Source organism: Andrographis paniculata, unplaced genomic scaffold, assembly GCF_009805555.1.
Source record: "Andrographis paniculata isolate CXL003 unplaced genomic scaffold, ASM980555v1 Contig54END, whole genome shotgun sequence".
Taxonomy (NCBI): domain Eukaryota; kingdom Viridiplantae; phylum Streptophyta; class Magnoliopsida; order Lamiales; family Acanthaceae; genus Andrographis; species Andrographis paniculata.
In genome coordinates this window covers 3,200,664-3,344,033 of record NW_026137589.1, presented here as the reverse complement: position 1 = coordinate 3,344,033, position 143,370 = coordinate 3,200,664, and the positions used below count along the sequence as shown (strand labels likewise).

The following is a 143,370-nucleotide window of genomic DNA, read 5'->3' as shown; positions in this document are numbered from 1 at the left end:
AACTTAAATTGTAAACATAATGTATATAATTAATTTATACATAAAATTAAATGACAAAAATATTAAAATTTATAGGGTAAATTATATAACTCCATTGTGTTTTAGTAAAAATGCAGAAAACACCTTTTGTCTTATTTATTGTGTAAAATCCCCCAATGTTAATGTAAATTTTGCACCAAACACTCTCACTGTTCAAAACTGATATTTGATTTTAAATAAAGGCTTAAATTACGTGAGTTTTATACAAATGAAAAACGTAAAATATCTTACATAATTTATTTGAATAAATTAAATAAATAAATAATTGATTAATCCTTCGTTTTATAGTTTTCGGAGACAAATTGCTATATGATTTTTATAAAAACTATAAAAACAAATGATTGATCAATTATTTATTTATTTATTTTATTCAAAAAAATTATTTAAGATCTTTTATATTTTTTTATTAGTATAAAACTTGCGTAATTTAAGTCTTTGTTCAGAACCAAATATCAGTTTTGGACAATGATGATGTTTCATGCAATTTTTACTCTAACACAAGGAATTTCACGCAATAAATAAAATATAAAATATTTTATGTATTTTTACTAAAATATAAGGGGCTGTTATATAATTTATCCAAACTTATATAATTTTATTGGTTATTATAATACGATTATTTTTTAATTTAATGCAAAATTCAAAAAAATACGTTAGAGTGAGCGAGAGAGGAGAGTATATACAATTCATTACATACAAAACGACAAAATACAAATATAATAGTAATAATATAATTCCAAGGCGCCGTATTCATTCGTATATACATACATAAATACATCCACTTCATACATCATCGGTCAATCATCCACAATTCCATCCACTACCCCTGATCCCACGAACCACCCAAGGGCAAATAAGTAATTTCACAAAAATAAAGGTGTTAGCGTGGGGGTGAAAAATAAAAAACGTAGTATGGTGGGGGCGCGGAGCACTAAAAGTACGTAAAGGGACAGCGTGGCAGCAGCAGGCCAATGGGAAGCGGTCACGCGTGCGGGTCCACACAGATACGATACGGTACGGTTCTGATCCGGTCGGATCCGGACCGGCCGGTCCAACTTTGTTAACCACACTCCACGCGTATTTTTGGGACGCCTGCCTGTCTGTCCCTCTGTCTGTCTGTTCCCCCCACCCTTTATTTCTTCTTTTCATAATTGCACGCTATTCTTATTTATTTATTATTATTTTTTTTGTATTTTTGTATTTTTTCTAATTTTTTAAATAAATAAATATATATATATATATATATGATCATTTCAGGATTTCCCTTTTAATAAGACTCTCTGTTTATTCATGCGCAAGCAAACATGCATGCACTTTTCTTCAGATCTTATCCTTTTATACATACAGATACATATATATATATAGAGAGAGAGAGAGGGGGTTGGGGGGGGGGGGTTTGATGTGTTTATTATTTATTTTTATTATTGATTTGTAGTGGAAAAGAATTGTGGTATGAAATGAAATGAGTCTAAGATTGAGTGGTTGGAAATGGTAAAAATAAACGTAGAGAGAGAGAAAGAGGAGAGAGAGAGAGAGGGGAAAGATATGGATGGCTACGTTGGTGTGTGTAGCCACTTGAATTGGTCTGCCACTGCCGTTGCCATGGAGTATATATTATTATTATATATATATATGTTAATAAATAAATTAATTATATATATATATATATATATGCGATATATCCACTTCAATTGATCATATGTAAGTTCGAATTTTCAAAATTTATTTTAGTGGCAAGACCAGACTAAACCAAACCAAACTAGACACGACACGACATGCCTTCACTACAGTTTAAAGATGGCAGTCACTTATAGGAACCTCCATTGACTTGAAAAAATAAAAATAAAACCACACATTTATTGTGAGTTTATGTTGAATACAATATATATTATTTGAGAGAAATGAATTACTCCCTCCGTCCCCACAGTGCAATATTTGCTTTCGACGCGAGTTTTTAGGCGAATAGTATTAAGTATGATAATTTAGAAATTAGGTGATGTGATTGAGAGAAAAATATATATTTTATTTTTTTATTTGGATGATGTGAGGGGATAAAGTGTGGAATAGAGATTAAGTATTGTTGAGATATTTTAGATATTCAGATTTAGTAGATTTATATCTAGATTTGATCTTATTCATAGATTAGATTACTCAGATTTGAATCTATCGAGTCTATTTTGTATGGTCTATATATAGGCTCCTTATTTTGACGATAATAAGACAATCTCATTATTTTTTCCCAAAATTTCTAACAAATATAATTAATTATTTTCTATTTTAAAAATATTGTAGAATATTTGGAATATATCGAAAAAGAAATATTGCATTATGTTTGAGACGGAGAGAGTATAATATAGCATGGTACAAGAAACTATTTGGAAGACACTGACAAGTAAAACCCTTATCTTTTCTTGAAAATATATATACACAGTAGTTCAAATTTGGCATATAGTTATTGTAATTTTATTGTCTTCTCTAGTTTATTTATCAACTATGGGCTTGTTTGATTTGGATTTTAAAATTTGGGGTTTAATTTGATTAAAATTTTTTATTTAAATAATATTTTGATATGTTATTTATATAATATATTTTTTTATTTAAAAACAAACAAACAAATAAACCATATATATATATTTAATGATTGTTGATGTAATTTGAAAGTGAATCAAATTCCGTCTAACTCAATGATTAAATCTAAATTAATATATCTATTTTATTATTTTAGATTCGCTGCAATTAATATATTTTCTTCGTCCCGGAACTAAATATTTATTTGTTTTTTGCATGTAGTGTTAGAAATATTAGTATTATATTGGGATATAGTATGAATAAAGTATAAATGAGTAAAATAACCTTATTATGTGTGATATAAAGGTAATGACATTTGTGTAATATATTGTAAGTTGTAAGAATATTTGTAATGTTAAGTAGTTAGTACACTTACTAAAAGAAAAAAGAAATAAATGCTATGTTATGGGACGGACTAAATGAAAAAATAGATATTTTGTTACGGGACGGAGGGAGTATTTATTTTAGAATTTAATAACTATGATCATAAAATAACGTCTTTACATTAAACTTAAAATTAACACATACTAGTTACTACTGCTATCTTGTTTTATATTTGTTGAAATTCCAATAATGTTTTAAGTATATTTTATATATATATTTTACAAAAAGAGGGGATAAATATTGTTGGGAATATTATTAATAACTGCGCTTCTCTAATAGTTCGAGCTATCAAGTGAGACGATCATTTAACATTCGAGATGACATCAAAGTAGGTGAGACGGTCATTTTGGATCCGACAAATATATAAAATTTACACAAAAGAGTAGGCAAGCCAATGTGGAGTTATGCATGCCTCGAAAGGGCATCTAATGAAACAATTACAAAATAATAATAATAATAATAATAATAATAATAATAATAATAAAAATGAAAAATGAAATAGACACAGAGATGATATATCTTGTTAATGTCATGTCAGACAAACAGAATGTTTCTACTGCAATGAAATATATATATATATATATATATAATCAGCAATGATATGATATGATGATGGGGAAAACAACAAAAGTTTATACAAAACAAATTTATCTATACATACAATCAAATATATATATACATACAGAGAGACAGACGCATGCATTCCCATCTCATTATTCTGTCTTTCCTTCATTTTTACCCCACCCCACCCCCCACCCCACCCCTACCTAATTCCTTCTCCTTTAAATTCAATGATTTTCTTGGAGGCTCCCGGGACCTCCCGAAGCCAGAACCATTTGTATTAGAGTCGGGTGTGGTCTTGGTCCCGGGACCTTCCAAGAACTCAAACGAGACAAATAAATGCTAAAATGGAAGGTAGGAGTGTCACTGTATCTATCAATTAACGTAAGCCAGAACCCACCTACAAATGGGATCTGCCCAGCCCCTTTTGTTTGTTTTTTTTTTTTTTTGATTTAATTTATAATTATTTTGATAATAATGATGTTATATATATATATATATATATATAAACATTGCATCCACGCCGTCCGATGATGATATATGGAGTGGACGGTGTGGATTTTCCCAGGATATTAATTAATCGGTAACATTACAAAATCATTGAATTCCGAGAGGACAAACAGCCGTTCTTGCAACAAGTTTAATAAAGAAATTAAACCAAACCCCACTTAATTAATTAATTAACAAAATTTGGGAAAAAAAGAAAACCAACCCACTTAAATATATAAAATAAAATAAAATAAAATAAAGTTTAAGTGGGGGCTAAAGCACAAAAAGAAAACAGCAACAGCGGAAAGCAAAGCCAGCACCAAAAAATAAATAAATAAAAAATAAAATAAAAGAACATCCGAACTGATGATTTTCACTTCCCCCCATATTCATCATCTCTCTTTCTTTTTTTCTTTTTTTTTCTCTCTCTAGAACACAGACAAGAGAGAGGCGCGCACTCCCACATCAAATAAATAAATAAAATCTGCCCTTTGCCCGTGAAATCTTGGAGAGCTGTTTGCATATATTGAGTAAGATCTTTAGGGTTTCTTGGAAGAATTAATTGAAAGGATATTTTTAGAGAGAGGGAGAGAAGAATAGGGTTTGTTTGTTTGTTTTGTGATCGACAGATTATGGAAGATCTGGGTTTCGTGCTTCACGCTGTGTGCTTTTGAAGAAACACGACGTTATTAGCTACCTAGCTACCCTCTTCCAGAAACCCCACCCACAGGTATATACATACATACTAGTGTGTGTGTGTGTTTAATTCTGTGCATATCTGTGTGAGAGAGAGAGTGAGAAAATTATAGAGAGAGAGAGAGAGAGAGAGAGAGAAAATTAGGGTGGGTTCTTTGAGGTCTAATTCTTGAATTTGAAGATTTTGTGGAAATTTCAAGAAACTTGAGTTAATTAGAAGCCGCATGAGAATCAGATATTCTTATCATCATCACACACATATACATACATGATACATACATATATACGTGTATATATCTATATAAGAATACTTGTAAGAGATGAAGATCTGAGCCTTGAATTACTTCTGTAGTATTGATTGCTGATGGGTTGATTAGCTTCGAGGTTTTAATTATTCCGATTCGATCATATCATAACATCATCGTCCCTTATCTTTCATTTTTTTTTTTTTTGTATTAATGGTGGTTTGATTGAATTAAGGTATGATGGCGGTGACCTCATCCTGCAAAGACAGCAGCAGCAGCAAAATGGTGGGGAATATAGACAACGGCAAGTACGTGAGATACACTCCCGAGCAGGTCGAAGCTCTGGAGAGGCTCTACCACGACTGTCCTAAACCAAGTTCTCTCCGCCGCCAGCAGCTCATCCGAGAATGTCCGATCCTCTCCAACATCGAGCCTAAGCAGATCAAAGTCTGGTTTCAAAACAGAAGGTATGTATGTATGTATTAATTTTTCAAAATTTCATGAGATTTTGGAATTTGGGGATTAATTAGGGTTTCGATCGAGATCCGATCGATCGAGGAGCTAGGTTTCGCACAGATTCTGATTTCATTACACGATATTCTACGAAATTCGAACAGATGCAGAGAGAAGCAACGCAAAGAGGCGTCGCGGCTACAAGCAGTGAATCGAAAATTAACCGCCATGAACAAGCTGTTGATGGAGGAAAACGATCGGCTCCAGAAGCAGGTGTCGCAGTTGGTGTACGAGAACAGCTATTTCCGACAGCACACCCAGAATGTAAGAACAATTACCATAATCATCAATCAATCAATCGATCGATAATCTGAAGTATACTGAGGTTAGGTTTTGTCGCAGGCGACGCTTCAGACAACCACCGACAACAGCTGCGAATCGGTGGTGACGAGCGGCCAGCAGCACCACTTGACTCCTCAACATCCCCCTAGGGATGCCAGCCCTGCAGGGTACGAAATTAAAGCAATTAATTAACCTCTGATGTTTGTCTGAGCCGTCGTCTTCTTCCCTACAGGCTTTTGTCCATTGCAGAGGAGACTTTAACAGAGTTTCTATCGAAGGCCACTGGAACCGCTGTCGAGTGGGTCCAAATGCCCGGGATGAAGGTACTACACACTGCACGCCTTCTTCTTCCACGAATCCGACATTAATTTTCTCCTTAATCAATAAATTAATGTTGTCCGAATTGCAGCCTGGTCCGGATTCCATTGGAATCATCGCTATCTCATACGGTTGCACCGGCGTCGCGTCGCGTGCTTGCGGCCTTGTCGGCCTCGAACCCACGCGCGTGAGCTAACTCTATTCTTCCTTCTTAGTTCTCGTCTAATTCGATTTGTTCATTTATTACAATCCAATTCTTCGATCCTACACAGGTTGCTGAAATCCTCAAAGACCGCCCTTCATGGTACCGCGACTGCCGCGCCGTCGACGTGCTGAACGTCCTCTCCACCGGCAACGGCGGGACAATCGAGCTCCTATATATGCAGGTTTAGTTTCTTGTCATAATTTCGAAGGATTATGTTGTTGTTCCAAATTGTAATAAAAAATTAACGTTTCATTTCAGCTCTACGCTCCGACAACCTTGGCGCCGGCGCGCGACTTCTGGCTGCTCCGCTACACCTCTGTGACAGAAGACGGCAGCCTCGTCGTATGCGAAAGATCCTTAAACAACACCCAAAACGGTCCGAGCATGCCGCCTGTGCAGAATTTTGTCCGCGGCGAAATGCTGCCGAGCGGATACTTAATTAGGCCCTGCGAAGGCGGCGGATCGATTATTCATATCGTCGATCACATTGATTTAGAGGTAATAATAACTTCCCCTGTTTTCAAAATTCCTCTGTTTTCGCGATGTCCTAATAATTCGGCGTTATCGCAGCCTTGGAGCGTGCCCGAAGTGCTGCGCCCTTTGTATGAATCCTCGACGCTCCTCGCCCAGAGGACAACTTTAGCGGTATGGCCATTGATCTAATCATATTCCGCAAAAATCGAAGTTATTACAATGTACTAATCGAATTTTCCGTTAGGCATTGCGGCAATTGAGGCAAATTTCGCAAGAAGTTACTCAGCCTAATGTCTCTGGCTGGGGGCGACGCCCGGCAGCTTTGCGCGCTCTTGGACAACGATTGAGCAGGTGCATTTAATAAGATCATTAATTATTTGATCGTTCATCGCTCATTATTGATGTAATGTATCGACCTACAGAGGCTTCAACGATGCCGTCAACGGATTCTCGGACGAAGGCTGGACGATGATCGAAAGTGACGGCATCGATGATGTCACCGTCCACGTGAATTCTTCGCCGGGGAAGCTGATGGGATCGCTCCTGACCTACGCGAACGGATTTACGTCCGTTAGCAACGGCGTGCTCTGCGCGAAAGCTTCGATGTTATTACAAGTAAGGATAGATGTCTCAAAACATCGATAGATCGAAACAAGTTTTAACGTCATCTACTCCGGCAGAATGTTCCTCCAGCTATACTCCTCCGGTTTCTTCGGGAGCACAGATCGGAGTGGGCTGACAGCGGCATCGACGCGTACTCCGCCGCCGCCGTAAAAGCGGGTTCATGCAATTTACCAGTGTCCCGAGTCGGGTGCTACGGCGGGCAGGTCATTCTTCCGTTGGCTCACACTATCGAGAACGAAGAGGCAAGTTTTTATTACGCACGATCGATACCGAATAAATTCTAAGTTTACGGTGTTTCGTAACCTCGACTAATCCTTCTAAGAACAGTTCATGGAAGTGATTCGGCTCGAAAACATGGCGCAGTATCGAGATGACGTGATCATGCCTAGCGACATATTCCTCTTGCAAGTGAGTCAGTTTCGAACTTTCGATAAATTTATCCAGTGTTTGTATACGTTATTACATCGCGATTTCCTCAGATTTGCAACGGCGTCGATGAAACGGCTGTCGGGACCTGTGCCGAGCTTGTATTCGCTCCGATCGACGCTTCTTTCTCCGACGACGCTCCTCTCCTCCCGTCTGGTTTTCGCATCATTCCGCTCGATTCGAAGGTGGTAAGATTAGTACAATTCTTTGTAACTATGTATGCATATGACTCTCCAATGTAGTACTCATTGTTGGTCTGGTGCAGGACGCGTCGAGCCCGAACCGTACGCTCGATCTAGCGTCGACGCTCGAAGTGGGTCCTTCTGGAAATCGGTCGTCCGGCGATCAATCGAGGAGCTCTGGGAGCTCAAAGTCAGTGATGACGATTGCCTTCCAATTCGCGTACGAGATGCATCTTCAGGACAATGTGGCTGCCATGGCTCGACAGTATGTCCGAAGCATCATCTCGTCCGTTCAGCGCGTCGCACTGGCGCTGTCTCCTTCTCGCCTATGTCCTAACGCCGCCGCGCAACCGCCGCCGGGGTCGCCGGAGGCGGAGACGCTCGCCCGATGGATTTTCGAGAGCTACAGGTGGATGTCAAGAACAGACAACCTTTTTTAAAAACAATCTCGATCCCCGAACAATTGGACCTAATTAATCGGTTTTGTTTTTCTCCAGATTTTTCTTAGGCGTCGAGCTTCTCAAACCGGTGGCCGAAGGAAGCGACTCCGTTCTCAAATCGCTCTGGCAGCATTCTGACGCCGTGCTTTGCTGCTCGATGAAGGTAAAAAAAAATAAAAATGTTACACCGATTATCGAATTCGCCGTAATCGACGTGATAAAAAATTTCACACGTTTTCGATTTTGCTGCGCCATGCAGGCATTGCCGGTTTTCACATTCGCGAATCAGGCCGGGCTCGACATGTTGGAGACGACGCTCGTCGCGCTTCAGGACATCACTTTGGAGAAGATATTCAATGAGGCCGGAAGAAAGGCGTTGTTTGCCGAGCTTCCACAAATTATGCAACAGGTATTTATAATGACAGTTAAATAACCATTTGACTTAAAACTTAGGGCATAGATCACCTGCTCATCCGGTAAAAAAATATTATAGGGATGACCAATATATATTTATAATATATTTTATTTTATAACACAACATATGCTGAGATATATATAAATATAAGTTTGTCACCCTAATATGGTCAAATCAGCACCATGCTGACTTGTGTTAATCATCTACATCCTAAAACTTAAGTTAACTGAGAAATGTATCATTAGTTACATACTACTTTCGTCCAGCTCTAGTGATCCCATTTATCTTTTGCGTATTGATCTTTAAATATTAATTATTATATCAAAACGTAATATAAATTAAGAAAAAATTACAAAAATACTTTCATCAGTGTCTTATAATACTAATAGAAGGACAGTTGTAAAAAAAAATTATACAAATATACAGATATTTTTAAAATTAAGTATAATGACGCAAAAAATAAATGTAATTCTTAGACGGACAGAGAGTATTATATATAGTGTTTCAATGAGGGCAATATTGTAATTTTGATTGTGGATGGGTGGGCAGGGGTACGCGTGTCTCCTCGGCGGGATTTGCTTGTCGAGCATGGGGCGGGCGGTGTCCTACGAGAGGGCGGTGGCGTGGAAGGTGCTGAATGAAGAAGAAGGTGCGCATTGCCTGTGCTTTATGTTCGTGAATTGGTCGTTTGTTTGATCCAGCTTCGTCAATGTTTGATAATGAAAACTATAGTAGTATAGATCGAACAACATCGGACTTAATTAGGTTTGCATTTCGTGAAGTGTATGAATTTTGATGGTCGATCGTGTAGGATTGATTCATCGTTTTTCCTTATGATGTTGTATGTTGCGTTGTACTGATAGTTTAATTTATCTTTTTAACTTATGATTTTTTCTTTTTCATTCGAGTTTTGTTTACTTTTATATATATATATATTTGCGAAATATTTATTTTTTATTTAAAATATTAATTTGTTCTTTTATAGGTAAAATATTCACTTCATTGTTTAAAATTATGTTTATTTGATCGGATACATAAATTTAAAAAAAAGTAAATAAAAAAATATTTTTTTCCTTTTAGAAAAAATAATAGTACTCTGTACGTCCCAAATATTCTGCAATATTTTTAAAATAGAAAATAATTAATTATACTTAATCTCTATACTTACACTTTATCTTCTCACATCATCCAAATAAAAAAAATAAAAAATAAAATATACATTTCTCTCTTTCCATTATCACCCTCGCCGTTGTGTTCTTACCAAATCAATATTATCATAACCTCGTTGTAATATGTTCAGACAAGTTGTCCAAATCCAAATTTCCCATGTCACCCATTCGATCTATCATCTCCATTTTCGATATTGAAATCTCAATCCGTTGCTTACTCCCACCGTCATTTGAATAATTGAAACGAGTCAATTTCATACTACGCAGCATATACTCCTTTCGAACTACTCTGTTTGTATCTCTCAAGATACAAAATTTTCTTTTTCAATCGTACCTCGCGTCACTCTCTACCACATGTAGATGTTCACGTATTAATTTTTATGTATTACTCCCTCCGTCCACAAAAAAAGTATACAATTACTTTTGGCGCGGTGTTTAAGAAATAATAGTATTTTAATTATAGTGGGTAGTTAAAAGTAGTGTAATGACATTTTTGCCTTGCTTTTTGGTGTAAAAGTAATGATGTGATGTAAAGTAGGGGTATTTGTGAAAAAAGTAAGATATTTAATGAATGTTTACTTTGTAATTGAACGTCCCAAAATAGAAACATGTATACTTTCTAGCTGGACGGAGGGAATATTTGGGATCACAACCACAATCACTATAGGCAGTATACAACTTGCATGTGTATATGAAGTCATATTATAACCAATCGAGATATAATTTAACATGATAAATGATAAATCAAACAAAAGGGATAAGACAATTACTATAAAACATACTAAGTTAACAAGAACGGGTTCATCCAGCAAAGGTAGACATCCCAACAAAAAAGAAAAAAGAGTTTGATTTATAATTTCAAAATTTGTAGTCCCCTGTCTAGGTCATTCTCGCAATAAACTAAGATTTTCTACCCACCAACAACAATATTGACAGTAAATTGGAGATTTTCTCAACCCAAATTCTCCAAAAAATATTACTATTTCTATCTGGCACTAAGGATCCATTTACTTTTTGCGTGTTGATCTTTGAATATTAATTATTATATGAAAATATAATACAAATCAAGAAAAAATGACAAAAATATTTGTATCGGTGTCTTATAATGCTATTACAATGACATTTGTGCAAAAAATTATACAACTATAAGAATATTTTTAATGTTAGTACAATGACACAAAAGGTAAATGAAACCTTAGAATTTTTAAAAATACAGTGAAGAATTTAACAATTTTTAAATAACACGAAGGAATATTGCCAAATTTCGAAATCACACATGTGGCAGGTAACGTGGAGGCGTCGAAGGTTTAAACCCATGATCTTTCGGTTACGAGTTCATCTTACACCACCAGATCATACTTTATTTGACAAAAAATTAGATGTGTTTTGGGCCCACTAATTAATGTACTGATTGAGGCTAATCATCCCCACCGTACCACAAATTATGTATATATCTTAGGTTGCATCTTAATGGTGTTTGTCCTAAATTGTTTATCTCATAATTTGAAAATTTTAATTTTACTGAACAACTGAAAATAGAAAACGACAATCTATCTTAGAGAAAAATTTAACACGATTAAGAGTTAATCTTTCATTCCTACATAAGCTATCTCTTTACCGGAGATCAAATTAATTGCAATTATATTCTTGACTTAAAAAGATGATTATTTTTTTCCGACATAAAAAGAGTTAAAAGAGATCAAATTGAAAAAGGTTTTTTTTTTTTTTTTTTTCGAGAGAAAGAAGATCATAAATTAAGTAAGTAACAATTGAAGCTAGCTAAGGTCATTTTCTTTATTGCATGGTCTCCAAGAAGTCATGATTATATTCCAAACAACTGAATCCAATCTTTTAACCTTCCAATGGATAAAAGGAAATTGCTGAATCTTTTGAGATGCATGCATGCATGCACAAAAAACAAATAGTGAAAATAAATAAATAAATAAATTATTATTTTATTTTATTTATTTATTTATTTTGAGTTTCTTATGGGGATGTCAGCTAATTTAAACTTTAGTGGTTAGACTCTTATTTATGTACAGAATCTTCTATTTATCATTGAGCAAAAGTGTGTTGTTGTTCTCAAACATCATCATCATCATCGAATATCGAATTGTTTTTTTCACTAATTAAGGAATATATATATATATATATATAGTCGCGGACCTAGAATTATATTTAAGGGGGAGCTAATTTTGAAATTTATAAAATAATACTCTCTTCGTTCCAAAATTATAGTTTGAATTGTATCTGACACGAGATTTAAGAAATATTAATATTATATTGGTAGTGGGTGAAAAGTACGGGTAAAAAACTTTTTTGCCTCTGTGAGTGTATTAGGGTAAAAAGTAATGACAATTGTGTGATAATAATGAAAAAGTAAAGGTAGTTTTACAGTGATATGATTATTTATGAAAATGAGACTATTGTTTTGAGACGGATAAAAATGATAAACAAAGACTATTGTATTGAGACAAATGAAGTATATTTTATTTATAAATATTTATTTGTTATTCGAAAAAATTATCATTCTAATTATTATATTTTGAAAAAAATAAATACAAATAACAAACTACAACAATAATAATAGTTATACACTGTATTATAAATATTTCTTTTTTTATTCCTTTTTATTCAGACAAGATATTCAATTTTTTAATATCTTTTTATTTATTCATTTATCTATATTACATATATTTAAATAAAATAATACATAAATTTAAATAAGTAAATATATATATATATATATACACACTGGGGTAGGGTGGGGTGCCCCCACCTCGGTCCGCCCCTGTACATATATATATATATTAGTGATGTATATGTCATTATTGAAATGCAGAAAGGAAAACTAAAGTGGATCATACAGCTCAAGATCAAGAAAAGTTGTTTGGTTGGAAAGGCTAATCACATTCCAAATTAACTTCTTGCCATTTTAATATTTTCAATCTTTTATTGAAAATTTGATTTTATTATTTGAAATGGGATATTATTTTGTTAATAATAGATAATTACCGTACATTTTTTTCCCCACTATTTTCTATTTTCGTTGGCCTCACTTTGTCTTTTCCTTTTGAGTAAATATAATTATACACTTTAATGATATTTTAAATTTCATAATTTTAAATTTTTTATTTTAATTATACTATTTAGTTATCTTAATCTATAATTAGTTTTATTATATAATAATATTTTTTACTAATATATTTTTATTTATTTACTAATTATACTTTATTTAAATTCTTATATTTATAATAAATCGGACACAAAATGTGAAACAGAGAGAGTATAATATGTACATATACAAATAAAGATAAATTTAAAATTATATATTTTATAAATATTCTAAAATTATACTTTAAGACCAACTCCAACTCAATATTTCTTCCTCTCTAAATTCTAACTTCGCTCTAATCTACTTATTTTTTTCTAAAAAATATATTATATATATTCTTTATTTTAAACAATCGAGGATTAAATTGATTTTTTTTTTTTTTTTCATTCAAAATGTGAAATGAATAAATCAATAAAAACTTTAGATAATCAAATTTAGATATACTATAAAACTACTTGGTGAAACAAACTTATATACCATAACAATACTTTTAAGTCCTCTAAGAGATGGATGCTCTCACACAAAGCGTCTAAGATGTTCTTAGCCTGGTAGTCTCGGGTGGACTCGTAACCATAACACATTTATGTACAGTACATCTACAAGTATAAACAGAAATCACTTGATTTTATATCACTTAATATGTGATATTTGTTTATTTTATCTGTATTTTATAATTGCTTTACGGGTGCTGAATGGAAAAAAATCAAATATAGTATTGATTTGTTCAAATGAGTATAGTAACCTTTCACCTAATTAATAATTATCGAAATAACCTATTTGATATTGAATTATTGTCACATGTGCTGACATAACTATAATGAGTAAGCTATGTGATAGTTTCAATACCAAAAAAAAGTTAAATATATAAAAATATATTTTAATAAATTGATAAAATTAAATTCATATCGATATATGATGCTCGAAATGTCCATTTCACTACAAAAAAGTAATATATTAGTAACAAAATTTTGTTCCTAAAGTTCACGTAGTTAACACAATTCCCTCTCTAATTTTGTATGTCATTAGTAATGGAAAAAGTGAATTTAGAGACGAAAAAATCTTGTTACAAAATTGATATATTTTTTTTGTAGTATATATGACTGGTCTATATCATGTCAACTCTGAAAGTACCTTATCAGCATATGTTACAATACCAAAATTAAATATAGGACTACTTCTACTTAATTACTTCAGTCAAATAATCAAAGTAATATGTAAAGCATGTCCTCGTATAAGAAATATTGATCCCATAAAAACGATATATATATATATATATGTGTGTGATAAAAGTCTCCAACGAAATATATATATATATATGTAGTATGGTTTGTTTATTTTCCAAAAAATTTGGACACATTTCTTCAAAAGAATTAAATATTACACATAGTTATTATTTTTATATTATCTATACAATTTTTCATATTTCACTAATTAAAAAAATAAAATAAAATAATTCAAAATAAAACACAAAACAAACCCGGTAGGAGTTCGATGATTAAGAAAAGTTTGTTCATTAGACTTGAACATCGACTATGGCTTCGAATTCTTTTCTTTTTTTTTTTCTTTTTTCTTTTTAACAAATATAAATCCTCATCTAAGTCTTCACTTGATTCGTATCTTAATTAAGGTGTAAATAGAAGTAGATATCATCTCTAATTTCAAGTTTAGAACAATCTAAGATATAATGAAGCAAAATAATAATAATAAAAAAAATTATACTAATATAATTTCAAAATTATTCTTCAGTGCAATGGATAGTTGAATTGTACATTATTTTTATTGAAATCTCAAAAAAATTGTTTCGAATCGTCCCAACTTCTCAATATTCAAGGATATAATCCCGAACTTATCTAAAGTAGCTTTTACGGCTACAGATTCTCACGTACATAAAATAAATAATTCTTCACTCAATACATATAGTTAATATAGTTATGAAAATATAGTTATGAATATATATATATATATATCAAGAAATAAAAATTAAATAAACCCCATGTCATTGCTTCTCTATTAACCAATTAAGTATACATAAATATACTAAACATCATCGAAACATCACAAATAAACAAAAAACAAAAAACAAAATTAACAACAAAACAAACAACTCTTACAACACAAACCCAACCTTAAAACCTAAAACATGAGTTTTATATATATATATAATCAAACACAAAAACAAACTACTCAATTATTCAAACTTCACTACCCATTTCTACCTATGTTTGATCAAATTAAGTAATTTATTTGTCATCAAGATGATCATTCATATACATATACACATATACGTATATATATGATCGATCTTTATACCATCTTCTGCATTTTGAAATCCTTAGTTATCGCCGGAATACAGCTTGAGCTCCTCGCAATCCCGCCCTTCTTGGGGGGCACATAAGTGCCGCCCTTGTCCCTAGGGCTTAGGGACTTAGCCCTATTCTTCCTCAAAATTTCTCGCATTGCCTCCGCTTGGCACAGCACCGGATACGCTCGCCCGAGCCGGTTAAACTTTGCGCACGCCGTCACGTGCGCGTTCACCGCCTCCTCCATCTTCCCGCCGTTCTTCTCCATCTCGTTTTTCACGGCCTCCGAGCACAAGCCGCAAACCATCTTGCCGCAATACTTTTCGCGAACTTTCTTGACGTACTGCGGCGTGCACTCCTCCGACATTCCGCAGCACTCGCACTTGGCGTCCTCGACCTCCGATATCGGAGGCAACGAGTTTAGTTGTTGTTGGCTGTTGTTGTTGCTGTTATTATTATTGGATTTTTCTGAATTTAGGGTTTCTTGGCTGATGAGCTCGAAGGAGATGTCGGAGATCGTGCGTTGGAGGCTATCCATTGAGAGCTTCGAGGGCTTTTGAGCGGCGTTGGTGTTCGCCGTGAATGCTTTGAGAAATGTCGAGTCTCGATTCGGCGCCATGTTAGGGTTGTCGATCGAGTTTGTAGGAATTAGGGTTTGTGTGACCTATCGATCGATGGCCCGTTTGAGGGATATTGAGAAGGGATTGAAATTGAAATTCGAGCAGAAGAGAGGAGGAAGAAGAAGAAGCATGAAGATGAAGAGTTATAAGGTTGAATAAAATTGGACAATTTGGAGACTTAGGACAAGAAAAGTGAATCAAGAACTTGGGAGATATTAGGGTATCACCAAGACAACATTTTAATTTATAATGTTTCGAACAAAGATATTGGGCCAAGATTGATGCATGTTTATGTGGACAAAACTTATCCTCTTATGTATGTGGACACTATTCTTTCTTTTGAATTTACTTTTTAATAATTATTTACATAGAGGGGGAAAAAAGAAGTACTTTTCATGAACTTACATGTTATCTATGATCACAATTTCAAGATTCTTGTTTTCTTTCCCTTTTTTTTTATATAACTTTTAGTGTCATTGTTATATATATTATTTGGGGTTAGCCCTAAACAAGAAAAATTGAAGCCAAAGAAAACTAAGCATTGAGTGTAATATATAGAAGGATAATGAAAATACATTCTAGGTTTAATAATGTAAAAATATAAAAACGAAAAAATAAAAATAAATAAAATAATAAGTATAATCTTGTTTAGGAAATTAAAATTTATGTTGAGGAAGAATCATGAATATAGTGGAAATTAAAATGGTCTAGAATGTTGTAGAGAATTGAGTGGAACAAAAACCATCCATGCATAATAGTGTTTTTTTCTTTTCTTTTCTTTTTTTTTTATTTTTTTATTTTTTTTATTTTTATTACAGTAATAATTATAGTATATGTTGCATTCCGTGAATTGATGGTGTGTACTTTCACGGGACCTGTCGTTGCAGCCATATATAATATATACATATATATATATATATATATATGCATGCATGCATGAATCACTTCGTTTAATACTTATATATAATGAATGTAAAATTGCAAATTTAGTTATGTACTTATAATGAATTATTATATATCTTTCAACGGTTATATTGTATAAAACGATTGTTTAATTAGTTTAATACTCCCTCCGTCCCATAAGTAAATATTCATTTGCTTTTTGGACGCAGTTTTAAAAATATTAGTATTGTATTGGGATATAGTAGAAATAAAGTAAAAATGACTGTGATATAAAGGTAATAACATTTGTGTAATATATTGTAAGTTGTAAGGATATTTGTAATGTTAAGTAGATAGTACAATTACTAAAAAAAAATGAAATGAATACTTTGTTATGGGACGGACTAAAATGGAAAAATAAATACTTTGTTATGGAACGAAGGGAATACTACTTTGTAAACAAAAGTAGGGTTTATTTGTAAAGCACAGGACCAAAATAAAACAACATTGAAAAAGAATAAATATGGTGAGTGTTGAGAATTTTAGTTTTTCTTTATATATATATATATATATAGCCTGTATCTAAAAAAAATTATTCACTTGTGACACAATATATAACTTTAAAATAAAAAAAAAATTAAAATGTTTAATTTTATTAATAATAAAAAAAACATACTAACAATTTACGGCTTCATTTGAAACATTAAAAATTATTATTGATAATAGAAAAATAACATAATAGTATTATATTTTTATAAAATATAAATTAATCATTTTAATTGAATTGAATTTTAATTATCTTGACACTGATGATATTTTAAATTTTAAATTTTAAATTTTAAATAATTTATCTAATTTTTTGGATAACGATTTATTTTAAATTTTTAATGAGGGCACTGTAATATTTTACTGGTAGCACAATTAATAAATTATAATAAATTTTCTTTATCAGAATAAATTACTGGTGGCACGTGCCATTATTGGACAGAACGTAGATCCGTCCATATATATATATATATATATATACGTTTTTTGATATTTTAGTTTTTTTTTTGTTAAAATTTTGAGGAAAAAAAAGTCATAGCCTTCTTAGCTAGTAAACCTTTGTCAATACGAATTTGAATCAAATATAAAAGTATTAAATGTTTTAAGTGTTGGTGATATTTTTGTAATTTATATGAATATTGAGGGTTTGTTTGGTTTTTAATTTCAGTTTGAAATATTGATTTGAGATTTATTTTCAATAGTATTTTGTATTGAAAATTGTATGAATTAACTTAATACTATAAGTTTTTATTTGAAATAAAAATTATTTAAAAAAAATATTTTGGTATCAACTTATAAAATTATTTTTACTATAATAAAAATAAATAAATATATATATATATATATATGGGACTAAAGAATATGACAAATTGATACATTTGGATGAAACAAAACAAGTATTAACTAGAAATTGTTCCAAAAGTAAAATTAGCGGGTGAATTGAAACAAAAAGGGTGTGTTTTACTCACAGTACACTACAAAAAAAAATAAAAAAATTGTATATTTATAACGAAATTTCGTTACTAAAGTTCACGTAGTTAACATGATTTCATCTCTAATTCCGTCTCTAATATCATTAGTAACAAAAAAAGTGAATTTAGGAACGAAAAAATCTCGTTACAAAATTGATAATTTCTTATAGTGTAATTAAGTTGGATGATATTATTTTCTTAATTTTAATCACTTATTTACTTTAATTGATTAAAATCCGAAATTGTTTAAATTTGTTATAATAATACATTAATTATGAATAATTAATCAAGGTATAGGTGGAATTAATTTATTTCAAATAAAATTTATATTTAAGTTCATGTTACATAATGTAAATGATTGTCGCATTTAAAAAGGAATAAACTCCACCAAGCAAAACTTGTACGTGAACGACGACAAATGAGGGATGGTAAAACTCAAATTCGAGACATAATATTCTGATACCATATTAGATGATGTAAATAACCGCTAAACTTTTAGGTGTAATTGTCATTTATAGCATCTAACAATCTATATTATTCTATATTTAATTAAACAAAACAAATATGATATTAATTAATCTGGTGATTATATAATATATTGAAATAATATTATAGTCTCATCTTATAAAATAAACACACCCAAAGCATATTATATATTGTAAGTATTTTTATCTAATATATTTTTATAAAAATATATTGTTTATTCTCACAAAATATTATATACTTTTTCCGTTCATCAATTCTTTTTTATCCGTCCGTTAAATTTACCTCGTTATTATATTTGAAAAAATTAAAAATCTATATTTAATTATTACCGTTCATTCAACACTTATTTATCGTGAATATCACTAATAACTTTATTACATTCTCTCTTTATTTTTAAAAAATTATTAACTAAATTTCTAAAACTACCATCAACTTTATTTTTTCCAATTTTTTCAATAAAATATATTTTTTTTAATTTATGTGTCGAGGCTAAATATAACGGACGGAGATAATACAAACTAACATTCAACTCAAATAATAAAAATAAGGGTAAACTGTTTTTTTAGTCCCGTAACTGGACCCCCTTATCATTTTAGTCCCATAAGTGGAGCCTGTCGCAAACTAGTCCCATAAGTGAAAAATTTTCGCTGTTTTAGTCCTCCGGCGCCGGAGACGCCCGCGTGGCTCGCCGGAGGTGACGTGTCCGCCAGGTGTCCCGCCAGGTCAGCAACACCTGGCAGACACGTGAATTTATTTTTTTTTCAATTTTTTTTTATTTTTTTAAAGTAAATCAAATTAAAAAATTAAAAATAAATTAAAAAAAATAAAAAAATAAAAAATAAAATAAAAAAATCCACGTGTCCGCCAGGTCAGCGCCAGGTGTCGCTGACCTGGTGGACACGTCACCTCCGGCGAGCCACGCGGGCGTCTCCGGCGCCGGAGGACTAAAACAGCAAAAAAATTTCACTTATGGGACTAGTTTGCGACATGCTCCACTTACGAGACTAAAATGATAAAGAGGTTTAGTTATGGAACTAAAAAAATAATTTACCCTAAAAATAAAGTCCAAAATAACACAAGATATTTCGATAGCTCTTGTATGTGTATATATAGAAGTTTTTTACTTTTCCTTACATCCCTTTTGGGGAAATGAGAGGACGTTAATCTCCCCATGTCACGAGAAAGCAAAATAATAATAATAATAATAATAATAATAATAATAATAGTATATACTATTATTATTATTATAACAACAACAATAATAATAGTTTTTGCTATGAAAAAATTTGTGGTGAATTGTCCGGAAAATTATAAAGTGGCTTTATTGGCACTTCATTCACATGAGTCTTGATGTGTATCTCAAAAGAGACATGTAAATTATTATAATTATTATTATATTTTTGTGGAGAAAAAGCCGACACTGAAAATAAGTAACTAATACGTCCCTGTAAATGATGTATATTAATTAAAATATTATTTAAAATACAATTGATAGATTATTGCTATATGAGATTATATTTACTAAATTTAAAATATATATATATATCAATTATAAATAATAATGTTTTTTTTAAAAAAAAAAAAAAGTAAAATAAGAAATGATATGATGGGAAATTTTTGGCAAAAATTTTTAACAATTCCAGCCATTATTACACATGAAAAATTGATACTTTAATGTAGGAAAATTTCGGCAATAAATGATTCAAAAAGTGGGCTACGTTTAATTATGGACGCAATTAATGCTTCATAAATTCATGAAATGGCTGCAGCCAGGCACCACCTGAATTTCATATATTAAACTAAATACTTTCTGTGTCCCAAAAATATACTCTTATTGGGTTATATACGAAATTTAAAAAATATTGATATTATATTGATGATTGGTAAAAAATATGAATAAATATTTTTGTCTTTATGAGTATATTAGTGTAAAAAATAATAACAATTGTGTAATAATAATAATAATGTATGGATAATTTTACGGTGATATGATTATTTATGAAAATGAGATTATTGTTTTGGAACGAACAAAAATGATAAACAAGACTATTGTATTGAGACATGAGAGAGTATGTCTTTTTTTTAATTATTACTTTCTGATTATAAACTATAAATAAACAAGTCCAACCAAATCAGTTATAGCTCTTTATTAAGTTTAAAATAAATGAATAAATAAATAATCAAACTTTAAATAAAAATTCATATTTGAAAAAAGTGAATTGTTTGCCTTAATATGTATGATTAGTTGCAGCTAGATTCATGGTATTTAGGCTATTAAAGAAGAAACAAATAATAACTTATAAATACAATCAATTATTACAATATCATTTAATAAAGGCAAACGAATGTTCCATTTCAAAACACCAGTATTATCATTTTTGTCCGTCTCATTTAAAGGTATCATTATAAGAAAATATCATTTTTTAACAAAGTCTTTTCGTTCTTAAATTTACTTTTTTTCGTTACTAATGATATTAGAGACGGAATTATGAACTGAATTATGTTAGCCACGTGAACTTTATGGACGAAATTCCATTACAAATATACTATTTTTTTTTGTATTGTATCAATCTTTTTTTAGTAAAATTAATCATACATTAATACCAAAATACGCTTACTTATATTTAAATTATAAATATTCCATTACACATACACTTATTTTTTACATAAAATATCAAATGTTCTTACACACTTCCAGTGACTAATCAAATATTATTATTTCTTAATTTACTGCAAAACTTCAAAATATTAATTTCAAAAGGGACGGTGGGAGTATATATATAATAATAATAATGTTGATTTTGCTACTGATTTACTCAATAAATGAAGATTGTGTAACCAACTAGATTCAAAAGCCACGTTAACAACGGCTCGATATTCAGCCTCGGCTATGATAATAGTAAAGGGGTTGATAACATATAAAAATATAACCTACCCTAAACATAGCGCAAGATGTATCGTAAGCTTGTGTATGATCATCCATTAGACTATGCGCAAATTAATAGATCTTTTGGACTACATAAGATAGGACATTTCCGATCTTGTGAAAGTGAAATATAATTGGAGAGCTCCGGCAAGACTACGATATGTATATATATATATAGAAGAATCCTTGTATGGATGATACTCGTTGCGCTAATTAAGCTATGGCTTAGTGTCTCGACTAGAGTTGGACAATACTTCTTTCACATACTTTTACTGCGACTGTATAAACCACCATGATGTTGCGTTACCACGATCTCCAATTAATATATGTTGCAGAAATTGTGAAATAAAGAACGGTCAAGAAAACACATAACAATGCAAGATTTGTTGATTTAGTTCGATCAAGATGATCTACGTCTAAATGAGATAAAATTAAACATTTTTTCTAATAATTTCAAAATATTAATTGCAAAGAGAATACATCAAATATATATATATAAGTATAAATCAAACCCTAGTTCGACTAGCACTTAAAAAGCTGAATGTATATTACCTTTGTATTTCAAACTTGAGTTTCACGACACATCGTCCAATAAACTTTGTTATTGGTCAAGATATAGTACAAATTTTATTTATGTTTCTTAAAACTTTGTACATAATGCGTGTTGAGTAAATTTTAGAATTACAATAAAGATTCTGTTAAGTCAAATACATCAAATTTCTTCTAATGAACAATTATGCATACAAATATATAAATAAATGAAGTAAATAAATAAAAACATATTCTTTTTGTAATTTTTAACTAAATAAAATGGCAATTTTTCATTAAAATGATGAAATTTATCCTAAATACATTGGGCTTTGGTTCTAAGCCCATTGACATTATGGGCTCATAAATCCTTCACTCATATAATGTTTTGAGGCCTTGAGAAGGAAATTGCCAATCAACAATTTGGATTTTTCATATTTAACAACAAATGTGTAAGAATATGAATGTCAATGTCATTAATATGTTTATTTGTTGTAATAAATTTTATAATACAATATACTTCCTCCTCCGTCATGCAAATGTATGCTCACTTGACAGGGCACGAATCTTAATAAAAATGACTAATAATTGTTATTTTCTTTTTATAGTAAAAAAAAGTATAAAAGTGTAATAATTTTTTACTTAAAAAAGAAATAAGAATATTTTTCGATAACAACCCAGAAAAGAAAGTAAACATAGATTTAAATGACGGAGGGAGTATAAGATTATGTAATTTTGAGATTAAATAATATTCCCTTCTTCCTGTGTTAAGGTAATGGTTTACTTTTAGCACATAATTAAATTTAATGAATATTAATCGTATTTTTTATATGTAAAAATTGTTTTATCTATTTAATTTAAGTTTGAATGTATTTTTAATATGTTATGTGATCCAAACTTTTTAAAAATTAAAATTGATACTTTACGTATGAATAATCGAAAATAATAAAATAGTTACACATTTCGAGTAGGTGAATAGAGTATATTTTTATTTTCATTGGTTAGATATAAGATTAAATTAACTGGCATATTATTTTTATGTTCCCAAAATATTGTTGATATCTTTTAATTTAGTTGTAATTTAAATAGACTGTTTATATTAATAATTGTAAATTTATTGGACTAATTTATGATCATATAATATGTTTGGCTCATTAAAAGAGGATAGGAGTAGTTGGTGTTAGCTTCTGTTTATATATATTTAAAAAAAAAAAAAACAATTAGTACATTATTATTGATAGTAAGTTTTTTTAAAATATATATATATATCACAATAAATACTTATTTTTTATAAGATATTAAATCAAATATCTAAATTTTTTATCAATTTTAAAATTTTATATTAAAAAGAAAATCTGAATTCCAATAATTTCTATCTAAACAATTTACATATTGGTGCTCCATAATTATATCATGAAAGTGTGGTTATAATTTAAGGGCAAATCAAAATATTATATATACCTAAATTGGGCCTGCTAAAAACATATCATACAATGGGCTTATTCAATAATAAAATTATATTGATATTATCATGATTATAAATATTAAATCTACCTTTATTTTATATTACTTCCTCCGTCCCTAGGAAGGGTGAGGTTTGCTTTTTGCATATAAAATTTTTAATATTAGTATTATATTATATTACAGTAAAAAAGACAAAAATATTCCTATTAGTATGGTGTAATATAAAAGTAATGGCATTTGTGTAATATATTGTAAGTTGAAAGAGTATTTATTATGTTAAGTAGGTAGTACAATTACTAAATTATGAAATAATAATCTTGTTTTGGAACAGATAAAAATAGAAAATGGTAACAATGGGACGGAGAGAGTATATTATTTTAATCATTAGATTTATAGCATGACAATGGATAAAAGTATTAGTTTTTAGTTTCTTATAAAAAATTTTATTTCTACAGATAATTTCTTTTTTTTTTTTACAAAATACCTCTCTGTCTCTCACTAAAAAGTGTTTATATTAATATAGATACAAAAATTTAGGTAAAATATAATTAATATGTAATTAAAAAATATAAAGTAAAAATAATTATTGTATAATAAAAATAATTATAAATTAAAATAACTAAATAGTTTAATTAAGATAAAAAAATTTATAATTTATAAAATTTAAAATATAATTAAAGTATATCAATATTTTTTTAAAAGAAAATGAGAAATTATGCGTACAAAAACCAAACACATCCACTATCCTTAATTTTGTTATTCTTTCATGTTTGGTGTATGTTAAATTAGTACTCCCTCCATCCCATATAATATGGGTGTATTACTGTAAACACGGGAATTTAGGTAAAGTATAATTAATAAGTAATTAAGAAGTGTATTAATAAAAATAATTATAAATTAAGATTAAGATAAGTAAATAGTTTAATTAAAATTAAGAAAATTATAAAATTTAAAATGCGATTAAAGTGCATAATTATATTTTCAAAAATAGAAATGACAAATTACGTGGAACGGACAAAAATAAAAAATAGGGACAAATTATGCGGGATGGAGTACAAATTTCAGCTTTATTTTGCAATACTGTAATTTAGTTTAAAATTATCTTTTGCTGAAATTTTTATAATTAAATTTTATTTATATTTATTTAGGAAAGAAAAAGAAAAAGAAAAAAGACACAACATATAGCTATTGAGACATTCCTTATGTAATGTAAGAGGAGTTATGTGGACACGTGTAAAGATACAACTCCACACGAATGTCTCTGCCTATTTTTTTAATGTGAAATATAAAAAAAATTATATAAATAATATAATAATAATAATGAATATATATAATATATTGTTTTTTTAATTAATAAAAAAAATTATCGTATAAATCATTTTTGTATTAACACAAATACGGATAAAAAATTATATTTTAAGGATAAATATAAAACTTTCCTATATTATTCTCCCTCCGTTCCATACGTGTCTGTTACACTGTAGACACAGTATTTTAGGAGGGGTATAATTAGTAGATAATTAAAAATATATTAGTGAAAATGATTATCATATAATATAAATAATTATAAATTAAGATTAAGATAACTAATTAGATTAATTGAAATTTAAAAAAATAAATTAAAAAAATTAAAATGAGATTAAAATGTGTAATTATTTTCCGAAAAAAGAAAATGACATGGTAGGTGGGACGAAGGGAGAATTGAGTAATGAAGTAATCAGATATAAGGATGACAATTGGGTTGGATCAACCCGAATTCATCCCGGGTTTGGTATGATGGAAAGGATTTGAGTCTAAAAATATATGTTTTGGGATGAGTCGTGAATTTTAAAAGTTAAATTCTGGTTGAATTCAGGAAAGGACGGGTCATTTTTCATTACATCTTTATGTTTGTTTATCCAATTTACTTTTTAATAGCACAATTTTTTGAAGAAATTACAATACACTAGAACGCTCTTGTTGACGATCTTTTACTTTGACAGTATTTAGGAAATATATATATATATAGTAATACAACATATATAATATACTCCATATTTTATTTTCTAACAAAAAAATAACAATTCAATAAAAATATTATTTTTATATTGCTGATATGATTTCTCATATCTAACAAAAATATACTCCAATTGGTCCACTTACAATGTTTACATATTTCTATTTTGGAATGTCTAATTACAAAGTTAACATTTCATTAAATACCTTACTTTTTTTCACAAATACATTTACTTTACATCACATCATTAGTTTTACATAAAAATGTAAGGGCAAAAATATCATTACGCTATTTTTAACTACTCACTATAATTAAAATACTATTATTTCTTAAACACCAAAAGTAAATGTAAATATTATAAGTAGACGGAGGGAGTATATATTTATTCAAAAACACAAAGTGAACACACCTAGTTCACTTTGTTTTGTTTCAATGACACAATTCTCTAATACTCCATCCGTCCCAAAAGTATAGTCTTATTGGGTTAGACACGAGATTGAAGAAATATTGATATTATATGGGTAGTTGGTAAAAAGTATGGATAAATGACTTTTTTGTCATTGTAAGTATATTAGTATAAAAAACAGTGACAATTGTTTAATAATAATGAAAAAGTAGGGATAGTTTTACGGTGATATGATTATTTATGAAAATGAGACTATTGTTTTAGAACAGACAAAAATGGTAAACAAAATTATTGTATTGGGACAGATGGAGTATATTATTAAAAAAAAAAATGTAATATGCACACATTAACACAATATATACAATACATATATTTTATACATTCACAAAAATTAATAATTTAATATAAAATATTATTTTTATATTACCGATATAATTTTTATATCTAATATATAAAAAAAAAAAAAAATATTCATCTAAAATTTCAAAGCAAAAACATGATATAATTTGTACATTTCCTTTTAAAGGTACATTGTCTTTTATTATAAAATTATCAAATCGAACTTCGATAAATTCAATAATTACACGACATTAAACATTAATTGCATTTTTTGTTTGTTTGGAAAACAACAGTGGTTAAGAAATGACAAGGAAGATAATTAATCGAAACCAATAATACTATGTAAGTTTTTTTTTTTTATTTTAATTATATAGCTGTTTGTAGCCATCTCCTATGAAGATTTTGGACCACAAAAAATTAAAATTATATTATATTCTTTTAATTAATTAATTAATTAATTCATTCATTATCCACTTTCTACTACTCATTCCATAGTGCTAACATTTCACGTGATTAATAATTTTAAAGTACAAAGTTCAAGATTAACATTAGTGATGCGACACAATACATGCTTTTTTTCAATTATTATTATTATTATTATTTGGACCCATTTGTGTGACCAATAATAAAGATCCTATCCGTTAACGAATATCTTAATTTTTACAAAATGCTCGTACAAATTAAATACATATTTTTATAATACTATATTCGGCTTTAAAGGTATCATTTACTCCCTCCTTCTATTTACAATGTTTACATTTACTTTTTGCACGGTATTTAAGAAATAATAATATTTTAATTATAAAGAGTAGTTAAAAGTAGTGTAATGACATTTTTGCCCTTTCTTTATTGTGTAAAACTAATGATGTGATGTAAATTAAGGGTATTTGTGGAAAAAAAAAGTGTTTAATAAAATGTTAACTTTGTAATTGGATGTCCCAAAATAGAAATATGTAAACATTGTAAGTGGACCGATGGAGTACTTTTTTACGTGTTGCATATTAGTCTTTGAATATTAATTATTACTCCCTCATTCCCATTGAAATGTTATTATTTTCTATTTTTGTCCGTCCCAAAAGAAGAGTCTCATTTCTTAATTTAGTAATTGTACTACCTACCTAACATAATAAATATCCTTTCAACTTACAATATATTACACAAATGCCGTTACTTTTATATTACACCATACTAATAGAGGTATTTTTGTCTTTTTTACTACAATCCAATATAATAATAATATTCAAAAATCTACGTAAAACGGAGGGAGTATATTAAAACATAGTACAAATTAAAAAAAAAGTTACAAAAGCATTTCAATTAGTTTCTTATAATACTAAAAGAATAACATGTGTACAAAAGATTATAAAAATATTTTTAATATTAAGTACAATAACGCAAAAGATAAATGTGACTTTTAGATGCGAACGTAAAGAGTATATACCATATAATAAAACCATATACATATATTATGGCTCTTTCTCTCTAAAGTCTGGATCTAATATGTACTACTCCCTAGTCTCTTCATCTATCTAGAAAATATATATATTTTTATTTTGAGATTTTCAATTATAAAGTAACAATTTGATTAAACACCTCACCGTTTTACACAAATACTCATACTTTATATCATATCATTACTTTTATACCAACAAAACAAGGACAAAAATATCATTATATTACTTTTAACTACTCATTATAATTAAAATATTATTACTTTTTAAATTTTGCGCCAAAAATAAATATTTACTTTGTAATCAGACCGATGGAGTATATTTTTAATAATTCCTTAATGTAAATAGATAATAAAGTAGGTGTGTTTCTTTTGATTTAATTTGAGAAATTATTATTCGAATTTGATATTAAAATAATATTTGGTTAGATATTTTGTAAAAAAAAACAAATTAAATGCAAATTTCAAATAATAAATTTGAAAATTTTGGATAAAATACACACTTTTACATAAAAGTATTGAAAAATTATAGGAAGTTTTGATTCGAGTTTTTTTAATATTATTTTAATATAATATTTTATAAAAAATAATAATATATTTTTATTCAGAATTGTGCTTTATAAATAGTGTATAATTTATTTGAAATCATAAACAAATAAACTTTGTATATGTGATTTTATACTATTTGTTTATTTTTTTTCAAAAATAAAAATATTAAATTAAATATATACTACTTCTTCAGTCCTAATTCAAAGAACATATTTTACTATTTTTGTATGTCAAAATTATCACTTTTTTTTTTTAATAAAAGTTATTATATACTAATACCAAAATATTTTTAACTTTATCTAAATAACAAACGTACTATTGCATATGTAATTAGTTTATATAAAAAATCAGATGATAAAAATGTCAAAATCTTTTATAAACTTTCAGACGAAAATAGTACTTTTTATTTAATATTCTCCCGATCCGCTAAAATCATATTATATTTTTTTTCATTAAATTTAGGCAAAATTTATTTATAAAAAATAATTTTATTTTTCTATAATTTTATTATCAATATTTTAACATATAATAATCAATTTGCTACTAATTTTTTCTATTTATCACATCATTTTTCAATGAATTTTTAATATCTATAATACACCCACTTTATTTTACTATTAAAATATAAATCAAACATTTATATATATATATATATTATATCAAATATTATTTTAATTTAATTCTTTTAATATTTTAGTCCAAATCTTAAAGAAACGCCTTTGGAAAAAGTTTCAAAATATATTTGGATTTCAAATTAGTAAATATATGAATTAAAATTCATTTTCAATGTAGTAAAATAAAAGGTAAAGTAATAAAAAATGAATATTTTAAATGTCAGATAATATACTATGAAACGAAATAAATTAGATTATAACATTTTTAAACATGTTATATTTATATAGACTTTTTTTTTAAGTATTATTTATTAATAGTAATTTTTCAAATTGTGTTACATTGTTTTTTTTTTTTTTTTTCCTTTCAAAATAATAACAAATTAAATTCAAATTTGATAAATTACTCATAAAAAATGGCGGCGGCTACAGTATTGAATTAAAAATTCAGCATTGTACTGAACATCACATCGTGTACTATTAGACAGTACATAATATTACTACAAATAGCACATTGTATATGTTAATATAACACAAATACAACACATGAACAAAACACACATGCTATAGTCTCAACAACACACAATATTACCACAGTCAACACACAATATTACTACAGACAACACATTGTATATGTTAATATAATACAAATACAACACATAAATTAACAGCACATACTATAGTCTCATACAATACACAATATTACCACGGTTAACACACAATATTACTACAGACAACATATTGTATATGTTAATATAATACAAATACATCACATGAATTAGCAGCGCATGCTATAGTCTTATACAACACACACAACAGTTGATTTTAGCACATGACATACTTGTATACAGGACGCTTGTTATTATTAAAAAAATACAATATACTTTTATTATAGATAGTATGTATTGTGTGTAATACTAATATGTGATGTTTGCATATATATGACGTTTGCATATATGAAAAATCAGCACCGTAATCGTTTCCCATAAAAACTATATAAAATAAAGTTTATACCTAATATACATTCTTTATTTATTTTTTAATAATATATTTCATCCGTCGCACTAAAAGTATTTATGTTATCGTAAGTACGAAAATTTTAAAAAATATAATTTGATAAGTAATTAATAAATATATTTAGTAAAAATAATTTTTGTATGGTATAAATAATTATATAATTTATTAAATAAAAAAATATATAAATTATAAAATTTAAAATATATAATTAATTTTTTGAAGAAAAATTATAAAACAGACAAAAAAAAAAAATTATACTCTATCTGTCGGCTTCTAAGGGTCACATCTACCTTTTACTCATTGTATTTAATATTAAAAATATCTTTTTATTTGTATAAACTTTTTTACAAAGTATCCTTCTATTAGTATTATAAAACACCAATTGAAGTATTTTGTAATTTTTTCTTAATTTAAACTATATTTTAATATAACAATTAATATTCAAATATTAATATGAAAAAAAATAAGTAGGAACTTTTAGTACAAGATGTAATATATACTTTAGAAAGTAATTTATAAATTTATTTTAAATAAAAAATTTAAATTTTATATAAGCTAATATAGAAATAAAATGTGAGTATATTCATTAATGACAGATACAGATACTGAAGTCTGAGGGCAATTCCTGTCGGAGAAGGCTTCCGGGGCCCACTTTAACAACGGCCACATGTTTCGTGGTCCCACCTACAAGCTATATCACACCATAATGCGACACGTCAGCACATGCATACTTAATGAAAATTGAAAACAAGCATACGATTTTTTTTTATTATTTATTTATTTGAATAGTCTTTACCTTTATAAAAAAAAAAAAAATTCTATCTTGTCCCTTTTACTGTAAATGCATCTACAAAAATTTAGAAATAATATAATTAATAAATAATTAAAAATATATTAGTAAAATTAATTATAATTTAATGAAAATAATTTAAAATTAAAATTAAGATAGTTAATTAGTATAATTAAAATTAAAAAAAATTAAATTAAAAATTTTAAAATAAGATTAAAATATATAATACTTTTCCAAAAAATAAAAATGACAAAATAAGTAGAAATGTGAAGTAATTTTTTTAAAATAAAATTGTGATTGTTGCATAATGTGATTTTATATTTTTATATGTAATTATAATAATTATAATAAAATACATATTATTTTATTTGATAAGATATTAAATTCAACTTATTATTAAAATGAATAAATAAATAAAACCAAATTAGTTTTAAAAATTCAGTATTCTATAAGCTTAAAAATTTGAAGTTGAAGCAAGCCTAAACCTGACGGGCAGGACAAATTTTAAGAATCGAGAAAACGTACGTGGTTGGTATTACAAGTTCTTATAAATATACTAGAAATTATTACAGAAAGATTATCGTCATGTGCACAAATCTAGAAATATAATTATCAAATTCTTGTTGCTTTTTATATTGTCGATGCAAAATAATACTCCATTTGTCCACGGATAAAGTATAAATTTATTTTAAATAATACTCCATTTGTCCACGGATAAAGTATAAATTTATTTTTGGCATGATATTTAAAAAATAATAGTATTTTAATTATAGTGGGTAATTAAAAGTAGTGTACTGATGTGATGATATGATATAAAGTAAGAGTATTTATGAAAAAAATGAAATATTTAATAAAATATTTACTTTTGTAATTGAACATCCCAAAATAAAAATATGTATAACGGAGGTAGAATATATTTGGTAATATAAAATTGCAATTTGTAATATTTGTGTGGCGTAGCTTTAAAAGTGGACGTTACTATAAATTAGTTTTTTTAAATTATTATTATTATTTTAATTTCTAAATATTTATTGAAATAAATATATTTTTGATTTTTTTGTTCATTAATATATCAATTTTACTCACTATTTTAAAAATAATAATTTGATATGTTATTAATTTAAATATTTTAATTTTAGTTTTTAATTATTTTTTCTTTACAAAATTAATAAATAAAATTATTACTCTATTTGTGACCTAAAAATGACTTCTTTTTTTTTTTTTTGTCATCTAAAAATGTAATTATTTTTATTTTTATTGACAAATCATACTAATTTTTTACTCTAGTAAAAGATTAAAAAAAAAAAAAGTGAACATCACATCAAAATTTGTGTCAAAAAATTGATTCTATAATTTTTTATAATAGAGGTAGTGTATGATTTTCATCCGAAAATTTTATTTATATTTACTATTTAAAGTACTGTTTTCAAATATCTCCATGCAAATATATTTTTTTGGGTAAATTATTGTAAGACAAACTTAAATACCAAATTTAAAAATCATTTGTCTACATAGTTAGATGTAAGTTATTTGTCTTGGTTAAATTATTAGGGTATATATAGGGATGGCAACGGGGCGGGTTCGAGACGGGTTCTGCAGGCCCCGAGACCCGTCCCGCTAGAAAATATTAGGCTTTGAGACCCGCACCGTTTCGCTTCCACCTGGCCCCAGGACTCGCCCCGGAGGGTTTGGGGCTAACCCGGCAAATGCATTTTTTTAAAATATATATAATAATATAAAAAAACAAAAAAAAAAAATCTAAAAACAATCAAATATTGATCTATAAAAATAAAATAAATAATAAATAATATATTTTTATTATATAAATATACATATATTATGTATAATAATTTTAAAAAATTATTTGGAGCAGACGACTAATTAAATTTTATATTTAAGTAAATAAATAATATATTTTTATTATATAAACGTACATATATATTAGTTATAATAATTTTAAAAAATATCCGAGTTCGGGTTCGGGTCCGGGTCCGGGTTGGGGCGGATTTTTAGTAAAACTGGTAACCCGCCCCGAACCCGGCCGGGTTTAAAATTTTAAATTCACAACCCACTCCAAAACATATTATTTAGACCCAAACCCGCCCAATTAAGAGCGGGTCCGGGGCTAACCCGTCCCATTTGACATCCCCTAGGTATAAAACAAAAGAGTTTTTTTTAGATAAAAGTATGATACTACCTCCCTTCTATTGAAAATTTACTATTTTTTATTTTTGTTCGTTTCAAAACAAGGTTATCATTTTCTAATTTAGTAATTGTATTATATACCTAACATAATAAATATCATTTCAATTTACAATATATTACACAAATGTCATTACTTTTATATTACACCATACTAATAGGAGTATTTTTGTCTTTTTTTACTACAATTTAATATAGTACTAATATTAAAAAATCTACGTGCAAAAAAGTAAACGCCACCCTTCCAACGAGACAAGAGAGTATTTAATATGGTAATATATATTTTTTGTTGATAAGTATTATAAAAAGAGAAATTTTTATGAAATAATTTTTAAAGGATATTATATTGGGTTAACAATGTATATAATAAGTATATCTATTAATTTTTTAAAGAAACAATAATTATGAACAAAATCTGAATTAAGATTAATTGATAAGAATCAAAATTATCATTCTGAAAATAAAATGATTAAAATTGTCACAAATATGAATAAAAATGAACAAAAATTTATTTTACCTTATATATGTGTTATACAAATTTTATAATTCTTTATAAAAATAAATCAATTTATTTCAAAAAATATTTCGTCAAATTTACTATTTAAATTAAAAATAATCTAAATCCAATTAAGACTATTGAATTTGGTATCATTGCTTTAAATGCTCATTTATGAATATATATAATATATTTCTACTTTACAGTTACACCTAAATTACATGCTATACTATTCAATTTCTATATATGTAAATATAATCAATATTTATTTAATTCAAAATAAAATATATATATATATATTCACATACAAGTAAAGCGAATATTATTAAAGTATGCTGTGGTTTAATAATTTACTTAAAATAATATTAAAATAAATATTTTTCTAAGATCACAAGGATTGCGTATCTCTTTATTTTTATTTTATTTTATTTATTAAATAATAGTAATATTATATTGTAAAGAATTAAATAGAGCTGTATGTATAAGCCCTCCCTCGGCTACGCGTTTATTACAAAGAAAGAAGCTTTTTTTCGACCTCGTCTTCTTCTTCTCTCTCTCTTTCTCTATCTTTCCCATTTCGGAAAAATCGATCAGGAAATCAATTGAAGCCGAGAATTATGGAGGCAGCGGCGGTCGTGCAGGTGGAGGAGCTGACCTCCGGCGCAAGCGGCCGTATAATACCGGTATTCAAAAACCTCCGTCACTCGATCCTCTCGTACGACACCTTTCGCAGATCTCTCCGCTTGATATATTCCTTTTTCGTCTGGATCATACTGCTGCTTCCTCGCCGCCGTCGATTATCCGCCACCGCGTCGCCGCCTTCGTCTCCGAGAACGTCTTCGTCAGCGTCGTCTTTGTCTTCGGTCAAGCGACGGAAATTCGGCATGCGGAGGGATGAGGAAGATACGATGAAGCGCAGGGCTTTAGCCGAGGCGATAGAAATGGTTGCTGAGGGTAGCGGCGGCTGCAAATGGACGACGTCGTTGTTTTTTGGCGTTCGACGGAATGCTCTATTTTGCCGGTCGTGGTTCCCGATTTCTGGTGAATTGAGGTGCGTTGGATTGATATTCAGTTCACTTTGATGCTTGCTTAACGGCTTTGTGATTAGGTCATGTAAATTTTTGTTTTATACAGCTGGATTTAGGGATAATGATAGCTATTCGGATTGATTTCCTTTTTGATTATATATTACTGTTTATGCCTCCAAATATGGATGCATGTCTGGGCCATTGCGCGTATAATATTCATTGCCGATTACCTTTTGCTGTAATTTTTTACATTATCTAAGAAACACAATCATTTGCTTAAGCTACTGGATCATTTTGTGTTTCAAGTTGTGAAAACTGATAGGGCAAAACTTAGCACTGTGGTATGTTTTTCTGGAATGCCTTGTTTGTTTATTTGCTTATTTTTTACTGGGGGCTTGAATTTGATATTAGATTATAAATGAATGTGTCTGAATAGATTCAATGATTGAGTAATAATTACACACGAAACATGTAGGTCGGAAATTGCTTTTGGATTTGTTGTTTGTATTATATAGTGAGTGGATGTTCTGGAAATATTGCAAACATGAGTTGACCAATTGATTTACTGAAATTTTACTATTGAAATGTTATAGCATAATTGGTTAAATTTGCAATGTTGCTCAACTATTTGAGACAATAATATGTTTATGACTTTGTGTTTTTACCATCAGATGAAATGGAAGATGTTGGATTAGTTCAGTGAAAATTGCTACACCAGAATTTCGACTGTGTTATGTTTAGGGAATTGAAAATCAATTATGCCAAGCATGAGACAGTTTTGGAGATGTTCATTTGGTTTTGATTTCTTCTTATTTTTGCATTAATAGTTATTTTGAGATTTACTTGCTTTACTACCTCTGCCTTATCATACATTCCTTCACCATTCTTGCAAAGGAATAACGAAACATCAGAAAATTTCATGGTTATGGTCTTGAAGGTATAGATGTCATTTAATGGTTTATCCTTTGTGTCTATATCTCAGAATTTTTTTTGTTCGGAATGTTTGTCAATTTACTGCCTGGTATTTTCTGGTTTATGTTCTCACAATGAGACTTCTATTTCAGGGGAATTCTCATTATCATACATGGGCTTAATGAGCACAGGTTCTGAATTAACACTTCCTTTTGTGTTTCCCATCAAAGCAGAGATTTTGTTCCTTGATCCATGGTTGTGTAACTAATTTCATATTGCAACGATGTTTTGCTTTCAGTGGACGCTACCTTCAATTTGCTAAACAACTAAACAGCTGCAAGTTTGGGGTTTACGCAATGGACTGGATAGGTAAGAGTTCTATTGGTCTTATGGAATTTCAGTCATTAGAAATTGTGCTATTTGAAAGTGTCGTAAAATGAAAAGTCTGAGTTATTATTATTCTAATGAGTAGTGTTGTGCATTCTCTGGCATTGTATGGGGGAACTGATTCTCTTAAGTTATTGTAAAATCACTTGTTTAGATTAATTGTTTGTAAAACGGATTTCAAATAAACAGGATAAAGAATTGATTTGGAATTCATCAATAATAAAATCATTTCAAAAATATTTCATCCCATCCAAACAGGTCAGATGAGTTTGAATTGTGTTTTCGAAATCTGCTAGTCATTTTTTTCTTATCTCCTTTCATTTCAACTCTTCAACAATTCAGTTTGATATTTTTCATTTCAGAAAGATCACTCTTTTTAGAATTTTAAAAACCAAATCCCGCCAATCGTATTGCAACAGTATCGATTAATTTATTTTATCCTCTGGCAGGTCACGGCGGAAGTGATGGGCTGCATGGATATGTACCATCACTAGATCATGTTGTTGCAGACACCGTAAGTTCAGCTCATTACACTTTAAATAATATATTTCGACGTATATCCAAGGTCTTTTACATCTTTTTCTTACATAGGGCGCATTTTTGAAGAAAGTCAAGTCAGAAAACCCAGGGGTGCCATGCTTCCTCTTCGGCCACTCGACTGGCGGGGCGGTGGTCCTGAAGGTATGTCTTTTGCCCATATCCCTTTTCATCTCCGGTTACACATTTTGCACCATACCTAATTACCTTACCAAAAATCCAATCCGATAATGTCAGGCTGCTTCGTATCCTCACATCGAAGAGATGCTGGAAGGAGTAATCTTAACTTCACCTGCTTTGCGCGTCAAGCCAGCTCATCCTATCGTCGGCGTAAGTCCCGACCCTCGAATTTATTCAATGTCTTATAGCACTCATGCAGTATCCCGTTTGTTTATATTTTAACTCTGTAATGTAGGCTGTGGCGCCGATATTCTCGATGGTGGCGCCAAGATTGCAATTCAAAGGCGCAAACAAACGGGGAATTCCGGTTTCCCGAGACCCCGCAGCTCTCCTGGCGAAATACTCGGACCCGTTGGTCTACACGGGGCCTATTAGAGTTCGAACGGGGCACGAGATCCTCCGCATCTCGTCGTATTTGACGCGTAATTTTCACTCCGTCACCGTCCCGTTCTTGGTCCTCCACGGAACGGCTGATCGCGTGACGGACCCTCTGGCTTCTCAGGACTTGTACAACATGGCGCCGTCGAAATTTAAGGATATTAAGCTCTACGACGGGTTTCTGCACGACCTTCTGTTCGAACCCGAGCACGAAGAAATCGGGCTGGACATTATTGGGTGGATGGAGAAAAGGTTAGGTGAAAATGTGGAGGAATGTTGGTAAGTAATGAGGTATGAATTAATGAATTTGGGAATAGGTTAGGGTTGGGAAGATGGTATTATTATGGGAAACTTTGTTTGGAGATTTCGATTTAAATGTTTGGTAAGTAGGTGTGACTTTATATCATATTTGTTGTGTATATGTTTATATATATATATATATATAGATATGTGTGTGTGTGTATTAATTTATTTGTTTTGTTAGAATTTCATAATTTGAATGAATTATGTGGTTTACGATACATTGTATAGTTTATTAGTATATGTATTTTAACAGATTTTATTTATTTTTTTTCTTACTTTTTTCTAGGGTGTTTTAATGTTTGTTGATAGAAAATACTGTACTGTATAATATAATTATTGGTTAACGATATAATTAAAGTTGATTTTTGGACTTCGTGTTTTTAGAAAATTTTAGGGGATATTCTATTAGAAAAAAAATATTCAATGCTATATTTGAAAAATACTCCATATAATAATAATAATAAAATATAAAATAGCAGAATCTCACAGTTCTCATTAAAAACTCATTAACAAATAAAGTCGAAAGCAAAAGCAAGAACGAAAGAAATCAATCAAAAAGAGGAGGAAGAAGAGGAGAAGGCCTTCTGGAACTTGGCAGCCATGCCTTGCAGACCCGCGTCAATATACCCCACCAAATCTCCATACCTCAAACCCTCCACCGGATCCGCCGCGAACGACCACACAATCCGGCAGCCGCCGCCGCCGTCGCCGGCGGCGGGCTCAACTCCGATGGTGGAGCGGTAGGACTTAAACCCCATATTACTCTCCAACAACTCGTAGCTCAAACATCTGTTCTCGGAATCAACCGACACCAGCCTTTCACGGCACCACTTCACATCGCCGCCGCCGCCGCCGGCGCAGTAGCGGAGGCCTTCATCGAGCTTGTGACACGTGTCGACGGTGGGGAGCCACTTGTGGATGGCGAAGAAATCCTCAATCAGCGGCCAAACCTCCGCCGCCGTCGGCCCCCGCACCTCCGCCGTGGCTTTGCCTTCCCATTTCTCTTTCTCCGCCGCCATTCGCAACCGCAGCCGCCGATCCGGAGAGTAGCTTTTGGGTTATATGGAAAAGATAATAATAATAAAATGTGGAGTAATAATGATGGATCATTAATGGAGTAATAGTTGGGACAAGAGCGAGCAGAGCACAGACAGGTATGATGCGGAACAGGCAGGATCTTCGATCCGGGACTTTGATCCGGTACCAGATTGCCATACATATTAAAAATTAATTTTATATTTAAAATATCACATTTAATACTTATTTATATTTTATTTTATTATATAATTATTACTCTTTCCGTCTCATAAATATAGTTTTAATTAAGTATTAATATTATATTGATAGTTGGTAAAAAGTATGAATAAAAAACTTTTTTGCCCTTGTGAATATATTAGTGTAAAAAAGTAGTGACAATTGTGTAATAAAAATAAAAAAGTAAGAATAATTTTACGATAATACAATTATTTATGAAAATAAAACTATTATTTTAGAACGGATAAAAATGATAAATAAAAATATTATATTGAAACGAAGAAATATAATTTAAGATGTATTTATTTAGAAATTAAATTTTAAATATATTATTCTTCTCATTTTTCTTTCCAAAAAATCAAATCATATTCAATTTTTTATTACTCAAATTCCAATTTAAAAGTGAATTGAGCTCCATTAATACAACAAATGCTCCTTGAAACGAACACACTAGTAAACTATTGCGTCGTGGGCCCTACTCCACCCTACCCCACCTCACCTCACTCAACAGTAGCAGCAGTCCCAAGTCCAACTACCAATAATTTAATTATTAATGTTGTTGGGTATTTATTCCCTTTAACATCAATGAATCGAATTCTACGTCCAACTAAATGATTCTCATCCAACTAAATATTTCTCATCAAGAATATAAATGAGTTAGTAATAATTAACTAAAATAAAAACTAAGAAAAAAACTGAATATTTGTAATTATTAGTAGGCTCATATTACAGTTTATTCTGCTCCAACTTTAAACTTTTTGCCGAGACAACACCATAAAATAAGAGAATTTGTAGGCACTCAAAAACCCGTTATCGATCACAACTAATGGAACAAAAAAGAAACACAAAATTGGAGGACAGAACTTCGGCGACCACCAAGCGTCGCACGAAGGAAGAATAAAGAATCATCAAGTTCTATATATTTATATATCTCTTCATCTCGGTTCTCATATCTCACAAATACACCGAACAATCTTATATTTATAAATGTGAGGGAATTGGATAAACAACTCAAATAAAAAAGAAGTCGGAACCTACCTGGTGCGAAGGCAATGGAATAGGGATAAACCAAGTTTGAAAACAAACAGAAGATGAAAATAGTTCATCATCTTTATCCCGTCAATATCGGAACAGAAATAGAGAAAAGGGGAAGAATTGGTCGGAACGATTCTTAAAGAGATTTGATAGACAAATCTCATTTAATATAGTTAGGAGTCAATGGGTCAGACTCGGGTCGGGTTGATTGGATCTTGGGTTGGGTTGATTCAAACACAAACCCAACAATCTCCCCCTTGTCTTTTATCGACCATCATTGTTGCTTTGGAGGGCATAACAAAAGTAGAGAACATGCTTATATTATCGTCTTTATATTGCAACTTACCACTTAGTTATTGCACACAAATTGTATAGAAAACACATAGCAAACACATATGCAAACACAATAAGAAATACCAAGTTGTAGCACATCCACTATTACAAAAGTTGACATATAACCAAACAATTTAACTTTAGCACAATTAATACCAACACAAGTATGCGATATAGAGTTAAAAATCGAAAATAAATTTATCAAGGGCAATATCAAGTAACCATTCATTTTCCCACATTTGATCAATAGTAAAAATTATCTCTTAGCATAAACACGTTACCTACGACCTCATTCTCTATAGTAATATTTGTTTTTATCATGTTGTTGATTTCTAAAATTTTCTTTAGGATGTGGACAATAACTTATATAACAATTCTTATTCCCACAATTATAGAACTTTCTATTCTTACCTTTCCACATGTCATTATTCTTTTGATTGTCAAAATTTTTCGTGACTTACCCATAGCAAACAAGACCTTATCAACCGCTTGTTTTTTTTTTTTTTTGCCATTAACTTGCAAGTCTAATTATTTAATCTTTAATCCATACATAATTATTAAAAGAGTTATACTATCTCTACTATATTTAATAGCAGATTTGACATAAAAAATAAAAATAGAAAAATTCATGAATCACATTCCCAAGCACAATAGGTGTATGTATATTCATCAATATTCTTATCTCCTATTTGTTTAAGTATTTTGAACAAGTTTAGTAAAAATATCAAGATTTTCATCTATTGATTTAGTTAAATTAAGTTTAAATCTGAAGAACTTTTCAAGCATAACGAATTTATTCGGCAAATATTTTTTCATTTAGATTTCTTCTAATTTTTTCCAAAGTTCTTTTGCAAAATTATGTTTTTCTACTTTTCTAATCACGGAGTTAGATAAGTTCAATATTATCAACGAATATGCATGTTCATCTAACTCAACCTTTCTATCTTCAATCAATAGACGATTAACATCACCATCAATAGTTTTAGAAACTTTTTGTATTACTATGATATTTTTCATCTTTTGTTGCCGAATTGAAAATTCAATTTATTTTTATTTTTGTCAAAATGTGCAATGGATATAATTGTCATAACGCCAAAGTAGCAACACAAAAGCCACACAATTACTATGCAAGAATGTTACACAATTCACTAACTATCAGTGATCAGTTACTAACTCAGTTACTAACTCGCTCTTTGAGCACCCATGGTAGCAGTATCAACCAATCAAAATTCACAAATTTAATCTCAACTTACCCTATAACTAATTAACAAATAAAAAGTAAGGATTATTGTTCATTACCAAATTCAGGGCACAATTTAATATTCTGATTCTCAAACTCATCAACCATTCAAGCTTGGCTCTGATACCACTGTTGAAAATTTATTACCCCTAAGATCAATGACTCGGGTTGTTCTTACTAGGTTAGTAACAATTAATCAAAATAATAACTAAAAGGAAAGTAAGACAACAGTGCTATAATTTAAACTGAAATAATTCGGTAAGCTCAAATCACAACCTACTCCGCTCCAATTATAAGCTTTCCAATGAAGCAACACAACAAAGTGGGAGGATTTGTAGGCATCCAAGAACCCGTTATCGATTCAAATCGATGGAACAAAAAGAACACAGAATTGGAGGGTAAAACTTCGGCGACAACCAAGCGTCGCGGGAAGAAAGAACAAAGAATCATCAAGTTCTATATATCTCTCCCTCGCGGTTCTCATCTCTCTCAAGTACACCGAATAACCCTATATTTATAAAGGTGAGAGAATTGGACAAACAATTCCAATAAAAGGTAAGCCAAAACCTACCTATTGTGAATGCGGTGGAAAAGGAATAAACTAAGTTTGAATTAGAGCCGAAGAAGAGAAGAGCTCACCATCTTTATCCCGTCGACATTAGAACCGAAGTAGAGAAAGAAGGAGAAGTGGATCGGAACGATTCTAGAAAGGATTTGAGAGACAAATCTCATGTATTCACGTTAGGAGTCAATAGGTCGAACTTGGGTCGGTTCGTGTCTTAGGCTGGGTCGATCCGAAACACAAACCCTTTTGCCACCAAAAGGTGCAACAAACACAGTTGTCATAATGCCCATTACCATTCAAGTCTGGCTTTGATAGACATTGTTGAAAATTGGACCTAATCGATACTAGTATATATTGTTCGATTTGGGCTAAGTTTGCACGAATTTATTTTTGAATTTCTTCTAAAATGTCTCGTACTAATAGAGGTTATGTAAAATTATAAGGTGTAAATTTTTCTGTACATCTTCTAATGTAAAATTTGAATTTGTACCCCTAACAAATATAGACTGATAGACTCGCCCATATATATATATATATATTGAAGTAGAAGAAAAAAATCAATGTTTATTTATCAAAATTTTAAAAGCATTATATAAATAAAGTCATAAATTCAAAATATTTATCAAATATTATTTTGATTTTAATTTTCTAATTCTCAAACTCTGGAATCAAATCCAATTATTCTCATCTATACCCAACCCAACCCAACCCAACCTTATTTATTATCCATAATCGAAAACTGCCATGTATTTGGACATAGAAAATTCAGTAAGCACCATATTAAATAATTTTAAATAAGCCCAAATCAGCCCCAAACTAAGATATCCAATCGAGGCCCAAAACCAGGCCCATTCATATATCGGATCCGGATTTCGCCCAAATTCCAGCGGGCTAACCCAGCCCAACAACTGCACTTCCTTTCCATAAAATTATCATTTCAACTACACGAAAATCAAAATCTGACTTACAATATCCAAACCCTAATTACAATCACTAGAAATGGCAACTGCATAATCTGCATTTATCAAGAAATTGAAGTTCCGGCGACAATGGCGGCCTCCATGTTTTTTACCATAGCCTCCAACCCGACCCGATACTTGGCCGCCAGATCCGCCAGCTCCAACCCCGCCACCGGATCGACGGTGATGCTCCACTCCACCACCGCCGCCGCCCCGCCGGCGGCGCCGTCCGTCACTCTGACCGTCGAAACGTAGGAGGTGAAGCCGATGTTGGAATCCACTATTTCGTAGCTCAGCGTCATCCGGCGGCGGTCCACCCACCGGAGCCGCTCCTTAGACCACGCCGCCGTCGCTGTCGCCGTCGCCTTCGCCGTCGCCGGCGATGATTCCGATTGGGGTTTGATTCCCTTGAATCCAGCGCAGTAGCGGATGCAGCCGGGCTCGCCGTTGGCACCGGCGACGCCGCGGCAGATTTGGAGGCCGGGGAACCATTTGTGGAGGCCGAAGAAATCCTCGAAAAGAGGCCATAGTTGCTCCGCCGTGGCCTTCTCCGCCGCTGCCCGCACCGTCGCCTCCCACTTCTGTTGCTCCGCTGATGTCGTCGTCTCCATGCCTGTTAACTAATGAATGCCTAATCTCTTTTTTACTTACTTATATATTAGGGTGTCAACCCGGCCCGCCCACTTTAATTTTTTTTTTTAAATTTTAAATTAATCGTCTCCAAAATCAAATACTATTGGTGTGTTTGTACGGGGTTTGGATTTTGAGTTGAGATTTGAATAGTAAAAGTTTTGAATTTGAATAAATATATGATGTGATATAAATAGGTGATGATGTGATGTTTTGAATGTAAAATTGATTTTTAGTATAATATAAAAAATGAAAAATAGGTGTTTGATTTGATGTTTTTGGGGGAAAAATTTTGAATGAATAGTAGGATTTTGTTAAAAACCTACAAACGAACACACCATATTACCTCTCGTTTAAGTTTCATTTATTTTTTAATATTGATTTTAAAATATTAATTATTATATCAAAATATAATACTAATAATATTTGTAAAAAAAAAATTATACAAATATAAAAATATTTTTACTATAAAATACAAAAGATAAATATAATTTTTATTAGTTAATGACAAAACCCTAAACTCTTATTAATTAATACACGCATAAATATATTAATTTTTAAATATAACAAAATTCGCATAAATATATTAATTTTAAATATAACAAAATTTTCGAATCTATTTTTTAAAACTCAAACATGAATTTTTAATGACGGGTTTGGGTTGGATTTTCGGACCGCATCTAATTGCCAACTCTGTTATATCTCATACTATATATTAATAAATATATATATTATTTTATTTGTATTATATAAAATTTTATTTATATTATATTAAAATATAATATTAAAAGTATTTAAAATAATAAAATAATATTTTTAATTATTAATAACTTATTAATATTGTATAATTATTAAAGGAGTATTCAGATTCGAGATGTAGAAAGTATAATTCAATTAATTTGAGATAACAATAATAATAATAAATCCCTGAAATTATTAAATTAAATAATTTTTTATATTATATTAAAAATAAGTTTATATTAAAATTAATATTTTAACCATTATTGCAATTCAATTTTATTATTTAAAATTACAAATTCATCTCTAAAATCCACAAACTAATAATAATAATAACTAAATTCATTGTTTAAATATATTAGATTAGCAATTTTTTTTAAAAAAAAAAAACTAATAATAATAACTAATGATTTTTAAAATTTTGTATCAATTTATATAAATATTTATTTTACATATTTATTTTTTGAAACCCAAAGATAACATTTTTAAAATATTTTAAAAGTTCATGGGTTGGCCCCGCTATGGGATGCAATTGAACTGCTAAATTTATTCTATTTTGTTTTTAAGTAAAAAATTATTACTTTTTTTAACTTTTTTTTTTTAAACCCAAAAAATTTAAAATTTTCTTATATTTAACTATATGACAAAACACCAAATAGGCGAAAATGATGGATGAAGTAAACGAGAATTTCAGTTAAGTGAGAATATGTAATAAAAATATTACGAAATTAAGTGAGAATATGTAATAAAAATATTACCGTATTTGGTTAGTGGTTTTTTTTAATAACAATTTAGATATAATTCTTATGAGATTGGGATAATACAAATTTTTTTAAAAAATAAAAATTTAAAAAATTATAAAAAAAAAAAAACAAAACAAAAACAAAAACAAAAAACATTGGGAATTCTCAATGTTCATTCTCTATTTGAATGCATAATGCATAAAATTAAAATTAGAGAAATAAAATTGAAACAAACAAGAAAAATAAGGATATTTTTGTACCAAACACACATAAAGGGGTGTGTTTGTGTTTGGGAATTGAGATCTTTCATCTGTATCCTCGGGCTGTTAATCTACTAAACTAAAACATCGTATTCAATCAATTTATTTTATTTGAAACATTATATCTAATAAAATATATTTATTTTTTTATTATTTTAAAAAAAATAAAATTAAATAAAACCCAAAACACAGCAAACCAACTCTAAGTTGACGTAACTAACCTGAATTTGTCGTACAAGAGCAGAGAAGTGAACTTGCATCTTTCAGTTTCATTATAGTAACAACAGGTGATATTCACCTGCAATAGAAACAAATAGTAAATCTTCCCTTGGTATCAAACTTGCTGCCTACATGGCAAACTTAAAAATACATACATATATATATATATCTAATATATATTACCCGATTCCGAACCAAATTCCGAACCAAATTACGAACCAAATTAGCAAGGTCGGGTATGCATGTGCATCTGTGTGCCCCCAAGCTCGGGTGATTGGAATAATTTGCCATCCAGTGACAGTATAAGAATAACAACGAACCAAGACAACAATGTCTAGTTCTCGAGGACACATGAAGAACTGTGTATCGTACATAATGAAGAAAGGTTAATCCCCACAACTGAATTGCCAAAACAAAACCTTGCCTACACTTTTGCTTTACTACCTAAATGAAAGTTGATTTTCATACCTGAAATAATGTCGAATATGGCCGTACTGCCGAGACTAATCAAATCTACAAGAAAAATGCCGCTAGGATAAATCCAGTATCAATGTCTGCAGCAAAATAGAAATCTAGTAATGGTTATAGAATAATAAAAATCTTGGTAGATAACAATGCATAATTGACAGCAATAAAAGATTCACTTATTAATTGAATTTGCTGATACATCATTAGCGAAAAGTCGAGGCAGGGCTTGCTAGCTTAGCAGAAACAGCATCTCCCTATACACCAGATGAACAGAGACAAGGCATCATGCATTACAAGACATAGAGATAGTTAAGAGAAAACATCGCACAAATAATCTGTAGAAAGCAAAATTTTAGTTAGTAATAGCTAATTTATACAAGAGACTACATTCTACACCACAAATCCACACTTCAGAAGAGCTAAACAGCGGAAGCAAAAGATTATATGTAGAATAATGTAAAATAAATTCATGAACAGCACTGAATAAAAAACTGCTAACGTTCAGCCCAAACTCCTGTTGCAAATCAGATACAAACTTCATAAACAAAACCCAAATCATGTGCAAGGATAAACAAATAAAATGAAGAATATGATCCATGAAATCCAGAATTCATTGTAAAACCTAACTGAATATGTCACAATATCATCACCAATTGAGATGCTCTCTTCATGTAGTCATCTTTTGATGCTATACAAACTTTTAAGTAGTGAGTAATACACCCACTAAAACGGCAAAATAAATTTGATGCAATTGCACTACAGTGCACAGAACACAACTTACAACTCTTAAGAAGATCGAATAAGTAAGCCCATGTCAATGTCTCAAAAGGCACAATGAGTCAGCTTGGAAGAAGACGAAATGTGATATTGGGTTCTGAAGAGAAAATTTGCTACTCATTGTCAATACCCAATAAACTTCCCAAAAAAATCTGTCAATGTTTCGATCCTCAAGATACAGTTCTTCCATAGCACACAGACGCAATATAAAGATTTTTGGCCCATTTATCCTGCAAGGAACATTAACTTTAAGAAACAGAACAAAGCACAAGAAACCAACAATATATAGTATAATTAAAAATTAACCTTGACATGTGCACTCGGAAAAGCAGAAGTCCGAAGAGTCTCCTGTGTTTCATCTGAAAGTTTCCTTCTGGGAATGCTAAGAACAAGGGCAGTTTGATCACCTGTGGCTGCAGTTGCTGTTATGCGATATCCAGCATCCCACCGTCTATGAACTCCTTCGCTGGGATAAAGAAAGTCCAGCTCCACAACCTAAATACATACAAGAACACAATCATTTTGTTTCCTAACAGTTTGGGTCATCGGGAAGTTTACGAGAAAAGGTGGAAATCCAAACACGAAGAGGAGTGAAGCATACTTGGTGAGAAAACCCAGCCCCCCGAGACATAATGATTGTCCACTTATTTCCAGCAGTAGCCATGGCAGTCACGTAGAACCCCTCCTTCCACTTTTTGCTGATCCACTTAAATGGAAAAGACTCGCTGACTTTGTAAGATTGCTGCAGATACTGGACACCTGCAATATTGTTTTAAGTAAGCTTAATCGGCTGAATAACCACCATTAGAACAACATATTCCTGAACTGTGAAGCTGACCTTTAGACATGACTACTAATGAACACCCATTATTGGCCCCTGCAACTGCAGTAATGTAGTAGTTCTTCCCCCACTGCTCCATAATCCACTCCTGAAATTAATTCAATACTAACTACTCAATTCAATGTCCTGCCGACACATCTTAAAGAAACCAAACAATTGGCAAGCAGTGGCTCATCAAACTTAGCTTCCATAACTAACAAATATATGTGCAGTTTCAAAGAAGTACACAGGGCCACAAATTATTAGACCTTGCGAAGAAAAGAAGGTGATAACTCGTAAACTTGTGCAGAAAAGCCAGTCCCCGCATCCATAATTAAGGCCCAAAGGTTCGAACAAGATGCCACAGCACTGATAAATAATCCATCCTCAGTTCCTTTAACAATGTGCTGTGGAAGCCTCACATCCGTAACATTGTAATGATATCTAACAAAGCAAAAGGCAGGCAATCAATTCTAGTATATAGATATACACAAACAAAAAATCTAGGTGAACTTGAAGAGAAATAGTGGAACCTTTGCTTCATAGGTTTTCGAGCATTATACACACTGACCCATTGGTTTGCAGGCATCCCCATGCGAACCTTTTTCTTTGGCTGCTCATCATCTTCATTATCCACCATAAGCCGACCTCTCTTTTGTCCCACGTGATATATAAGCTTCAAATTGCATAACAGAGAAACAAAAAATATATAATTTCCTACAAAAACTCATGATAGAAAACCAACCAAACAACAGGGCAGCAGAACCTGGAAATTACCTTCTGTGCACCTTCAGTGTTCAGTGGCCTGATATCGGGATTTGGACCAACTACTCCATCAAAAAGGGATATATATTTTGCATAATTTGGCTCCTCGTCAAACTTCAAGTTAACTACATACTCAACAAACTGTCTGAAAGGGGCAGGCCAGAAGCAACAAAGTGCTTCTGGAGAAGAAGCCATCTTCTTTTTGCACACAAGGAAGCTTTTATTCTCGCCCTAAATAATAAAGGTTGCAAGCATCAAGAATGATTCATTAAGCTCAAACATAAGAAAGGCAGCTAGATGCCAACCTGATAACCTTGCCAAGGAAGCCGACCTCGGAGAAGAAAAATTAGTGTATATGCAAGGGACTCTAAATCATCCCTACGGCTACCAGTTCGTCCAAGATGTGCATGAACACTAGCGTAACGAACTGTTCCTCTGCAATATCATCATTTTCATGATATATGAATTATAAGTTGTTAAACGGTAAAAAATCACACGGAGAAGGAAGAAATTATTAATCTTCACCTGAACACATCTGGCCGTTGATCATATTCAACATGACCACCAGTTGAAAGATCACGCCATCGAGTGGCTGCAACAAAAAAATTGCTCATATATTTTCAATTATTTGGAATAGTTAGCAAAGTTTTCTTACAAATTCATACAGTAAAAATATTGTTACCTAATCCCAGATCAACCAGAAAAAGTCTCTTCTCATCAGGTGTTCCTGGTGGACCAAGCAAAAAGTTTTCCGGCTTCACATCTCCATGCACATATCTACAGATTTTACGGCATCTTGAAGTAAGGCACCCAAGACAAGCTTTTAAGCATAAATGTAGAGTACATCAATTAAGCAGCAACTGCTGAATCCAAAACTTCCCCCATGTCCAAATATGAAAGGGAAAAACAATGAATTTCCAGTGATAAAGACAGAGATCATAGATGTTGCTTTCTTTTGCAGTGCATACAGGAGATTCATCCATTCATCACACATGATCATGGTATTCTAATACTTCAAAATCTCCTGCATATCTCTATATGTATCCATTAATGTCTGTAAAATTTATTAACCCATGGCTTTATAAATTACACCATATTTAAAATCTATTAATGAAGTTTTAATGAATTCAGACTCTGTGAACAGGAATATCAACTAGTCTGATACCTCTATATTTATCAAGATAGCATATCATTGTAGCTGTAGCACAGTTTTACTCACAGTAACAGCAGCACCAATTCCATGAATACATTGCATAGTCTAGCTCACATCTTTCGTTGATATGACCAAGTTCCGTGCATAATATTAGTGCTAAATCAACTACCATCAATCCTGTATGCTGAAATTAACTTATTATTGAGGAGGAACTCTGAAAGAATTACCCTCTAGAGTGCAACTTCTCTAAAATGGAAATGGCTTCAATAGCAATGCATGCCACCATTTCAATGGTCATTCTGTAAAGGGGTGATTGGGTATTAGATTGTTACGAGAAGATATCATACCAGAAAAACCAGAGTAAAATATGAGTAATATTTATCGGAAACATGAAACTAACAAGTGTGCATTGTTGTTCCAGACATCCCACAGACTAGGGCCAAGCATATCCATGACCTGAAAGATTGTAAAGTTAGACACATCCTCAAATAGAAGAGTGAAAGTGTGCTTGTGTAAAGACAGAAATGCTGTTACAAGATCATTTACCATAATATAGTAGTCATTCTGACGACCTTTGAAATGAACACGCGGTATGCCATGACTGCCCCCAAGTGTACTAGGAATGGAAGAATATACTCAGAATTTATGGATCTCTTCTTGACAACTTTAGATAGAAACATGTAGCAGATAAAAGAAAGCACACTACTCACGTATAGACTTGCCATTCATATGGTGGTCCATTACTACAACCCTTGCTGCTGGAGTGCTCAAACTTCATTGCAACCTACAAAAGTAAATGATATACAGTAGTTAAAAAGAGGAACTTCCTGCCGCCAAAATCAGGAGATGGTGAATATACTCTACCTCTACAGCTCCTGGACCAGTTCTTTCATTTGGATTTGGGGGGTTAACTCGACGGCCTACATACACTTGCCCAAATCCTCCTTTGCCCAATTTCCTCTCTACTCGATAAGCAGGAGAACCACCAACCTGCACCTGCTACGACGAAAAATCCCAATAATAAATGCCCACCAAGGCAAAATTATAAAACAGGATGAGATACAACAAGACTGAGCCAGAACATTGAGGATTTAGAAAGTCATGATTCAAATACAACAAAACTCTTAAAGCAATAGCTACAGAAAATCTTCTCTCCAAATAACATCAACTAAAAAGTTGCAACATAAATAAGCAGCACAGAAGTCCCTTGTATGGAACCAAATGTCCCTGTATGCTTCTTTATTTTGCAACACCATTTGTTTACAGGCCTAACAAGTCAATTAATAGTCTTAGAAACCCATATGTCAAAAACTGAACATGCATCTTCAGGTAAAACAAGGACTCATAAACCTGGAGCCCAGAGGAACTAAAAGGTAAACAAACCTTAAGCAACCAATATACAAAAAAAATAGATGAAGCTGATTCTTATATCCCCAATCCTCCAACGGGCCCCTCATCAGTCATCCCTCACAAACCACTCCCCAAAAACAATATATATTTATATATATATATATATATATAATAAGATACCTACAAACACAAAGGGGAATGAAAACTGATACAAATTGTCTCAGAAATAAATAAATAATACTGCACTCTGAAGCTCAAGAAATTTCGAAAGAAGATACGAAATACTGACCCTTTCTGGGACGGGAGTGGTGCTCCCCTCGTCCTCAGCTCCCAACCCCTTATCGCTGCCATGTCCACCGCTATCGTTCTCATCCATCTTCTAGACTTCCCTTTTTCTTACACCACACCAAACTCTATAACAATCTATAAACTTCAATAAAGCTGTTCCCCCGAAATCAGCACCAGCATTTCCTTCTCCAGTCTAGCCACCGCCGTCTAGCGGCGCCGCAGCCTTTTTAGATTTTTTGCATGTGCAGATTAAAATATTACTCCTCTCTGCGGATTGTTTCGTTGAAATACGTACAGTTGGATTCTCAGTGAGGGACTTTTCCTTAACCTGAAGGGGCCGACGACATCCACACGCTCTGCTACGCAGACGATGCATATCGATGGCCGCCCATCAACTCCGCCGCGAATTCGTCGGCCTGAAACCCATCAAAACAAGGATCGGCAGACGCTAACCTTAGAACGAGAAAGCCAATCGATGATCGGATACCAAAGAGAGTGAATCTTGTTGATGCAGGCGGTGTAGGAGAGAATTTTGTGAAATTAGGGCTGAGTGAGAATTGGGGAAAATGAAAATGAAATCTGCTAGGGATGAATTTGCATTATCAAAAAATGTCGGATTGCAGATTTTCCGCTGATGGACAAAAAGATGACGTGTCATCATCCTATTGGTTGTAATTTGTGAATTACTCTGGTACGTTTTTTTTGTATTTTGAATTTACAATATTTGTACTGAAAATTACGATAATTTGAATTCAAATTTTCTATGCAGTAGATTTGCATATCAGTCCTCTTTCATGTTCAATACAGTGTGCAGGTATTTTAAAAAGGATTGTTGCTATGCATCTAAAATCATAAAATATTATATTGAATATAAAACTTTTATATTATTATTGTAAAAAAATTTTAAAATTTTCAAAATTTATACTCAAACTATGGTTGTGTTTCAGTGTTTGTTTAGTCAGTCAAATAATTTGAAATAATAATTTATTTATTTTTATGAAAAATATACAAAATTATGCAAATAATATAAAAATAATAATTATATAGTATAATATATTATTTTTTTATGCATTAATTTGTTTTGATAAAAAATATATATCATTGTTTTTTATTTTTTTCATCCCATTGATAAAAACTGTTAGCAACAGCAGTAATGAATAATCTGTCAGTAATCTTGGACAGTGCCGGAAGGCTTAAAATTTAGGGGGGCAAAATAACATTTATTTTTTTTATTTAATATTGTCTTTTTTTTTAATTTTTCTCAATGCAACTGAATAAACAAGAAAAAAAAATAGTTAAAAAATAAATTTTTAAAGAAATATTTAAGAAAATTTAATAAAATTCAATAATTTCTACTAAAAATTAAAACTTAAAAGTATAAATCAACAAAATTATAAAAAATTTTATTATTTTTTACACTATAACATAAAAAAAAAATATTGAAAATAGGGGGGCAAAATAATAAAAAAATACATAATTTTATTATCTCTTACACTAAATAAATCATATATTTAGGGGTTGGGAGTTACCTGCCTTTAGCCTCTACGTAGTTCCGTCTCTGACGTTAGACTATTTTGTCTATTCTCGGTTTGGTAAACACATAAGACAAAATATATGATTTTGGATAATGAATTGATATCGGAATTATGTAGGAATATACCATACTATTAATGTGCAAATGAAATTAATGTGTTTGTTTTGCATGTCAAACATGGCTTGTGTTTAGAGAGAGGAAGTGAGTTTGATGCTCTCAATTTCAATCATTCTTTTCTCTATGTTCTAATTGAGTGTTTATCAATTTAATTTGCTGGAGAGTTCATCTGAGGAATGAGTTATTGAAGTTTCGATATTCTGAGTTCATAAGAAGAATAAGTTATTGAAGTTCCGATATTCTGAGCAACCTTACTATATAGTAGTTGTTAGTATGATTCTGAGCAACCCTACTATGTAGTAGTCCTTCCGTCTTATTTACCATTTTTGTCTGTTCCAAAACAATAGTCTTATTTCCATAAATAATCATATCACCATAAAACTATCCATATTTTTTCATTTTTATTACAAAATTATTACTATTTTTTACACTTATAGACTCATAAGGGCAAAAAAGTATTTTGTCCATATTTTTTTACAAGTACCAATATAATATCAATATTCCTTAAATCTCGTGTCCAACCCAATTAAGAGACGGAGAGAGTAGTTGTTAGTACGAGCTTGTGACAACTTAAATCTATTGACGAGTTTTCCAAGATAATCATGTAGAGATACGGGTTGAAGGAGTTGTGGTTTGTATTTGTTTTTTAATCAATGTTTATTAGTGGAACTGCTCCTAAATTGATATCTCCAAATGTAGGTTGATTTATAACCTAATCGGGTTAACAAACTGCTTTGTATTTCTACATACATATGGTCCTACTTTAAGTGTTTTGGTGTAACACACATTCCCCAACAAAAGCAAAAAAGAAAAGGAATGTTAATTAACTAAATTCACCTAACTTATAAATATTATCTCTGTCTCCAAATAAAATATCAAATTGTCTTTTATACGTAATTTTGTCAACATTAATTAATAGTATTATATTAATATGTAATATAAATTAAAAGAAAAATATAAAAAAAAATTATTATTATATATATATAATAATATTTATTTAATATTTTATAAATTGTAGGAATTTTTTAATTTTTCTTTATAATATGGTAAATTCTCATTGTCAAATCCAATAGCATGTAATTTTAAACTTGCAAGTCCACTTCAGTCTTAGGGAATGTTTGGTACAAAGAAATAAGGACAAAAAAATAGAAATATCTCAATTTCTCTTGTTTGGTTAAGACAAGGAATTGAAAGTTAAGAAAATAAATCATTGCATATTTCATACTCTCATTTCATGAATTCATGGGTATTAAAATTTTTTTTTGTCCAATTAATCAATTATTATTATTTGATCAATTCAAATAGTTGCAATTTTATTTTTATATTTATGAAGTGAATTCTCTATTTTACCACAATTTTCAACTCAATTTATTTTTATTTTTATTTTTTGCAATTTTATTCTCTTCTATGTACTAAAGGCCCTTATAATACTTACAAAAATATTAATCTTTTTTAAAATTTACGTACAATAATCAAATAGATAAATATTGAATGTACGAATTATATTTTATTACTATCAAAAATATATGTGCTGCATAAAAATTAAAAAAATAATAAAAAAAGTACTCCATATATATATAATTATACTTATAATATTTTATTTATATATAAATATATGTGTAATATTTGTTTATGGGTGTATTTTTTTTCAAAAAAAAAATATATAATAAACATTCATTATTTTTATTTTTAATATTAATTAATAGTATTATATTGGTATCAATGGTATGTAATATAAATTAAAAAAAAAATTATAAAAAATATTATTATTGTATAATATAAAAATAATAATATTTATGGTGTGTTGTTTGTTGGATTTTGCAAAAAATTACTAATCATAAAATTTATTTTTCTCAACAAATATTAAATTCAACATCTATTTTTTTTTATTTTTTATATTATACTATAAGCCAATTTTATATTCAAAACGTTTATTTATATCACATAATACAGCTATTTCAATTTAAAATTTTTACTTATTCAAATTCAAACTCAAAATCCAAAATCCCAAACAAACACACCCTATTTAATATTTTATAAGTTGTAAGAATTTTATTTTATTTTATTTTTTATAACATGATAAACTTTCACGGCCAAATCCAATAACTTAGGATCTTAAAGTCACAAGTCCTAACTTATAAAAATAGTATTAACTTTTAAAAAATTATGTACAATAACCAAATAGATACATAGTGAATAAACCAATTATTTTATTACTATCAAAGAATCTGTGTTAGAAAAAAAATAATAAAAAGAGTACTTCATCTATATGTATATATAGAATTATTATTTTATTACTATCAAAGAATCTGTGTTAGAAAAAAAATAATAAAAAGAGTACTCCATCTATATGTATATATAGAATTATACTTACAAAATTTTATTTATAATTTAAAATTTATATATAAGTATATGTGTAATATTTGTTTAAAAATTACACTGCAATTTTTTAATAGTAACTAAAAATATTTTAAAATATTTATAACAATAATTATAGTTTTTTCTTAATGCAGTATAAAATACAATATAATTTTATTAATAATTATTTGTGAGGTTCAGTTATAAAAATCACTCAAAAAAAATTATAAAATTATAGAAGATTGAGTTTTACTGAAACAAATAATTTAATACTAGATAATATTTAAATTAGTAATTAAATATCAAATGTTAAATCTACACTGTTATATACTTATGCATTTATGAGTTAAATATAAATTATTACTACATTGATAACAATAATAATAATAAAAAAAAGTAAGTAAAAATAAAAAAATATATGTATTTTATGGTAAAGAGAAAAATAGAAAAAATTATATTTTTTTTTTTACTAAAAAATTAAATTTGGATGATAACAAAAACAAAAAAAAAAGCGAGAATCAATTTAGATGAAAAAAAAAAAAAAGTGGGAATAAGTTTGGATGTAGTACAATTTTCAATAAAAATACTTTATTTTATTTTGCAAAACATCCTATCAAAATATTATTTAAACAAAAATTTAAATTAACATCTATATCTCAAATTACAAACAATGTTTGTTTGGGGTTTTGAGGTTTGAATTTTGAGTTAAAATTTGAATAGTAAAAATTTTGAATTTGAATAGTTGTATGATGTAATATAAATAGGCGTTGACGTGATATTTTAAATGAAAAATTAATTTTTAATATAATATAATAAATAAAAAATAGGTGTTTAATTTAATTTTTTTATTTTGAATGTAAAATTAATTTTTAGTATAATATAAAAAATAAAAAATAGATGTTTAATTTAAATTTTTTTTAAAAAAAATAGAATTAACAATGTATTTAAAATTTAATCCCTCAAACAAACACACCCTTAACCAAAAATATCACTAACTGAAATGTTATATCACTAAGCATCCATCTCAATCAAAACAAATTAGTAGGGGGTCTGTTTACTTGTGAGTTTTTCACCCATATTTTAATATTCTAATTTTTTTTCTCTTAAAAATATAAAATCAAATATTTATTATTTATTTATTATATTACACTAAAATTTTATTTTACATTTAAAATATTATATACTTACGTATTTAAATCCCATCGAATTACTATTTCAATTTTAAATTTTACAATCTAAAATCAAAATCTCACCGTAAACACTCCCGGGAAGTACTTATATTTTTAGGTATAAGATGTAATATTGCAAGTGCACGTTTTTGGATTATATAACATTATTACTATAACTAATACTATAAGTTAGTTTAATTAATTAATCAGGTTTAAATTTTGATTATTTTTAAATTATTTTATATAATTAAATTAACCTTAAATTGTGGCTCATTTTTTTTCCCATTAAGTCTTTCATATTCAAAATATATTTGAGAAGTAACAAAAATTAGCTATGGACAGTTTTTCTTTTTAATTATAAATACTTCACATACGGGTTACTAAATTTACTATCAGAAAATTAGAATACATCATCGCTATCTGAGAGATAGTGTTCGACAACGTCATCTTAGGATTGCACGATCTGACAACATCTTCTCAGGTTCCAAAGTTTTGGCAACATCTTCCTAAAGTTACAAGGTTTGGCAACACCATTTTCCTAGGGTTTCAACCTACCTTCAGCTTGAAGAAAAAAAATCTCAAAAACAGATTTAAATTTTAGCGATGGTCGAAAATTTGTTAATTATCGTATTCGCATTCATCAATATTTGATCTAAGAGTTATTTTCTCCCACTATACACATGCCTCAAAATTAATTGATAAATATTGACATTAATTATTCCCAGTCAACTTGCCTTCTTTCACGTTCCCACAATTATATCCTATTTAAGAATACCCATTGCCCCTTTTATTTATTTATTTATTTATTTTTAAACAGAGGAATTTTTACATGAGCTTTCAAATGATATATGCTTCGGTTAGATACATTTTAAAGGATATTTATATTTTTTGAAAAACTGGTTAATTATTTAATCGATGAAATTAAATTTGTAATTTTTGGAACCGATTATTCGAAGTATAATGGTTATTGATAATGTGGTGAGGCATGGTAAGCCACAAGTGCGCGTGCCACTTATCCGGATCAAATAATCATATGCATATATAATAAATTATTATTTAAAATTTTGAAATTCAAATAATATATTTATGATTGGAATTACATTTAATGTTTATGACCGAAATTAAGTATGGTATTTATTGTCGAATATTACCGAAATTATGATCAACGGTTACAAGCCATTAAGAACCGACGGTTTCGACTTGGTATTTAAACTCTAAGGGTTGAGTGCCTATAAAACGCCCAATCCACTACTTCATTAAAAACACACAAAAGCTTGAGAATTTTCTCTCATCTCTCTCTATCTTATCCTCTTTTATCGGGCAAAGTTTTCGGTGAGTTTTCCGGTTAAGTTTTCCGGCGACTTTCCGATCTCTAACCTCCCAACACTGTGGGTTCCTCTCGTTTTAGTTCACCGGAACTCCGAAGTATTGGGGTGCTACATAATTCGGAGACGAACGTCGTTTTATCTTTCGGAACGTTACGTCGTGAAGCGGAGGCACTACCTGGACGTATTCATTTTTACGGAAAGAGGTTCTACCTCGACTCGATTATCAAATTTATTACAATAAAGTTATTGTATTATCAAATTTATTTTGATAAATTGATTATCGAATTTATTTCGATAAAATTATTGTGATTATCAAAATTATTTTGATAAATTGATTATCGGATTTATTTCGATAAAATTATTAAATTCGATAAAACTAAATTATTGTGATTATCAAAATTATTTTAATAAATTGATTATCGAATTTATTTCAATAAAAATGTCGTGATTATCGAATTTATTTCGATAAATAATTATTGATTATCTAATTAATTCCGGTAAATTATTTTGATATCAAATTTTAAATTTTGATAATTATTTGATATTCTCATGTATAAAATTTTCCCAACAATGTTTAGAATAGTTAACGTTTTCATGAATATATATATTTATAATTAGATGACTATAATGATGCTATTTTGCATCACACAATATTATTGCATACATCACATTGTTAATATAATACAAATACAACATATTAACTAACAACATATGTTATAATTACATACATTAAGAACAAATAACACATGTCTTTCTTAGACAACATATATTGCGTATAATAAGAACATATATTATATATATATTATGAATGCTAAAAATGAGCAGAGTGCTAATTTTTCAAATTCATGGCCGTAACTATTTCTTATAATAACACGGCATTACATATGTTTAGATATACATAGCTTATTATAAAACATTATCAATTTAGAAACAAATCCCGTACATATAATTTTATGCAATAAATTTTATACAATGCATTTACATCAATATATACTAATTTCGAAACAAATCTCGACCACAAGAAACTACGGTAAACATAATCAACACTTTTCTAGATACCTTAGGGAAGGAAGAAAGCGTTAGACGCCTCGATAGTTCGACCGCGGCCGCGCGCTCGGGAGTTATAACCGAGCAAAGATAACTTCGAAAAAAAAAAAGCATTCGGCGAAAAAAGTATAAACAGTAAGCCAAGTTTTGTAGCAGACACTCTTTAAATTATGTAATAACCAGACACAATCGGCGAAAAATAATTTTCAGACATATGTAAACTCTTCGACTAACCCGACAAGATCAGGTCGATTCTACAGTCGAACTAAGCATATGGCTTGAAGCCTTCGACTCAGACAAGCATTTCAGGCCGGCAGCAAATTCTCCTCAATCTCACACGCTCCTGCCAATTAGATGTTGATGAAACTGAACTAAAGACTCGAGTTCATTACAATAGATATATATATTTATATATATATATATGTATATACAATACCCACCTCGGAATCATCGTGCAGATACCTGACCAGGAAAAGACATCTGCAGCCCCTAATATCGTGCCATCTCCTTTGAATCTCCAAAACACGTGCGTCGTAATATCTTGCTTCGTCTTGTTTCTCCTGAAATCGGAATTCGGGGATAGTCCCGACATTGAAAAACATTTTTGTATTCTTTCATGTGAAACATTGGATGATAAAGTGTACCTGGAAGCACACCACGAGATCCCCGACTTTCACTTTCCGGCATTCCGAGTGATCCAAAGCAACAGATCTTTCTCGTAGCGAATCCTTAGCATTCACCCACTCGTTTTCCTCGGGACACAAGCCAACATATCGAACACAAACTTCCTGTTCAAATTGATTGTATATTTGAATTTGAGAGTGTGACAAGATTTAGGCAACTTTCTAAATGACTATTCGCAAATTAATAAAGCAAACCGGTAACTTCTGAATACAACCCTACGGTGGCTACTATCGACATTGTAAACTGTTGGGAGGAAAAATAGCTACTCACTATTTCACCGGAGCTGCGAAACCTATGGGAAAGCAAAGCTTCGACGTCGTACCTGTTAAGCATCAGGAAAGATTAATAAAATTGGATGTACGGCAGAATATGCTCCTATGTGTTTGAATGAGGATTAGTAGCCATGTCTATCCCAGAAGAAAAATAGACTCTGAAATCATGTTTGAATATTTGCGGAAAATAGAAATTGTATATTAACTTAAAAAGAAAGTTTCAATGTGCATATATATATATATATAGGCATATATATGTGGGCCCCAAATAAAAATATATAAAAAATATGCTAACACTAAGGATAATAATCCAAGAATAACTTTTTGCATGCCTTGAGATTTCGGGTAAAATTAGAAGTTGAAATTCAAAATGAGAAGATGCCAATCAAATAATAGATATAGAATTACCATGCTCCATCCTTCGATGATTTAGCTTCAAATTCCAGCATGGATAAATCATTTCCCAACTTGTCTACCACCAGTACAATCAATTACAACCTCGGAACTGAACATCTTGAAAAAAACCATGAATCTTATGATAAAAGTGAGAAATGTACCATAAGGTAATTCTGTATGATCCTTTGCTTTGTTAAGAGACAGAGCCGAGACTGCATTAGCTGCATCCGTTGAAGTGTCGTGAATAGCTGCATCCGTCGAAGTGTCTTTAATAGCTGCATCCGTCGAAGTGTCTTTAATATCTGCATCAGTTGAAGTGTCGTTGATAACTGTATCCGTTGAAGTGTCTTTAATAGGTGCATCCGTTGAAGTGTCGTTAATAGGTGCATCCATTGAAGTGTCGTTAATAGGTGCGTCCGTTGAAGTGTCGTTAATGGGATCTTGTTTGTTCTTCTCGAACCACTTTCGTACCTAAAACAGAGAACAAAAGAGGCTCGAAATCACCATCCAAAGCTACAAATTTTAGAGAAAAGCAGAAGTTAGAAGAAGAAACCTCAGTCCACTTAACAACAGATTTTCCGGCACGGGCACTGGTACGGCTGCAAATATAACAGAACTTCCATGTTAAAACAAAAAGCCATAGTTCATGTTTGACAAGATAAGCGAAAAAAATGTTAATATGACATCAGAGAGAAGGTAGTGAACACTTTGGCACTAGCCCAAGGCTGAGACCTTAGGACTGAAGCTACTACATCGAAGGCTGTAAAGCCAGCAAGCAGGCAACATATTATAGTTTCCAGGGATCACCAACATATCGATAAATCAAACGGTAACCAAGCGAAGAAGTAACTTTTTAAACCATAGGAAAATTAAACTACAAGTCCAAAGGAAAATCGAAATCTTTAAGGACTTAAGGTCAAGAATTAAAGAAAATACGGATAATAATCCCCAAACTGTAGTAATGTGATTTTTGACAATTAAAGAAATACTATGCATAGTGGGATAGAAATCGACATGCAATGAAAATCGGTGATAAACACTATCTACACAAAACAAATACTTGAATGATGGAATCAATCACTTAAGTTGATGGTTAAGAGGCAACAAACCTTTAGATAATAGTCAACAAATCCCAATTTCGGAACGCAAATGAACTACCGAAGAGAGATGTACAGAGAACATGAGTCAACATTAGCCAAGGATTCATTTTACAAATGAAGCAAACATCTATTTATGGAGGCTGAATGGCAAGTACAACTAAGGTTAAAAAACCTAAGAACAAATATGCAAAATTGAACCTAGAATCCATCAAAGAATTAAAGCTTACATGTTACTGAAAGAGCAATAAATACAGGCGCAATAAACCTCGAGGTTGTTGACAAGTCATACATACGAAGATCATAATTTCAAAGAAAAAGCCATCAAGAATAATCGAGGGAATTATGAATATTGAATGCAAAATGAAAGAAATGGTCAGACAAGGTCCACGTGTGCAGTGGCGTTGGCCACAGGTTCGGTAGTAGTCATGGTCAATCTTCCACGGTCGCAGTGCATTGCAGCAACAGCCTTGCATGTCCTTTAGTCCATTGTTCGAATTTCAAGATCTTATCTTAATCTTCCAAAACTGGAGTTTTCAACTGCACTATTTCTTGACAACCATAGGCTAGACTTTGAGTTACGGTGCATTTCACATCCTAGTCGGGTCTTGGATACCCATATATCACACCCTTTGTTTTGAGTTCATATGTTTGAATGTAAAAGCTCTTATTGTTCGAGTTAGAGGTACCGAATGTACTTACCTTAGCTAAGCAAAACTTATAAAATAAAAACTCACTTGAAATCTCTTGTCAATCTTTTGCAAAATGGCTTTTCCAGCAACTTTTCTTTAGGTTCAACGAGCAATTGCTCCATCCTTTTCACCTGTTTATTGACAGCAGATAAGTTTTCCATATCACTTCCCAAGCTAGAAATCTGATTTCATCAAGTAAGAAGGTCTAATACAATGATTTGTTTTCAATCTCAATGGTTTTACAACCCTAAGAACACACATTCTCCGAACGATACCAGTGATCGTTCAAAACTAACATTTCACCTCTATCCTACACATAGCACATAATCTTACATCCAAAATCCAAGCATCATCTTCCTTCAAACTCATATTACTTACCACACAGAACACAAATGCTCACAACAACACGCCCAATTGTTGCATCAAACGAGTGAAAATCAGACATGTAAACTTACTACTTTACTACTATGTTGTTTTCACAAAACCACTTGATCACACGCAGTTTTTATTCCTTTAAATCAGACAAACTTAGAGCCTACTCGTCAAATCAAATTGCCTGATGAGGAATCGTTAGCCATTCACCAAAAGCAAGTAAAACTTATCCTACCATTCTAACGTCACTCAAACCAACAAAGCAATCCATAAAACCTAAGAGTAACATCAAGCGGTTCTAATGGTTCAATTCGAAGTAGCTCAATTCAGTAACCGAGTTCATCAGCAATCCAGCAAATCTAAAATTTCAAAGACAACTAAACCCCCACACGCACAATATGAGCAACTTGGAAATTTTTGGTCGAGTGTTGAATCTTATATCAGAAAATATATCAGAACTGTAAGGGCTGCGGAGATGACCTCTGCCTCGGTGAATCCAGTAAACGTTCGTCCTCGCCTCGGCCGGAGGTCCATGTGCCACTGAAAATGTCAAGTTTGTGAGGCCTCCTCCTCCGCAAATGAATCAAACGATTTTCTGAAGAAATGAAGTGAAACGGTGCAGCAGGAAAGTTGGGGAAGTGAAAAATGACGTTCTAGAAGATGAAGAAAGCTGTCACTCTTGTTTGCTCCGTGGTCTGTATCGAAGGCAAATTACGTACATTCAATTTTTATTTTTCTTAAAAAAAAATAAAATTAATTTCGACCGGTATATATATTTTTAATATTTATTAAAAATTTATAGCATTATTTTTTATATTAGCTATCAAATATAATTGATAATATAAAAATAATAGTATTTTTTTATAGTTTAATTATTAATTTTTTTAAGTAAATAAATTATGCTTCATGTGCATTTATTTTGAATGATAAGATTATAATTCAAGTAATTATTTGAATAGATTATATATTCATAATTAATTAATATAATATATAATTTGATTGATTAATTATTTGATAAAAATATATTCCTATGAACCCTTTTATTGCGAACATCTATACAATAATATATATACTTTTTTTTATAATATTTATAAAATAATTATAATACCAAAAAAATATTAAATGAACAAATCAACTGTGTATAAGAAGAACAAACTTTATTTCTTTCTATGAAAGTATCAATATTAATATATATTATATTAATGTGTGTATATATATATTTTTTAATAATATTTATGAAAAAATCTTCAATTAAGAAATATTTGGTAAACATACTGTATTTTTTTCTTAAATATTATTAATCAATAATACAAAACAAAAAATGTAACAAAGTCTTTAGTATGGGAAATTAAATAATACTCTATTAGGAAAAAAAAGAAAAGAGTAAATATATATATACTTTATTATTATTTTATCACGTGAGAACCCGCAAACGCTAAGGTAAACTTCCGGCTGAACTCAGGACCTCACGGTCACGTGTCTAATCCTACTTCAATTAGTCGTGGAAAAGGAGTTTAGGAGAGATTGCCGCTGTCCTAAACACTGGACACCATTCACTAATCTCTGCATTAATTACCGCTCACTCACACACATATATTTATATAATGCTATATATATATATATAATGCTATATATAGAGTCGCCTTCTCTTCTACACCGGTCTTTGTCCGATTATTACATGTTAATATATATTATTGGTGTTAAGTATTAAATACGAGTATTAAATATGGGATCATCGGAAAATTTCAACAAGATCACTGCCGACAACTGTGTCCAAGGTACGCACTACGCAGTACTCGTCATTTCTAGATATAAATTTGTCACGCAAGGATGGTCTGGTGGTGTGGAGATTGGACATATAACCTTAAGGTTATAGGTTCAAATTCCCGACGCATCAGGTCACCTATTACACATCTGTCGGGCCTAGTTTGCAAGATATTAGGTCCGACCGGAAATTTACTATTGAATTTATTGAATTTCATATTTCATGTGAAAATTTAATAATGAATATAATATTATAAAAATAATATTAAAAAATTGTAATATTTCAGCGAGTGCAATTGCTGGATTTAAATCGGCATGTGTTGCATGTGTCGCCAGTGCAATTCCTACGGTACGTACTATTAGTGCACAACTTTCAATTCTTAATTATTCAACAAAATCTTATAAACACGATTTTTAATATTATTTGCTTATTCGATATATATATTCAGTTGGCTGCAGTTCGTACAATTCCTTGGGCAAAAGCAAATATAAATTACACTGGCCAGGCTCTGATCATATCCTCAGGTTCGTGTTTACCCATGAACATATATTTGTATTGATATACCAAAAATATCATACTATTACTTTTTTATTTTTTTAAATTTTTTTATTATAAAAAAAATAAAAAAATACACATTATAATAATATTTGTGTTCAAATCAAATTAATTTATGTTTATGTAAGGGATGTAGTATATTTTTTCTGAATAAAACAAAACCAAACTTCAAAATAAAATAGGTAGAGTGAACTGTGAAGTTTTGATCCCTATTATTAGTTTTGTTAAATATTTAAGGGTGTGTTTGTTTGGGAATTGAATTTTGAATTTGAATTTTTTTAATAATACTTAGAATTTGAATTTGATTAGTAGTTTGTGATATAAAAAAATATTGATATAATATTTGCATATATAATTTATTTTTATTATAGTAATATGAAAAAATAATCCAGCAATGAAAAATCTTTTAAAAAACCCCAAACAAACATAACTTAAATTAATTTGTCTTTAAATCAATAATTTTGGGGCTTGTTTAGTATTTTAATTTGAAAGTTTTTTTTTATATATATATATAAGACACATAATAAAGAATGATGTCGGTAATATAAAAAAATAATATTTTATATTAATGTTGATTTTTGTAAAATATATATATTAAAAATCTTGTTGAAAAAAAAAAATTTGAGAAAACAAATGTTATCACTTTCTTTATACACTACTTTTTGAAAGTTTTTATAATAATAATTTTTTAAAAAATATTTTATCAAGTATTTATTTTCTTATTGATTGTTTTGTTATAAATTATTCAAATATTTATTATATTTAAGCTCAATTTATTTCTCTATTTTAAAAAGTTTTGACACTAATTATAGGTCGTAAAAGATTACTGTATTTAATATTTTTGTTTTATTTAAAAATAGTATATTTAAAATTTATTTATGTTTTTTTAATATTTATTTATTGTTTCAAATATTTTACTATTTTTCAAATCAATTTAAAACTTCAAAATACTCTCGATACAACAATTTAATTGAAGCACAACAAACATATTTCGTGCAAATTTAACGGCTTGTTTAATTTTGATTTGAAATTGAAATTATGGTTTTAGTTTTAGTATAAATATTATTGATTCCGTCCCGCTGCAAGATTGTCATTTGGGTTTTTGCGTCATTATACTTTGATATTAAAAATATTATTATATTTGAATAGTTTATTCTACAGATGTTATTGTATTGATATTATAAGAGACTAATACATGTATTTATGTCTTTTTATCTTGATTTGTACTATATCCTGATATAATAATTAATATTCCCTCCGTCCCATAAGTAAATATCTATTTTTTTTTTTCACGTAGTTTTAAACATATTAGTATTATATTGAGATATAATAGGAATAAAGTAGAAATGACTAAAATAACCTGTGATATAAAGGTAATGATATTTGTGTAGTATATTGTAAGTTGTAAGGGAATTTGTAATGTTAGGTAGATAGTACGATTACTAAAAAAGTAAATGAATACTTTGTTATGAGACGAACTAAAATAGAAAAATGGATATTTTGTTATGAGACGAAATGAATATTTAAATATTAAAATGTAAAAAATTAATGGTAACCTTACAGCGGGGGACGGAGGGAGTATTTTGATTTAATATATGTAAGATAAAATAGTCTATTTTTATCGGAATCTTTACTAGTCGAATAGTATTGATTTGTATTTGAAATACAGATAAAAAATACCTGACAATAGCTATGTTCTTGTATGTTTGAAATTGATTTGAAATTGAGTGTCTGAGATTTTATTTAAATGCTGTATTTTAATATGATATTTTGTGAGATAAAATAATGTATATTTATTATAAATAATATCAAATGAATAATATTGATTTTGGCTTAAAATAATAAAAAAACAAAATGCATCGTTTGCTTGTTTGCTTTTACAAATGTTAATTTTTTTACATAAAAAAAAAGTCTTCTCTTAAAAAAATGAAAATAATTCAATATATATATATATATTTAAAACAAATACAAATAGTTAGGTCCAAAACTTATTTATTGTTCTTTGATGAATTAACAAAAAATGTTCGTATATTAATTAATAACGTTCTGTTTAAGTACAAAATTTTTTAAAATTTGATACTATCTATCACCTTTAGCATTTTTTGTTTTTAATATCATATCAACTATTTATTATTTTCAAATATTATACTAGCCTCAAAAAAAATAAAAAATAAAAATTTAAACATTAATTTGCATTTGCAGCTTCCATAGCAGCCTATTTCATCGCTGCGGATAAAACGATTCTTGAAGGAACCCGACATAATGCAGAGGGTCGCTACCGTAGGTGTACATAATTGAATCGATATATATATATATATATTGATCTATGGGTGTATAGTCTTGCTCCTATTTTGTCTCTTAAGAAAAATTAAATACTCCCATCCGTCTGTCTATAAGGATCACATTTATTTTTTTTCATCATTGTACTTAACATTAAAATTATCTACACTAATTAAAGTATTTTTGCAATTTTTATTTAACTTGTACTATATTTTGATATAATAATTAATATTCAAAAATCAACACGCAAAAAGTAAATGAAAGCTTTAGAGTCGGACGAAGATAATAATATATATAATTTAAAATATTACATTAAAAATTTTTATTTAAAGATAAAAAATGAACTAAGCCTTACATTTTAAATTATCCATCTATTATCTTAGGTATATATAAAATATTTATATTTTAAAATATAATGTACGTCCAAAACATAAATGAACATATTTACACCGGACACGTGTCAATCATTTACAAAAATTTAATAGAAATATTATCTATTCTCATCATTCACAACAAAAATATTTTAAAATATTAACTAAACACACTCAATGATTGTTTTGCTTGTAGGATTTTTACCCTTAAATTTTACTATTTATAAAACCTTTTTGTTTTCATAAACAAATTAAATATTGTTATTATTATTATTTTTATATTATATTAAAATTTAATTTTATATTGAAACTCCACAGACATAACCTATCCTACATATATTAAAGCACATCATTGTATGTAATGGGCTTTCGCCCATTTATCAAATGGCCCGAGCCCAAAAACAACGCATGTGACATTGTCACGTGCTGCTCCCATCGCTTCAGCACCACCAGCATTTCTTCCCACTCCCCTTCGAAACCCAACTTCCCCAGAGAAACCCTACATTTGCTCTTCTGTGTTTCGATGTGATTCTTGGATTTGGCGTTGTCAGTGCTTAATCCACAAGGTATATGCATATATATATATATATCTTTTATAATTACGTGACGAGGGTTATTTAATAGATGATGTGCATATTTGAATTCCGATTTTCCTCGGACCAAATCGATGGCCCTTGGGTTGTGCCTGTTGATTTGGATTTAAGTAGGAGCTTGGTTTTGGTTTTCCAACCGATTCTTTATCATTTTTTGTCGATTTCGGACTTTTTCCCGCCCCCATTTTTATCGGATGTTATGGTTTATTGTATGCACAATAATCAATATTTGAACACAGTTTGTGTTCTGCAGAGAGAGAATTGCGTGCATGCCCGAATTCTTCTTTATGTGTGCTTTGTAATTCTTGATTAGATAATGGAAATTACTTATTTACTGAATCGCGTGTGCAAGCATAAATGTTGAACGAGGTTTATTTTCTCTGGCGACAGAAAACTGCATACATGCTTTGATTTGATTTGATTTATTTTTTGCTTTTTCTTTTTTTTTTTTTTTTTTGATGAGATGATGTAATATGCTATTTACTAAATTGCTTGTGCATTTATTTATTAACATTGAACACCATTTGTATATTGCTGCCGTGCTGGGGAAGGAGGGTTCCATTTATGCTTAGATTCTTCTTTTCCCGCTTCTGTTGAAAATTTGGATATCTCATCTACTGAGGTCTGCTGCAATACTTGAGCTAATTAGCTTTTTCGAGGTTCCCCAAGTTTCTCTATGATACAATGATTGACTTCTGACAAACAGTAGTCTATCTTCCAATTTATTAATTTTTCATTATAGGGTTTTGATCATATATCCCATTCTTGATTGAATGGATCTCATTTGACTGTGTCAGGACTCAGGTCGTTGCTTGTTGTATCCATCTCGTGCGCTAGTCCTATATCTAATTCGTTTCATCGTTTGGTTAATTATAACATATCATTAATGAAAAAGGTAATATGTAGGTACGGCGGCGCCATGGAGTCCCAACGCTTTTTGAGGAGAGCCGGGACTCTTCGCCTCGCCATATTAATAAAGCAGCTTGGGTTGGCCTTAGCGACGCCGTGGCGATGCCATGGCACTGGGAAGGCTGGCCCAGAGCCTTGTAAGTCTCCACCCCAGACCAAGCCCCCAACCGCATTGACCTCAAACCATAACCTTGAACCCGATTGAACCGAACTTGTCATACTCTCTCCCCCGCTCTTGTTATCTTCTTAGGGCTATTATTATTTTCTTAATACTATTATAGTATTAGTATTTAGTGTATTACATTATTATTTATTATTTATTTTTATAGTTGTTTATTTTTAATTTTTAAATCAAATTTTTTTATTTTTGTTTGTTAGTTATTTTGTATTTTCTTATTATGTTACTATAAAATATAATATAGACATTAATTTCACATAAGATATAATATTTGTATATGTAAGTTTTATTATTATTATTATTATTTTTTTGGTAATAGGTAGTGATGAGATGAAGTGGATATTGGTCTCGTGTGCTTGAGGTGGGTTTAGTGAGCTTCTTGGGCTGATTTGTCACCTGGATGGATGTTTCATGGGGTTATATAGGAAACACGAGTTTGAAAGTAAAGCTGATGTTGTGAAACCCCATCCAAATAAGTTGAGAAATTGAGGGATAGTGAACAATGTTTTGTTCAAATTTATATTTAAATGTTATATCAATAATATAACATTTAGTGATAACAACTATTCGAAAATGTTCTTTAGCTCAATGCCTTGCAGCATGTCTCTATTAATTGAAAGGGTTGTTTTTCCATTCGATAATAGACGTCCAGTTTTTAAAAAATTCCAACACTGAGTATGATTAGATGATATGCTATCTTGAAGTGAATGAATAAGTTGCGAAGTTGATGACCTTGGTAACTTTTTTTTAATGTTGATTTGTTTTGGTATCCAAGAGGGCATTATTAAGAGTGATTTATGCTCACCATGCAACAATTTTTCGCTTTTCCCCAGCTCTGATTCATGGGGACTCCAGAAACCTCACGGGAGCCATGCCCCGACCGCATTCTTGATGATGTAGGGGGAGCTTTTGGTATGGGTGCTGTTGGTGGTGCTGCCTTCCATTTCTTGAAAGGCATTTACAACTCCCCTAAGGGTGAGCGTTTGGTTGGTGCTTCACAAGCTGTTCGTATGAATGCCCCTCGTATTGGTGGTAGTTTTGCAGTGTGGGGTGGGCTGTTCTCCACATTTGACTGCACGATGGTGTACCTTCGACAGAAAGAGGATCCATGGAACTCCATTATAGCTGGTGCAGCAACTGGAGGCTTCCTGCAGATGCGCCAGGGTTTGGGTGCTGCCTCACGGTCAGCAGCATTTGGTGGCGTATTACTTGCTTTGATTGAGGGAGCCGGGATCATGCTAAATAAAGTCATGAGTGCACCGCAGAACTTACCACCCATGGAGGAGCCTCTACCTAATGTCACAGGTGTGCCTGGCTATCCAATGGGGCAAATTCCAAATCAAAATCCGGGAAATGTTGAAAGTGCTGCAACAAGTTCTGCATCGTCGTCTTCATGGTTTGGAGGCTTCTTTGGGAGCAAGGAGGAGAAGGAGGGTGGCGATGGAAGCAAGACAAAGGTTTTGGAGAGCTTTGATGCTCCAAATCCACCATCGTTCGAGTACAAATGAAGCCAATGGGATATAAATATCTGGTGAGTGAAAATATACTGATTGTCTCCTTACTTTTTCGAGAGTATAAATGGAATCATTATATTGAAAAATTGAATCATGATATTGAATGAATAGATTTGGCATAGTAGTCAATAGTGCGCGGCAGCTTCACTATTGCGGCGCTGTGGGGCAGAGTGGCTGTCCATTGCCATCCCTGCTCCATTGCAGTGCATTTATACTCTCACAACAATAGTCTTTTCGTGGTGGGCAATTGAGGTTGGAGTGGATATGTAACTATTGTTTATCAAGAATAGCAGGGCGGTGAAAATGAGGAAGAATGTGTTTGTCTGGGGATTTGGATTTTTTGTTGGGATTTGAATAGTAAAATTTTTGAATTGAAATAGTTGTATGATGTGAAATAAATAGGTATTGATTTGATTTTTACTATAATATAAAAAATGAAAAATAGATGTTCGATTTGATATTTTTTGGAAAAAATAGTAGAAATCCGAGGAAATGTGATAAAAGAACACACCCTTACTAGATTTTGAATTTAATTAACTTTGACTATCTATATTTAAATTAGTAATGATCGAATTGTTTATGCTTATATATCTATGATTGAAATATTGTGGCAATTTGAAAAGTTTAAATTGGAATGATAATCATAAGATTAATCTGTATGCATTTTAATTGTTGCATATATAATCTTGTTTGTTGGGATCTATGATTGGCGGCTATGATATATAGTTACCTTGCTTCTTGTCTTTGTTGTTTTTTGGTATCTTTTTGTTGTTGTTTCGCTTCGAAAATATGTCAATATTTTGAACCAATTATGGCGCCATGTTTATGCAACTTGGCATTTGTATCATGTAGGTCTTCAAGCTCATGTCAGTCAGATGGAAAATGTTGTTATCTTGCCATCTTGGAGCTCATCTAAAGGCGACGAAAATGATGGAAGGTAACTGGCTTTAAACCCAGCAATTCTTTTCGGATTTAATGACTTCGAAATATGGTGGCTAAAATAGGCATGTCTTGTTTCTGCAATAGTGAATCATCTTGCATTAACATTTTGGTTCATTTTAGGATTAGGAACAGGAGCCTTGATGCCTATAAATGTACAAGTATGAAAAGGAAAAAAGTGAAATAAATAAACAAAAACTTAAAATTGTGTTTAGATATATTTAGGAAGCTTATTTTCTTTTGATTTGGTTTAGGAATAATAGAAAATTAGAATAGAAAATAAGTTTTTGATGGGAAATAAATAAATGTACGGTATATGATATTTTGAACAAAGAAATGTTTTTTGATGTAATAATTTTCATATGATTTTTATTTTTTATTTTTAAAGGAAATTGTTAGTGAATAAAACAAAAGTAAAGGTGAAAATATAAGTAACCAGAGTTATGCTAAGGATGTATTTTGATTCATTTTAGTTATTTTATATATTGAAATTTTTAATTCAAGTTGAGATTGTACTAGTCTTCTATTTGTGTTTTTTGCAACTGAAATTATCTTTTATTATTTTTATTATTTTTGTCGTTCATTAAATAGTATCTATTTTCTATATATATAAAAAAAGTAATTATTTTGCATTACAAATAATGTATATATAATAATTGTTAATTAATTGTTATATGAATTATATATTTTTGTTATCTTTGAATATATTTAAAGATAATATTATTATTTTTAGACAAAATTATATGAACCCACTTTTGGTTTCGCAAAATTGCGTCCGAATTTCTATATTTTCAAAATTGTGTTAGAATTTCTTATAGTTTCATAAATTTTGCATTTAACCCATTTGGTGGTCCGTCCATTTAATGGTGTTTGTCTTGCACAAAATTTTTATTTCTAAACATTTGAAATTAAAAATATAGTTATTTATTTAATTTCAATGAACAGTATAAATATACTAAAAAATAATTATTTTCCTAGTTCTAAGATATTTTTAGTATTTTTTTGTGCTAAATATAAGAGAAATAAATGTATTGGTAATGTAAGAGGCTTAGAAATTGAAAAGTTTGAAATTCATTTGTAGTTAGGCCAATGGGTTGCAGCGGCAAGGGGCCTTTGTTGGGGTTCGGGGATTGTGCCTCATTTCTTTGTTTTTATTGGATAATCTGTATAATTTATTGGGCCGCAAATTAGAATTTATCTATTTTTTATTTTTTATTTTAATTATTGATACCTGAAAACATGGCTTGGCCCGTTGGCCGCCCAAAATATATACTTACTTTTATTCATTTATTCATTTTGGTTTCAATCTAATTGTACTATCTATTTAAGTTTATAAATACATTTATAATTTATAATATAATACATAAATGTTATTAATTTTATATCATACAATATTAATAAGGTTAGTTTAGTTTTTTTTATTTTTGTTTCTAATATATTTCAATATAATAATAATTTTTTTAAAATTCTATATAAAAAATAAATTGATGGATAGATATAGGACGGAGAAAGTATCATTGTGATAGAAATGAGTTAACAAGATTTTGCCTTTTTTATGTTTGCGTCTGCATGTGTTAATGATTATTTTGATTTTCTCGATTTTCATAATAAACATATATTATATACATATATAGTATTTAATAATAAACATATATACATATATAGTATTCCCTAGGTCCAACTTGAAGTATATTTTGACCAATTTCAATTGTTTATTTATAAGTTTTTTTTATATTATTTTAGTAAATAATTATTTGTTCGTACCAAAATAATTTTAATTTTTACTTAAAATATAAATATATTATATATATAATTAATTTATACATAAAATTAAAGGGCAAGAATATTAAAAAATTTTACACAATTTTACTAACCGATAAAATTATTTATTTTTTTTGTTTTCCGTGAGTGAATTGAATGTGTAGGTCCCTGTATGTTTTTAAATTTGTGTTTTTCCTTGTATAATTGAATGGGTTATGTGCGGGGACGGAAGTACGTTTGAGGGGTCAATTGACCATCAAGCCAAATTTTTTATAATTTTTTTAGTATTAAAAATATTAATTTTTATGTATTTATATACCATTTATCCCCTCAAAACTATTTAAATTCATATATAATTCATTCATTATTATTTATTTAAGGTCAATTTAGCCACGCCCCTCCACCTATTTTGGTGCAGTCCAAACACTATTTTGGTGCAATCCAAACACTAACACAAGTACAAACAAACACACACAACCCCACTCAATTATCCACAAAACAAGCTAACAAACAAAATACATTTATATATATTTATTCAAAACGTATTCGAAGAGTAACGAGTGTTCATTGTACGTGCATTTAGTTATGGTAATATATAACCGTTAAATTCTTATAGATCAAGTTGTAAAATATTTTTCTTTTGTGGGTGGGGATGGGGGTTAAAGTTTCGAATTTGATCTCTAATGGGTGCACGTATTGTGTGAATGTGTGGGGTTAATATATATATATATATATATTGTATTAAGATCAACTACAATACTTGTGGTACATAAATTATTACCATATATTCTCAGTTCATGTTATATATGTTTATATTATATTGTATCATTGATATTTCATGTATTGAATAGAGTTAATTAACACATTATGACTAATCGCTACGTTAAATGTGGCCATATGTATGCGTAAGTGTCTACGTATGCTTTTTTTTTTAACATACAATATACAAATTCTATAATTTATTTTATAAAAATATTAGTATATCTAACGTCTATTTTATTTTTAATTATTTAAAAACAAATGTACAATGCGCCATTCACGCTGGCTAGCATGGACAGAGCTGCAGGAGAAAAGGTGGGGATGGCGACGACCAAAATAGGTGGTGGTTATGCATGCTTCAAATGAAAATATCATAATACAAAATTAAGTATTTAATATAATATATTTTGTGAAAAAAAATATATATTTAGTCTGTTTTCACTTCATATTTTTCAACAGAATAATTTTTAAATATAAAAGTATTTTTAGCGTTACGCACAATTATGTAATATATAAATATAAATTTATTAAATAAATGGAGGAAGTAATTTTTTTTTTTTTTTTTTTTTTGTAATATTAACCAAAAAGAAGCTGAAAAAAAAAAAGTACTGAAAGAATATGCTCTTTATATCTTATACAAGCTCATTTACCAACAAAATGTCTTTGTAGTCGAAAAGCCACCAGCTCGTGTCAATAATTTTTTGGGGTGACTATATTATATTTCGACTTTTACAGGGGCAATGTGTCAATTATACTTACTGTATGGGCTATAATCCAATTAACTCGAAAGTATATACAGTATATTGTTTTGAGGATAAATTTGTCATTGCACACGTAAAGCGGAGGAGAGACGCTTCCATCCCCGCCGTCGAGGACTCTGACGTTCAAACCAAACCTCTGTTTACAAAATCTCCAAATACTTCAGGAAACTCAGGTAATCGCCGATTGGATGCTTTCGCGCGTCTCTCCGCTCCTCCGCTCTTCACCGCCATCCATGGCGGCGCGTGTTCTTTCCCTAACATGTCCTACCGTCATTCATCTCCCTTCGACGATTCCGCATCAACCGCCGCGTCCTGGTTGGAAGGTGTCGATGTCGTGTTCGGAGTCTGTCTCTGTTGTTGGAAGCAGAGGATTTGCTAGCAATGATAACTCGTACATCGCGCGTCGATTCAGGAGCAGAAATGGCAGTTTCGCCCTGGCGGCGGCTGCAAAGAGGGAATATCGGAAGTTCAGGGGGAGAAGAGCGGCGAAGAAGAGTAAGGATAAGGAGCTCGAGCTGAGTGTGAGGATTTGCCTCGAAGAACAGTTACCCGAAGATCCTGAGATTATGGTAGGATTTCGATTATAGCAGTTTACACTTTCAATAGTTTGCACTTGTATTTACTAGCATGTTTCAGTGTGCATTCCATTAACATCTAATTGCCGCTGCTCTGAATTACTGCTGTTCTTCTTCTTCCTCTCTCTCTCTCTCTCTCTCTCTCTCTCTCTCTCTTTCCCTCCCTCATTTTGCCCTTTTTTTCATTAATGCTCTCTAATTCTAAATGCTTCCAAGTGCAGGCGGTATATATATATATATATATATATATATTAGTTTTGCAATGCTTTGCAGCCGTGTATAAGTTGGCATTTGATGTATTTGTATGCATCTGATATGCCTTCAATCTATGTTCTGTATGTAAAGGTATTCTTGTTTGTTTTGTCCATCGTTTGTGATGCACTCAAGTTTTATCTTAAGTTCTACGGGAGGAGTAATCTCCTTTAACCCCCCACCCTAGGATGATGATGTTTGTAACTTGCATCTGCTTTATGAGATGTGATAGACAGCTTTAAGATATCGCATGTTAAAGTGTAGGCAGCGGGAATACAGTGAATCTTCATTCTGGTTTAATGTGAAACCATAAGAAAGTAGCTAAAATGTCAGTACCTTGCAGATAATACATCCAGTTCTGATTCATATTGTGTAATCTTGTCATTTCTGTTGGAATGATGCTTCTGACACCTGTAGTACTTCCAGATCAGTTTTCTATTGAAATTGAGAGTTTTGTAAGTGCTTAAGTGTCATTGCAGATGATTTCCTATTAATTTCTGATTGACTCTGTTCTAATTGTTTTCTTATTACAGGATATTGCAGAAATGATGCGTCTCAATGCTCCAATGGCAATGAAGTTAGCATTCGAGCGATTAAGTGATTCAGAATATAAAACAAGGGATGCTTCTATACATGATGTTGGCTGTTTTAAGACTGTTGAGCTTTCGGTACTACTTTGCAATGATGAGTTCATTAGGAAACTTAATAAGGAATGGAGAGATGAAGATCATGCTACTGATGTCCTTTCAATGTCCCAACATATACCTGAACTCAAGCTTCCCATTGTAAAGTAACTCATGTTGTCATTCATTTGTACAAATATATATCTTCTGCCCAACTGACAAGCATTACTCTCCTGCAGCTAATGATGGGAGACATTGTGATTTCTGTTGAGACAGCTGCACGCCAGGCAGAGGAGAGGGGGCACACACTTATTGATGAAATACGAATTCTCATGGTTGGTTTCAAACGTTTATAGCTTTAGTAATATCACCCATATGGCTGCCTCTTACAACATAAGAGGAAGTTCAATCAATATTAGATGAATTGACATTTATCTGGATGCACAGCTGTGCTATTTTCCTTCCAGCCTTTTTCTTGTGTATTGTATATTTCTTTCTTGTTTTTGTTTTAAAATGGGATATGTGATTATCTTCTAGAAAATAATGAGTTTCATGCATTTTGATATCTTTTTGGATGCTGAGTTGCATGTTCATAAGTAGGTTGGCAGTAAGCAGTTTAGAGGATGTGGATATTAATGCAGCTTCCCAAGTATTAATAAATTGCAAGCGCAATTGATCTTAAGTCCTGCAGAGAATGATTTTTATGTTCCTACAGGTTCATGGATTACTGCATCTTTTGGGATTTGATCATGAACTAAGTGACGAGGCAGAAGAAGAAATGGAGAATGAGGAAGAATATTTATTAAATGGTCTTGGTTGGAAAGGGAAAGGTCTGATTCAAAGTGCATGTGATGCTGGTGCAAATGGAAGTACACATCTTGTGTATTCAGATGGTAAACTTCTTTTGATACAGCTCTAATGAGAAGACTCATGCCACCATTTATAGCCATTTTTCTATTTGATATCCCAGAGAAAATTACATTTCTCGATTTTCAAAAGACAGGAAGAGAGTAGGCAGTCTCCGATTTTACAAGCCAAAGTATGGTTATATCTTCTGTGACATGGATGGTAATATATTACAAACATAATGATTTTTTGGTATTTTCTTCTCCATATCTTATCCACGCATATACATGTTGCCAGAGTTAGCATTGAGTCTTACATACGCTTTCATTTTGTTGCACAAGGTACACTACTAAACAGCCGAAGCCAAATTTCTGTATCAACTGCTGAAGCTCTAAAAGAAGCCTCATCAAGGGGTGTTAAAATTGTGATAGCTACTGGAAAAGTACAGTATTGTTAATGCTTATAGCTGTACATTTTGTGGCTACTTGCGTGATACTGATTCTTGTTTTCCGTTTATTGGTTCAATCCAGTCTCGTCCAGCTGTAATTCGTATTTTGAAGACGGTAAATTTGGCTGGTAGTGATGGCATTGTCTCGGAGTTCTCTCCTGGTATTTTTGTACAGGTCGACCTTTTTCTACTTATAATGCATATTTACTATACACTATATTGTGGCATGACTTAATTGTAATTCATCACCTATATCCTTACAGCAAGATTCTTAATTCTTTCGTGCAAATGATATAAATGCACACTGTCAAGACACCCAAATAGTGTTCTTGGGTTGGTTCGTGTAAATCAGATTATTGGAAAGGCAGAGTATCACATTATGTGGAATTTAAAAAGAAAAAGAATCCGCACAATGTGATATACAGGTGGTGATTAGATGTGGGAATTGGGCTGATGCTGTTCGTTATTCACTATGGATGGATAAGAAAATTTTGGGATGAGATTAATTTTTTCAAATATAAATTTTCTCATTCCATTTCTCCTTGATTCTGAATTTCAGGGGTTGCTTGTCTATGGCAGGCATGGTCAGGAAATATTTCGAAGGAATTTGAATTCGAATGTCTGCATTGAGGTGGGTACATATATCTTTTCCTGCTGATGTGAAATGACTAATGAGATTAGTGGTGTACATATTGCGCCTATTTTGGGTGTGGGGTAAATTTGTAGTATTGACTTTCATATTGGTTAATCAAGCAAGTGGTTATGGTTGATTGTTTTTTACTTCATGGTTTATTGTTTGTGGATAAATGACCTAATCAGAGGATGAATATGGCCGTTGAATATGCTACCCCTGTTTATGTCAGCTATTTATTTGTGATCAGGATATTATTTTATCTCCTTAATTATTTTAAAATGTAGTTTTCAAACTCAGCTGCATAAATGGCCAACAATTAGGATGAATATTGAGTAGGCATTGTTTTTGATCGATTTTTGACCAAATATCCTGATGTTCACGTTCTTATGTATTACAGGCGCTTCAATACTCTATTGAGCATAAAATTCCAATTATTGCCTTCAGCGAGGACAGGTGCTTAACATTGTTTGAACACCCTCTTGTGGACTTGTTGCACACTGTATATCATGAGCCGAAGGTGTCTTATTCATGATTATGTTAGCATTCTTTCTCCCAGAGGCTCGGGTAACTTGTGTTTTGACATTAAACCTTTTTGCAGGCGGAGATCATACCTTCAGTTAAGCAGCTCCTGGCGACTGGAAATGTACAGGTTTGATCAGAACTTAAGAAAAGTATCTTATCGTCAAGAGCGCAATTTTGTGTGTTGTCTTGGGATCTGTGGGACCTTTTAACTGTTTAACTGTATGTACCATAACATATAATTTTTACATCACATTTTATTACCCTGTTTCCATTTTTAAAACTTAAACCTGACCAGGCTCTGTGGCATTCATAAAATTTTTTCTGATCAAACACATTAACAGTGACAAATCCAACATAAAAATTCCTGTCATATTTCATGCAATTTTGGATGTGTTAAGTAGTTTGCATTTTTTTGTGTATGTAGTCAATTCATTTCTTAAAACATGTGTATATATATTATAATAAATGCTATGTGATTTTTAAACATAGAGGTAAATGGCAATACCTAGATTTTGAGTTACCCCTGCCAATGAGATACATTTTTACCCACAGAGCTCAATATAATCGAGGTGGATAACTAACTTTGGATACTTCTGATTCATTTATTGTTCTGTGCCGTGATCTTGTTGCTTGACTATTTTGCCATTTCAGAAACTGCTCTTTTTAGACACTACTGAGGGAGTTTCTGGTACTTTGCGACCATACTGGGAGGAAGCAGTAGGGGATCGTGCATCCGTTGTCCAAGCAGTATCGGATATGCTTGAAATCGTTCCGCCTGGGACCTCGAAGGGAAATGGTGTGAGAGTGCTTCTTGATCATCTCGGTATTTCTGCAAAAGAGGTATTATCTTTGCTAATCTCCTGATATTTGAACAAAGCATCTCTTAATATAATAAAGTATTCGGGAATTGGGACCTCTTTTTGTCTATAATTATGCAAACTTGCCTGTTTGTTTGCCTGATTCTTATCTTTCGACAAACCTACTATGTTGGCTAGTTCCTAGCTTCGACTATTTAAATTTAAACATTTTTTTTTACAACTCTAAGGTAATATAAGCAAGTCTGCATATATAGAGATCGACATTCATGTGTTTGGGCGAAGATCGAACACCGTCAATTATATGTGCTAAAGAAAGAAACCTAACATGGATATACAAATTCCATAGATCAAATTTATGAATCGTTTTTAAGTGCAACGTAGATATGATTATCCTTTATACCCCAAGTACCTCTTGTTTTGTTATGCAATCATAATTTTGATTTATTTGGTATGACTATTCAATATTCGACAATAGATGATTGTCTGCGATCGAGATTTGATAACCTTGAAAGATGTTGTGATTAGGTGATGGCTATCGGTGACGGAGAGAATGATGTGGAGATGCTCGAGCTGGCTTCTCTAGGCATTGCTCTTAGCAATGGATCGGAGAAAGCTAAAGCTGTAGCGAATGTAATTGGCGTCAGCAACGACGAAGATGGAGTAGCTGATGCAATATATCGATACGCATTCTGATCATTTATATTTGATTCAGTAAGGTGATCATTTTTATTTTTTGTTTTATATTTTTTATGACTCAATCAGATTTAAATTTTATATTTTTTATGACTCAATCAGATTTAAATTTTATATTTATAGCCTGTGCGTGTTTGTTTTTATTGAAGGGTGGTCTGATCTGATCTTTGCTGCTGCCATTGATTTTAAGATCTAAGGTAGTTTTTTGTCACCTGTTTCTTTTATTTGTGTTTTGAGGTAAATTGATGCATCCAATTTCAAATGATGACTATGCTTTATTATGTGTTGGTTATTAATGAATTGCAATTTATTTTTTTTTAATATTTAATGATGATTAGGCTATGAATATTAATTTAAATTAGCATGGAATGCAGATAGAATGCTAGTGTTAAATAAAATATCTATGGAGTATTTTATTAAAATAAGTTAATTAATAGATTTGGATTATGGGTTAATTTTGATTTATACTCTTGAATAATGTAGAAGATATGAGATATATTGAATCATTGAAGTCTCAGTGTAGAAATATAATGAAAATATATATCGATCATATTGTAAATTCGTTAAATATATCAATATATATATATTGAATAACAAAAAATTATTGAATTTTAAAGTAAATTTGCAAATCACCTGTAAACATTATTGGTGTAAATTTGTTAAATGTTTATGTATAAATAAAAAAAATAAATTAATATTGATGTTTGGTTTAAAATTTAGAATTGTTAAAGATTGAGAATAGTAAAAGTTAATATGTAATATAGTGTAATGTTTTACAAGGAGAGAATATAAACTCTCTTTACATAATAATTGGTAATTTTAACAGCATTTAACTTTTCAAAAAAAAAATAAAATCACCTCAAATGTGTATATATATATATATATACTCACAAAATATCATATTGAATATTAATTTTTTATTATTTTCAAATTTTAAAATTCCAAAATTTCTAAAAGTTCATTGTCTAAACGAACATATACAGTTAATAAGGTGTTTCTTCAAAAAACTAAAAATTATTATAAATGAATCGTGTCAAAAAAATATTTGAAAAAAAAATATGTGTAATCGGAGACTGTCCTCACTATTGTCTCAATATTTTGAATGATTAGGTGACAACAAATATTTACAACCAAATTCAGCACATAATTCATCAAAACTTCCACACACACACACACATGCATATACACAATATCTCAGTCAAAAGAGACATTCCCAAATTTATTTTAACTTATAATAACTTAAAATGTCTCAAAAAATCTTGACACAAAAATGAAAGTCCCACTCAAAATACATAAATATATACAAAGAGAAGGGAGTTGAGTAAATGCACCTTGGCAATAGAAAGAAAAGCATGACGTCTCGAGAGCTCGAATTCGCTATCTTTGATTAACTTGGTTTGTAGTGAGTGTTCCTCCTTGCGCACTCCAAAATAGCTTTGTCCGCCGTAATGAAATACGCTGCTATGGTCGCTGCTCATCATCATCATCGACAACATAAACAAGTAAGACGCAATCGATACCAATATTCTTCTAACTAAAAGAAATAGAGTCCCTATTCTTCTAAGCTTCCCACAAACCGTGCCAAGTTCAATAAACATCATCCAAATTCACATACCAGCAGATATAATCAACGCCTGTGCTGTATAGTTCAAATTTGCCTTAGCCCAAGGAATTGTTCGAACGGCTACCAACTGAAAATCGGAATTGGGATTCATTATGAAGCAATTGCACCAATGACAATACAAAACACCATTAAGTAACTAATAATTTAACCAGGTGGAATCTGGTTTAAACAATACTCGATCAATAATCTATTAGCAAATAAGTTGAAGCCTGGAAAATCAGTGTCAAATAGCACTCAATGTACCAAGGCTTCTATGCTCAATCAAATTTAGGCAATTTTCTCTTCTTATATACATCGTACTTCAAAACCTGTAGCTTTGCAAAAGCTCCATTTTATATAAAAATCATATATCATCATTACTCGCATATTCAAAAGATAAATACAGAATTCTACGATCACACCGCTCCAGTTAACGTTCATTTATTCATCATAATCATTTCTGTGATGTGGTGAATACTTATTGTCTAATGCTACGTTAACTGTAAGTGATTAGCGCTATTTTATTCTTCTTAGTATAAGTATTTACTTCAACTTATTAAGCCTGCCTTGCTATCCTTAACATACTAATTTGAAGAACTATCATGTCCTGTCGAATTGGCGTGATAAAATAATGTTTCCTTCAATTAAGGGTTTGAGAATATAACCACATCTTTGTATCTTACTTATTTCAGTCGTGTATTTACTCTAACTTATTAAGCCTGCCTGGTGACTATCCTTAAACAAAGATTAACATACTAATTTAGAAAATTATCATATCCTGTCGAAATGGTGTAATAAAATAATGTTCCCTTCAATTGGGGTTTGAGATTATAACCACATTTTTGTATTTTATTCATCCCAGCAGCATATTTACTCTAACTTATTAAGCCAGCTGTGACTATCCTAAAACAAAGATTAACAACATACTAATTAGAAAATGATCATATCCTGTCGAATTGGTGTAATAAAATAATGTTCTCTTCAATTGGGTTTGAGATTATAACCACATCTTTGTATCTTATTCATCTCAGTCGCGTATTTTCTCTAACTTTTTAAGCCTGCCTATGACTATCCTTAAACAGAGATTAACTTACTAACTTGAAGAATTATCATATCCTGTCGAATTGGTGTGATAAAATAACATTCTCTTCAATTAGGGTTTCGAGGTTACAATTCACATCCTCTGTATTTTATTCAATATAAGTAACATATTCACTTAAATTAGGATTTTGAAACTCTGTTCTTATGGAATTTGGTTGCTATTTTCCTCTCAAGAATTAACATATCTTTGTGGTTATAGGTTATTTCTTCTCAAGAAACATCTCATCCATAAATGAAAAGAGAACAAAATAAAAATAAGGGTAAGAAGATAAAAATAGCATACAGTGGGGACAGCGCTGGCAACACATGCAATTGAAGCAGCTTTGGCTCCTGCGCGCACCGATTCTGCAACTCAGGAAACATGATGACAGACGCAGGTTAGTTTTCTGCTTAGGAACTTGTTTTTCTGAAGACTTAAAAAGTTCAAAAAAATCAATAGAATCCTAATTGTATACAAACCCTAACTATCGACTAGTATCAGAAATCAACAAGAAGGAGCACGCAATCTCTAATCACATGAAAATTGAAAATTCTCCACAAAAACTAGAAGAAATAAATACACGATCTACTCTCTCGCAAACCACGATATGTACCTAACCGCCAGAGAATGAACAAAAGTACCTGATGCAATCAATATAAAACAAAATAGAAACGAACTAAAATGGGGAAATCAGAAAGACTCCTCTAATAATTTCCTTAAAACAACACAATAATTACCAAAAAATAAAAAACACGGATCAGTCAACCTTGAGTACACTGCTTTGTGCGAAGAGATTTCTCATCCTCAAACGGAGATTGAATCACCAAAGCATTCCTCCGATTCGCGAGAAAATCCTTAATTTCTGACGGAATCCCCATTTCCCCCAAATCTGGCACCAAAAATACCTTCAACAACGGCAATCGCGATTCGCGACGCAGCTCTTCAACGGCGGCGAACTACTTGAGAATTCCGAAATCCAAAACCAGGAGAGGAGCAAACTAATTTGTGCACCGATTCTTATATATACATATATAGCCAGAAGACCAATTGCGACTTTGCTGTGATCTATTCTATTTTTATTTTTATTTTTTTCCGAAATATAAATTTAAAATATATTACCACTTCATTTATTTATATTTTATTATTTCAAAATATTGATATATATATATATATATTAATGAGAGAGAGAGAGCCAAACTTGGGTAAATGTAACTAACTGAAAGTGGCGGAGGGAGGAGTTGTTCATATGGAAAACACTAACAACCAACCAAATGAAGATTTGCCGATAATAGAACAGGTACCTTCGCTATTTATGCTCTTTTGCGTCTGAATTCTTCGCTGCTGTTTGTTTTCCAATTTTTCTGGCTGGATGCATCTATCTATCTATCTATCTAATCTGATTGAGGAGGAATGGATTCAGAAGAAGATGTCCATTTGAAGGTGTCTACAGGGGAATTCGGCTACGTTCTACAGGATGTGCCTCATCTCATCGATTACATCCCCGGTCTTCCTGTCAGTGCTCTTACTCTGCTCTCTTTTCTGTTTCTGCAATTTTCTTTGCCTTTCGATACTGAATTTTGTTCCCAACCCTATTGGTTTGTTTGTTGTGCATTTCCTTGCATGATCTTGCCAGATTTTCGGTTTGCATATTTGATTTGATTTTCATTTTTTTTCTAAAAAAAATAAATATAAATATATATATATTTGAATTGAACTAGTGTAATGTATAGAAAGACCAACTGTAGATGTGTATATCCTCAATATGCATGAGCCTTGAATCCATCCTCCGTGAATTAGACCATCTTCAACCTACGCCATTAATGCCGCTGGGTTGGCTTATTTGGCGTTGGTGGTGTTGCACTATAGCAATGTCATTTTTTGGCGTTGCTTTATTTTATTTTTTAATTTTTTTTTTAATTTTTAAAATTATAAATTTGATTTTTATTTTTTTTAATTTTTAAAAATTTTATTTTAAATTATAAAAATAAAAAAAATTGTTTAAAATAATAGAAAAAATTGAATATTTAAAGAATAATAGTGAAAAATAGAGTTATGGTTTGAGTAAAATTACGATAGCAACTGCATATTTGAAATTAAAACTGGATAAATAGAATTGATGGGTTGGAGATGGCCGTACAAATTTTGCTTCTTATTGAAAATAAGAACTACTCCTTCGGTCACCGACGAAAATAGACATTTGAATTTTTTTAATAGATTAAAAAATAATTGCATATTATTGATCAACATGATTGTGATTTTTCATCTTTTTTTTTGTTTATGTATATAATGTAATTTATATAAAAATTAATGATATTTTAATATTACTTTGTGATTACCGTTATTATAATAGAAAATAAATACTTTTGAATAATAAGATAAATAAAATTTTAATAAAAAAATATTTGAGATGAAAGTATGAATATGTTTCTTTTGATGGGTTTGAAAATTTTGGTATTAAAATAATGTACGATAGAATATTTATGTAAAAACCTAGGATTTTGGGTAAAAGAAACAAATTCTATATTTTAGTGGCAAGTGTATTTAAAAAATAATAATAATAACTTTAAAATTAAAGGATTTATTTTTAAATAAAATATTTTATATAAAAAATTATTAAATATAGTCTTATTAAAAAATAAAAAATAAATGGTGAAACAATTTTAATTTGCAAAAATAATAAAAATAATACCAACTAAGGATGCAATTTTGAGTTAAATGAAGAAAAATGCATGTGTCTGCATGCTTGGATGGTTGAATCTATATCTTATCTAGGTGATGACGTTCAGTAATTTTCAACTAATTTTCGTAATTTTGAAATAAGAGCTGTTATAATTATATATATTTCAAAAAATTACTTTAATATTTGAACACATTATATATATATATAAAGATAATATATACTTTAAATAACTTTCTAATAGTTATTATTTTAAAGGATTTATTTTAACAAGCTGCATTTGAAGAATTTATTATAATCAAAATATTAATATAACAGCTTACAATTTTAATAAATTCAAAACTTTTAATATTTTTCTTTTATATTATTTGAGTTGCATTTATTTATGTCTGCATTTTATGTATTTTTTAGGTAAAATAATGAGTTGATATATTTTTAAAATATTAAAAATAAACCTTGTTTTATTTTATTTTATTTTCTTGAGAAGCAACTAAACTTTATTTACAAATATTCAATGGTGATTGAAAGTGATGTTTACAAATGAAAATATGATGAGTATATTTGGTTGTAATTTGAAATATAATATTGATTTGAATTTGAATTTAAATAGGATTTTAATATAATCTTCTATAATTATAAATAATATTTTTATTGAAAAATAAATTAAATAATAATATTTTTTTATTTGAAAAAACAGACAAAGAAACATACATCCGTTTTGTCTGTTTTTTCACCCCCTACCACTTTACACCATTCCGTATAAAAAGAACAAATATATATATTTCCCCATAAAAAATAATATTCCCTAACAAAGTTTGTGATGAAATGAGAAAAAAAACAAACTGATAGTTTGAATATGTAAGTAGGAGTAACATATTTATAAATAAGTGTAATTTGGAAGCATATGAATTAAATAGTATCTTAAGAGTTCTTCTTTATAAATGGATAATACATATTTTAAATATATATATACAATTTGATGACCTGAGAGTTAACTATTTTTCCTTATAAAATAATAAAAATTACTTCAATCAAATATTATAATTCCCAAGATAGTTTTACAGTGATAACTAACGAAGTACAAAAATATCAATAAATCTTAAATACTAAAAGAACAAAATTACGTCTGTTCATTTCCAGTCTCTACATAAATTTTTAATATTTGAACTTAAAAAAAAGGTAAATTATATAACACATCCTTGTGTTTTACAAAAAATACACAAAAACACCATATATTTTATTTATTGCGTTAAACCCTTTGTGTTAATGGAAAGTTTGCATGAAACACCCTTACTGTCCAAAATTGATGTTTGGTTCAAAATAAAAACCTAAATTACTTAAGTTTTATACAAATATAAAATATGAAATATATTTTCTATAAAAACGACACAACAATTTGTCTTAAAAACTATGAAATGAAGGATTAATAATTATTTACTTATTTATTTAATGCAAGATATTTTGCGCTGTATAAAACTTGCATAATTTAGGTATTTATTTAGAACTAAATATCAATTTTGGACCAAAATTGTGTTTCGTACAAACTTTACATTTAACACAAGGAGATACAATAAATAAAATACAAAGTGTTTTATGCAATTTTTACTAAAAACACAAAGGTATTATATAATTTACCTCTATAAAAAATACTCCCTTCGTTTCTACTAATAGTATTTTAAATTTTAGAATTTAGAATTTTTTAAATTTTATTAAACTAATTAATTATTTTAATTTTAATATATAATTATTTATATTATATTGTATTTAATTATTAATATATTTTTAATTATTTACTAATCACTTTGAGAGTAATATCTTTTTTTTAAAAGAAAAGTAATTATAATAATAATTAAGCGTGCTTGTCTGTCTTGTTTTCCTGCAGACTTATTCCAACCCTCTAAGCTCCAATCCTGCCTACTCAGTAGTTAAGTGAGTTTCACTTTTCTTCTTCCCCAGACATACATACATACATACACACACACCTATTTTACTTATTATCATCACATGTATGTATGCTTCCTCCTGATTCCATTTTATTTTTCAGGCGATCCTTTGTCCATGTCGACGATAGCGTTCCTCAAAAGGTCAGTTGGAAACAAACTTTACCAAACTAACTTTCTTCCAAGGATACAACAAACAATAAAATGTCCGAATAATCGTACAATGTCTGTGTTTCTCTTGTATAGATTGTTGTTCACAAGGATTCCCAAAGAGGGGTTCATTTTCGTCGAGCAGGACCTCGCGAAAAGGTACACAAGTTTTTTTTCTTCCGTCAATATTTTTTCTTATCTTCGGCAAATTATCCATTCGATTCTAAATAAATGCAATGCAGGTCTATTTTAAGCCAGAGGAAGTAGTTGCTTGTGTCGTAACATGTGGAGGTTTATGTCCTGGACTCAACACAGTGATTAGGGAAATAGCCCATAGCTTAATATACATATATGGTTGCAGCAAAGTCCTCGGGATCGATGTAAGCATCGGGAACTAAAGGTGATGTTTAGTTAGTTATTGGTAATGGGTTCATTTGATCGTATATTATCCGTTGTTGTAGGGAGGGTACAGAGGGTTTTATTCGAAGAATACGATCACCTTGACACCTAAGGTTGTGGATAACATTCACAAAAGAGGCGGAACCATTTTGGGAACTTCTCGCGGCGGTCATGATACAGTTAAGATTGTCGATAGCATTCAAGACCGCGGGATTAATCAGGTGAGTTTCGCAACATAAGCATTATGATTATGAACGCATTCTTTGCTGATCATTTCACCTAAAAACTTAAGCTAATTGAAAAATATATCATTAATTATATATTATTATAGTTTTCCAATACGTCTTCTCACGTGCAAGCGGGATTCATCTTACACAAACCTTGCACATAGACAATTTTTTTTACAAATGATGGCAGTTAGACTCAAACATGCCCTTCACTCTATACTATGTTAAATGACCATCTTTATTTAAAACCTTAACTGATAAAGAAATGCATCATTAATTTATAGTCTTCTATTCCAACATGTCGGGATTCATTTACACAAATCTTGGACGTAGACAACTTTTTCCACAAACGGCGGCGGTGGGGCTCAAACACTGGCCAACCTCTATATTTTTATAATTGATCATCTCACTTAAAAATTAATTGAGAAATGAATCATTTATTATATATTTTCTCCGTCCCACATAAAAAGATTCACTTTTTTCAATTTCTGTCCATTCCACATAATATGTCTATTTCTTTTTTTAAAAAATGATTATATAATCACATTTTAAATTTATAATTTTCTTAACCTATAATTATTTGTACTAATGTATTTCTTAATTATTCACTAATTATACTTCTTCTAAATTCCTGTATCTTCGTGGACAATTGTCATGGGATGGAGGGAGTATTATATAGTCTTCTATAGTACTGAATATTGATCAGCTGTATCTATCTACGAATCTATCTATCTCAGGTTTATATAATTGAATATTGATCAGTTGTATCTATCTATGAATCTATCTATCTCAGGTTTATATAATTGGAGGAGATGGAACTCAGAAAGGAGCAGCTGCTATATATAGGGTGGGTAGCTAACTCATAAATTAGCAGCACTATGAGAGGAAGTGACTCATCTTCATTACATAAGTTCTAGGTTTTAGCTAAAGTGTTGTTCATTGCTGCTGCTCTATTGTTGTTTTTTTTCATATGTTAAAGGAAGTTAGAAAGAGAGGTTTAAAGGTCGTAGTTGCCGGGATCCCCAAGACGATCGACAATGACATTGCGGTAATAGGATTCATTTTTCATTTAAACTCTATTGAATCCTCTGTCTCTCTATAACTTAGATTTCAGGTTTGATTGGCTTCTATTATTGCTAGGTAATTGACAAGTCATTTGGTTTCGATACGGCAGTAGAAGAAGCTCAACGCGCAATTAATGCTGCGCATGTTGAAGCTGAGAGTGCCGAGAATGGAATTGGTGTCGTCAAATTGATGGGTCGATACAGTGGTAGGATGGATGATTGGATGTAAACTTTGTAAAGAACAAAGTTGGATTTTTGAAAAAAAACTAAGTTATTTTATTGCTGGCCTTTAGGATTCATCGCGATGTACGCTACGCTAGCTAGTCGAGATGTCGACTGCTGCTTGATTCCTGAATCCCCTTTTTATCTAGAAGGAAGGGGAGGACTATTTGAATACATTGAGAAAAGTTTCAAGGAAAATGGACACATGGTTATTGTCATTGCTGAAGGAGCAGGACAGGAGCTTCTTGCAGCAAAAGACGAAAAAGATGCTTCGGGAAATCGACTACTTCAAGATGTTGGCTTATGGATTTCTGGGAAAATTAAGGTTTTGGCATTTCTATCCTATTTCTATTTCTTAAAGTTAAAGCTACTCAAAGAGTGGGAGTGTATACTTTTGCTAAACTACTTACTATGTTTCTACAGGAGCACTTTTCAAAGCAGAAGGTTTCGATTACGCTAAAATATATAGGTTGGGGGGGTTCACCTAGAGGAGATAAACTGATTCTATGTTATGTATAGCAGATAAGAAATTAATTTTTTTTTGGCAGATCCGACTTACATGATTCGCGCGATTCCCAGCAATGCATCCGACAATGTGTACTGTTCTCTCCTTGCTCAAAGTGCTGTTCATGGAGCCATGGCTGGTTTCACAGGCTTCACCAGTGGTCTTGTCAATGGTCGCCACACCTATATTCCATTCAATGTAAGTTTGTTACAATTCACTCATAAGTTACATTGTTCTGCAGCTATGAGCAGGTTCTATATTCGATTAAAATGAAAGGATTCGCGGCTTGAAAGCAAATTTCATGAAAAACCTTTGCATGCAGCGCATCATCGAGCAGCAAAACAAGGTTGTTATAACCGACAGGATGTGGGCAAGGCTTCTCGCCTCGACTAATCAGCCAAGCTTCCTGGGGAATAAAGAGATCAAAGATTACCAAAAAGATGAAGGGCCGGCAACTCAGTTGCTGGACGATGGAAAGGCCATCAAATCTGGGAAAACAGATGATAATGATAATACTGAAAACAGCAAAGAGAACTAAATTGATAGATAATACTCTGAATATTTACCATTTGCATGAAGTGGCTGACAACTAATCTATTGTTTGTATATATGCATCTTTCGAGTATGAGATGCATAGAGCACAATATTAGATTAATGGGTTCGTGTTCGAGGAACATGGGCAGGGACTGAGATTCTATTGTTGTCAGAAGTTTTTTTTCACGTAGAGATGTCCACCTCACAGAAGTGAGGATCCGAATGTATGTATGTAAGTACCTGTTCGAGGGAATAATATGTATGCTTGATTCATGTAATAGAAGCCCTCTGAAAGACCGGAGAAAACTGCAAGACAGAATACACTAGTAGCAACTACTTCTGTCATTGAATACTGAAATATTTTTCGTAAATCATATTTTCTACCACATGTTTCGTGTGTGTGTGTATAAGTTAACTACAAAATTACCATAACTAATCCTTGTGATTCAGGGAAATGTCAATGAGATTAAAAGATCCAACACAGAGATTGCTACATGATTCCCTATGAGCAGTGTATGTAGTTTAGTAATTTCCAAGTTAAGTGTCTAACTTAGTTTGAGTCGATCTACTGGGATTTGAATCCAGTTGAGAATTACTAAGTATTTGTAACAAACTAGCAGCAGCTTATATTATAAAAAAAAACAAATGTGGGAATCATAACATGTTTCTTTAAAATGAATAAGTAATAGCCAACTTGGTACAAGGCCAAGAATTCAATTCTACTATAGAAAACTATAGAGTGGCATCAAGTTATGACGTACATTTTGAGACTTACTAAAACACATATGAAAGGCATCAATAAGGAGATGGACATGAGAACAGACTTGGAAGTATTCGAGTCAAGAAAGAGGGTTTACTCCATTGCCAGCAAACATCGCTACGACTCCTTTGTAAATGTCAAATGATTCCCATTTTGGGGGAGTAAAAGCGAGGGAAGAAAAGATGGAACCACAAAGGCCAACAGCAAACATGCCAGTAACAGGCCTACAACATGCCAGGCCTTGTGGGGAATCCCAAGCAACAGCTCGTCGCAAACTGTGATTGAGTAAAGAGATAGAATCAGGCAACCATACTGAATGTGTGAAATTGAACAAGAATTCATGAATTGCAGAATAATCACATTTCCTGGAAACAACAAACAAATCCAAAAGAGATCAAGTAACAGTTCAAACTATGCGACTCAACAGATAAGGGCAGATGCAAAGAATTATTAGACAGGATGACAAAGATTGTAGAGATGAGACTGACATTGGTGCAAACATAGCTGATTGTTGAAAGTCTCTACCACCCTTCCCGAGAATATGGTATATAAACAAGTAACAAAACACCACGGTACCTATATTAAACATGATGTATTCTCTTTCCTGTTTCCCGGGTATAGCAACGACACCTTCAGGTTTCACATTCACAAGTACGGACATTCTGACCTGACCAAAGGTTCCAAAATAAGAAACTCATTTTAATAAAAGAATGAGACCACTCATTTTCAGACATAACAAAAGCATTAACCAACCCGGTCATTGACAGTCTTGAAAATTAATTTTTCAGTATTTAACAATTTCCTTCCTTGATTTAGCTCCAAGTCGGAAGCTCCTTTCATTAGTTGCAAAGACAAGCTGGCCGGTATCTGTAATTAACATGAGCTTATTCTATTGCTGTAACTAACATTGGATAAAATAGGCAAGGTTTAAAGGGCATTCAGAAGCAGGGTACGATATCTTCACTTCATACCACGTATGAGGTTTCAATTTTCTCAATTGGTAGACACAATCACCATTCTGTAATGGCAACTTTTCCTCAAACAGTTCCTTGCCAACATACAAAATGTTTTTGTTGATTCTGTCAAAATAAAATAATATGAGTATAATATAGAATAGGAGATGGCAACTGTCAAGATACCTAGTAACAAAAATCAAACTGAAAAACAAGGAGGTTGTAGTGACATAAAATACAAGCATATGATGGATGAAGTTGCTTTTGCTCGTCAATGAACATTAGGGTGACAGAGTAATTTGGGTTCCAAAAAAATTGTGACATCTAAGCCATCAACAGTAGCAGAAGTAAATAAAGTTGAAGAAATAAAAAAGTCGTAATATTACAAAATGTTTCATTTTGCAGTTTTATCTGATCACACGCCAGTATAATTCCTAACAATGGCAATGTGCATGGTCATAGAAAAACTTACATACTTCCTCGACTGGATGATGAACAATTGAGTATGGTGATTAAAGAGCACAAGGAAAACCACTGCAAGTGTTTCATCTTTCAGATCAATTTAAGTTTCCAGACTCACCTAGGTTTGGTACCTGAGCAGTAGAACAAACTAAATAAGTTGTGACAAACAAGGGCAATACAAGCATCCACATCAATTTCATAATTCACAGCATCAATTCATCATCTTATCAACTAATAAGAAATACTCTGCTGAATCAAGACATCACTATATCAACTTTGTTCTAACACAGAGGAACCCAAAACTCATATAACTCATACAGAATCTTTCAATAACTAAATTTCATACTCAAAGATAATTGAGCTACAACAAAGTAAAAAAAGTTCATATTAGCAATGCACGTGCCTGAAAAAAGGTAAAGTGATGACTGCGTGCAGTAAACCCTAGCATTCTTAAACTCTGCACCTGCAAAGTTACCCTTTTCAATTGCCATTATTTGTTAACTCTGAAAGATTTATGTTGCCAATGCAACGACTAGAAAAAACAGGAAATGCAAAAGTAAGTATCTACCCTCTACCCTACTTTTCATCCACAATGCTACTAAAAGCTTGTTTGGTTGTGTTCTCACAACCACATTTTCATTGTACATCTACAACGACTTAATCCCCCCAACCATACATCATACATTTATTTTTCATCTAATACATTACATAAAAAATTTATTTTTCATTCAAAATATATCATCAACAACCTATTTATATTAGATCAAACAACTTTAAACTACAAGTATTTAATATTCTTATAGAACACCGAAATACAACTAAACAAACCTTACCATTTTAGATTCTACTGGTGGAGCTGAAGAATAAGTTTTCTTAGAAAGTATAGTGAATTTATTCAAGAAAATAGCTTAGTTACACACAATTAGAAGTGATAGTCAACAATCACCAACTGGTTTACGCAAAACAGAAAGATAATAGATCATCAACGCATCCAACTCTATATATTACGAAGACATTGAGGCATCCAGAATAATCCAAATAATGTGTTCAATGTTTAGAAAACTTATAATTTGATTAACTAAGTTTATTAAAATTTGTGAAATGCGTACGAACACAGACGCACAGAGTAAACATGCAATCTCTTAAGAATGATCTGAAATCCACAACAGTTCAACATAAATGCTTTAGTCGTCGCGATTAAGCTAACACACCAATTCACAAGAAGCAATTCACACGTATTCACAATCATTTCCTCCATCCGATTCAAAGTAATAAAACTTCAAAAAAAAAAAAAAAAAACCTAAACAAAACACCTTGTTAGCGTAGCGACGGCGGGTGGCAGCAAGGAGAGGTGTGCGAGCAAAAGGAGATGGCGAGGACCTCTGCATGACTGCATCTACACCTGGATAGAGTGAACAATTACGTTTAGACAGACTTCCTTTTTTTTTTTTTTTTTTTTTCCAAAATAATAATTTCAATTTTTTTTTTATTAGTTTTTCTAATAAAATTTCTATTATCATTTTATTTTTATATAAAATAATACTCCCTCCTTCCAATTAGAAGATTGGTTGAGATTTGTTTTTTATTTTTTATTGATCTTTAAATATTAATTATCATATTAAAAACATCACATTAATAACTAGACTTTACAAAACAAATTACATTAACGGAATCATATATGGAAGATGGACCTGGAGGTACCGGATTTGAACTCATTCGTCTTATATAATTTATCGTTTTTTTTTAAAAAATATAATAATTATACACTTTAATTATATTTAATTTTTTTTTTTTTTTTACCATTTTAGTAGTCTCATTTCAAAATATCAATTTTTTTTATAGTAAAAGTAATTAAACTTTAATACCAAAATAATTTTAGGTATTGTATAATTAGTAAGTAATTAATGAAAATAAATATGATTTAATAAAAATAATTATAAATTAAGATTAAATTAACTAATAGTTTAATTAAAATAAAAAATTTATAAATTATAAATTTTAAAATATAATTAAAATGTATAATTATATTTTTTAAAAAATGACAAATTATATAGGACAAACAAAAATATAAATAGAGGACAAATTAAATGAGACGAATGAAGTATTATTTCTTAATCCATTATAAACCCGAAAGACCCCCTTTCAATATATTTACTTTTATTAGGAAAATAATATATTGGAATGACTAAAATAGTAAAAATAAAAAATGATATCATTTTCTTTTTATTTGTCCCAAGACACGGATATCTGCATACTTAATATAATTAATATTCTTATAATTTTTAATATATTATACAAATATTATAATGTATTTTTGTCATTTTCACTGTAAACTAATATAATACTAATATTTAATTTTGATACAAAATGAATATAAAAATAATTTTAATATAAATTAAAATCGTATTTTTCAGAAAAGTAAAAGTATAAAGGACGGAAATAAAAATAAAAATACCAAAACCTATACACACCCACGCGAAACAGGCGAAAACGGTCGTCCTCTTGACCACCGTCGTCAATTCATAAATCATAATCTCCCCTTTCTTCGCCGTCGTCTTCTTGAACACAATTGAGAATAGGAAATTCGTGTAAACTACTCGCCCAGTGCGAGACAGCCCGACCTTAAAACAAACGCAACGCACCCTCGGATTTCGGCCAGCGCGAGTTTTTTATTTTTTTATGGGTGCTCAGAGCAAAGCTTCGTAATCTCCATCCAAATTTCGTACAATGGTACAATATTGCACACCATGCGAAAGTTTTCTCGTGAAATTAGTTCTACTATTAACTTGTTTTTCGAATAATGGTGCTTACCCTTTTTATTTATTTATTTTGTTTATAGTTCTCAATTTCAGCGATTAATGATTCGGACTCGAGGAAGCAGTGGCAGCCGTTGGCCCCGACGAAAGAAGCTCAGGCAAGATTTCTTGTTTTCCTGTTCCAATTGTTTTAGTTAGGTCTACTCTTTTTTTCTTCTTTTTTTTTGGTGATAAATTTAGTTCATCACAGTTTCATATGTCCTTCATATCTGTGTATAACACACACGCATATACACACACATATATATATATGCATGTTCTGAATAAGGATATGATGTTGAATTGTGATTGAGCGATGTGTCAAATTAGTTCCATGGTGTGCCAAGAATTCCGTTATCAGTGGACAGTAAATAGGCCAAAATCCAATGTTACATATTAGGAGCCAAGTATTTTAAAGAGTTTAATAAGAAAATTATTTCTAAGACGACGCATCAGTAACACTCGTGATCTCATCATCAGATATGTATGTAGATGTTTGAAAAAGGAAAAGAGCTTTCACAATGCTGTGTTGATATGAATTATGAAAAATAATATCTTTGATGACGAGTATGAGAAGCTTTTATGTGTATTTTACTATCTTATTTGTAATGCTTTGTTGGAAATTGGTGGAGAAATAGCTATTATATTAGATTCTAGAATGAATGCAATGCCCATGTGTCATCTTGATAGCCAACTTCTCGAAGTATGATAAGATCGCTTTGCACATCACGCCTTGATATTCTGAGATATTATGTGTCCTGGACCTGTGAGTAAGTGTTGATTTTGCTGGTCTGCATTCATATGACTTCTTTATAATTGGGTTCCTAGCTGGGTTATCCAGCAAGAGCATGAGTTGATATGTTAATGTTCATAAAGCCATTAATGTCATATACGATTAAATTAGATGTTTTAAGGCTTTCTGTTGATGAAATGGGTTATTGTTTAATGATATTGTTTATGCTTAGCCATAATCATTTCGCAAAACGTTGTTTAAAATGGTTGCAATTTACGGATACTTGGTGACTAAACTCATCCAAAATGCTTCCTTTAGCATGTTAATCTTGTTTCTAAATTTTTGGTTGGTTGTCTCTTTTTTTTTTTTTTTTTTTTTTTTGCATCGAATAGATTCTTCTTAACACTGCAGATATAATGACTTCTCTTATTTTCACTATAAGTAGTTGCCAACTGTAAAAGGAAATCAATTTGTTTACTTTGGTTTCTTTTCAGGAGTACCAGTTATCACAATTATATCATGATGGACTTCTGCGGTTACAAGCCAAGGACTATGGAAAAGCTCGCAAACTCTTAGAATCTGTTTTGAAGGATCCACTGGTATCAAATGCTCAGGTTGAGTGATTAGGGCCTTTTGGAGTCTCTCCTTCTTGATAATTATATATCTTCTCTTCATGTATCTATATCTCAAAATATTCTTTCTGTCTGACAGGTCGAAAATAGTGCAAGTGATGGTCATCTTTTACAGCTCAGGTTTTTGACAAACATATTCATCTGTTTAATTTAAGCTATTCTTGTGGTGATTGTCTTTGACAAGCATTTTTATCTAGCCACTAAAAGATTCAGAAGACTTTGGGTCTATTTGGATTTGAAGTTTTTTGAATGAAAAATAGGTGCTGGATGTGATTGTTTTTATTGGAAAAAATATTCTATGATAGATTGCATAGTGCGGAAATGAGATTGAAAATGTACCCTCATTGATTTTCTCTTCTAGATAACACTGTTATGACTCTTCTGGGTTCACAATTTCCCCCTTTTTCTTTTATTTATTTAACTATTTGTTTTTCTTGCTTTAAAATTAGTCTTTGAAAAATTAAGAAACTTATCTCTCTTTAATATCATTCACCTTGTCATTCTTCCTGTCTGTTCATAGAGAACATACAGGCCCGAATCTTCTAAATGCTCCTTTGTTTTTGCTCACATTATAATTGATACGTTCGGTGAATGCTTTTTTGTTGATCAATAGACTTCACTCATTATAATCTTACTTTGCATATGCTGTTTCTTGTCATTAAGCAAATTTTTTTCCCCTGCTCTTTTCTTTGTCTGTGGTTAGGTTTTGAGGATTGGGTCAGATTTATTTGGAATAAAATTGATAAAACTTAAATGAGGCGTATGTTGATGCAGGAATGCTATTGAAGTATTTTGTTCATAATCTATAGCATTAAACTAAACATTCTTGCTCTCTGCAGATTTTTGGCCCTAAAAAACCTTGCTACAGTTTTTCTTCAACAAGGTCCTTCCTACTATGAAAATGCTTTGCATTGCTATCTCCAAGCCGTTGAGATTGATAACAAAGACTCTGTCGTCTGGAACCAGTTAGGAACACTAGCTTGCTCCATGGGATCATTAAGCATCTCCCGTTGGGCTTTTGAACAAGGGCTAGTTTGCAGTCCTAATAACTGTAAGCATATTTACATATTTCTTGTACGCCAGTACAGATTGCCAAACAGCGCAGTAACTTACTACATTTCTTTTCTTGGCAAGTTGGCATGTTGTATTTGTTCGTTTTTTGCAGCTGTTATTGTCTTAGAATACCTATTAACTATGCTTATATTTATAACTATTGCAAAATCCATCTCTTCGCTTAAAATTTAAATATTCAGGGAATTGCATGGAGAAGCTCCTGGAAGTTTTAATTGCAATTGGTGATGAGGTGGCCTGCCTATCTGTTGCAGAACTAATACTAACACATTGGCCATCTCATTCTCGGGCTTTGCATGTCAAAAGTACCATTGAGGACTCTGAACCAATCCCATTTACTCCAAGAGGTATAGACAAGTTGGAACCTATACACAGTAGACTAAAATTTCCAGAAAAGAGAAAAGCTGTAGATGATGATTTGGATGGGACCCCAGCATCAAAAAAACGGAAGCAAAATATTGAAATTCAACTTTCAGAAACCTCATGGATAGCTGTTATTGGTGAATTACTTGAGATCTTACGCCCTTTGTCTATGCCTGACTGTGAACCAGAAAGAAATTACAGATCTGGGGATGTTACACTAGCCATAAATTTGCCTTCATCTGCAGCAAAACTGACAGGTTCCTGTGAAACTAAAGATAATACAAATGGCACCAATAATCATAATTCAATAAATGAGAAGGTAGGCATGGTATTTGAAGAGCAACCCCAGGAGAGACGGAGTAGTCGCCTTGAAAGGCTCAGAAGTCGCAAACCAGGTAAAGAAGAAGCAGATTTTCCTACCAATAAGGATCCTGCTCAAGTTGTGAAGCAATTTTTGGGGCCTTATCTAATGGATGGAACTGGTCCTATAAATTGCAATTACAATACTGATTCTTCTCATAGCGCCGAAGCAGTGGCGGATTCACCTGATACTGAATCTACTGATGTTATTGAATTTCTGCAGAATAGTTCCAACAATTTTGGTGCTTACCACTTGGGCCACTTGCTTCTTGAGAAAATAGCAAGTAAAACTATTTTATGCCATGACAATATTGCAAAATTCTTGGAACTTGAGAAGATGATCAGAAACTGGGGACAAGAAAGAACTCCTGAATGTAGTCTTTTTCTTTCAGAATTGTATTATGATATCGGGTTACAGTCTTTTGAAAAATCAGCAATGGGCAGTTTCACATCAGAGGTATCCTATCATCTTTGTAAGATTATAGAATCTACAGCTCTGGAATATCCATTCCAGATTGCAGGAATGGATGAGAAAAATAACTATGGTGTGGAAAATCTTTCTGAGCATAATAAACAATCTCCAATGGACAACTCTTCTTGGTTGAGAAGTAAGCAATGCTTCTGGATACGATTTTTCTGGTTAAGTGCACACTTATCTATATTGGAAGGTGACAAAGCAAAAGCTCAAAAAGAACTTTCTGTTGTTTATTCGCTTTTTGTGGACAAGGAAAAGATGAACGATTCTCCTGGTTCGGTGTTCCTGCCGCACTGCAAAGTGATTAAAGAACTGACAGCTGATAGGGTCATTCATGAAATGAGTTTGATTGAAGTTGATAGCTTACTGAAAAAGTCGGTCCCTGAGATGCTTGAGAAAGACATGCATGATAAGTGTATTGATCTGCTTGCTCCTCTTCTGTTGTCCGCAAAGGATGTTCATTTTGATGTGTTGCATGACTGGGGTAATGAAGGTAAAGGATTTAATACTATTGAGCTGGCTGCATTGGATGTTTTGATCAAATCATCTGAACTGGCAGAGCCTATGAATGTTGGTGTCTATTTGGATTGTCATAGAAGGAAACTCCAAACACTCGTAACTAGAGCTGGTATGGAGAACAGCTCCCCTGAAGTTGTACTTCCTTTCTATGAAAATCAGTCAAAAGAAAGCCTCTTGAAGCAGTGGGGGCATTTAGCTGCTGAAGAGGTGAAATCAATTTCTCAATCCATATCAAAAGTCAAGAGCATCAACAATCCCGATGAAGTTTCTGTAAGCACTTATCCCAAAATCTCTTACTTCTAATATGAACCTGAGCTTCAGTTTTCAGTCTTGCTTATAATTGTTTGATAAAACTAAAACAGATATCTTGATAATTGATAACAGTGATAGACGGAAAAGGACTCCTATAGCAAGATCTGAAACTGATTGTAATAGTGTAGTATTTCCATGTAGATGGGCAGCTGTTTCTTCATTTTTCTTGTTATATTTAAGCAGTCAAGTTGCTTCCATTCTTTAGGAGTGTCACCATTTTAGTCGGTCTCCGATTTTTCCTGCACTGCATATCATATATATGATGCAGCAGCATGCATCAATACTCAGCAAGTTTCTGGCAGTCCTTGTGTTGAACCATCTATTAACAAGTTTATGTGCATTTGAATTAATGAATGGCCGATTATTGGTGTCTTATAATTAAATTTGTAGTATAATATAAAATTAGAAAAGTAATTGTTTGATTTGATATTTTTGGAGAGAAAGAAGAATCTGAATAGTAAAAACTTGGGTTAAAACCCATAAAAAGAACACAATCATAATGTTTTTCAGGGTTTTATCACTTTGAAATTTTATGTGTGCTGAACAATGTTTCTTTGCATGCTGCGCTTTGAGAAGAACTACTTTGCCTTTGCAAGTAGAGTACTTTTATCATGATAGTCAACTGATGGTTAGAGAATTTATTCCATTCTTGCACGTCTACTTGTTTCTTTTGTAATGAATAAAAGATGTATGCTTGAGGTTTCTCCAATCTGTAGACAGAAGGCAGTGCCGAATGCATTTAATACTTTGTCTTTGATATATTGACCCCAAGCTGCAGGCTTTCTGGATTATATGAAATATTTTACTTACAATGTTTTGACATTATTGCAGAAAAGCATTCCACTGTCCATCATTGGGGATATCCAGTCTTTATTGCTGACGTTTATTTGCAATGTTGCTAATTCATGCCTTGCAAAAAAGTCATCCGAGCTTGGTGTCCAGGAGTCAATTGAGCAAACTGAACAATGCTATTTGGTGGAAGCTGCTATAGCATTCTGCAAGCTACAACACTTGAATTCAAATGTTCCAATAAAATCTCAAGTGAGAATATGATCTGAGATTGTGTGATCTCATGTTTTTCTTCAGTATGTTTAACTGTCATATCATGACCCCATAGTGTTCTCATTCTAACCTTTTTCTATCATATATGTCTCAGGCTGAGTTAGTTGTGGCAGTTCATGATATGCTTGCGGAGTTTGGGATCTGCTGTGCACATGGAAGTGGTGAAGAACAGGAAGGGACATTCTTGAAACTTGCTATTAAGCATCTATTGGCCTTAGATATGAAGCTTAAGTCTAGTATTCAATCCGTAAACAAGGGACAAGATACAAAGTTTGATCACCAGATCTCTAAAGAAGACAACATTAAAATGCCTGAATCTCTTTCCCAGCATGCTCAGCTCACAGCATCTTCCAGTGGATCACAGTCCAATGTGCTTGATGTGGAAGTATCCGATATTGCCAAGGATATAGCCAGTTCAATAGAAAATGCTGCTTTTGAAAATTCAAGTACAGAAAAAATTTCCTCTGATCTAGATAAAGAAGAAATGAAAGCAAATTGTGACAGTAATACTGGTTATGTGCCTGATAGCATGTGCAGCAATGAAGAAATAGAGAACAATCAAAGTATTGGCTCTGGGAATGAGCTATCTGAGGATGAAAGAGAGGAACTTGAGCTCATCATTGATAATGCTTTGGATCAATGTTTCTATTGTTTGTATGGTTTGAATCTGAGATATGACTCATCTTCTGAAGAGGATCTGGTCAAGCATAAAAACACAAGCCAGGGAGACTATCACACTAAGGAGCAATGTGCTGATGTTTTCCAATACATACTCCCATATGCAAAAGCTTCTTCTGTGAGTAAATCTTCAATATACCTCCTCTGCCTCTTCTGTTTTCAAGGCCTTTGATGTATTTCAGATTGATGTTTGATTCTCATTTTATTTTGTTTTCATCCAGAAAACTGGCCTTCACAAGCTTCGAAGGGTTTTAAGAGCCATACGCAAACATTTCCCTCAACCACCTGATGATGTTTTAGCTGGAAATGTAATTGATAAGTTCTTAGATAATCCAGAATTGTGTGAAGATAAGCTTTCTGAGGAGGCTGGATTAGAAGGCTTTCTGGATACTATGATGAAGATTATATATCCGGAGAATGAACCAGTCAAACAGTGCACATCATCACTTGATAGGTATAATTGGGTTGCTTATTCATATTTAGTATTTTAAAAATGAGCAAAAATCTCTGTAGAATTACAGTAAACATTGAAACCAAAATCCTTTGATTGCAGCTCAAATCCATACCAGGAAGTTTATCGCAATTTGTATTACTTCCTTGCACAGTCTGAGGAAATGAGTGCAACCGATAAATGGGCTGGTTTTGTTCTAACTAAAGAAGGGGAGGATTTTGTTGAGAATAATGCAAATCTCTTCAAATATGATTTGTTGTATAACCCCTTGCGAGTTGAAAGTTGGCAAAGGCTTGCAAATCTATTTGACGAGGTACTGCATCGAGGTTCTTGACAATTTTCTTGTCTATCAATGGAAACAGATAGAGATAGAAAGGTAACATGAAACCTTCTTAAATCTCATGACTATTTTTCCTGATTTGTAGGAGGTGGACTTGCTACTGAATGATGGCAGCAAGCAAATCAATGTTCTTGGGTGGAGGAAAAATGCTGCACTTCCTCAGCGAGTTGAGATAAGTCGAAGAAGAAGCAGAAGATGCTTATTGATGACTTTGGCTTTGGCAAAAACAGCAATTCAGCAGGTTTCATTACTTTCTCAGTTGATTCTAAGAGATAGTTTTAACTTTTTTTAGCATGATTTCATTTCATTGTGCAAATGAACAACTAAGATAACAATATGTTTCTTGGGTATTGTTGCTGAAGGTCATAGATTTTTCTGTTTTCTTAGTTTGTCCTCCAATATTAAGATGGCTTCACTCTAATGTTTTGGAAATGTCTTGATGCAACTAGAGCCTTATTTGCCTTCATGTTCGGCTTGTTCATAACTGAAGTACCTGTGCTAGAATTTTAGTTTTTTGGAGAGCTATTAAACTATGTTGAATTATACTTGGCACATTAAAGTATGACTTTGTGGTTTTACTTGTTATTTGCATGCTGTCTTGTTTTCAGGGTGAGATACATGAGTTATTGGCACTGGTGTACTATGATGGTCTTCAGAACGTCGTACCATTTTATGATCAACGATCTGTAGTCCCTTTAAAAGATGCTGCATGGAAGATATTCTGCCATAACTCTATGAATCATTTCAAAAAAGCATTCAAACACAAGTATTGTTCCTCCTCAACACTCTATACCCGCTTAACTTTGCATGGCATATTCAAATTTAGTAATTTGAAACTTAATACCCTGACAGGGAAGATTGGTCTCATGCCTTTTATGTTGGAAAGCTCTGTGAGAAGCTTGGATACTCTCATGATGTATCCTTCTCATATTATGCCCAGGCGATAGCCTTAAATCCATCAGCAGTAGATCCATTCTACCGGATGCATGCCTCAAGGCTGAAGTTACTATGCAAATGTGAGAAGCAAAATGAAGAAGCTTTAAAGGTTACTCATCTGTTTACACTATATATAGTCTGTTATGTCAATATTACTTCTTCCATTCATTATTTTAATGTCCATCTCAAATTTTCCTTTGGAAATCGGAACATATAGGTGATGCTTAAAGTGTGGAAGAATAATTTCTACCTTTTCTATTACTTTGGAAGCCAAAACATATGTTGATACTTCAAATGTGCTTGAATTATGTTAACCTTAGCTAGCTGGTAATTTGTTTTCATTCGTGTAGTCCAGCATCCAAAACTCTGCAGCTGTTTGACAACTGTAAGTCATTGCTTTAAATAACTGCTCTACGTATTCCAGGTCGTTGCAGCACATTCATTTGATGAATCAACCAAAGATACTGTAACAAGTATCTTAAATGGAATTGGTGGTGAAAATTCAGATGCGTTAACACCCATTGAGGTTGGTGCATGCAATAGTGATTCCGATGCTGTTGGCTTGCAAAAATTTGGAAGGGCCTGGAATCTGTTATACAGTGATTGCCTTTCAGCCCTTGAAACTTGTGTTGAAGGAGACCTTAAACATTTCCATAAAGCAAGATACATACTCGCTCAAGGATTTCATAGAAGAGGCGGCCATGGAGATTTGGAGAGAGCAAAGGAGGAACTTTCTTTCTGCTTCAAGTCATCTCGCTCATCCTTTACTATAAACATGTGGGAGATTGACAGTATGGTTAAGAAAGGAAGGTACAGGGTCTAAGTGTATTGCATATTAAATTTGAATCCCTCTTCGCTGCCCTTCCCTTTTGTGTCTGGAGACAAGCTTCTTGAAGAACCCAAATAAGCACCTTAAACATTGGATTTTTTAGAAACAGAAAAATTAGATATTTAAGAAAAAATTTGGGCCACAAAGAGCATGTAGTGCTTCATATTCTCTAGTAAAAATTTAGTGAGGTTTATGTTGACTCAATTTCCTCTTAACAGGTCCCCACAAATTGTGTTTGATTTAGAAGTTTGCTTGTATTTTGTAATATAAAATTATACATTATTTATTGTTTTAATGTTTTCTTATGTTTTTGCAGACGCAAAACACCAGGTCCCTCTGGGAACAGGCGCTCTCTTGAAGTTAACTTAGCAGAAAGTTCACGCAAATTTATAACTTGCATTAGAAAGTACATCTTGTTTTATTTGAAGCTGTTGGAAGATATTGGAGATGTTCCTATTCTTGAGCGGGCTTATACCTCTCTCCGTGCAGATAAACGGGTATTAATGCATTGCACAAAATGATAACAGTGTTACATTTAATCTTCTAGTGTTTATTGATATATGTTCATAACAGTTTGTTATATATGAGGGTGGCAGGAGAACAAGTAAAACATTTCTTGATAAATCAAATAAATTAAAATAAAGCACAAAATGATTGGTGAGAAGGGAATATCGGTTTTCTTTCACTTTTAAGAATCCACACCACAGGTTTGAGTTCAGTATTTGGCATCTTATTTTATCCCATAAGAACAAGATATCATTATTAACATGTTTATTTCTGTTTGTGGTCTGAATGTATGTGAATGCCAGTACAAATTTCCTGGTACTGTCTACTTTATATGTACAAAATAACTCTTTCTCATTTCATTCTTAATTTAAAAATTGTGATGTCTAATCCAGTTTTGAATGCAGTTCATCTTGTGCCTTGAAGACCTCATGCCAGTGGCCCTTGGGAGGTACATTATGACGCTAATCAAGTCCGTCCGTCAAGCTGGTTCTGTCTCCTCTACCACTAGTGACAATGCTGAGCATTTGCTGGAGAAACTGTTCAATTTGTTCTTGGATCAGGTCAACTTGTGGTCCGATATTTGCAACTTGCCCGAGTTCAAAAGCCCAGAATTTACAGAAAGCACCTTGTACGGGTAAGTTTGCACATAAATTTCTCAACATTTGTACAATTCTTGCTTGTATTAAATCTTGCAACTCATGTCCCTTCCTTTGTGAGTTTCTTAGATCGGTATCTTATTACTATCTTCTTCGATCCTGTCCAGATATCTCTATCAATACATACTGCTTCTGGAGAGTAACATTAAGGTAGAAACACTCGAGGTGATCAATGAAAAAATCCGTAAGCGTCTAAAGAATCCAAAACTGTCCAACAGCAACTGCGCCAAGGTGTACCGACATGTTTCAGCTGCCTGGTGTAGATCTCTTGTCATTAATATGGGCCTGATTACGCCATTGCATTCAAGACGCTCGACGGACATTCACGGCTTGAGTTCCTCGGGAGGTTGCCTGGAAACCGAACAGCTGCTTTGCGTTGATCTCCAGTCGGAGGAATTGTGGTGTTCGGCATTTGAGGATCCGAACCATCTCAAGATTCTTGAAACCAAATGGAACCCTTCTTTGTCGAAGATCAAGAATGTGATCGTGAAGAGGGTTTCGGACGAGGATTTGGAAACAGCCACGATGTTGCTTAGATCTGCTTACAATTTCTACAAGGACACGTCCTGTGCGTTACTTCCGTCGGGCATAAACCTCTACATGGTTCCGGCTCAGCTGGCGACAGAAACTTATATTCAGCCGGGCATTGATGGGGTCGACATACTTGATATGAATACTTCGCGGAAGCTTCTATTATGGGCTTACTCCCTTTTGCACGGCCATTGCGCAAATGTCTCGAACGTCATCAAGTATTGTGAAGAGAACATCAAGGTATGTTATTTATTGCTTACATATATATTACTACTTCCGTCCGGCTCTAAGGGCCACATTTACTTTTTATGTGTTAGATTTTTTAATATTAATTATTATATTAAAACGTATTACAAATAAAAGAAAGTGACAAAAATACTTCTTATTAGTGTCTTATAGCATTAGGGGTAACGTTTCTTTGCTATTTATTTTTCGAACTTTACTATTTGTATTATGTCTTTTCCGAGAAAAAAATATATATTTTCTTTATCTCAGGAGATATTACATCGAACTTGATTTAAATTCAAAACTAAAGAAAACGCACTCTACTTTCCTGCATTCGATGTTTCTTTACTTACCAGTTTTGCATTGCAGTCGAAGATGAAAAAGGGAGGCGGATCTGCACCTAGCACCAATGCGCAGAATGTTACAACAGGCGGAGGTAAAGACGGGACAATTAGAACAACAGAGCCGGAAGTTCAGTCAACAGTTGGTACGACTCCATTGGCTGAAATCCATGTTAGCAGCAACAAAGCTGTGCCGGAGACCGAGAGCATACAGAAGGAAGTCTCCGGTTTGGGGGAAAATCAGAGTGCACAGATTCCGGCAGGAGATGCTTTTTTCGACAAGCAGTGAGCGATGATCATGAATGTAAGTGATCTAACCGGATGCTGCGCTGCTCGTAGGCTCCGGTGCAACGATACTCGTGCAGGTATGATTAGTGTTGAATATCTCCATCTCTATCTCTATCTCTATCAATTGGTCCATAGAAAGCTTTTAAGTAGGGATGGGTGTTGATGAAAATGCTATAGAGAAATTAATGTTCTACAGAATGAAGAATGTTATGTTTGTTGGACTTTGGTGGCTATACATAATCTATACATTTGTACTTTTATAGTAGGTTAAAAATAATAATATTTTATTATTAAATAGGGTGTGTAGAACTATTTTAACTAGGGGGGTGTTTATTCAGGGGGATTTTAACTAGGGGGTGTTTATTAAGGGGGTTTTAATTTTTATTTGAATTTTAAAGTGAGTTTGAATTTATATGTTTTAAGTTTGGGTTGAGTTTAGAGAGTTTTAAATGTATATTGATTTGATGGCAATGAATATAATAATATAAATGTGTATTAATTTATATAATTTGATTATAAATTTATAATATACTTATATATATATAAATATTTCAAAATTTTTATTTTTTTGTATTATAAAAAAGTTTATTCTCTAATTATATATATTGTATATATTTTATTAAATTATAATTATTGTAATTTTTTTTATATTTATATAAAAGAAATTATTAAAAAAAAATAAAAAAATGAAAAGAGTAAGTATCTGTCCTGAAACCTCTCCAATCCAGTTTTGGGGTTTTGGGCTTTGGATTGGAGAAACACACCCCTATAAAGTGTCACATGTACTTTATGTATAAAATAATAGTCCCTCCATTCCCTTTTGTTTTTTTTTTTAAAAAATTATACATTATAATTTTATTTTAAAAATTTTATTCATAATTTTTTTTAATTTTAATTATATTAATCAGTTATTTTGATCTATAATTATTTTTATTATATGTAATTATTTTTATTAATATATTTTTAATTATTTATTAATTATACCTCTCCTATATTATATTAAAAATTAAATTTATATTTCAAAATATTATATTAATTTTTATTTAATCACATTAAATAATTATTTAAATTTAAAATCACCCATAAGTACTTAATCCCTCATGTCGGAAGTGATATATACATATGTTAACAAAACCAAATTTACAATATATAACTAACATGTAAGACAATAGATGTCTCAACAAGCATATGGTATGTATAATTAACTCATCAGCATCATAATCAATCTGAAATGTATGATATCCTTTTAAAAAAGAATCATTCAAAACATTTATTATATCCCCTGAATTTTCTATTTACAATGCACTTCTACCAGTAATTTTTAATAAAACCTTTACTATATATATATATCCAAAAGAAGCATTGTTATAATACAGAGTTGATGACATAAGCAGCTCATTACATACTCTACCAAAAGAAGAAAGATATTGGGCAGCAATTATTGGTAATGAAAAGTAAGATACATAATAAACTAACAGTAAGACTAGAATATGTATGTATCCATATGGGAATATCCCAATTGATATTTACATCCAAAAAGGATTTTACTGCACAACAAAATGCTACAAAACAAAGAAAGTTATGCCTCAGCTAAATAAATCTATGCTCTGCTCTCTGATCTGATCTGATCTGATCTGAACCCCCTTTTCAACCAATTTCTTTTTCTACTTCATTCTATTTTCTAAAAGGATTGTCATACCATACCATACCATACCATACCATACCATAAACACGGTTTTATGCGAAGAAACCCACAGAACAAAAAATGATGGGCGGGCGGAAATGGTTGTTCGGTGAATGTTATGACTGCCAAAACAAGTCAAAGTCGCTACTATACAGTGAACGATCCTGAATTTCCAAATTTGCTACGTGCAAGTTTATGAGCTTCGATTGGATGCATTTACACAAAACAAGTGCTAAAGGAAAAATCCACCACTCATTTTCATCCCTGCAAAAAAGAGGAAGTATATAAGGACAAGAAAGACAATATCCAAAAAACCACAGAAAAAGAAACCAATAGCAAAAACACACATAACTAAATCAAATATGTTTAGGTTTAGCTACACTTACATATTCCATGGCTGAAAATTCGGAAGTCCTTTGCTTGGTTGAGTGCGAGAGTGAACATAACCACAAATGAATGCAACAACCTGATGTATAGCAAGAAGGAAAATAAATAAATAAATAACAATTAAGGTAGTGTAAGAGAAGCTTAAGAAATCAGTCTAATAAAATTAACAAAATATTCATGTGAGTTTTTAGACTTGATTAGCAGAAAACAGGAAATAAAAGTTATCGAACATTAGTTTAAATAACCATATAACTAAGGTAAACACGTGGAAGAACATAAGCTACTTACAATATTTATCAAAGACGTAATGTTCCACAAAGCATATATACGAGCAAGGCCTGCTGACCGCCTAGGTCCATGACTGAATAAAGCATTGATTCCAGCAGGAAAGGGAAGTAAAATCCCCAGAGGTATAATGAACAACACAAGAAAGACATCTACCAATGAAATCGAATACAATTGTAGCAACGTGAGCAATACTAGGCTAAAATCTCCTAGAAGCATGATAGAGATAATCAAGCCAACAAGATCCTGAAAGAAAAAATAGAATGCATCTCAGGAAGGGTAATACCAAACATGTAAATTATATTGTCCAAAAGAGATTGTTATGGAGCACATCTAAAAGGGAAATTTCTAAATGGATTGAGTTATGATTTCGATAAGAGAGTGAGAGAAAGTAATTTGGGATAGTCATATACCTGGTGGCCCACAGGCTTAGTGTTGTGAATTAGAAAAGACAAGACAAAGGTTATGTCTCTTTTCTCCCGAAGCACCTTCAAATTGTTGACATTTATAACCAGACCATAGGTTTTCCTCCGTGGATTGCCCTGAGGACTTCTCCATGTTTGATCCCGGTCACTCTTATAGAGAATCTCATCTGTTCGATAGATGCTTGCTGTACTGCTTCAAAAATAAATGCATCAACAAACAAGTTCAGAGTCCCGGAATGGTCGAAATCAGTTCGTATGCAGAACTAACAAGCAGACAACATTGTATAATAATGCAACCTTCACCAACTTCAATACAGAATTCAATATCCATGAATGACAAAGGTGTCTATAAATCAATAATGGAAATGTCATTCAAAGAAACTCATAGCAAATATAACCATTAATATTGAGTGCTCATGCATCAGCAATATTCAACAAGGCAAAAGGCATGTCAATATATTTCAGCTTCAACTCCAGAAAAGACGCATACCTTGACCGCTGATGATTTTCAGGTTCTCTATCAGGTAATGGTAAATCAACATAGTCATCTTCTTCTATAGCATCACGTATCACAAGTCCGTAATGACAGTGACCATCAGGGATAGCTTGAAACAGAGCAAGATTCACATGCACACCATAGACCCTCATGGCAGGATTCGCAACTGTTTCAAGCCACAGAAGAATGGGCCGAAACTTCTTTCTGAGGCAGCCCCTTGTTACCAGCCGTAGCTGAGCATTCAAGCCAGCTACAAAGCGATACCATGTCGATGGTGGCACTGACTGAACCAAAGGTAAACCAGGTAAAATGATAATTTACCAAGAATGTAAAAACATTTCTTGGTTAAAGCAAAATAAAAAATAAAAAATCTCTCCAGTCCATTGCATTAACAACAAACCTGACTCATGAGGCTAGTGATGATATTGTCGTTGTGTAGAGAGAAAGGAGTGAGGTAACTTCCATCGCCACCAAACAACAGAGTCATTGGAAATCTTTGGTGGAGGCGAGGAGGAAGATCATTTCTCTTTTCATCACCACCAAGGAAAAAGTCAACATATGCCAGCATCAAATCTGGGGTTGCAGCAACCTACAGTTATAGAAGTTAAGTCATATCTTGCAGTTCATTTTTCTAAGGCAAACCAAATGGTGGTTTGAGACTGTATGGACATGGAGATGCTGAGAGATGAAACATAAATATAAGAAGAAAACTTCAATAGTAGTTTATGCATGTTATGTGACATGTAATTAGGCAGCTTTATGTAAAGAAGCCGTAACAATATGTGGGAAAGGGCAAAAAGAATATATATAAGAAAAAAGTAAGCCCTAGTCGAGTCTGTTTTGTAAGGGCCAGTTGGTTCAAACATAACACTCTATAGCATAGATAAAGGGAGCCAATTTAGAAACTAAGTCATTGTTGAAAAGACAAAATCATGTGTCTCTTTAAAGACTTATCTCACAAGTTAATAACATAGATAATAGTTCATGAGAATCAAACCATTCAAAAAGACACAAAAAGGTCAATGCAGAAAAATATTTTTGAAGAGCTAACCTTCAGCCCTTCATAAAGAGCACGAGAGCGGCACGACCGCAAGCAAGCATGGTCATATTCAGATCGGACAAATTCTCGTATTTTCTGTAACTTCAATCTCCTCCGCCATTGTTGCCATGACCAAGCAAAAGGGTAGGCGAGAATACAAAGAATGCTGTGCACTGATCCTTCCCACCACTGATATGCAGCAAGTGCATTGATCTCGTCCACAAATGTATTAAATGCACCCTCATAACTGCCATTTGGCATATATATATATATATACACAGTTTTCAAGCTCATGTAGAAGTTCAAATCCACACATCTAAACTTCTGAATTTTTTAGTAGAATAGCATAACACGAGAAAAACTTACACTATTTCTTTCACTTGTTCAGGAGGTGTATGAGGAAGGTGCCAAGGTTCACTAAATGTGTTTGGGCCCACAAAGTACATCCGATGTACATGACTTTGAGACTCCTCTACTCTGTTAGTTTCCAGTACCTGATTTGTAGGCAAGCGAGCTTATCTTTTTCAACCACTTAACGATTACTAGAAAAAGAATGATATTGCAGCCTTATTTTCCACAATTTGACCTTCACAATATGAGACTCTATACCTCATTAAGAGATTCCAGAAAAGGGAATGAATGATCTATTTGAGAACCTTGTTGTGTAGGAGCTGGTCCTGGTAACTCATCAACCCCAATGAACTTCATCCGTGCAACACTAAGAACCAATGCCAATAAAATGAGAAGACCCAAAAGCAAGAGTCCAAACAACCATGGTCCTCCAAAAGTATACACCAACTCTTCAAGAGCAGTATAACAATGTGGCATGTGATATCGCTCGGAAATACACTTATAAGGACAAGGTGTTTCAGTGATACCACCTGTCAATACAGAAAGGATATTTGATTAAGCCAGTAAATTAGGCAAATATGGTGATATACGTGGAACCTGGGAACTCGATGAACAACTCCCAACTTGGATATCTGATACCACTACACTAACATAAGCAACCAAGCAAAGTTTCGTTAAATGATTAGGGTGGATTGATTATTTATTTATTCTAGTCATATATTTACGTAAGACCCATAATTAAATTAAAACCATTATTAACATTCTAATTTATGAGATTATCTTATCATATTGATGAGTGAGTTCAATTAAACACATAAATTAGAGCTAGCTGATAAAAGAAAAACATGCCTTGTACTATAGCAACGCTAAAAGTACAAGTTTGTAATTAAACAAAAAAAGAAATACATGATAAAAAATTTGACTGACAACACTCAATAAATAAGAAACCCTTCAAGATACCTCGGACACGTGTATGAACTGCACGACTAGGAAGCTCATCACTTGGGCATTGAAAGCAGAGGGAGCTATCAGATCCAGTGACATTTTTATAAGTACCAACTGGACATTCCTGCATAAATCAGCAAGAACGTCACCACCTACTGTCCTGAAGTTCCATGTGAAAACAATTTTTATGTAGTAAAACAAATAAATGAAGCAAATGTTTTACATTACTGTCTACTACACACTACTTTTAGAAGCAACTGAACCAATATACACAATTTCCACTTCTTCAACTCCATATAAATGAAAAATGAGGTCAAGTACGTGTTGTTAAACAGTACATATTTACAATCTATATTCAATGAGTCACTACTTAGTATTTCTTTCAAACTTACGTAATAAAAACCCCGCTTGACAATACAAAAAGCATAGACATCACCAAAAATAAGAAGTCAGAAACAAAGGCAACTCAAATATGACCAAATAAAAATGATAATGACCTTGCAGAATATTCCATAGAGCCCCTTTGGGCAAGCTCTTCCACTGATTGTTCCATTTTCACCTATGTATCCTTGGGTGCCACCTAATCCACCCCTATGGTGAAGGCAAACAATCAAATATCAACAAAAAGTTAAATAAAACAATAAACATAGAAGACATGTGTTGAGATATATTTTAGATCAACATTTTAGTTAATACTATTAATACTTGATTATTGCTCCATTTGTCCCACCTTTTGTGTCTTATTTACCGTAGATACATGAATTAGGTAAAATATAATTAATAAATAATTATAAATTAATAGATAACTAAATAGTATAATTAAGATTAAAGAAATTATAGATTATAAAATTTAAGATGAGATTAAAATGTATAATCATATTCCCTAAAAATAAAATGACAAATAAGGTGGAACGGACGAAAATAGAAATAGTAGATAAAATAAGTGGAGACGAAGGGAGTATTATTTAGGCATATCAATTAGATTAAGTTGTTATTATTTGATTCTATACTTTTTGCACTATGCCTATAAATAAAACCCTAATTTCATTACTAATATAAAACTCAAATTTCTCCCAAATGTAACATGGTATCTCAGCCCGTTCTCTCTGGGAACATCCCTATACCCCTGGAATGTACCGGAGACCCTCAACCACCACTGTTGCCACTCCAATCCTCGTCTCTTTATTGTTCTGGTGACATCTTCCTTGGCATATTTTCAATTCATCTGTCAAAATTTGTTTAAGATTTTGATCAGATTTTTGTTCGGTCTTCGATCATATGTCCATAATTCTTGCATCAGGGTTTAACACCGCCACTACGACAAAGAATCGCTGGCACCACCAACATGGGCACCGTAACAGACGATCAATTTGAATGGTTTAAAATTGATATTCGATTATGAAGTCTGTCCATATATAGACTCTGCTCCAGTCTCTGTTACAAAACTCAAGCAAACTTCTACGAAACCACCTCAAGATTGAAGTGGGTATTAGATATTATTAGATTATGTAAATGACTGTTTCACCTAAAAGTTTAAACTTGTAGAAATACGTATCGGGTGTGTTTGTTTGAGAGTTTGGATTTTGAGTCGAGATTTGAATAGTAAAAATTATAAATTTGAATAGTTGTAGGATGTGATATAAATAGGTGTTGATTTGATGTTTTGAATGTAAAATTGATTTTTAGTATTAATATAAAAAAATGAAAAATAGGTGTTTGATTTGATGTTTTTGGGGGAAAAAAATGGGATGAATAGTGGATTTAAAATCCAATCCCCCAAACAAACACACCCATCATTTATTTATATTGTACGGGAGTCAATCAACATGCCCCTTCACGTATAAGGGGATATACACTACCATGTGAATCTTACACGTGGACGACAACGAATGAGGGCGAGGGCAGTGAGACTCGAACAGGGGACTCCCCGGCTCTGATACCAAGTGAATGTCAAACTCAATTCTATTTTATTTCACTTGAACATGATTACGTAAATAAACACTAAAATATAAACCACATTTATCTAAAATATCAGAAAGTCCCCTACACTATTCTAAATACAAAATTAACTTATATACAATATATTTAACATATATGTTTTTGATAAATATTTTAGTTAATGATATTTAGATCTAGTGGATATTATTTACTCATATCTACGAGAATAGATTGTTTTCATTTGAGATTATCTCTTTTGAATTCTGCATATATATATGCTCTAATTTCATTACTAATGAATAACTCAAAACTTTTCACATATGTAACACAATGCAATTCCAAAATGCTCTTGCCTGAATACATGGCTTTATCCCTCGGGAAAAAAAAAAAATCCCCTAAATCACCTTCAATATATTCCCAAACATGCAAATGAAGTTACGTTTAGTGCATCGCTAGGGAAAACATTAATCTATTAGTTTGGTTATAGCTTTCAGCTATCTATCGGATCTATCTAATTTGTACCTTAAACTTGTCTCCTCATCAATAAGCCAATTTACTCCCTGAAAAAGATATATAAGGTCATACTAATCAGCAGAAAAGGCTAAAGGAAAAGCTGACAGTGTTGTAGAGGGCCCCCAAAATTGGGTAGTGAAAAATTAGTATGGATGGATAAGTGTTTGGCCAAATAGGGCCAGCATACATGGCCATGGCCATCTCCTTTACTTTAGGTTGAAACACATCAGAATGGCATAAACATTGAAGAAATCTTTTCCGTTGAAGAAATCCTATGAAGCATCGTCAGTACCCCCATTCGGACCTATTCTCATATTCGTGTGAAGTTCAACTTTAAAGATGCCCTCAACTGAATTCACGGGGCTCCACCCCCTTGGAAGGTTAACTCAAAAATAAATAAACTCCACTATCTTATCTTGAGATGCCCCTCTCATCTCCTTTGAGCACATCCTCTGATCCGAAAATGGGATGGCAAGACGCTTTGCAAAGCATTTGAGGGATCGCCGGTTTTTCAATTTGGCTGTGAGTAGAACTAAACTCCCCAACATTTCTCCCTAGCTTGGTTCTCTCTATGTACTGCACAATTTCAATATAAATAAAATCTCCTAAGCAAGATACTGGTTTAGCAATTTTCATTGCAGCAACAACCCACTTCATCAGTTGTATCTTGTACCTCACCACACTTCTCCAAATAACAATTATCACAACAAACATTAAGACACCGAATTAGATATGTAGAAATCTGAAATTATCAAGGAAGGCTGATATGCAGCAGGAAGTATCAGAACTAACCTTGTTTGAATGCTTCCATTCAGTGTAGCTATTGGCCAATACACATCCCCCGTGGGAATGTCTGACCAATGAAAATGAATCCTTCCTCCACCTCCTCCACCGCCACCAATAGGGCTACCTTGGCCTCCAACGCTTGATAAGTTTCCAGATTCACCCATTGATAAAAAGCGCAAAAATAGCAAGATAGTACCACCTGATCCACCTCCAGGGCCCATGGTCACATTATCAACAGAGGATTTAATCTTCAGGAGACTCCCTCTAAAGCTATCCCCATCTGCTCTAACAGAACCTTTAACAGATAAAGTTACCAGCGGATGATCCAATGAACCCATCACTGCATGGAGAGGATTAAGTTTATTAGGGTGGCAACATAAAGTGTGTATATATATATATATATGGATGGTGTGTGTACACAGTAGGAGAAACGTCAAATTATGATATACATGAACTCAAGAAGTTGATGAGACTATGAAATAAGTATTGTCTGTGTCCTAATCATAATCATAATCATAATTCATAACAACAACAATAATAATAAAACTGGGTCAGCAGCATACATTATTTGGTGCCAAAATATCCATGTACGTTGAAGCTAATTTGAGATAATATCTAAAACTACAGCACGGTAAGCTTGTTTGGCTACCCAATACTAAACTGTTCCTGATTTTATAACTTGTTTAAATCGCAACAGAATAAGTATGTTCATAATATCATATGATGGGGGAATGGAGCACAAAGAGAAATACAAGAATAAAAGTTAACATTCAAGAATCCAAAAAAATAAAAAGACAAGTCAGTCACTCACACTCCCATTACCTCAGCAAAAAGCACATCCTTACTCAAGAGTTCACACCACAAACTAGAAAATTAAAGAGTAGCAGGGTGAAAAAGCAAGCATTTGCATGAAATCAAATTAAACATGGAACTGCTAGAATAAATAAAATTACTCAACAACATAATTAATCAACGTATAAACTTCAGCTCACCCAGAACACCACCACCAGCAGTTGATTCAGCCAAGCTATCATTACCGCTGCCACTACCCAATTCACAAGGTAAATTAGCATCTCCATATGATATCCCACCCTCAATGCAGCTTTCATTATAACAGCCCATTCCACCTCTACCACCGTGACCGCCACCACTGCCAAGACCATTACTCAATATTACTCCTTGACCAACACCACCATGACAGCCTGCATAGAAATAAATATAGGCTGTTAAAGACAATGCCAATGAATCACATTTGACTCCAAGGCCAGAAGTGAAACAAAGAATTAATACCTAAGCAAAGAAACTTACCCATTCCAGATGTGCTTATAACTCCAGATGTTTGTACATTGATAGTTCTGGCTCTATGAAAATGAACCACTGAGCCTTCAACCAAACCCTCCACAAGGATGTCCTCCACCCGACAGATCTGCATAACAATACCAAATATTGAAAAACCTTATGTGAACAGCATAACTACATACTCCTAGCAAGAGAGAAACAACTTATACCAAATGACAACCATAACAGAACAATAAATAATTGGAAAGTCAAATGCTCTTGGTTGGAGGATCCTGGCCTTTTGCCCATATGGAGATTGAACATCAACATAAACAAGCTCCACCTGTCTATGGGAAAATTACCCTTCAACACTTTTCAATAATTCCCCAAGTTCTAACAAGACAGCGGACTATTTTGCATAGAGAGCTACTAAAGGTGACGAGTTATCTGTCTCGTCGTAATTAGTTTTCTATTATTTCCTTTGGCCCTAGCTATATGTATCTCTCTTTCCTAAATAAAATAAATGATCTCCTTAAAAAAAAAAAAAAGGCAACAGAGCAATAAGAACTCAATGTTATGTTAACGGCAAAACGAGTACCTGTAGGGTAAAGGAGAGAGAAGAATTCACGTTACAATCTTCAGGTGGGTGAAGCAGTTCAGCAGGACAATCTTGTGAACCACAATAAAGTTTTGGGGTACTAACAAGAAACAAAAATTAATTTACAGCACTATGAATAGCATGCATCTGATGATACTGAACAGAATAGGGAACTTACACTGCATCATTAGAGGAATTCCTTAGAGGACCACGGAGAATAGAACCAGGTCCAATCTTCATCAGAACAAGAAGAATAGGCAGAGAAACAAAATTAGCAATCATGAGAAATGTCTTGTGACATTGGGATGTGTGGAAGTAAACCTCAATGCTACTCCACATGCTTAAATATATCAAAATAACAAGCAGCTTTAAGGGGATTAGGAGAAGCTCAAACGCAACATGCTTTCACCAGAATAGTTTATATAATTGTATTAATTATAATATTAGTGTAAGCACACTGGTATAAAATGTAAATGTTTAAAAAACTACTCAACACGAATCAGAGCACTATCTACCATGAAAGTTATATCAAACTGAATCTAGATCAGAAAAAGTAGAGCGCGCCCAATAATGGATCAGTGACGAAGTCAAACCAATTGCATACCACAACTACAGGCCCTAAAAATAAGGATAAAGAAACTCAGCAACTAAGCTGCATGAAGTGTGCTTGGTTGGCATCTCAAGTTAAGTTGCACTATGCTTCCAACTTCTTTTCCATATATTAAGTCATATGGGACCCACTTAAAATCTTATATTTCTATTTCTCTCATTAATATTTTATATATTCGAAACTATTCATTTTTTATAAAAAAAAAGGCAAATTTCAACCTTTACTTTTGACATATTCTTTTCCTGAAAAAACCAGTTGACAGGATACAGGAAAGCTTCATAGTAAAAGTTTTCCCGGTGTCGATGAAGATAAAAAGGTTAAAATGAAGCAGGTTAGAACGGGCAAGAAAAGAAAATTTTTCCAGTGTTTATGAAGATTAAAAGCAAAGTGGAGGTCAATGTTCAAGTTCAAAAGTCTGCCCGACTCTAAAGGAGGTGTAATCTGTTAGACCAAATTCCCGCCAAGTGTGGATATGATTGTTACAAAAAAATGAAATAACCAAAGCTGCTGGAATTAAATATAAATACTAAAATAAAGGCTCCATATTTAGATCAAAGCTCAGCATAAAAAATATAAAATAAAATAAAAATAAAAAACAGTAAAAGGAAACAAAACTGCAAACGGTAGGCAACAAAATGACTTATCTAGCTTGATGCATTGCAAATAGGGAAACATTGCTGTCAAACATAGATTTTTGCTTACATTGATGCCATAAAATAATGATAAAACCAGGCGTTGTGCTTCGATACAGTCTCCAGGGCCAGATAAATTTAATGAACCTTGTCCATGAACTCCCAAGTTGGCATTAGAATGAATGACTGATTTTTCCTGGTGAAATAAATTGAAAAAGCAAGTAATGCATGCATGCCAATAACACAATGCCAGAGGGTAACTAATGGTGAACTTACCCTTAGCACTATAAGATTACTAGCTTCAAGTGAGGATGTATCAACATTTTTATCTCCACCGCCATCTATGAACATGCTTGAGTTCCACATTAAAAACATCTTAACAGTCATGCGAAGAGCACCAAAAACCTAAAAATAAATGGGAAAGAAATACAAGTTTATAAAACTAACTTCATAGAAGCATTAAATAAAGAATAAGTACACGTAAGGCTCAATCCCATCGAAACATCAGATAAAAATCAGGTAATCACAAAGTGGTCTTCAAAAGATGGTTGCAGAAGAAAGCACAAGAAAAAAATGTCAATCGATTCATATAATCTTCCATGAGTTTGTATAATGAATTTGCTTACTCTAATTTCAGAATCACTCATCAACAACTCTTCTGCAACTAGCTCAAACTCTGACATTGAATAATGAGCAAGCCCAAAACTCAATAGTGCTCCGGACAATAGGCTGATTTGTCCTTGGACCTAGATGGAAAACAACACAAAATTAGATTCCTGATATGTAATGTTTGAGACCCTATGTAACAGTAGCTCAAAGGCCACAATAGCAGGTAGCAAAATAGTTTAGAAAGATCACAGCATCAAAAAATAGATATATCATAAATACAAAATGAATAAATAGAAAAACAAAAAACGCTTGAAACGTAAACTGCCAACAGCTAATAATAAAGGTTGCAGATGCTGAAGAACTTTAATTTCACGGACCTGGACACGACTCCACAACAAAGGTACAGCTGCCTTTGCATCATTCAGAATATAAACATTTGTTAAAAATGGTTGAGGGAATTCCATGAAGAGTGTTTCCGTGTATGTTGTCTTATGATCATTGTTGACAGTAAGGCTGCGAGGCACATAATCATAAAACGTTCCAGCAGCACCAGCATTTTCAGGGCAACCAAGACTGCTGCCACCTACAATATAAGACATTGACAGGCGCTTAACTGGCTTAATCATCAGGCTAATAGAAAGACAATATGGTACTGATGTTATTTATTGTTATGCATTAGACCACTAGCGTAAACATTGGGGGCAAGGAACAACAATTTGCTGAGGTGAGTAAAGCAGAGACATGGAAAAAATCCAAGTGTTGAACTCTTATAAATCACTAGTTAATAGTTAAACTGTTCTATACACAAGTAGTAAAGTTTCCAATCAAACAATTTCTCATATTAGTTGGCAATAGAACTAATAATCAGGATATCTTGCTTTGCCTAGTTAGAAAAAACACATTGAAGCTGATTCATCATAAGACATTAAGGTTGCGTTTGTTTGTGAATTAGGTATCTTGGATTAAGATTTATTTTAATAGAAAATAAATCTAGATGGGGTGATTGGATGGAAAATGAGTGCTAGATATGATTTTCAGGGGGGATATTTTACTGTATGTTGCATAATGTGAAACAAGTTCGAAGACACAAATCCTAAATCATTAGGCAAGGGAATCATTTAATAAATACTCAATAGTCAATACAATAATAAGAGCATCAAGTTAGAAATAGGAGTATGCCTTGCCATCAAAATCAAATTGTTTGAACTTCAAATTTGACACATATCAAAAACTTGAGCCTTCAAATCCAATCAAATTCGAATTCTCTTTCATAAAAGCTGAATTCGATCTCGGAATTAGGAATATCAAATTCAATGGGTGTGTGTTTGTTTGGTTGTGATTTCAATTAATCACCACTATTCACATCGCACGGTTCCCAATAAAAATACATATTTCCTCTCATAAAACATCACATCAAAATACCATTCAAACATAAACCCAATCAAAGCCCCATTTCAAATCAATTTCAAACCACAACCAAACAAACCCTTAGGGTGTGTTTGTTTGGGGGAGTGGATTGTGGTTTGGGACTTGAATAGTAAAAATTTTGAATTTGAATAGTTATATGATGTGATATAAATAGATATTGATGTGATATTTTGAATAAAAAATTAATTTCAAGTATAATATTCCCTCCCTCCCAACTCAAAGTACTTTTTATTACAATTTTCTTCTATTCCACTCAAAAGTATCCCTTTCTAATTTTAGTGAAAATAATAATACATTAATTCCAAAATACTCATAACTTTTACTTAGATTACAAATATACCATTACACATACAATTATTTTATACATAAAGTTAACGGGTAAAATTGTCAAAATGTCTTGCACACTTGACTGATAAAACACCATTATTTCTTAATCTACTACAAAACCCCAAATGGGTACATTTATCCAGGACCGGGGAGTTTAAAAAGTGAAAAATAGATATTTGATTTGATATTTTTGGGGAAAATAATTTTTATGAATAGTAAAAATGTTATAAACAAACACACCCTTAAAGTTCGGTTTTATCTTTTTGTTTTGGATTTTTGTTTGAATAGTGTTTGGGACGTGATGTTTATGTGAAGAAATAGTATATTTATATAGAGAATGACAAAGGTTACACGGTAGAATAACATAAATCAAGACTCCAAAAGAACATGGCCGACATTCAGAAAAATATAATTTTGTGGTCAAATTTCAAACTAAATTGTGAAGTAGGCCAAATTGACTTACTTTAATATCAATTGTGAATTAGATATAAATGAAGGGTGTGTTTGTTTAATGTTTTAGTTTGAAGTATTTTTTTACATGAAGTATGAAAATTATATCGATAATATAAAAAATAATATTGTGTTGAATTTTGACTTTTGTGGGAGAATAAAATATATATATATTAGAAATCGTATCAGAATTGGGTTGGGCAAACAATCCCTAATATTTTACATTAATATAAGGTTGTGTTCCTTTGGCACAAAATTTCCGAAACTCATTGTTCTGCTATTGTTTGGCGAAAATGGGGCTTCAAACTCCCCCTACGTTGACAACCTCTGACCCTACCCATTTGCCTACTTTGCTTGTCTCATTTATCTTTGATCCAGCTACCCTAAACTAAAATAAACATCAGCAAACCTTTCCTCGTCACAGCCGAGAACACACATCAACGTACCGGTGGAATGGGTTAGTGATTCCGGCGAAAGACCCGCGTCGCCAGCCTGAGTTGCGGCTGTTCCAGTGAGACCAAAGCTAACTCCAGTAAGAGTCGCACTACAGCAGAGCTTCTAAAGAGGATGGAGGAAGGAAGGGGAATCAGGAAGAAGACGAAGAAATTAGAGAAGAATATGATGGATGAAGCAAGATGAAAGCGCTGTTGTCATGGCGTCGCCATGGCACCCGCTTTCTTGAAAGCGCCAGGACTCATCGCCTCGCCTCATTAGACAAAGGGGCGTTGAAATGCAACGGCGACACTATGGTGACCCCTTAGTGATGCCATGGCGACGCCATAGCACTGTTCTGGCTAGCCCAGAACACTGTGAGTCTTCAGGTTAGCCTAGGCCCCCAAACCACACCTACCTTAGCCCCTACACCTTTGAACTCGATCGAACCCAAATTAATCATTCTTTCTCTGCCCCTGCTCTCTTTGATCTCCTCCTCTCTTTTCCCTAATCTCTCTGGTCTGCAGAGGATGCGTCTTCATCTCATTCATCTCACCGCTACATCCCATTAGTGTTTTTATTCACACTTCAAATATTTTTAAACTTCTAATCTAAAATTAGTGGCTCCAACCCCACTACCTCCAATTTAATAGTGCTATTTTTTTTATCCTATTATGTAATACTTATAAAATATCATATATATGTATATGTAAATTTTTATGCACAACGCCGTGTTCGCCATTTTGTCGCCATGGCGGTCCACCTGTGCCACGCCGCAAAAGGGCGCCGTGACAACCTTGGACAAAAGAAAACCGGGAAGAAGAACAAATTAGAAAAGAAAAAGAAAGAAGGGTGGAATATTATTATTAATAATAATAATCAAATTTATCTAATCTAACACACTATTACTACCTGTCAATTCAATACCCCCATCAAAATCCCTCAAACCCAAAGAAAACATATTAACCCAAAGGAATACATCTTCACAAAACTCTGCAAAAATTCAAATCTAAACTAAACCAAAACAAAATCTTCCCAAACTTTTCCCAAAGGAACGCACCCTAAAGGTTCGGTTTGTTTTTTATTTGAAATTGAAGTTTTGATTTGAGTTTTGATTTAAATAGTATTTTGATGTGGATATTCTGTGAGAGGAAATAATGTATTTTTATTGGGAACCTTACGGGCTGAATAGTGTTGAAATAGGTTTGAAATCATAACCAAACACATCCTAGACCATATAATTAAAAGTCCAAATGTTTTCTTGACATTAACCTAGGGGTGTGTTTGTTTGAAGGATTAGGGGGATTTACATTATTCATACAAAAATTTCCCCTCAAAAATATCAAATCAAACACCTATTTTTTATTTTTATATTATACCAAAAATTAATTTTACATTCAAAACATTACATCAATACATATTTATACCCATCATACAATTATTCCAATTCAAATTTTTTACTATTCAAATCTCAATCCAAAATCCAAACCCTCAAACAAACACACCCCTAATATCTTAGAAAATGAGAAACAATCAATTAATGCCGCTCTAATGGAAAATCCGAATATCAAGCAATGAGAAGGGCAATTTGTGAGCTAATTAAGGAGCCGAGTTGCCACCGTTATAATTCTCTTTTCTTCTCTTATTTTTTTTTTTGTGTTCGTTCAATCTTCTTTTAGTTCACCTCTTGTTCTCTATTATGTTTCTTTTCTTTGTTTCCTGACCTCTTCTTCGCCGCCGCTGGCACTTCCGTCACAACTTTTTTCAAATTTTATGTTTTTCTTTTTTTTTTTTTTTCAAGATTTCAAGTAGATGGGTCTTCATCAAGTCTAGTGACGTAAAGTTGGGTTTGAAAATTTCAAGGTTGATTCAGGTATTCAATATTTTTTTAATCGGGTTAGGTCTTAGGTCTTAGGTCTTACTATACTCGATCTATAGCCATCCCTAGTAATATTAGTAATTAGCAATTAAAATGCCCAAGTTTATTGGTCAATTAGTATGCTAGATTAGTGCCTAGAATTGGTGACTATTTTTTTGGAGTTTGGTTTCTAGTTTTTCACTAAACAATCATTGCAATTCCCTATAAAAATAGGGTATTTTCCCTCACAAAACATAACACCCCAAACAACTATTCAAACCAAAAAAAAAAAAAACAAACTCCAAATGAACACAGCCAATAGTGTATTTGCATTAATTATGTGAGTTGAAACTTTGGAATTTAGATATTCGGAAACTCTAAAATTTCCTAACTTGCACACTCAATCTTCAAAAGACTACCGTATATTCAGGAAAGGGGTAAGAGATGTAGATCTCAAGAATCTATTTCTCCAAAGCATCATTCTAGCTATTCAAGCATTATAGACGGCATTCCCTCAGATAGTTTCAACCTCCAAGATGTCACACCAACTTTGTTAGCATGGTAAGTTGGTTCAAACTAATCAAAAAAATTAAGGTTTGTTTACTTGCGTAATGTGATTTTAGTTTGTGTTTATTCCATGATTTTAAAGTGAAATATTTGTTAAATGTAATATTTCAAATAAAAAGTAAGTTGAATGTGATATTTTTAAAAGAAAATTGGGCAATTGAATAGTAAAAAACAAGTAGGAAAGGAAAAAGTAAGCAAACCCTAAGGCTTATTCTCTTTAACATTTTTCATCAATTTTTTTACTTGCAACTTCATAGTTCCTAGTAAAGATTTTTCATACGAAATATTACACCCAACAACCATCTCACCCAAAAACAAAACACAAACACACAAATAGTGCACGAAGTGAGCAAACCTAAGTCATTGTAGTTTTACAGAAAAATGATACTAACACATTCTTGTGTTTAAACATGGCATCATACTTAAATTTTAAATAATACTCCCTCTGTCCCATATCTATATATTCATTTGTTTTTTGCACGGAGTTTTAGAAATATTAGTATTATATTGGGATAAAGTAGAAATAAAGGTAAAAAGACTAAATTAACCCTATTAGTATTGTATGATATAAAGGTAATGGCATTTGTGTAATATATTGTAAATTGGAAGGGTATTTGTAATGTTAGGTAGATAGTACAATTACTAAAAAGAAAATAGATACTTTGTTATAGGACATACCAAAATGGAAAAATTGATAGATTGTTAAAGGACGGAGGGAGTAATAAGTGAGCTTTTTCTTTAAAATGATTATTTTTTTGTAAATTTGTACAATTGTTCAGTGTTTATTGAATTTAAAGTTAAGAAAAGCATATGCTCTACTCTATTTAGATTTTTTTTTCTAGTTTTTTTATTATGCAATCTTCATGATACCCTGCAAAAATACACATTATTTTTCCTTGCAAAACATAACATTCAATCACTATCTAAACCTAAAAAAAACTAAACTAAAGCACCATACCAAACACAAGAAGAACAAACACATAAAGAACAAACACATAATATTTGTGAAATAATCTTGAATGAAAGTTTACATTTAAATATTTGTAATATAGATGTATATACATAAGAATTGTCAACTGTAGTTTTTGGTTGTTAAATCTATTTTAGTTATTTTATTTTAGGAGAATCTACTTAATTATTGCCAACCCAAAAGCTAAACTTGCATTAACATCCAACCATTTAAGGGGTTTCTTATAATCCTTCTAATTTTAATCAACCAAACCGTCCCAAGCTGCCACTCTATATCTTAGTCCACAACACGGCTTTAGCACATGAGAACAGGTTGAGAGTCATGATTGAACATATTAAACCTTACTCAAATCCAAGTTGTCCATCTGCAACCTCTACACAAGAAGAATACAAAAATAGAAACAAACTAAACTGTTTCCAATGCCAAAACCAACAACATCACATTTCAAAACTGCTGGTTTCCAATGTATAGAAAGTCTTGGATTGCATTGCATTCTTTTATAGCTAGACCTAAGAGAAATTTGGCCCATAAAAGTGGCCAGCTGATATGTAGTAAAACAGAACGAGGAAAGTATGAAGATGCATTGTGTCCCATAAATCCAAACATAAAAAGGCAAGAAAGAAAACCAGAATCCATACCATGTACAGCGATGCGAGGCTCTTCATGTCTGCTAAAAATATTGACTGTAACTCTGCCACCGCCGCCGCCACCAAAACCATTACCCCCACAAGCACTTATAAGACCAATTCCAACCCTGTGCTTCACAAGAGATTAAAAACAAAAAATAATAAATACACACACAAACATGTGCAAGCACGGTCATAATAAGCAAATGGAATTCAATACTTCCCATAAGCAGATCAGATTTAGACATCAAAATATACATTGATAACAGATATAAAACATCATAGTTACGAAGATATTGCCAAGCACTGGCTCAAAAACCAAACAGACTCAGTTTCACATATAAAATTAGTAAACTGCATCTTGCTAATTTGATAATGATGGCCGTTGCTAATTAGTGAGACCTGCAGAGCGAGCTAGCTGAATCTATCTAATTCATTGATAATTCCAAGAATATAACACACTAATATAAAATACTAGAAGAAGATTTTGTTTTTAGTCCAAACTACAAAATCATGAATACAGTATACAATGTAACTGCCGAAAACTTACATTCTATGGGCTTCGATGTATATGCTGCCTCCAGATCCACCTCCACCTTTGGCTCCTCCGTCTCCTCCATCAGCCAAAACAGTACCGTTCACCTCCAAGAGGTTTGAAATTATAAACATTACCCTGCCTCCTCCTCCACCCCCATAATCAATTTCCTTGCTTGTCGTCCCACCTCTACTCCCATAACTCCAGGGCAACGACAAACTTGACCAGGAATAAGTATCTCCTCCCCAAACATCTTCTGGAAGCTTAGTTTTATTCATCAAACAAGCTGCACCCCTGCCACCATACCCCCCGCCAGCTCCATCCACTCCTTGTGGCGTCCCGCTAGTCTGTGGCGGTGGCTCCCCGGCCAGCCCAGTAGTGTTAACGGTCGAACCATTCCCAAAACTAGCATTGTTTGAGACTAACTGAAATGTTCCACACAGAATGGATGAATTCTCTCTCAACGTAAAGTTTCCAGTAATATTTATTGAGAGCTCACATCCTTCAAACGATGAGCAATTCACCGTAACATTTGGCAGAATGATGACATCGCCCTTCCCTTCTAAATACACATTTTTCGACAGATTCACATTAGAGACTATCTCGCAGGTCGTATCCAGTGAGCCAATGCCGCCGAGATCGGACTCGCACGACAACGAAGGCGGGTGTGGCGGCGGCGGCGGAGGCGCAGGCGGCGTGTAGTCCTGATGGAACAACAGAACATCCGATTCGAAATCCAAGTCAAACCCCGAATCCTCCACACCGACAACCCGCCTAGGGTTTCCGAAAAGTGACAGCAACAGAACTCCCCCCAACACCTCCACCACCAATCGAAGCGACGGCCGGTAACAAAGCGCGCGAGCAGCCATCTACAATCGAAATAGTCATCACACCAGGCGCCCCAAATCAGGAGTAGATTGCATCTGAAGGAGCCCAAAAATCAAAAACCAAAAAAGGATTTCAAATCAAAACCTAGAACAAAACCCCGCGAAAATTAACGGCACGCAGCCCTCCCTCCGATCCCCTACAAGGTCGCAGCGCGCGGTGCAAGGCACACGAATGCGTGCATCTGATCGAATCGAATCAAATCAGGCAGTGATGCAGGTGCGGTTTGTACGTACAGATTGCGGGGAAGGAGGGTTTTGGAGCTGAGGAGAAAAAGGTACAGAAAATAATGAATGGTTTTAGAGAGAGAATGACTGCGTTGTGAGTATTGTAATCAGTTTTCGGGTAGAGTGAGAAACCAAATTAGCAATTGCTTTGCAGTGGCAGAGCTGAGTCAATCACAGTTTCCCCTTTTTTTCTTTTTTCGTTTTTTTTTACACATTTATAACATAATAAAAATAAATAATTATTGCTCCCAGCTCATGTGTTTTTAAAAAATAAATAAATAAATATTCGGATTTAATTGTTCAATTTATATAGAAAAATCACATTAATAATTATTTAAATTGAAATTTTAAAAAAAAAGTACATCCATTAAAATCGCTAGTTTTAGTTTGACCGATTTTAAAATTATACACCTGTAGCAAAATATACATAATTTTTATTTTAAATTATTTAATAATTATTCTTTCTTTTAGTAATTATGAATCTATTTTCTTTTATAAATATTTTCATTTTACTATCGTATTATTCTCTCGTAATTTTTTTAGTTTTTATTTTCGTTCATCTCACCTAATTTATTTTTTTCTAATGTAATGATATCATATTTTATATTTTATATTTTATAATTTTTTTAATTTTAATTAAATTATTTATTTATTAATTAATTATTTTAATTTTAATTTTAATTTATTACTTTAAATTACCTAATGTTACAATAGAGTATATATTCTCTCCGTCCCACATAATTTGTCCATATTTTCTATTTTCGCCCGTGCCACGTAACTTGGTTTTTTCTATTTTTGAAAATATAATTATGCTCTTTAATTGCATTTTAAATTTTATAATTTTCTTAATTTTAATTAAACTATTTATTTATCTTAATTTTAATCTATAATTATTTTTACTAATACACTTCTTAATTATTTATTAATTATATTTTACCTAAATTTCTGTATCTATAGTAATAGTCTCATATTTTATGGGACGGATGGAGTATTTTTTTATTTTATAAATGAAACTTTAAATTATAAAAAAAAAACAAAATACAGTACAATATTAAAAAAGCTATTTCCATATTGTTGTCTTTTTAGGTTTATTTTTTTATTTTTCACTATTTGAATGTTTTGTAAATATATATTTAGTTTTTGGAATTTAATAAATATTATATTTTAATAATAATTTGTGATAATTTTATATACTTCCTCTCAATACAATAGTCTTGTTTACCATTTTTATCTGTTTCAAAACAATAGTCTCATTTCCATAAATAATCATATTATTATAAAATTATCTTTATTTTTTCATTATTATTACATAATTGTCACTACTTTTTACACTAATACACTCACAATTGACATAAAAGTCTTTTACTCGTACTTTTATCAACTATCAATATAATATCAATATTTCTTAAATATCATGACAAACACAATTCGAATTATAATTTTGGGACGGAGGGAGTAATATGTAATGAGATTTATATTTGTCTACTTACCAAATATACCGATATAATTTTTTAATGAAAATATTTTACTAATAATAATCATAACCATTGTGTTTTTATTAGTGCTTACGTCACCCTTTGACTTTTATATGGTTTTGCTTTCTTGGGCATTCAATTGCTAACGTTGATCAATTGGAAGTTTGTCGTTGCCTATGTCACCTACTATTTTTAAAACATTTTTGTAATTGTGGATATTATTATTATATGTATTAGTTTAGGTAGGTGATTTATTTTATAATATTTTAAATATTTAAATAATAAAAGTATATTAATATGAAGATAATCATGAATACTACCAATAATAAAAATACTATTCATATAACATAAAAAAAATGATATTATTATGTTTATTTATTTAGTATTTAAATTAAAAAAAATTAACGTGTGATATGAAATTTTATTTTGATAACATAAAAAATAATTTTTATATTAAAATATTGATTTTGTGAAAGAATAGAATATGCTTATTATTTATATCAGGTGAATGTGTATATATTATATTTTTTTGTTATTATTCGTTGAATTGAATTGGGGAAAATAAATTCACAATTACTTTGGCATATGAATTTTTTTGTACGTTGTATTTGTTTGTATATTTTAAATATTTAAAAATACATATTTTAAATTTTGTTAATCATATATATATTATAAGTTTTATTTTGAAACTAAGGGTGTGTTTGTTTGAGGGATTTGTTTGGATTTTCACTATTCATTTTATTTTTTTCCCCAAAAATATTAAATCAAATACCTATTTTTTAATTTTGTATATTATACTAAAAATCAATTTTACACTCAAAACATCACATCAACACTTATTTATATCACATCATACAATTATTCAAATTCAAAATTTTTACTGTTCAAATCCCAACTTAAAATTCAAACCCTCAAACAAACACACCCTAAAAGTAATAAACTTATATAAAAGAATATATAATACTTTATTATTATTAATTAATTAAATACTTTTTACCTTAAATATTTGTCCCCTAATAAAAGGTATTATTTAAAATTGAATGAAGGAAGTAGTAATTTAAAGCCAAATTTAAGCACAATTTTAGACTTATTTATAAAATAGTACTCATTTTTTTATTTTTGTTCGTTTCAAAACAAAGATATTGTTTTTTAATTTAGTGATTGTATTACTTACCCGATATAACAAAACTTTTACAATCAATAATTATTTTAATATTACACAATATTAATAGATATATTTTTGTAATTTCACTATACATTAATATAATATTAATATTAAATAACTTTTTTTTTAAAAAAAAAAAACTTATTCTTTCCTTCTCAATTTAAAGTATCATTTGTATTATCTTCGACGGTCACACTTCAAAAGATAATCATACATTAATACAAAAATATTTAACTTTTACTTAAATTACAAACATATAATTATACATACAATTACTTTATACATAAAGTCAAAAATTCTTTGTACACTTGCACCAACTAATAAAATACCGATATTTCTTAATTTACTAAAAAACTTCAAAAGTCACTTTGATTTGGGACAGAAAAAGTACTTCATTCATCATAGGTTAGATAACTTTTTTTTTGTTAGAGAGAAAATATAAGTTTTGTAAATTAGTAAGTTATGATATTATTTTATTTTTTTATATGAATAATATTATCGGTATTTTAAATATTTGTAGCATTATATTTCAATAAAATATACAATATAGATATCATTTTGTAAATAATAAAAAATTTATAATACAAATAAGTAAAAAAATTATATTTATTTATTTATTTATAATTAACTTAAAACAAATATATTTATTTATAAAAAATAAGAAATTTTAAATATAAATAATAATATTTGTTTATTGAAGAGATAGATAGACATAATGGAATTTTTAGTGGATTCTACACGTAAAATATTAGAAATTTAATTAAATTAATTTATATTTGTTAAATATATTTAAAATGAATAAAGTTAGTATTACAAATAAAAATAAATCATCTTTTATAAAAATATAAATAAAAAATAAAAATCATTAGTCATCTTTTGGCGTGACTTGCTGTCGGGGCTGGTTTGCAGGATATTAGATTCGGTCGGGTTTATTAAGTGCGTATTTTCGAGTAGGGGTTGTGGGTTATAAAAAATACTTCATACTTCTAACTACAAAGTATACATATTTCTATTTTTGGACGTATAATTACAAAGTAAAAAAATTTCATTAAATACCATATTTTTTTTCATAAATATCCTTACTTTACGTCACATCATTATTTTTTTACCAAAAAGTAACAACAAAAATATCGTTATACTATTTTTATTTATCCACTATAATTAAAATATTATTATTTTAAAAATTTTGAGTTAAAAATAAATGTATATTTATTCTTCGAAGGAAGGGAATATAATAATAATAATAAATAATAAATAATTGTCGTTTGGTATACGTTAGCACGTGTGAGGCATTGACGAAATGACAGCTGGAGTGAAAGAAATCCAAAAAGATCTGATCTTGTACGCTGTCCTAAAAGGTAGACCCCACTATTATTTGGGCTAAACGACAAACCTCTCCGGTAATTCATCATTGAGCTTTGTTTGCCTCTGTCTATCAAAGGAAAATTTTGATTTAAATTTTGCATTTAAATATATATATATTTTTTTTCGGAGCATTTAAATAATATTTGAATGGATTTTCTATGGAAGAAATAAACATATACTCCATTGTCGTTTATTTTTTATATATAAATTTTTTAATATTAATATTGTTAGAATTTTGGGGGAAAATAACAAAATTGTGTTACTGATCATGAAAATAAAGAGTCTATATATAGACAATACAAAACAGACTCGATAGATTCAAATCTAAGTAATCTAATCTATGTATACGATCAAATTTAAATATAAATCTACTAAATCTAAAACGAATATCTAAAATACCACAACATCCCTCCTCAAACTCAAGTGGTATAACATAAACTAATTTGAATTTGATAAGAAAGTTGAATATAGACACAAAAGAAAAACACAAATAAAAATAATAGTTAATTCTTCATCGAAGCCGAAAACGAGATGACTTTTCACCCCGGAGCAAAAAAATGAGATGACTTTGCCGGAGCCGAAAACGAGATGACTCCACTAGAGCCGAAAATAGATGATTCTCCACCAGAACCGAAAATGAGATGACTCTCCACTTGAGCCGAAAACGAGATGACTCCACTGGAGCCGAAAATGAGATGACTCTCCACCTGAGTCGAAAACGAGATCACTCAACCGGAACCGAAAACGAGATGACTCCACCTTAGCCGAAAACGAAATGGCCGAAAACGAGATAACTCCACTACAGTCCGAAACCACATGACTCCATCGGAGCAAAAAAAAATGACATGACTCCACCGGAGCCGAAAACGAGATGACTCCACCGGAGGCGAAAACGACATGACTCAACTTGAGCCGAAAACAAGATGGCTCTCCACCGGAGCCGAAAACAACATGACTCTACCAGAGACGAAAACAACATAACTTCACTGGAGCAAAAAAAACGAGATAACTCTCTATCGGACGAAAATAGATAGATCGCAACACCAAACATATCGCACGCAGACAACATACAAGCAACGGACATATGACATATCGTAGACAATTTTTGGCAACAAACAAGCAAGAAAGATGACAAATCGCACGCAGACAACAGACAGATGGAAAATCGCACACATGCAACAGACAAACAGTCGACATATGGTAGATAGCAAATAGATCTCAGTAAATTTCATATGCAGATTGCAAACAAATTTCAGATTGCACGCAAGACCAGACAGACAACATACATATTTGCAAAAAAAACAACTTGCAAATGCATGATCTCAAAATTACAACGGACAGATTTGCAAAAAGACAACTTGCAAATGCATGATTTCAAAAATCACAAGACCATCTCAAAATCACAAGACTCGGGTACAATCCAGGTTGAATATACCCGGAGAAACACAGGTTGGTAGGCTATATCTACGGCATAAGAAAAATAGGCTCTGATATCATGTCAGAAATTTTGGGAGAAAATAATGAGATTGTCTTATTTAGGGGTGTCAACTGTCAATCCGAACCCGACCCGAACCCGAAATCTGACCTGAAACCCTAGACCCGAACACGACACGAATTTTTTTAGGTCGGGTTCAGGTTGACCTGAATTAGTTTCAGGTCACCCGAAACCCGAACAAACCCGATACGAACCCGACACGAAACAGACCCGAAAATCTTAAAAAAATTAAATTGACCTAAAAAATATCATTTTAATTTTAATTTTTATATTATTTTATATTTAAAATAATATAAATATTATAAATTAAAATAATAATAATAAAAATTTCAGGTCAACCTGAAACGAAACTTAAAATCTAACCTGATTTTGATATTTTAGGTTATCAGGTCAACCCGAAACACGACCCGAACACGACACAAATTTTTTTCGTTTCAGGTTCGGGTCGACCTGATTTTCTTCAAACCCGAAATACCCAAACCCGAACATGAAAAATTTTAGGTCGAACAGGTTCGGTTTTTCGGGTCAGATTTACTTTTGACACCCCTAGTCTTATTGATCACCAAAATAAGTAGTCTATATATAGAAAATACAAAACAGACTCGATAAACTCAAATCTAAGTAATCTAATATATGGATAAGATCAAATCTAAATATAAATCTACTAAATCTAAAACTGAATATCTAAAATATCTCAACAAATATTATAATAGATTGTAGTGAAAAAGATAAAAATGCTCTTATTAATATTGTGTAATATAAAAATAATGACATTTGTATAATATAGTGTAAGTTGAAAGAGTATTTATTAGGTTAGGTAGGTAGTACAATTACTAAATATGATATTATTATTCTTTAATCTACTACAAAGCTCAAATGGTCCATTTGACTCGGACATAAGAAAATAGCATTATATATTTTTTTTTAGTGCAAAATTTTTTAAAAAATAAGATTTTAATTATAGTGAATTAAGTAGTGTAATGATAATTTTATACTACCATCGTTCCATAAAAAGAATACCGCGATCGTTTTGCGTGTCGATATTTGAATATTAACTATTATATTAATAAGTAATACAAATTAAAAGAAAATATAAAAATATCTCTATTAGTCTTTGTAATACAAATATAATGACATTTGTAAAATAAATTATACACATATAAAAATATTATGTTAAATATAATGACACAAAAGACAAACAGTGCCTTTGATATGAGACATAAATAGTAGTGCTTTTGATATGGGACATAAATAGTATTATATTTTTTTGTGTAAAAGTAATGATACAATTGTAGAATATGGATATTTGTAAAAAAAAAAAAAAAAAAAAAAAAAAGAGTATTTTTTGAATAATTACTTTTGTAATTGAACAATTTAAAATATAAATATGTATATTTTATGAGTAAGCGAAAATAATATATATATATAAGTATTGATTTTCAAGTCCTTAGGCCATCTCCAACCCATCAATTTCATTTATTCAGTTTTAACTCCAAATATGCAGTTGCTATAATAATTTTACTCAAACCATAACTTCATTTTTCACTATTGTTTTTCAAATATTCAATTTTTTCTATTATTTTAAACTTAAATTTTTTAAAAATAAAATTAAATTTAAAAATCAAATTTATAATTTTTAAAATTAAAAAATAAATTTAAAAATAAATAAAAATAAAGCAACGCAAAAAAAATGGTGTTTCTACAGTGTAACACCAACAACGCCAAAAATTAGCGTTGGATTTGACATTGGTTGGAGACAACCGACGTCCAATAAGCTAACCCAGGTTGAAGATGCTCTTATAAATAGTAAGGTGAGTATGCTTAAAAAAGACTAATATTTTACTAGAAAAAATATATTTAATATAATATTAAAAAACAATGTACCAAAAATTTTAAAGTTGCCTGTATAAACAAAGAGTTACATTTAATTGCAAGGATCTCATAATTATATGTTATTCATAATAAAAATAAAAATCTTTAGTATGAAAGAAACTAGAGTAGAATTTAATTTAGAATGCATATAACCAAATCATAATTAAAATAACTAAATATAATAGTTTAGTAATAATAATAATAATAAGCCAAATATATTTTTTTTAAAAAAATCTATATTATTTAAATAAAATTCTTTTAATTAATTTCAAATTAAAACCAAACAAACACTCATGTGGTTGTTTTGTTTGTACTTTAATATCTTTAAAATTGTATCTAAGCAAAATATAATTGTATATATTTGGGGATGTTCATAATTTGTTTTTGCATAAATGTATTTTTCTTTATATATAAATATATATATATATATTAACTATGATAAATTGTGTCAGTAATATAAAAAATAATATTACATTCGTTCCAAAAGAATACTATTATGATATTTTTCGCATTTAAATTTTTAAATATTAATTATTATATTCATAAAAAAAAATAAATGATAAAAGATAAAAAATCACGTATAAACAAATCATGAATATACAGAAAGTGCTCATTTTGTGAATTGGGCCATTTATGTAATAGTCATTCGGCCCATGACACAGAAGCAAATTTTGGTTTTGTTTTTTTATAATTTTAAATCAAAATTAATTGGGGTGTATTTAGTTTAGGCTTAGAATTTTGTTGAACTTTCAAAATCTGGACGTATTCAACCAAGACTCTTTTAAAATCTTGAAGTATTCAATACAGACTTTTAAAATATTGAGATATTCAACGATCATAAGCTTTCAAAGTCTATAGATTTTAATGGAAAATTGTGAAAATTTTGTATAGGATATAATCTCTCATAATCAGGGGAGATTTTGAGAGATTCTTAAAATTATTATTATTATTATTATTATTATTATTATTATTATTATTATTGGTGATGTGTTGTTGTTGTTATTGTTATTCTTGTGATAAATAATATGATATTATAATTTTTAATAAAAATAATAATTTAAAATTAAAATATATTAGCAAATTATTATAATTTTTTTAAATATATTTTTTATATTATAAATATAATTTTAAAAAATATTATTATCATAATAAATATTAATTACTGTCTTCTTTTTCTTTTTCAATTATCGAATATAATATATTGTCATTTCGGTGTAATTCTCCTTTTTCAATTATCGAATATACTATATTATCATTGGTGAAATATATATTTAAATATATATTTTTTGTTGAACTGTTAATTTATATTTATTTATTTTAATATATTTTTCAAAAATCGTAAATTATATTTTTTATTTTATTTATATACGTATTTATTTTTATGTAAAAAAATTATATAAATAATAAAGAAATATAAAATTAATTTGATATATTGAATGATAATATAATACTAAAATTATAAAATTAAAATTAATAATCTACAATATAGCAGTTTTACAGATGTTACAATATTTTTATATTATTAATAATTATATATTACTTATTAATATTAAATTTATTTTATTAATAATAATATATTATATTTATAAATTTTGTGTTGGATATAAATTTATATAATTAATATATATTCATAAAAACATTATTTTATAATTCTACAAAATCCATATAAATTTACAAAGAATTCGATAAAATCTGTAGAAATTCATCTAAATCAATTACTAAAATTCATCAAAATCAGCGTAGATTCCATAGATTTTATAAATTCGCATAAATTCATAAACTTTTTAAAATTAAAAAAAATTCATTACAATCCCAATTGAACACCTCTCTAATATTTGAGATAATTTTAATAAAAATATATTATCCCCTCCGTCCCAAACTCAAATCAACATTTATTTCAAATCAATTTTAAAACACAACCAAACAAACCAAATAACGGTACCCTTAAACATAATAAATTTAAGAATTTAAATGTTAATTTTGTTTGATCTTTTAGACATATATTTGTATATAATTTTTTATTTTTATGTTCTTACAATAATAGTTATTAACTATGATATTTTTAAATAAAAATTTTGACATTGATTAAAAAATATATATATATATAAAATAAAATCAAAAGAATATTCAAATAGAAAATCGTGAGACATTCGTATAAAAGAAAAATATTTCAAATTCAAATAAACAAATAGTTATAAAAATATTTTATTTTTTTTCAAAAAATATTAAATTAATATTATATTTTGATCAAAACTCATAAAAATCTAAACCAAAACAAATCATGTGAAAGAATAGATTATTTTTACGCTAACATATTTTTATAATAATATTTATATGTAACTATTTATGTTTAACAAGAGATACAAGAAAATTTATGTTATATTGCATTATTGTTATGTTATATATATCTCTATATTGTGTGTTAATTTTTTATACTTCATATGTCGTGCGTTAATGTATATATTTTATAATATTAATTTTATCATATCCAAATAGTTTATATATATATATATAACTGTTATTTTTATAAACATTTATTCAAACACAAAATCGAATTGCTTCTACTTTTTATTTGTGTTTCTACTTCGCTTATATTTATCTTTTAAATCAATCCAAACAGTCCTAAAAATAATTTTTTTATTTTTTATTTTTTTCATCCTTAATTGTATGCATACTTTTTATTGTAGTAATTGGTATAATTTTGGAAGCTTTTATTTTTAATAGAAGTTTAGTTTTACTTTTTATTTAAATTATATTTAAATGAACAGTGAGATAAATGTATGTAAACAAAAAAAAAAAAAAAAAAACTTACAAAAATCAATTAAAATATCTTTTATATAAAATACTTTATACAAATATACTATATTGCAAATTTAATTAATTTTTAAATATAAAAATATAATAAAAGGACATTAAAAGGGGTGAAATGACACATATTTTGATAAACGGAAAAGGACATTCCACTAAGAACAAGTTAAAAAAAATAAAAAAAAAAAATAATTGTGACTTTTTAGGCTTTGTTTTGTACAATTTAATCAATCAATAATCACTAAAAACTATTGGATATAATATTCTCCGTTGCATGTAATATGAGTGTATTACTATAGATACGAGAATTTAGGTAAAATATAATTAGTAAATAATTAAGAAATGTATTAGTAAAAATAATTATTATTTAGTAAAAATAATTATAGATTAAGATGAGTAAATAATTTAATTAAAATTAAAAAAGTTATAAAATTTAAAATTTAAAATACGATTAAAGTGCATAATTATATTTCCAAAAATAGAAATGTAGGATGGACAAAAATAAAAAATAGGAATAAATTATATGGGACGGAGGGAATAATTATTAATCTCACAACAGCCAAATGCCTGAATACTGCATTATTCATGAATGTATTCTTTTTAGTATTTATGATTGATTTAAATTTATTATTATTAATATTTTTTTTATAATATGTGAAAAACCACAATTGTGACTTCTAAATACTTATTTTTTTATATAAATTTTTGACAGAATGTAATAGAAAATTTTTAAATAAACCTCCGACCAAATATAATGGAGGCATGAAGATTCTAAAGTTAAAAATCAAACAATATAATACTTCCTATACGTTATCTAAAAATATGTTTAAATTTTTTTATGTGAGTTCTAATATTTTTATTAGAATAAAGAGAGTATTTTTAAGTGAATATAGTAAATACAAATTTAAGTGACGGAGAAATTATATAAAATAAAATGCATTATTTAATTTTATAAAATATTATATTTCTACTATTATATATATATATTTATAAACATCGCATCCAAAGTACACAACACGTATTAACATAGTTTTTAAAATTCTGATTTTATTTAAAGTTAGTAAAATGTTAAAAGAGAATACAATTATTTAATTTGGTGTTTTAAATATATATATATATATATAAAGTTTTTTTTTTATATAATATGTTAAAGTTTAAAAATATTAATTAACAATACAAATATAAAGTTGAAAATTGCGAGCATGACAAGAGTCCAATACTGAAAAGCTGAATAATTTGATGAATAAAATACTCCCTCCATTTTAGAACTATAGTCTTGATTGTGTTGAATATGGAATCTAAGAGATATTGATATTATATTGATAGTGAGTAAAAAATATGAGTAAAAAACTTTTTTGTCATTGTAAGTGTATTAATGTAAAAAATAGTGACAATTGTATAATATAATGAAAAAATAAATGTACTTTTATAGTGATATGACTATTCATGAAAATAAGACTATTGTTTTTAAATGGACAAAAATAGTAAATACAACTAAAGTATTGGGACGGAGAAAATATGTACTTTCAAAAATCGAAAATAATGTCATTCAGCCACTGAGTGTTTTTTTTCAAATTTTGTTTGAAATAGTAAAAAATTGTATTAAAACCATTTGATATAATATAATTAATTATTTTACGTGATATTTTGATTTTTTTTTTATAATGTAAAAATAAAAAAAAATATTTGATTCAATAATTTGAAGAAAAAGTGATGAAAAGTAATAAAAATTACTACTCCATCCGTCCCAATACAATAGTCCTTTTTACCATTTTTGTCCGTCCCAAAACAATAGTTTCATTTCTATAAATAATCATATCACTATAAAACTATCTTTACTTTTTCATTATTATTATACAATTGTTACTATTTTTTACACTAATACATTCACAAGGACAAAAAAGTCTTTTACCCGTACTTTTTATCCACCACCAATATAATATCAATATTTCTTAAATCTCGTATCAAACACAATCCAAATTATAGTTTTAATTTATTGTTCTTTATTCATTAATTTTCTTTTTTATTACACTTATTTGAATTATTCTTGTAATTAATTGTAACATTTTAGAACATTTTATGTTTTTAGATAATTTCAAACAATGCCACTTATATGGACATGTATTCAATTTTTTAATCAATAAAAAGTTAAGTTATTGTCTTTCAATCATTATTATTATTATTATTATTACCTAATTTATTATTATTATTATTATTATTATTTATTTCTATAATTTTTTTTATTCTTCAATTTTTTTCATAATTTCAATAATAGGTAGGGGTTGAACTTGTAATCGTGAGATTAAGGATTCAAACCCCCGACGCTCAAGTCACCTGCCACACATGGTTTGCCTAGTGTGTCTTTTTCGTCGGACCTGATTTGCAGGATATTAAATTTGATCGGAGGTTTACCCAGCGCGTACTTTTGGATAGTGATTGCGGATTTCCAAGTTATATGTATAATTATTATATTTTAAAGTGAAATAAACCATATTTGCTCCGCATAATTTTTAATAAAAAAATGTACTATTTTTTTATATAATATATTAAATCAAAATATATTATTTAAATAAAAATTCAAATTAATGTCCAATTTCAATTTAATTTTATATCATAACCAAACAAATCCTTAATATAAAAAGATTAATTCTAAATAGTTTAAGAGATCAAAAGATTTCATTATATTTAATAGCGATAAGAACATTATCAATAGAATATTATTGTGTTTAGTCAAGAAAGGATAAGATCGATAAAGACATGCTTATCACTTAATGCGATCTTTATTACATTAATTAATCCCTTATTTATTTTATGTTCACTAAGTCCGTCTTACACGTAGCTTTCTTATGATAAAATCCATTAACTTCAACATCAACTACATAATAATAATAATGATAATAATAATAATAATAATAATAATAATTTTTCTTTCTTTGCCTAGTGATATAACTGGTGGGCCATTTGGGAGTAGGATAATTTTTGTTACTCTCTCCGCTCTAATATAATAGTTTTATTTACTATTTTTGTTCATATTAAAACAATAGTTTTATTTTCATAAATAATTATATCACTACATAATTACTCTTACTTTTTTATTATTATTACACAATTGTCACTACCTTTTACACTAATACACTCATAAGGGCAAAAATGTCTTTTATCTATACATTTTACTACTATCAATATAATATCAATATTTTTTAAATCTCGTGCCTAACACAACCAAGATTATAGTTCTGAGATGGGAGGGAGTATTTTTTTTTTATATATATAAGTTGGAGGTGAGTTATTATTATTATTATTATTATTCAAATTTTGATTTTATTATTTTTTTTACTGTAAAAAATATGTGATTTTATGTAAAATTATCATATCTAATTTAATAAAACATAATATTTAAATTAAAAATTAAAATACAAAAATAAAACAAAGCACTAGAAGAAAACACCTTTTCAATAGTATTTAAATGTAATACTGTATTTTATATATAAAAAAAAAAAAATATTTTTATTGAAAATTTCTAAAAAGTGAATATTTTGATTGAAATCCAAACCAAACACACCCTGAAATACTGCCTAACACTTCTTTATTTTATTTTATTATTATTATTATTTTATATATCTCACCTACTAATTAATTATAATTGAGTCTAATAGTAATTAGCATCCGTTCCTACAAAGACAACTGATATATTAATATATGTATATATTGTAGACAAAAAAATTGTGTTATATTTTTATAAACACAAAATTTGTACAAATTATATTTGTATTTAAATTTAATGCGGGTCCTATTCTCTATTCGGATCCTTTGATTCTCTCTCCGGGTCGATCCATTTTTCCAATTTGGATTTGGGTGGCTTCTTTGATCCGAAGGGATTTTGGTCTTCGGTTTGACTTCGCCGGCTTTTGAAGGACTTTGGTATCCATGTTGGCGATTTTGATCGTCGGCTTCGGATTGATGCCTCCTTTGGATGATCCGACGGAATTTGATCTTTGAGGGAGAGATTTAGTGCTCCATAACGCTTTTGGCGGCGTGTCCCTTTGACTTTTGGATCGAAGAGGGCCTGGTTTGCGCCTTTTATGAAGAACGCGACGAACATCTTCAAGCTTTGGGAGCGACTTTGGAGGCTCTTCCTTGGCTTTGATGGATTCCTCGATAGCTTTGAGAGATTTGATCCTTCCTCCGGCTCGGACATACGACGAAGAACGTTAACTTCATTGATTCGTCAACCAATATTGGATCATTTGTCCAAATCGGTGACTTTTCGACGAAGAACGCTTCGAAGGACACGAAGAACAATGAAGAACATTGCAGAGAGTCTAGAGAGACTTACCCTTGCGCGAGTCTTCAAATGAACTTCGGTGTCTAAATGAATTGGCCAAGGCTCCTATTTATAGGGGAGGGTGGCCTTGGCTTCCTTTTCGGATGGTGCCACGTGGATGGAAAGATTTTATAATCTTTCCTTTTCCCTCGGATGCCGTTTTCCATTTTTGACGGATTTGATTATGCACCTTCCTTTCTCGTCAAAATCTTTATATCATTGCCTTTTTTGGAAGATATTAATTTATATACTTCCTTTATTGACAAGATCTTTATATCATTGCCTTGTTTGGAAGATATTAATTTATATACTTCCTTTATTGACAAGATTAATTTATTTTGCTGCCAAATTTATTATGGCTCTATTTATGCACGTAATATTTGTACGATATCTTCCATTTTAAGCAGATTTTGCACTAATGGTTGATATTTATTGTACAAAAATTAACATATGTGCATAATTAAATACCATATATTTATTTTATTGGAATTTTATTTTCTTCCAAAATACATGATATTTAATTGATTTTAGACATATATTTTTAGTGTCTACAAAATGCCCCCTCGAGACTTGTTTAAGCCGACACAAAATATTTAAGGCGTGAACGAGTCTCGAAACATAGAAAAAGAATTTTTTTTTCTTTTTCTTTTTTTTTTAAATGGCCCTTTTTTTTTTTGCCATTCTTTTTTTTTTTGTTTTGCATTTTTTTTTTTGTAAATGACGTTTTTGCCATTTTTTTTATGCAAGTTTTTTTTTTTTTTTGCAAAATTCTTTTTTTTTTTTCTTTTTTTTTTTAATAATAATGGCGTTTTTGCCATTTTTTTTTTTTTTTGCAAAATTGACATTTTTTTTTGCTTTTTTTTTTTTAATGGCGTTTTTGCCTCTTTTCTTTTCTTTTTTTTTTTTTTTTTTTTGTTTTTGCAAAATTGACATTTTTTTTTTTGCAAAATTGACATTTTTTTTGCTTTTTTTTTTTTTTAATGGCGTTTTTGCCTCTTTTCTTTTCTCTTTTTTTTTTTTTTTTTTTTTTTTTTTAATAAATGGCATCTTTGCCATTTTTTTTAAATGGCGTATTTGCCAAAATATATATATATATATATACACATATCATATATATATATATATATTCTTTCCTTTATCCTTTGTTTTTATTTTTATCTTCCTTCCTTTTTTTATACATGTCTTTTCATATCTCAATTTTTAGACACTATATAAACCCCTCACCATGAGAGAACCTTATCATTCTCAACTTCTCACAGTTTTGATTTCTCTCATTCTAGGGTAGGCTTATTCCTCTTGTGTGTTGTTTTTTTTTTTTTTTTTTTTTTTTTTTTTTTTTTTCATCTTTTGATCTTTGCTTATATATATATATTTTTTTTTGTAGGCGAGATGGCTT

At 30.9% G+C, this 143,370-nt stretch overlaps 15 protein-coding genes across 34 annotated transcripts; 7 read left to right on the top strand and 8 right to left on the bottom strand.

Moving 5' to 3' along the window:
- The first annotated feature begins 4,433 nt into the window (after nt 1–4,433).
- On the top strand, nt 4,434–9,758 carry LOC127255869 (homeobox-leucine zipper protein ATHB-8-like). 3 transcript variants are annotated; one of them, XM_051281622.1, is made up of 18 exons: nt 4,434–4,771; nt 5,218–5,449; nt 5,600–5,759; nt 5,838–5,944; nt 6,010–6,100; nt 6,187–6,282; nt 6,368–6,481; nt 6,559–6,798; nt 6,871–6,945; nt 7,019–7,125; nt 7,197–7,389; nt 7,455–7,640; nt 7,726–7,806; nt 7,878–8,009; nt 8,090–8,415; nt 8,504–8,609; nt 8,706–8,855; nt 9,411–9,758. In XM_051281622.1, the coding sequence occupies exons 2-18, from the start codon at nt 5,220–5,222 to the stop codon at nt 9,555–9,557; spliced, it is 2,541 nt and encodes an 846-aa protein (XP_051137579.1). In that variant the 5' UTR covers nt 4,434–4,771; nt 5,218–5,219; the 3' UTR covers nt 9,558–9,758. The 3 variants fall into 3 exon arrangements, with proteins under 3 accessions (XP_051137579.1, XP_051137577.1, XP_051137578.1); XM_051281620.1 differs by having other exon boundaries at nt 7,878–8,012; XM_051281621.1 differs by lacking the exon at nt 4,434–4,771 and adding an exon at nt 4,864–5,121 and having other exon boundaries at nt 7,878–8,012.
- Nucleotides 9,759–15,119: 5,361 nt separating this feature from the next.
- Nucleotides 15,120–16,298, bottom strand: LOC127255422 (uncharacterized). Its single transcript, XM_051280933.1, has one exon. It carries the CDS (start codon nt 16,062–16,064, stop codon nt 15,450–15,452), a length of 615 nt encoding a protein of 204 aa, XP_051136890.1. The 5' UTR covers nt 16,065–16,298; the 3' UTR covers nt 15,120–15,449.
- Nucleotides 16,299–34,224: 17,926 nt separating this feature from the next.
- On the top strand, nt 34,225–37,712 carry LOC127255662 (uncharacterized). Its single transcript, XM_051281321.1, has 7 exons — nt 34,225–34,775; nt 35,817–35,855; nt 35,963–36,033; nt 36,501–36,565; nt 36,643–36,732; nt 36,826–36,918; nt 37,004–37,712. The coding sequence occupies exons 1-7, from the start codon at nt 34,342–34,344 to the stop codon at nt 37,427–37,429; spliced, it is 1,218 nt and encodes a 405-aa protein (XP_051137278.1). The 5' UTR covers nt 34,225–34,341; the 3' UTR covers nt 37,430–37,712.
- A 210-nt stretch (nt 37,713–37,922) lies between these two features.
- Nucleotides 37,923–42,087, bottom strand: LOC127255665 (lachrymatory-factor synthase-like). Of its 4 annotated transcripts, XM_051281326.1 has the most exons (3): nt 41,951–42,065; nt 39,742–41,819; nt 37,923–38,499 (listed from the first exon to the last, which is right to left on the bottom strand). In XM_051281326.1, the coding sequence occupies exons 2-3, from the start codon at nt 39,900–39,902 to the stop codon at nt 38,001–38,003; spliced, it is 660 nt and encodes a 219-aa protein (XP_051137283.1). In that variant the 5' UTR covers nt 39,903–41,819; nt 41,951–42,065; the 3' UTR covers nt 37,923–38,000. The 4 variants fall into 4 exon arrangements, with proteins under 4 accessions (XP_051137283.1, XP_051137285.1, XP_051137282.1 ...); XM_051281328.1 differs by lacking the exon at nt 39,742–41,819 and having other exon boundaries at nt 41,951–42,087; XM_051281325.1 differs by having other exon boundaries at nt 39,742–42,078.
- A 574-nt stretch (nt 42,088–42,661) lies between these two features.
- On the bottom strand, nt 42,662–43,757 carry LOC127255667 (lachrymatory-factor synthase). Its single transcript, XM_051281329.1, has one exon. It carries the CDS (start codon nt 43,444–43,446, stop codon nt 42,901–42,903), a length of 546 nt encoding a protein of 181 aa, XP_051137286.1. The 5' UTR covers nt 43,447–43,757; the 3' UTR covers nt 42,662–42,900.
- A 987-nt stretch (nt 43,758–44,744) lies between these two features.
- Nucleotides 44,745–51,613, bottom strand: LOC127255658 (casein kinase 1-like protein HD16). 7 transcript variants are annotated; one of them, XR_007839690.1, is made up of 22 exons: nt 51,048–51,613; nt 50,273–50,404; nt 50,119–50,192; nt 49,955–50,024; nt 49,809–49,864; nt 49,636–49,707; nt 48,938–49,032; nt 48,781–48,847; nt 48,561–48,690; nt 48,268–48,486; nt 48,024–48,166; nt 47,760–47,934; nt 47,509–47,599; nt 47,272–47,429; nt 46,977–47,165; nt 46,675–46,900; nt 46,070–46,147; nt 45,894–45,997; nt 45,609–45,784; nt 45,428–45,504; nt 44,962–45,006; nt 44,745–44,839 (listed from the first exon to the last, which is right to left on the bottom strand). XR_007839690.1 is itself a non-coding variant. In XM_051281316.1 (16 exons), the coding sequence occupies exons 1-16, from the start codon at nt 51,132–51,134 to the stop codon at nt 46,841–46,843; spliced, it is 1,818 nt and encodes a 605-aa protein (XP_051137273.1). In that variant the 5' UTR covers nt 51,135–51,613; the 3' UTR covers nt 46,521–46,840. The 7 variants fall into 7 exon arrangements, 1 of the variants encoding a protein (XP_051137273.1); XR_007839688.1 differs by having other exon boundaries at nt 45,894–45,979; XR_007839693.1 differs by having other exon boundaries at nt 45,645–45,784; nt 45,894–45,979.
- Nucleotides 51,614–58,475: 6,862 nt separating this feature from the next.
- Nucleotides 58,476–62,787, bottom strand: LOC127255663 (protein SAWADEE HOMEODOMAIN HOMOLOG 1-like). The gene is made up of 9 exons (XM_051281322.1): nt 62,593–62,787; nt 61,786–61,871; nt 60,505–60,550; nt 60,113–60,422; nt 59,964–60,027; nt 59,554–59,605; nt 59,244–59,387; nt 59,040–59,159; nt 58,476–58,942 (listed from the first exon to the last, which is right to left on the bottom strand). The coding sequence occupies exons 1-9, from the start codon at nt 62,644–62,646 to the stop codon at nt 58,892–58,894; spliced, it is 927 nt and encodes a 308-aa protein (XP_051137279.1). The 5' UTR covers nt 62,647–62,787; the 3' UTR covers nt 58,476–58,891.
- A 1,051-nt stretch (nt 62,788–63,838) lies between these two features.
- On the top strand, nt 63,839–66,726 carry LOC127255669 (early nodulin-93-like). Its single transcript, XM_051281331.1, has 4 exons — nt 63,839–63,890; nt 64,164–64,225; nt 64,326–64,401; nt 66,635–66,726. Exons 1-4 carry the CDS (start codon nt 63,839–63,841, stop codon nt 66,724–66,726), a joined length of 282 nt encoding a protein of 93 aa, XP_051137288.1.
- A 771-nt stretch (nt 66,727–67,497) lies between these two features.
- On the top strand, nt 67,498–71,430 carry LOC127255664 (mitochondrial import inner membrane translocase subunit TIM17-2-like). Of its 2 annotated transcripts, XM_051281324.1 has the most exons (4): nt 67,521–67,649; nt 68,583–68,722; nt 69,597–70,294; nt 71,130–71,430. In XM_051281324.1, the coding sequence occupies exon 3, from the start codon at nt 69,606–69,608 to the stop codon at nt 70,269–70,271; it is 666 nt and encodes a 221-aa protein (XP_051137281.1). In that variant the 5' UTR covers nt 67,521–67,649; nt 68,583–68,722; nt 69,597–69,605; the 3' UTR covers nt 70,272–70,294; nt 71,130–71,430. The 2 variants fall into 2 exon arrangements, with proteins under 2 accessions (XP_051137280.1, XP_051137281.1); XM_051281323.1 differs by lacking the exon at nt 68,583–68,722 and having other exon boundaries at nt 67,498–67,649.
- Nucleotides 71,431–74,358: 2,928 nt separating this feature from the next.
- LOC127255660 (endoribonuclease YBEY, chloroplastic) lies at nt 74,359–83,480 on the top strand. Of its 2 annotated transcripts, XR_007839694.1 has the most exons (14): nt 74,359–75,066; nt 75,858–76,109; nt 76,187–76,282; nt 76,663–76,840; nt 76,947–77,015; nt 77,135–77,235; nt 77,324–77,416; nt 77,801–77,872; nt 78,273–78,392; nt 78,474–78,524; nt 79,049–79,237; nt 79,741–79,931; nt 80,058–80,105; nt 82,812–83,480. XR_007839694.1 is itself a non-coding variant. In XM_051281317.1 (13 exons), the coding sequence occupies exons 1-12, from the start codon at nt 74,686–74,688 to the stop codon at nt 79,906–79,908; spliced, it is 1,770 nt and encodes a 589-aa protein (XP_051137274.1). In that variant the 5' UTR covers nt 74,359–74,685; the 3' UTR covers nt 79,909–79,931; nt 80,058–80,247. The 2 variants fall into 2 exon arrangements, 1 of the variants encoding a protein (XP_051137274.1); XM_051281317.1 differs by lacking the exon at nt 82,812–83,480 and having other exon boundaries at nt 80,058–80,247.
- Nucleotides 79,083–83,501, bottom strand: LOC127255668 (early nodulin-93-like). 2 transcript variants are annotated; one of them, XR_007839695.1, is made up of 5 exons: nt 83,359–83,501; nt 82,896–82,957; nt 81,524–81,599; nt 81,240–81,378; nt 79,083–79,226 (listed from the first exon to the last, which is right to left on the bottom strand). XR_007839695.1 is itself a non-coding variant. In XM_051281330.1 (4 exons), the coding sequence occupies exons 1-4, from the start codon at nt 83,468–83,470 to the stop codon at nt 81,296–81,298; spliced, it is 333 nt and encodes a 110-aa protein (XP_051137287.1). In that variant the 5' UTR covers nt 83,471–83,501; the 3' UTR covers nt 81,103–81,295. The 2 variants fall into 2 exon arrangements, 1 of the variants encoding a protein (XP_051137287.1); XM_051281330.1 differs by lacking the exon at nt 79,083–79,226 and having other exon boundaries at nt 81,103–81,378.
- Nucleotides 83,502–83,740: 239 nt separating this feature from the next.
- LOC127255661 (ATP-dependent 6-phosphofructokinase 6-like) lies at nt 83,741–90,646 on the top strand. 2 transcript variants are annotated; one of them, XM_051281318.1, is made up of 14 exons: nt 83,741–83,889; nt 84,001–84,104; nt 87,152–87,198; nt 87,314–87,353; nt 87,456–87,518; nt 87,602–87,739; nt 87,821–87,979; nt 88,779–88,832; nt 88,965–89,033; nt 89,126–89,255; nt 89,343–89,596; nt 89,695–89,740; nt 89,820–89,974; nt 90,099–90,646. In XM_051281318.1, exons 2-14 carry the CDS (start codon nt 84,003–84,005, stop codon nt 90,312–90,314), a joined length of 1,473 nt encoding a protein of 490 aa, XP_051137275.1. In that variant the 5' UTR covers nt 83,741–83,889; nt 84,001–84,002; the 3' UTR covers nt 90,315–90,646. The 2 variants fall into 2 exon arrangements, with proteins under 2 accessions (XP_051137275.1, XP_051137276.1); XM_051281319.1 differs by having other exon boundaries at nt 83,998–84,104.
- Nucleotides 90,647–91,187: 541 nt separating this feature from the next.
- Nucleotides 91,188–93,881, bottom strand: LOC127255473 (uncharacterized). Its single transcript, XM_051281004.1, has 6 exons — nt 93,799–93,881; nt 93,595–93,687; nt 92,012–92,149; nt 91,824–91,938; nt 91,647–91,737; nt 91,188–91,345 (listed from the first exon to the last, which is right to left on the bottom strand). Exons 1-6 carry the CDS (start codon nt 93,879–93,881, stop codon nt 91,188–91,190), a joined length of 678 nt encoding a protein of 225 aa, XP_051136961.1.
- Nucleotides 93,882–94,961: 1,080 nt separating this feature from the next.
- On the top strand, nt 94,962–106,847 carry LOC127255656 (calcineurin-binding protein 1). The gene is made up of 18 exons (XM_051281310.1): nt 94,962–95,215; nt 95,325–95,399; nt 96,508–96,627; nt 96,725–96,765; nt 97,485–97,696; nt 97,899–99,703; nt 100,577–100,786; nt 100,902–101,603; nt 101,707–101,939; nt 102,039–102,249; nt 102,362–102,517; nt 102,885–103,042; nt 103,129–103,321; nt 103,637–104,022; nt 104,358–104,538; nt 104,953–105,182; nt 105,312–105,975; nt 106,330–106,847. The coding sequence occupies exons 1-18, from the start codon at nt 95,213–95,215 to the stop codon at nt 106,588–106,590; spliced, it is 5,841 nt and encodes a 1,946-aa protein (XP_051137267.1). The 5' UTR covers nt 94,962–95,212; the 3' UTR covers nt 106,591–106,847.
- A 1,169-nt stretch (nt 106,848–108,016) lies between these two features.
- Nucleotides 108,017–127,601, bottom strand: LOC127255657 (uncharacterized). 5 transcript variants are annotated; one of them, XM_051281312.1, is made up of 23 exons: nt 127,331–127,601; nt 126,374–127,227; nt 125,836–125,951; nt 119,543–119,748; nt 119,183–119,302; nt 118,833–118,961; nt 118,627–118,752; nt 117,493–117,548; nt 117,315–117,414; nt 116,747–116,864; nt 116,431–116,640; nt 115,445–115,778; nt 112,699–112,792; nt 112,217–112,325; nt 111,515–111,786; nt 111,272–111,399; nt 110,918–111,152; nt 110,267–110,455; nt 109,861–110,150; nt 109,359–109,563; nt 108,949–109,191; nt 108,660–108,739; nt 108,017–108,537 (listed from the first exon to the last, which is right to left on the bottom strand). In XM_051281312.1, the coding sequence occupies exons 2-23, from the start codon at nt 127,225–127,227 to the stop codon at nt 108,390–108,392; spliced, it is 4,362 nt and encodes a 1,453-aa protein (XP_051137269.1). In that variant the 5' UTR covers nt 127,331–127,601; the 3' UTR covers nt 108,017–108,389. The 5 variants fall into 5 exon arrangements, with proteins under 5 accessions (XP_051137269.1, XP_051137268.1, XP_051137270.1 ...); XM_051281311.1 differs by having other exon boundaries at nt 126,374–127,601; XM_051281313.1 differs by having other exon boundaries at nt 109,359–109,560; nt 126,374–127,601.
- Between the last annotated feature and the right edge of the window lie 15,769 nt (nt 127,602–143,370).

What these genes read in the sequence shown, in the direction of transcription:
- LOC127255869 (XM_051281620.1), top strand. Translation starts at nt 5,220, where the DNA reads ATGATGGCGGTGACCTCATCCTGCAAAGACAGCAGCAGCAGCAAAATG. An exon ending in TCGATCACATTGATTTAGAG is followed by an intron (nt 6,799 to 6,870) that starts GTAATAATAACT and finishes GCGTTATCGCAG; the next exon opens with CCTTGGAGCGTGCCCGAAGT. An exon ending in TTCCACAAATTATGCAACAG is followed by an intron (nt 8,856 to 9,410) that starts GTATTTATAATG and finishes ATGGGTGGGCAG; the next exon opens with GGGTACGCGTGTCTCCTCGG.
- LOC127255667 (XM_051281329.1), bottom strand. Translation starts at nt 43,446, where the DNA reads ATGGAGACGACGACATCAGCGGAGCAACAGAAGTGGGAGGCGACGGTG.
- LOC127255669 (XM_051281331.1), top strand. Translation starts at nt 63,839, where the DNA reads ATGGGATCATCGGAAAATTTCAACAAGATCACTGCCGACAACTGTGTC. An exon ending in TGCCGACAACTGTGTCCAAG is followed by an intron (nt 63,891 to 64,163) that starts GTACGCACTACG and finishes GTAATATTTCAG; the next exon opens with CGAGTGCAATTGCTGGATTT. An exon ending in GGCTCTGATCATATCCTCAG is followed by an intron (nt 64,402 to 66,634) that starts GTTCGTGTTTAC and finishes TTGCATTTGCAG; the next exon opens with CTTCCATAGCAGCCTATTTC.
- LOC127255660 (XM_051281317.1), top strand. Translation starts at nt 74,686, where the DNA reads ATGCTTTCGCGCGTCTCTCCGCTCCTCCGCTCTTCACCGCCATCCATG. An exon ending in CTGTATATCATGAGCCGAAG is followed by an intron (nt 78,393 to 78,473) that starts GTGTCTTATTCA and finishes ACCTTTTTGCAG; the next exon opens with GCGGAGATCATACCTTCAGT. An exon ending in TGGCGACTGGAAATGTACAG is followed by an intron (nt 78,525 to 79,048) that starts GTTTGATCAGAA and finishes TTGCCATTTCAG; the next exon opens with AAACTGCTCTTTTTAGACAC.
- LOC127255662 (XM_051281321.1), top strand. Translation starts at nt 34,342, where the DNA reads ATGGAGGCAGCGGCGGTCGTGCAGGTGGAGGAGCTGACCTCCGGCGCA. An exon ending in TTACGCAATGGACTGGATAG is followed by an intron (nt 36,034 to 36,500) that starts GTAAGAGTTCTA and finishes ATCCTCTGGCAG; the next exon opens with GTCACGGCGGAAGTGATGGG. An exon ending in ATCATGTTGTTGCAGACACC is followed by an intron (nt 36,566 to 36,642) that starts GTAAGTTCAGCT and finishes TTTCTTACATAG; the next exon opens with GGCGCATTTTTGAAGAAAGT.
- LOC127255657 (XM_051281311.1), bottom strand. Translation starts at nt 127,227, where the DNA reads ATGGCTGCTCGCGCGCTTTGTTACCGGCCGTCGCTTCGATTGGTGGTG. An exon ending in AATGGAAGCATTCAAACAAG is followed by an intron (nt 112,793 to 115,444) that starts GTTAGTTCTGAT and finishes CCTTCACCATAG; the next exon opens with GGGTGGATTAGGTGGCACCC. An exon ending in GAACAAGTGAAAGAAATAGT is followed by an intron (nt 111,153 to 111,271) that starts GTAAGTTTTTCT and finishes GCCAAATGGCAG; the next exon opens with TTATGAGGGTGCATTTAATA.
- LOC127255658 (XM_051281316.1), bottom strand. Translation starts at nt 51,134, where the DNA reads ATGGATGAGAACGATAGCGGTGGACATGGCAGCGATAAGGGGTTGGGA. An exon ending in TATGAATGGCAAGTCTATAC is followed by an intron (nt 50,025 to 50,118) that starts GTGAGTAGTGTG and finishes TTCCATTCCTAG; the next exon opens with TACACTTGGGGGCAGTCATG. An exon ending in ACACTGAAGGTGCACAGAAG is followed by an intron (nt 48,167 to 48,267) that starts GTAATTTCCAGG and finishes TGCAATTTGAAG; the next exon opens with CTTATATATCACGTGGGACA.
- LOC127255665 (XM_051281325.1), bottom strand. Translation starts at nt 39,902, where the DNA reads ATGAGATTTGTCTATCAAATCTCTTTAAGAATCGTTCCGACCAATTCT. An exon ending in TTCCATTGCCTTCGCACCAG is followed by an intron (nt 38,500 to 39,741) that starts GTAGGTTCCGAC and finishes ATAACCCAAAAG; the next exon opens with CTACTCTCCGGATCGGCGGC.
- LOC127255663 (XM_051281322.1), bottom strand. Translation starts at nt 62,646, where the DNA reads ATGGACCTCCGGCCGAGGCGAGGACGAACGTTTACTGGATTCACCGAG. An exon ending in ATCTCGTGGTGTGCTTCCAG is followed by an intron (nt 59,160 to 59,243) that starts GTACACTTTATC and finishes TTCCGATTTCAG; the next exon opens with GAGAAACAAGACGAAGCAAG. An exon ending in ATCTGCACGATGATTCCGAG is followed by an intron (nt 58,943 to 59,039) that starts GTGGGTATTGTA and finishes TCTAATTGGCAG; the next exon opens with GAGCGTGTGAGATTGAGGAG.
- LOC127255664 (XM_051281323.1), top strand. Translation starts at nt 69,606, where the DNA reads ATGGGGACTCCAGAAACCTCACGGGAGCCATGCCCCGACCGCATTCTT.
- LOC127255422 (XM_051280933.1), bottom strand. Translation starts at nt 16,064, where the DNA reads ATGGCGCCGAATCGAGACTCGACATTTCTCAAAGCATTCACGGCGAAC.
- LOC127255473 (XM_051281004.1), bottom strand. Translation starts at nt 93,881, where the DNA reads ATGCAGTCATGCAGAGGTCCTCGCCATCTCCTTTTGCTCGCACACCTC. An exon ending in GCCGTCGCTACGCTAACAAG is followed by an intron (nt 93,688 to 93,798) that starts GTGTTTTGTTTA and finishes TTGGTGTGTTAG; the next exon opens with CTTAATCGCGACGACTAAAG. An exon ending in ATACATCATGTTTAATATAG is followed by an intron (nt 91,346 to 91,646) that starts GTACCGTGGTGT and finishes ACTCAATCACAG; the next exon opens with TTTGCGACGAGCTGTTGCTT.
- LOC127255661 (XM_051281318.1), top strand. Translation starts at nt 84,003, where the DNA reads ATGGATTCAGAAGAAGATGTCCATTTGAAGGTGTCTACAGGGGAATTC. An exon ending in AAGACCGCGGGATTAATCAG is followed by an intron (nt 87,980 to 88,778) that starts GTGAGTTTCGCA and finishes TATCTATCTCAG; the next exon opens with GTTTATATAATTGGAGGAGA. An exon ending in GATTACGCTAAAATATATAG is followed by an intron (nt 89,741 to 89,819) that starts GTTGGGGGGGTT and finishes TTTTTTTGGCAG; the next exon opens with ATCCGACTTACATGATTCGC.
- LOC127255656 (XM_051281310.1), top strand. An exon ending in CTCTCCGTGCAGATAAACGG is followed by an intron (nt 104,539 to 104,952) that starts GTATTAATGCAT and finishes TTTTGAATGCAG; the next exon opens with TTCATCTTGTGCCTTGAAGA. An exon ending in ACAGAAAGCACCTTGTACGG is followed by an intron (nt 105,183 to 105,311) that starts GTAAGTTTGCAC and finishes GATCCTGTCCAG; the next exon opens with ATATCTCTATCAATACATAC.
- LOC127255668 (XM_051281330.1), bottom strand. Translation starts at nt 83,470, where the DNA reads ATGGGGATTCCGTCAGAAATTAAGGATTTTCTCGCGAATCGGAGGAAT. An exon ending in CACAAAGCAGTGTACTCAAG is followed by an intron (nt 82,958 to 83,358) that starts GTTGACTGATCC and finishes CCTGAGTTGCAG; the next exon opens with AATCGGTGCGCGCAGGAGCC. An exon ending in TTGCCAGCGCTGTCCCCACT is followed by an intron (nt 81,600 to 82,895) that starts GTATGCTATTTT and finishes TCCGATTTTCAG; the next exon opens with TTGGTAGCCGTTCGAACAAT.